Source organism: Centroberyx affinis, unplaced genomic scaffold (assembly GCF_046629955.1).
Source record: "Centroberyx affinis isolate AG114_WGS23_722 - 3 ecotype Tasmania unplaced genomic scaffold, CSIRO-AGI_Caff_v1 ptg000207l_1, whole genome shotgun sequence".
NCBI classification, from domain to species: domain Eukaryota; kingdom Metazoa; phylum Chordata; class Actinopteri; order Beryciformes; family Berycidae; genus Centroberyx; species Centroberyx affinis.
In genome coordinates, this window is record NW_027278899.1 from 120645 (window position 1) to 264823 (window position 144179).

Sequence of the window (144179 nt, forward strand, 5' to 3'; positions counted from 1 at the left end):
ACTAGGCTACTGCTGCTGCTACTAGTACTACTACTAGCCTACTACTACTAGGCTAATACTACTGCTGCTGCTACTACTACTACTACTACTTCCAATATCAATCATAATAATAATAATAATAATAGTGATAATAGTAATCATCATCACCTCAATTTTAAGCACCAATAGCCTTGCCATTAACATGTACCTGCTATAGTGTAAAGTAGAAGTTCACACAGGGGTTTATATAGGCAGGGATGTAGTGGAAGCCACCTAAACTCAGTTCATTTAATCATTTCTCAGTTTATTTGCAGAATAGAGTTTAGCACCTTTGCAGACTGATAAATACGACATAAATACATAGTATAGGCCTACAGCATAGTCAGAAGTATCAGACTGATAGAAGTTAATTTATATTACTGGATGTTTGCCATATAATGATCACCAACTGGAGGTCATAGTTTACCCACCTTTTTATTTACTACATCCCTGATCATAGCTCGGCCAGTCAGCTAACTGAGGGTGTTACAGTGGGATAGTGCAGCTCCTCATCAGCTGAGAGGGTGGAGTAGCCTGAACTGAACACAGTGGGTGAACGCCTCTTACAGTGCCTCAAAACCAGCACAAAGAGAAACTGCCAACTCCGGTTCAACCCGTCTCCCAGACGACTGAAAGCAGTTCACGTCCACAGAGTCTTGGTGTCCCTGTTCCTGTTAGCAGAGGCACTGAGATGTCATTTTAGGAAGTTCATGTTTATGACACCAAGATGTTCCCATGTGATTACAGGAACAAAGCTGCATGAGGCCACTCTTTGGTTGCTGTTGTCTGTCAGATTTGCCAAGAAAGTTGTCCTGTGCATCACACCATACAGTAGGTAACTGTCACATGTTTCTTCTATTCTGTTCTATTCTATTCTGTTCTGTTCTGTTCTGTTCCATTTCAGATACCAAGAGTATTACAGTGACAGTCTGACCCCTGCTGCTCTGAAAAAGTATTTTTCTTCCTTTACAAGACCAAAATACATACAGTCTAGGGTTTAGCCTTTTATTAAAAATCAGATATTGGCCAGTTAGTGCTCTCTATCTCCAATATAATGCCATTTGTTTGATTAGATAAGAATTGTATAATTGATGAAGTTTTAGTGTCCCATGGTGTGAATGTTGTTTCAGAGGCTTTTTCACCTGCCAAGAATGCAATTCTGGTATACATGTATTTTTGGGGAATTCTGGGCATGAAAACTGACAAAGCATATTGAATAGGCTAAAAAACAGATATCAGCAGCTTCAATCCAAAAATTTTGGCGTCCACATTGGCCTTAAAACCCATATCAGTTGAACCCTACTACACTCCGTAATTGAAAGAGATAAAATTTAAAATCATTACATCTTCTCAGAGGAACATTCGAAATGTGTCTCCAAATCGAAATACCTCCAATTCTGTTGAACTGAGATATTATTTCAGTAAAATTTTCTAAGATAAGTCCAAAGACAAAACAATAGACACATCTGTACAAATTACTATGTTTATTTTGCTTCATATATTGATCTGTTTTTTTTTTTCTTTCAGTTGAAACGACTCGAAACATGACTCGAAATGTCAATGACAATGGCTATAATGTGGTACAAGACAAGAGAAAACCAAATATACAGTATAAGAACATGAAAATACACATTGTCGTAAACGTCAGAGAAGAAAACTTAAAAAAGACAATAAAAGTCAATTGGAACATTTGGGTAGAAATAAAATATAAAAGGTACATGCCAGGGAGGGAAAACAAGGCATCGGTGTTTCAGCTGAAATTCCCGTTTCTCATCGTCACACCCGGTCATGAAAGACGCTGGGCTCCCATCTTCAGAGAATAAACAATGAATCAATCAATACATCAATCAACGGATCAATCGGTGAAACTAGAGTCCTTGTCCTAGGGGGGTTGGGTGAATCGCATCTATCAAACCGGGACGGTGATGGCATCGAGGATGGGGTGAGACGTTTAAGGTATGGCAGTGTAAGAAAGTGCTGATTAGATTCCCATTGTGAGGGAATGAAGATATTACCTGGTGACTCATCGTTCCTTCACCCCGCACCACTTTGACTCGAGCCAGGCTGACTGATCGCATGCTGCTGCACACTACATTGATCCCAATTAGCCGTAAATGTTTGTGGTTTAAGACAAACGGACTATAATCGTTTCACTTTATTAGGCCACGGTAGGGCTGAGAGTGAATTCAGGACGGGTTGCCAGGCAAATGAAAAAGCAATATCCATCATCACCCACATTCATAGCGCTGGAGTAAAGTACTGCATCGAAGTATATCTGTATACTGCCTGCCATCTCTAGTCATAACAGCTTGTCAAGCCATGAGAATATCGTTGCTGTCGGGTGAAAGCCTCATATCCCCAAAACATGTCAGCAAATAAGAAATACAGCCTTGTTTTTAGCTTGATAGCAATGAATTCTTGACTTCATCCAATGGGTTTTGAATGTATTTCATAAGACAAAGAGGTCAGGGAACTTTCTCAACCCACTGATTAGCATGTAATCCATCGACTGAAGTGACAAACATGAAAATCACCAACATTGGGGTTAGGAGGTTTTCACACGACGAACACCAGCATGCTACAAGAGACACATCTCCTGGCTCCTTTAGAGAGAACCACATGCATGCAATCTACTAAGTGAGGATGAATTCGCCCGTGTCCACACTTGTGAAAAGTTCCAGAACTGAGAGACAAGACTCGGCCCGCGCTGCCCGTGCATACGAAGGCGCTATCCAGAACATGTGAAGCAGTAGCTCTCTGTGAATACAAAAATAACAGCATCTTTCCGTCCCCATGTTCTAACATTTCAAAACATAATCTACATCTGAAGCTTCTGAGGATACATTCTACGCATCATGCACAACTAGCGAGCAGCCGCTGCACACAGTGGGGGGAGGGGGGGGCAGGCCATTCAGGAATATAGCGTTGAGGTCCATTTTGGAGGTCTAAGGTGCATTATGTGCCATTTGTTTCTCGCCTATAATCATTCATTAGAAGCATCTGAGCGCAGCAGAGGCTTGTCTCTCAGCTCTGTCACCTGTTTGCAGACGACTTGCTACTTGACGACGGACGCATCGCAGTTTTCAAGACGTGTTTGCGGACAGACGGACGGACGGACGGACGGATGGATGGGTGGATGAAAGCGATAGAGAGATGGAGGGAGAGGGGGACGGGGTGCGCCAGATCCTGCCTTGAGCCACTCCTCCCATCATCTGCACATAGAGAGGCACTCTGCAAGGTCATGGCTGTCTTTGGAAGTGCCTCTGTGAGTTACTGCCAGGCAGAAAATATATCTGAGGAACGTTACTGTATGGCGTTTGGAAGATAACAGACTGAAGTCCGACGGCAATTATCTGTCTGCCTCCTCCTCTACACACTCCGCGCTTCTGCTCTCGGTCCTTCCTTTCAAAGACCCGTTATTATCTGTGTGTCCACCCACTGGCTGGAGTCCTATCAAAGTCGGCTACTCACAGAAGCTGGCGGAATGTGTATTCAGCAGGCTGCTATCTTCAAGCATCATTTAGTCTCCCTTTATGTCTGTAAAAGAGGTGAATTCAAGTTTTGCAGAGCTGCTGAGTGAGACTTCGGGGACTGCTGGCTCCCTGCCTGACTACTATCGGAGGAAATACATTGTGGTCTTGCACTTTGTGTTATGGTGCAGATTTACCCAGGAAACTGCTTAGGAATCAAGAGAGCAATGGCAAGCTGTGGTAAGCTTGATTGAGTTCTTTGGAATTCATTGGTAAGTGTCACAAGTTGCCAACTGTTACCGCTCTTTGACAGGATGGATAAAAAGGCAGCCCATTTTAGCTATTTTCTTGCCTTTATGGTAAACTTAACTGCCCCTTAAAACAAAATGCAAACGACACATTTCTGTAATTCAACTAGCACCTTTTTTGATTTAGAAATACAGTCCATAAAATTCACACTCCTCAGTGTGTGTGTGAGAGAGTTCAGTCATGTTGTCTAGAGTGAGAAGTTGCCCAGCACCTCACAGAAGCACTTATTGCTACAGCGAATCAGGACTTCAAATTCATGCGTGTACGTCTTTAAAACACACCACCATCTTCCTATCTACCAAACGATACACACACACACATTTCCTCCTCATTTCCTCCGCATTACTGTTGCCGGATCGTATATATAGAGAACAAAGATTCAAACAACACCTCTGTAATCATATTGCGAGTAAAAAAAAAACAATTGAGGAAAAACAACAAAGTGTTACATATTCAAAACGTGATATAGTCTGGTAACACACGACAGGAATTCATGAGCACTTGGGAGAACGAAAACGGACGAGTGAGCGCGTCTCGCTGCACCGGTGACTGAGTGAAACGGTAATACAGGACCAGGTAGAGCCATGTGTGCTGAGTGTTTTGCCATTGCGTGTTTCCAAAGTCTAAATACATCACTGTCTCTGGCATCATGCAGTGTGGTTTAGCCAGTACTGTTCACATTGTACAGTTTAGGACTTTTTCTCCGCTATACTGCAATGTACAATAGATAGGCAGAGGCAGGTGCAGTGCTCCCTCGCCTCACCTAGCCGTGCACGCTGTGGTATCTTACTGTGGCACATTATTGCTGGTTGAAAACACATTAGAACTCATAGCATGTGTGTTTCGATCTGCGTTGCTACCCACACTGCTGTCTCTGGAATCGATATTGAGTCTCTGAGCGCAAAACCCAAAAAGCAAGGCTGGAAGTTGTGGCCTTTAGAAGCAGAGGTGTCATGGCCAAGGGCGCCACTTGTGTGTGTGGGGGGGGGGGACTTGAGGGGGCCCCTCAGAGAGTCCAAGACGATGCTGTACTTAGCAGCGCCCCTGGCCAGAGAGCGTCCGTAGCAGTTGTCTGTGCTCTTTCAGTCTCCCAGAGGACTTTTAAAAAAAACAGCTTGGAGTAGACAGCACACACTCTGCAAAACTGGCTTGTGTTGTCTGAGAGACGTGAGCTGTAAGACCATTTAATGGGTGAGTGAGGCCACCTTGATGTGTCCCACAGCCACAGCATCCGGACAAAACCTGGACCAATCAGAAAGCTTGTTTTTTGCTGGTCGTCACGGTTACTGGCGTACGACACGCGCAATACTGCCACCGTCGTTTTTACATTTCTCCAAAGTCTCCCCGCTCTGGGTTTTGCATTGGCTGGCATCTTCTTCTTCTTCTTCTTCTTCTTCTTCTTCTATGGTTTTGAAGCGTGAGGACTGGCAAAGGCCGGCCAGCTCGGCGTCGCCGACAAACACGAGCGGCGTGAAATAAAACGACGACGGCACGGAGGAAAAAAAAACGCGAAGAAGAGATGGGGAGGAGTCAGTCGGTCGTGGGGCGATGAAGACTCTGCCCTCCTCTTCCTCTCGCCTCTCCATCTCTCCCTCTTTTCTCCTCAGTTGAAAGATACAGTCTAGGGGAGGAGGGGGGGGGGGTTTTGTAGTATAGAATAATGTCAGTTTACTGGTGAGTCCCAGCCACCACCCCCCCCCCCCCCCTCCCATCCTGCAGCGACCGTGTGTTGAACAGACAGGTGTGTGTGTGTTGTGTCAGGTTTCTCACAGTGTATAGTCAGTGTATCAGGGAGGGTGAAACTGTGTCACAGTGGTATGCAGTCATGTTTGACCCAATATGATTGACAGTATAATAGTGTGTGTGTGTGTGTGTGTGTGTATGGGGGGAAATGTAAGAGAGAGAGAATCGTCTGAGTGCAAGTGCAGACGAACTGAGAGCAGCGCTGCGGCGTCGGGGAGGACAGGGTGAGTGAACGAGTGAATGAATGCAATTGACCTCCGCCACTCTCCCCTCCCCTCCCCTCCCCTCTCTCTCTCTCTCTCTCTCTCTCTCTCTCTTCAGCACAGCTCCTCCTCCCCCGTCGTTTAAATAGCTCATCCTCTTTCCGCTCCTCCCGCCGGTCTAGACGAAGGCCTCGGGCTTGCTGCCGTTGTTGATCTGGACGTAGATCTTGGGGTCCTCGTCGCGCTCGTCCCGGAGGCGCGTGAGGTGTCGGCTGTGGCACAGCAGGTAGAGGGGCAGGCAGAATCCCAGCATGCTCAGCACCAGCAGGCCCACGTTCACCTGGAGATAACGTAAAGGTCAGACTAATATATCGGTCCGCTGATATTCACCTTTTACCAAAAACCCAACATCGGACGGTCAATGTTGTCCAGTCTGTCCTCATTCTGCCTGAAGGAGCTGCTAACCCACCATAAGGAATTTCATTAGTATAACTTTCAATGGAGAGTTTTAGTGTCCCATGATGGTCTGAATGCTGTTTCAGAGGCTTTATTCATAAATTTGTGCTGTGCCTGTCAAATACACCGATGGACTAAACTAAGCGGGTGAGGGAGGACGTGCGGCAGCAGTGATATTGGGGGATATTGGTGCCATCTTACCCATAGGGGGTCTCCGTTCAGGGGTCCGACCATGGCCATGAAGAGTGGCTGCTGGAGCAGGGCGAACAGCGCGCTGATCAGAGACTGCATGCCTGTCAGGCTGCCGAACTGAGAGGACGGGTACCTGCGGGGGACAAACAACACCGGCCTCTTATTCTCTTCAGTGATAACTTCAGATAGTTTTACGGGTTTTTTGCATTGACTGTAAATACAAGTCTGACTGTGCAGAATTATGTTTTATTTCTGAGCCACAAATCTTCCTAGCAAGGGCATTGGCATTCCACTGAATGGTATATTGCTATGTTAAATATTATTATGGCACTATATAGTATTATGCCGTTAACTCACAAACATACACACACACACATCCGGGACACTTACACAGCAGCGTACAGCCCTCCGACTGCAGAATGGATGAAGCCTCTGACAATGGTGTGCAGGATGAACGACAGAATCTGAAGGGGAAGAGAGGAAAGCGATAAATTCTCAGATTAATACCAGCTCAGTTCACACGGTGTGCCTTTTTTCACCGCTTTTAATCTTGGATAAATGAGACGCTGACACTGGGGGCGGGGGGGGCCAACAACTGAGATGATAAATAACATGCAGTGAGTGTTCTGTCCACCAGGTGTCGCCGAAATACTGAGAAATCCCATCAGCTGCATTGCCATGTGAGCCGTTCACGCTTGAACATCGTGTACATCTCCCTCACTGTCTCTCTCTCTCTCTCTTTCTCTCTCTCTCTCCCCCTCTCTGCAGTGCTACCGCGCCATCTGAGGATACATGGGGGTTCAACCACCCTGGCACACATGCTGGGAAATGTGCCTCCCCGAATAGCTTCAAAGGAGCCCTGATCTTTACCCTGCCATCCCATCCCATCCGTGCGCGCGTGCGTGCGTGCGCGTGTGTGTGTGTGTGTGTGTGTGTGTGTGTGTGTGTTTACCTGAAGGGGCAGGCTGGGGACGATGCAGCTGACGCCAAAGCCGACCAGGAGGAGATTAGTGAAGATGAAGGCTCTGGTGGCGTTGGTGATCTTCTGAATCTGTTTGTCCGGGCGACGGGGCTGACCAGGCTCCCTAATAGAATAGAATAGAATAGAATAGAATCAACTCCTTTATCCCATAAGGTAGTTTCTGAAAGCAAAATTCAGGAATCAGGAATCGTCATTTTTCACCACCAAGATACCCTTCTTTTGCTCTGCTTTCCAGCCTCCACCTTTGTTCATCTATGCTGTGTGTGTGTGTGTGTGTGAGTGTGTGTGTGTGTGCGTGCGCTCCCCCCTCACCTCTTGCCCTTCTTCTCGCTCTCGTCCTCGCAGTCTTTGAGCCTCCAGTCCATGATGTAGCCGATGACGGGGGAAGTGACCAGACATAAAAGCTGGAGCACGCCGAAGATGGACGTGTAGACGCTCACTGAGAGACAGACGGACAGACAGAGCGTTACTGTTGTGTTTTTTTACGCTATTCTGCAAGGCTTTGAACATTTAATGAAGAGTATGGATAGTTTAGAAGCAGAGGCACACAGAGAAGCCAACACAAGAGTGACACTGACAGACAAGAACTGAGTTTTCTGGTGAGTTGCAGAGCGGTTTGGGTGGTGCTACTGTAGTTTTACACGTTTTTACATCACAACAAGAAAGATACTACGAACACATGAGCTAAAAGAGAGGCTGAAGGGTGCCGATGGGTAGATGGCTGTAAGTTTGGCCTGAGGTCTCTTACCCACTTCCATCCTCTCCACTGCAACAGCAGCAGGAAGCCAGCGTGACAGGAAAAGAGAGAGAGAAAGAGAGAGAGAGAGAGAGAGACGGACGGGAAGGGGAAGTTAACAACGAGCGGTAAGGCAGAAAGCAGCTGAGAGAGTCAAGAGGGATCGTCAGGTATCGCAAAGCAAAGGCGGGAAAAAAAGTCTTATGTTTTACAGGCACAGATGTGAGAATCCATTTAGAACACAATATAGTGAAAATCATTACTCCAGCGTGAGAGCCGTTAATGTTAATGCCTCTGGTCAGATGTTAAATTTCAAAGAAACTCGCTTCTGGGTTTAGGCAAATCTACTTCACACGAAGCCTTCACACCCACACACACCGACATACACACACTCACACACACACACACACACACCTGTGCTGAGGTCTCCCTCGGTGAGCGATTCCAGGATGGTGTTCATGGCTCCCATGTAAAAGATGAGGCGGAGCTGGGTCACACACATGGTGATGAGGCTCAGCATGAAGATGGGACTGAAGACGCTCTTCATGAACGACTGAGCTGCAGAGGAGAAGACAGAGAGAGAGAGAGAGAGAGAGAGGAAAACGGTCATTAGAATAAGGGTTAGATCAATAAATATGATTGCTGGTATTGACCTTTTGTTAAATGTCAGATATCAGCCTGTCAGTGTTGTTGAATGTTCCTTCATTTAATCGTTCAATGTTTCTGTAAATGAATTCTTCATTTACAGGCAGTAATGAATCCCAGACTTTCCCCCCTACTGTTGAATAGGTGAGGTGGGTCAGCCTGCCTCTTAAAGAGCTGCTAACACATTATCCTGGGTTTCAGTGGAGAGTTTTAGTGTCCCATGATGGTCTAAAAGCTGTTTCAGAGGCTTCTCCTCCCTGACAAGAATAACATTCTGGGGAAAACACTGAATCATTGCAATTTTTTGGCATGGAAATGTGAAAAAGATATTGAAAGTCAGCACAAAATGGCAGCTGCAATACCGCTTCAGCTTTCACAAACCCAACCCCAAACCCTGATTAGAATGACACAGTACTGGATTGTATTTGGGAAATCTGCATTACTCAGTCCAGATCGTTTATGTCAATCAAAGTGATACAGCATGTCAACACACAACCTACATCATCTCTTTCAAGCCTCCGCAGTCTGCAGGTAAAACAGCTCCTGTACAGTTGGCTACAAGCCCAAACCTGCCTCTGTGTTTTTAGCCTCTTTCTGTCTCTACCTCTATTCATATGATGGAAAACTACACCGACTTGCCCCCCCCCCTCCCCCACAAAAGGAAAGGGTACTGTCAGGGTGTACTGGGGGGAAAGAGGCTGTCGTCTAAATACTCCCAGGGCCTTCGGGCGCCAAGGTAACACGTCTTCACCTGCATTAAAAGAGCCAGGGGGCAGGGGATTCAAAGAAAGCCGGGGTCTAGGAAAAGGGTTGATCATTAATCTAACATGCGAATATAAATGGAAAAAATGGACGCAACTGCCCATGTGGTAAGCACTGGACAAACCTTTTAATGGTCAGTGCACAGATGGAGCGGGGTTTATGATCCAGAACGACAGGTGTCTGTGTATGCAAGACTTGATCAGAGGAATTTCTTTTCTTTTTTTTTGGTAACGCCATACTGAAGCTGTGCTCATAAGGCGTTATAATGCATCATAAGCACATTGTGAGTGCATGATGAATGATGATGAGCAGCATAATAAACACAATGTGCAAAAAACATTAGGGGGTTGAATACTTTATGGTGTAACTGTATGGCTAAGAACATGATGTTAAATTGAATGTAATTTTCTGATGTTTGTCTGATGATTTTATTGTAAGAAAAGTTAAGAAAATGACAATCCATGTGTCAACATTTTCTATATTTACTTCCTCTCGCTATCTGCCTTTCCATCTTGATATGTTCATGTTGGAATGGAAAACACTTTTGAAAAAAGACGTTTGATACTGCACTTCTGTTTGCTTTAGGTGCGTTGGCTCAAAAGCAAAATACCTCGAAAAAATGACCTTAAGAATCTGAGACAGTAAAAAAAATAAGGTTATTTTAGACAAAGAATAATTTAAGCAACCAAGTAGAAAGCAAGTAGGAAAAAAACTGCCTATCTCTATATAGACAGCGCTGGTTCTCAATATAGTTTACATACCAAACTAGCAACTGTGGCGATGCTGAGTGGCTGCAGATTCACTCAGGGGTTTACACTACAGCAATAACAGTACAGTACAGTAATAAGTCAAACTGTGTTACATTGTATATAATTAACCAGATGTGGTAATTTGAGATGATTTAGTGTTCATGTGTCTTCAAATTCCAACTGTAATGCGACAGTTTAGTTGGTATGTGAGCTCAAACTCAGACCAGGCCCTTCAGATCTCAGGAGACAGGAGGAAAAGTAAAAAATGCCTAGTAGGCAAATACATTGCAACCTTCACAGCCGTCAAATTAGAGAGAAATGAGAGGGGAAATGGGTTGGTATATGTGTGTGTGTGTGTGTGTGTGTGTGTCTGTGCACGTAATATGGGCCTCTTGAGAGCTCCTGACAGATGGAACATGTCCAGCTGTTACTAAACCAACCATGGGCATCCCGGCCGCATACCAAACACACACACACACACACACTCAGACCGGCTGATGCTTGGCCTTCAACCCATAACAATGCTCCTCCAGAGCCGCCTGCCAGCGCGCCACACACCCGCTGGGCGGCGTTTTGCAGCAAACGTGGTCCGAACCGATTCCACGGTCCGTTTGGTACCAAAGAGACCCAGAGGGGAGCGACCGGGTCCCCCGCTGGGAGTCCCTGACCCTCGAGGGGTGGGGTGCTTACCGGGGGATGTAGGGCAGAGGTAAAAGGGTTGAGGGGTTACTATGGGTCTGTGGCCGGATGCTTGCGCCTAATTGTTATGTACAGATCTGGGTTAGGGAGAGTTAACTGCGCCTCTCGAGGTTTGATGTTTGACCCCGGTGACCGTCCAGCTGTGCGGGACGTTCACATGCACACCAGTACTCAGCAATCAACTTGTGAATACAATATCTGGGTTACTGTGTCTGATGACCTTTGACATGTGCAGTTTGAAAAAACAAAAGAAATCGAAGGTGTTTACATGCCCCAATAAACGGAAAGACTGAGGAGAAATCTAGGTGTGTTAACTGCTTACTCTGGTTTTTAACTTTACTCCAATTAAGATAATCAGACCTTTACATGACTTTCAAGACTGAATTCTTAGTGTGCATGTAAACATACTGGATGACGACTTCCAACAGAGTAGCTGGCAGCAGCGACCAAAACATTAGTTGGCTGACATTAAGCCACATCAACATGAAGCCACCTTGAGGTGCTGTGAGAATGCTATGTGTCCTAAAAATGGTTGGATCCCCTTGGTTTATTAGCGGATGCGGAAAAACGATAAAGCCTAACAACACGATACGAAAAAGGCACGCTTTTATATGTTTTGACATGCCAGACCTTCTGCTTCTGAAGACTTCTGAAGACAAGAGAGGACATAACCGCCATATTTGTCGGATGTAACAGACAACAAATACTGTGTAACAAGTCGTGCAACAGACTACTACTCCCAGGGCGAAATAGACAAAGTGATAATATTACTATTCCTCCCCAGGGCTGTGGGAAGGTCTGCGGTCTGGAAGGCCTTTGTCTTTCAGACACAACGCTGGCATACAGAGCGACTCTCCTGGCAAGTTCATTCACAATGCCTGCTCCGCTGGCAAACTGCCTTCTCAAATACTTGTGAGCTGGCAAAGGGACCCGGCAATTTGTGGGGATGGAATCATTACGGCAAAAGGAGCGTTCCAGACTTACTCTCCTCCGCAGACTTGCACTTCACCTCCAGGTCGACGGTGGAGAGGCACAGCTTGTTGGCCTCCTGCGTGGCCAGGTCCTTGGGCGGCTGGTGCTGCTGCTTCATGGAGTTGCCCACGCTGAGGCGGCGCCCCACGGTGGTCACCTGCCGGTAGAACTGCTTCCCCGTGATCTTGTGGTCGAAGCCCAGCCAGCTGAACTTGATCTTCACCCTGCGAGGTTGAAAGAAGGACGGAGGGGAGATAAGGATGGAGGAGGGAGGAGAGACAACACAAGGGAAAGGCGGTTAATTCAACACATTTATCAAAAGAGAGGTGCGAGAGAAAGAGTCAGCAGAGACAGAGAGGAAAGGGAGAAAGAGAGGAAGAGAGGAGAGGAAACATCAGATCCAGGTGAATAAGAGCAAAGCCGGCTGATCTTCTGGTTTCATGGTCTTTCCTGTCCTCGGGGCCTCCGCTGCAATATGCTGGGATTAAGCGTGTATGAGTGTGTGTGTGCATGTGTGTATATGCAAACATGCGTGTGTGCATGTATCTATATGCAGTATATGTGTGTGTGTGTGTGTGTTGGAGGAATGCGCTGATCTCTGTGGAGAACGCAGGCTCAGTAGGATTCCAGCTACAGCACTCAACCTGTGGTTAGTTAAAGCGTTAGAGCTGAAAAGGATAGCTGCAGACTAAAGAAGACTTGAGGGAGTGTGTGTGTGTGTCTTACGTGTAGTCCATGTCCTCCGGGCCGGGGAAGGGCTCCAGAGGCCAGTTGAAGAAGCAGTTGAGGAAGACGAGGCAGGCGCAGCCGGCCCAGACCAGCAGGATGGTGATGAAGGTGGCACCCAGGTCGTAGATCACCTGCAGGCAGACAGAACCCAAACAACAACAGAAATCAATACGCTGCTCCGGGGCCGCTGGGTTATTAACGTCTCCCTAAATCCATATTTGTACAGGGCTTTGGATAGGGAAAGCTGATCCGGTGGATGAAGATGAATACTTTTTCAAAGAGAGGAATGAAAGCACATCAGTTACCTTGATGCCAGGGAACGTGACGGCAGAGGAGGCGTAAGAGCCGATCATCAGGGCGATGAAGGTGGACCTCAGGTCTCCGAACATGTTGGGGAGCTGAGGAGAGAGCAGAGGGTCAGGTGAGACATGTCAACATGATGCACTTCTATTCCATTTTCAATGAGTTCACAAAAACACATCATGTCTGAAATTTCAGTGGAAATGCGTCAAGCAGTCTAGATCTCGGGTCGTCATAACATCTGAAGGTGATTTACAGTGCCATGAAAAACGATTTGCCTGGGAAAAAATAAATCAACCTCCTTCCAAAATTACACGTGAAAACACAGAGGGTCTTCTCTGGTTTTACTATGGAAGTCAGTGAAGAAACTGATTTGTTGTGATTTTCCCTCCCAGACTCCCTCTACAAACTAAAACCCACCAAAAACATCTGACCAGCGGATTCGTTTTCTCCCTGGCTGCTCTATATGTTATCGATAGGCCCGTTGCCAGAAAGTACAGCATGTGCTGCAGCAGGGTGTTTCTGTTTTGTTACGCCATTCGAAGCGGAGCGGAGAGAAAAGCCAGAGCGTCTTGCGTAACGACACTCAACCCTGAGAGAGAGAAAGAGAGAGAGAGAGAGAGCACATGCTGTTCTTAACTAGGCAACTTCAAAACTGTAAACAGCCTTCTTCAGGAAGTAGAAAACAGAGCGAAAAGGAGAGAGAGAGAGAGAGAGAAAGAGAGAGAAGAAGAGGTAAAGGAGTGCATCAGTGTGAATCATCGTGTGTATGTCAGCATAACATAATATAGGCCATCTGGGCGACGCTTTCATGCAAAGCACCGTGCGATACAGTATGTTTTTAGCATGGAGGGGGGCAGGGGGGGGGGGCGGTGTGTGTCAACAGCACTGAATGAAGTGGTTCTCTGCTGAAAGAGTGGGGGGCAGGGAGTTTAAAAAAAAAAAAAGTCAGACGGAGGACAGGACGGAGGGGAGGAGGCGTGGGGTGTGAGTTCTCCTCAATAGAAGCTTTATTATGGGTCATAAGCAGCAAAAACTCCCCTAAGAATCCCCCCCTTCCCCTCCAAGCCCTTCTCTCATTCTCATCATCTGCCCATCCCGCCGCTGTGCTCTCCACGGGGGGGGGGGGGGCGCCGGCGTGGCTTGTTAGGGTTGCTGGCTGAACCCTCTCACCCCAAGACGTCACCCCCCCCCCCCCATGGCTTAATTGGACCAAAGGTGAGCTCCCGAAAATCGGCGCTCGACCGGAAGGACCCAGTTATGACACGGACGCAGCGGGAGGGCCGCCGACGGGCTGGGTGGCTGGCTGGCGAGACGAGCGCCCCCTGGCCCAGTTGGCATAATAGAGGAGAGGAGAGACGAGACGAGACGAGGGAAAAGAAGAAGAGGAAGAGAAGCAGCCGTCTAAGCCGGAGCGGACGTCAGCAGACCGGCATGCGTCCCCGTTTGTGACAAAGCGGGGCCGGCTCACGGCAGCTATGCCGAGTCGACAGGTTTTTTGCGCTTTCGACACCGATGCTCCGTCAGCTCCGCTCGCTTCCTCTAGCCGCCCGCGTCACCCACCACTGAGTCATGCTTCAGTGTCCAGTCTGTTGAAAGAGGCCTATTTATAGCGCGTGTCCTGGGATTTAGATTCAAGTCTAATCGCCCAGATACGGAATAAAGCCTCTCAGCTCGTTCTGATGTGGATGAGAGAGCGTCCCCCTAACCTCTCTGCAGTCCTTCCCGCTAATATACACCGGGGCTTGTTTGTTTACTCTGGCAACAAGTTCATTTGGAAGAGAGCTCAGTTGCCATTGGCGGTAATTAGTGTAAAGGGCACGAGCGAGGAGAGGAAACAACAGCACACGAGATCACGAGAGCGGGCGCGCCGCCAGACCCAAAAGGCATCTGTAGGGCAAGCCCAGACCAGAACGAACCGCATCCAGGCCTTGTGATCATCGCCTCGTCACAAACAGGCTGACGTCACACAGGGGGGGGGGGGTTTCTCCGGGAGAGCGCGTCTGAGGCTGAGTCAGTGGGACCGTTGCTTCCCCAAAAAAATACATGTGAAAAACCGGTTCGTCCGCTGGTCATGAAAGAAGAAGTGGAAATTAATGGGTTCAGCAGTGTGTGTGTGTGTGTGTTGAAGAGGGCGGTTCAGCTGTCAGGCTTGATGAGGAGCAGATAACGGTGTGTTTGTAGTGGGAGTCGATAAGCCATCAGTCAAGCAGACGGGCTGACAAGGGTGGGACTGCTTCACACCTGGGGACAATGGCTCTGCTGTAGCTTCAGGCTCTGACACACACACACACACACACACACACACACACACACCAGGCAACTGTACACAGCGGGGGGGATAACTGGTGCGATCGATGTTGCTGCACTGGTACTGTATTGTTGTTAAGTACAAAGCATACACCGCCATCTGTGAATCTTATAACTTGTTAACCTTATATCATATCTGATTTTTACCTATGACAAACTCCCAGCTCCAATTTGGTGAAATTCTTATCTGAATTTTAAAAAATCATGTCCTCTAACGCCCATGAAACCCATTCAAAACCAACTGTATAATTCCAAAAATGCAGCGTTGTCCATTATGAAATCAAGCTGTTTTTTGTTTTTTTGTTCCAAATCCTGGCAAAGTGTAATCGAGGGTTTCGGGGCGATATGTTTTGCCGACTGTGTAATCATGGGAGGAATGTATCGGCCGTGTGTTTCCTCTGCTCAGCCTGCAGGGTCGGCGATGTGATTATGCAGCTCCTAATCAGAAGCACCGCTGTGCCGCTCCCCCCCCCCCCCGAGGCTCGACTAAACGCTGCGTCCCAACAGAAAAGAAACCAAAAAAAAAGGAAAACGTTTCACCTCGCCTCGGTGAATAACTGGCCGACGTGTTTCCCTTTACCGGGCAAATCTCAATTAAGTTGAATAAACAGCTACGCCTCAGCATTTCCTCTCCCATGAGCTGTACTAATCTGAAGATACTTTACAGGCCTCTCCTGAATCTCTATTATCTTACAACTCTTCTATCAAAATCTACACGTAAGCCCCGGCATCTCCACTGTAGACGCAGCAGGGAAAAGACAGAGCAGCCTAGGCTAAGAAGCCACTTTAAAATAATAAGCGCCCGCCCACTGTCTACCTGTTGTTGCTGCTTCCCTGAATAGCTCTTTGTTAGCGGTGCGGCCGCAGTGTATCCATGCAGACGGTGGCAGGGTACACACAGATGGGCCCAGTGTTTGGACAGCTCCTGAAAGGACACCGAGTCTATTTTGGGATCCGAGCGGTCACCCGCAGATAAGGGATCATCCGCCGTCGGCGTTCGCTTGATAGCAAAAGTAGAGGATTTTTTCGTTTGCCTGATTAAAAGCTCGAAATGAAACAAAAGATGCTTCAAAGCGAGGCGGACCGGATCTATATGAGGATCTATGAGCTGCGATGTTTGTTTAGTTACTATAGGTGCAACTGCCCTACACAGTCTATAGTCCACATCACTTTGTTCAGCCAATGACTAGACGCATGTCATTTTGTTTAAGGTTAAGGGTCAACCTGCAACTGTTGTTGAAACATACAAGGTATCAACATGGGACAGCATGGGAGCATAAGGGCGTACTGACACATAAACCTGTATGACAACTCATAGTATGCATCAGTACCATCAAACTGAGTTATATGAGGATGGGGTCTTTAAGGGAAAAAGCATGAAGTTTTTCTGAAAATTGTGTTTATATTGGTGGTTGTTTGCCTTGTTTGGTGGTTGTTTGCTTTGCCTCCTTTATATTCACCACTACATCACCGATTACTACTGTAAAACAAGTAAGTGATGTCAAACTGGGCCTATAGGAAAAAGAGACGAATGGAGAGAGAACGAGCCGAGAGGATGAGAATCAGGAAGCTGCACGTTAGTAAGCAGCAGAAAGAGAGTGAAAGAAATTCTGAGTAATGAGTGTACTTTCTTCTGTTGATGATGCATGAATATCTCAAGGGTTCAGGTTATATTTCCCACAGTCTTGATGCTGTTGTTTTACCCCTTATGTCTTTATTGGGGGCTTGGCATGTTGGTGACACATGAATGTGACTATATTCCACAGGGGGTCAGGTTAAGTTGTTAACGCTTTGATCCGAGACTTTTTTTGGACATCCTGTACTTTTTGACACTTGCGAGGTGAGAAAGAGGAGCGAGAAAACACCCTGAACCCACCGACAGGAGGAAAGAGGAAGCCGGACTGAGCTGTCGGGGAGGAAAGAACAGAGAAACGAAAGGAGGAAGAGGGTTTGCTGCAGCAAGTGGAAAACACGTCAGCTGCCTGCTGGACCATTGAGAACCAGCTCCGACCGGTCCGGGACTCCATCCGTCATAAAGAGAAAAAAAAAAAAAAAAAAAAAAGCAGCCAGCTGGGCCGCGAGCTTAGCAAACGGCAGCTGACGAACACCAGGCCGCATACCTCCATCTCCCTCATCCCACGCTCAACCGATACAGACTTCTTAAGGCTGATGCTATATATTTTGGATTGAAGCCAAGTGATTCTCACGCCAAAAAATGAGTGAAAGCCTCTGAAACAGCATTTTAGACCCCTCTCTCTCTCTCTCTCTCTCCTAACACTCGCTCTTGGAGGGATTTCCAGTCGTTCCAGCTGGACAGAACACCCTGAACGTGACTGTCGGATCGAAACAACCCGACTGCTCCCGTAAAAAAAACAAAAAAAAAAAAAAACAGGACACATGCACGTGAGGCTGATACCAGCGGCCGCTGCTCTCTCTCTCTCTCTCTCTCTCTCTCTCTCTCTCTCTCTCTGACCCAGTCTGGTCAGCGCAGATCTAGGATTACCGACGGCTCTTGACCTTTGGCACTCGTTTACCCCCCCCCCCCCCCATCTCCCTTCCCCTTTCCCTTTCACGTGGGGTAAACAGAGCGTATACTGTACTTCCTCCATCTCGCCCCGCCATCTCTGCTTTTTTTTCTCCTTTTTCTGACATCACTGGCGCGCTGAAAAATAGCCGTTATTCATTCCATAGGCGGATCTCAATGCTTTTCTCTCTCTCTCTCTCTCTCTCTCTCTCTCTCTCTCTCTCTCTCCCTTCCCTTGGCCAAGTAAAATGAAGTCAAGTGCTGTGTGTGCTTCGTGCATTTTCCACCGCTTCACCTAGCAAGCGATCGCTCCCTGTTTCTGCAACAGTCCCTCCTAGAAAGTCCTAGCTTCAACATCTGCATACATAACCTCCATATTGACATTTTCTATACTGAAAAACCACATAGACAGCCGTTTTGTTGACATGCAATCAGTCAGTCGGCCATAACGGTGTTTCCAGATGGTCCGGTGACACAGATAGGGGGGGGGGGAAAGGGGGGATTGAGAACAGAGGACATACACATTACAGTGAAGCAGACATATATATATATATAAAGTGGATTAGAGCGTCAGACTGCGAGACCGAACCCACTCCGCCAAACAGGAAGCAGAGGGGCCGCAACACGTGCCGCAACCGAGCAGGAGAACAAGAGGAGGGGCTGTCTGCGGGACTTTGTATATACAGTATGTATGTGTGTGGGTGTGAGTGGGTGGGGTGTAGGGGGAGGGGGGGGGGGGGGGGGCGTGGGGGTTGGTAGGGAGGGATTCCAGCAGGAATGGCAGGGAAAGGTTAAAAGTGGTAATCGGAGACGATGAAGGAGCTGTTTAAAAGAGGAGAGGAGAGGAGAAACGTGGAGAGGAGAGGAGGGGAGGGGAGAAGAGAGGAGAGGTAGCTCCCCCCCTCCCTCCATCCCTCTCTCCTTCTCCTCACTTTCTCTCCCCCCCCCCCCCGTTTCCCATCGCCGGGACAACAGAGTGCTGAGTGTGCATCCGCAGGAGAGACCGAGGAAGTGCAACAAAGACAGATAGAGAAAGAAGAAAAAAACAACAACATTGGGGGAGAGAGAGAGAGAGAGAGAGAGAGAGAGACAGAGAGAGAGAGGGCAAGAAGCCAAACGGTCCCCTTCGGGCCCATTAGAAGTAGGATGAAAGGAGAGAGAGAGCAGGGAGGGAGAAGAGAGGAGGCCTCAAAGAGACCAAGACCCACCACATTGAAACACACGCAAATAAGAGAGAGAGAGGAAGAGAGAGAGAGAGAGAGTTAACAAGTATCTTAAAATAGTCACTTTCCTCAGTAACAACCCCTGACCTAGAGATCCAGGAAAGGGCAGGAAAAGGAAAGAGACTGAGCAAAGCATCAACACAAGAGCTCTCTCTCTCACACACACACACACACACACACACACACACACACACACTCCTAAGAAGTGCAGCAGTATAAACCAAACAGTCGTAGAGACCTGCAGGGGGCTATAACTCAGTTCGCCGTAGAGAGGCTAGTGGCACAGCACAGCTAAAACAACACAGGAGCATGCAAAAACACTCACACGCCTGTGCACACACACACACACACACACCATGTTGACACACTCGCACATGACACAGTGTGCGTGCGTGTGTGTGTGTGTGTGTGTGTGTGTGTGAGCCAGAGTTGACGGTTGTGTCAGTTCAAGCTCGGTCTTGTTGGATAAGAGCAGCTGAAACTGGAGAGGACAAAAACAACGGGGCCGAGACTAGACTGGGAGGGAGTGTGTGTGTGTGTGTGTGTGTGTGTGTGTGTGTATGGGGCGAGGGGGGGGGGCGGTAAAACCAGCTGAGCAACTTCTGTGTGTGTGTGTGTGTATATGTCTCTCAGTCAGGGTCCCAGTGGGCAGCCAGAATAGGAAACAGCAAAGCGGGGGGTGGGGAAACACACCCAAACGCACACACACACACACTCAATTCCCTCATGGCTGCTTCCTGTTTGTCCGCTCAGTGACAGTATCTCTCCTCCTCTCTAAGTGTCTTGTGATAAATTAACACACTGTTCAGGCCGCAGTAGTGTAGCACTGCACTGATAATCCCAGGAAATGTGTCCCATGACTACATGCAGTTCCACCCGGGACAAGAATACAATTCTGGAGAAAAACACTGAATCCTTGTAATTTTTTTTTTTTTTTTTTTAGCATGAAAATGGTTAAATTCAGTCTCTGGTGTGTACCACTAGTTGGGGTGAATACACTGGCTGAAACAGGTATGCAGAGAAACCATATAGCGCTGTCAACAACACACACACACACACACACACACGCTCACACACACTAGCGATGCATATGTCCTTGTGCGGATGAATTAGTAATGAGATGGGGTCTTTTTTTGGCTCCCAGCCAGAGCAGCAGAGCAAGAGTGAATAATAGATTACTAATGCAGTCTCTATCTCTCTCTCTCTCTCTCTCTCACTCTCTCTCTATGTCTCTCTCTCCCCCTCTCTCTCTCACGTGGCCTCTCCTGTGATGCAGCACTTTCGCTTAGTGATGAGATCATCCCGAGCAAGAGGCTTTCCTTCTCCGCTCCGTCCCTCTCTCCTCCTCTCCTGTCTCCCCATCCCTCCTCTCTCTCTCTCTCTCTCTCTCCTCCCTCCCTCTATCTAAATGCTCCCCGTCCCTCTCTCCAGCATACTCGCTGCTATTGCATCTGTCTTTCTGCCAATCTCTCTCCGTCCACTGACCCTCTCATTTATTTTTCTCTCCATCAATGCCCGATTCTATCCCCGTCACCTCGCTCTAATCCACTCTCCTCTCTCCTCTTTCTCCCCCTCCTTCCTAATCTACCCATCCCATCCTCTTCTCTTCCTCTTCCTCTCCCATCTAGGGTCAGACCGATATATCAGTACCATCCTGGCTTTCAAAGGAGAGTTTTAGTTTTACTTTCCACCCTGACAAGAACACAATCCCGTGGGAAACATTGAACACTAAGTCATTTTTGGGGCATGACATCGTTATCAATCAATCCCTAATCAATCCTTCTTCTTCTTCTTCTTTCTCCCGCTCCTCCTCCACCTCCTACTATCCTCCTCTCTCTCGTTTCCCTGCCTCGCCGCAAAGCTTTTGCGACTCACCGTCAGAGAGGTGAAGGTCATGCACATGCCTCCGAAACCGTTCAGCGCCAAGGCGACGAAGATCAGGACGGAGAGATCTGGGGGGGGGGGGGAGAAGAGATGATCAGACAGAGAGAGAGACAGCTACTGTATTTCCCAGTTGATTGACAGACTGTCTGCGATATGTCTATGTGACACGACGCGAGCAGGAATACGTACTTTTGGGATCGCTGGCTCCGTAGGCGATGAGGAGGCAGGAGAAGGCGAAGCAGGCACTGGGAACACAAAGGACTGGATTTAGACAAGGGGGGGGGAAGGCAATGACAGTGACACAGCTGCTGTATGTGGATTTGGAACGGATGGAAGAGTTCACAGGACTCTCTCTCTCTCTCATCTCCGTCTCTCTCACCTGCCCAGCAGCCGCAGCTTGCGCGGCCCGTACTTGTCCATGACGATGCCCAGGGGCAGGGTGATGGCCGACAGCAGGAAGGAGCCCACGGTGAAGGCCAGGTTCAGCATCTCGTCTTGGTCCTTGCAGATGGGCCAGCTGTTCATCTCCAGGTACTCCTCCTCGGGGCCGGAGGCCGACGCGTTGGAGAGGTTGAGGCTGGAGCTGTTTTCTGGAGGAGAGATGGAAAGAATTTAGGGGGGGTTTGCGTCGGTCGGATGGTTGACTGGAGAGGGTTAAAGCACCACTTTGTGATTTAGGTTAATAAGACCTGTGTGTTTTTTAGTGCGTCTTTAAATGTACCTATGGAGGGCCATTACACTCTAGACACCACAGAAGGATCTCTATGTACTCTAGACCGGTGGTTCTCAACGAGGGGTCCAGGGACCACCAGGGGTCCTTGAGGGGGTCCCCAGCAAATTGATTGTTAAACTTCACCATTATTTCATTTATAAGAAGTTAACACAATTAAAGAATGTAGAAGAATGACTGTTTTGATCATAGTTTCTCTGTTATCTCTCTACCTACAATACAGATAGTCGTGGAATTCTGGACAAAATCATATCTAGCAATAAAAGATATTGTCAGATTTGGGTCCGAGAGACAAAATCTCATCAAATGGGGGTCCGTGGCCTTAATGTGGACTAAATTAGAGGCCTTTGGTATGAAAAAGGTTGAGAATCACTGCTCTAGACAATAAATTATGATTGCGAAACAGAACCAGGAAAGAGAAATGTTTACTTCCGTTACGTAATTCTAGAAGTTTCAATCCAATCTAAAATAAACACCTTCTTGGTATTTCAAGTGAACCCGTTTCTAATGCTCCGCTTTGGGATCCGAGCCGTGACACAGTTTCTATATTTGCACCCCAACTTCCCCCCCACCACCACCCACCCACCCACACACACACACACACACACCCTGAGAACTCAGCCGCTGATTGAAAGGCAAGGAGACTCATTAAAGGTCAAGTAAACAAACTATGGGGAAAACAACGCAATACGGGATAAACAAGCAGCAGAACTCCATGTCTAGGTAACGGTATGCACACACACACACACACACACCTCTGGTAAACAGCTCACTGAGTTATCGTGCGGTCTATTTCTGTCTATCGCTGCTCTAATAAAGTATCGCCTTGACCCGGCGCCTCCTGTAAAACACTGTTGCTGTTCAAGAGAGAGGGGGAGCAAAGAAAATGACACACAGAGGGAAGGATGATGGAGATAAAGAACCGCACGCTCCTCGTTCACCTTGACCGGTAAAACAATGGAGACAGCCTTGGCAGCTCGCACATAAACAAGTGTCTGGAGGGAGGGAGGGAGGGAGGTACAAAAGAACTTAGTCATCGGAGTGTTTTCTTCACTGGAGAGCTGGAGGCAAGTTGTCAACAACGGTCTCCGCTCCGTCTAACGAACAAAGCGGCCCTGAAAAGCTGGGACCTATTCACCGCTACGCTACTTAAAGCGGTGGCCGATGTTCATTTCTGCCGCTGCTGAGCCAGCTTAAGTTAAAAAAAGGGAGGAGGACGTTGTTTTCTGGGTTAAAGGCAGGCTTTAGAGGAAGCTAAGTACAGTACGTCATATTTAAAGTGTGGACCTTTAAAAGTGATGCAGCGGATTGGCACGTGTGTAGGTGAAAGGTGATGTGGCTTACACGCTAATGGAGATGTTATAAAAAAATCAGTGAGGAACGTTGGGACATTTGAGCTCGGGGGGGGGGGGGCTTCAAGGAGAAACAGCTTCGGGAATATATCTAGTTTGATTTAACAGGAGGGCAGAATTATGTAGATATGATGCTCTCTATGAGGGTTAGACCAGTATATCGGCCCAGAATAGGCCTTTAATTAAAAATCAGATATCATCCACCTCTGATATGATGGATATGATCACCCCAGTTTGATTGATTACATATTGTAGAATTGATCAGTACTACACTGGTTGTCTATGGGAAGACCCTAACCTGAACTGATCCCAATTCAACAAGTGTGCATGAATATTTTTACTATTACTTACTACCAGTAGTAATAGTAGTAGTAGCAGTTGAGGTAGTAGTAGTTGTAATAGTACTAGTATTATCCTGGCTTTCAATGTTGAGTTTTAGTGTCCCATGGTCTAAATGCTGTTTCAGAAGCTTTTCCATCCTAACAAGAATAAACATTTGGGAGAAACATCTAAACTATCGGGCAGCTTCAATCCAAAAATCGGCCTTCAAAAGCCCACACCGGTCAAAGCCTTATCTCAATACTGAGCTGAACTGTTCTTCCTGATATATGTGCTGTATTAGAGCATTAAGTGCTGACTGTTGGACTAACAGGAGGTAACAGCATCTGGCCCTGGGAGGCCCGGCCTGCTGACTAATCAAATGGCTCCAAGCAACTTGAGTCAATAAGGGAAGAGCCCTGAGCACACACACACACACAGACACACACACACGTGCGTACAGGCAAACACAGGTATAGGCTGACCCAAATCTACCCTTAATAGCTGTTCAGCTGATGAATCACACCATGCTGTCTCTCCTTCAGCGTTTGTTTCTCCTGCATGTCAGCACTATAAAAACTAGCCTTTGTGTGCCTATCCTCGCTGAATTCTTTTTTTTTTTCTCTCTTTCAGACACACCTCTCCCTCCTCTCCTATACATTTGCGCTATAGATACAGTCGCTGACAAACAGACTCACCCCTACGAAGTCGTTTGTTAGCATGTTAATGATTGTTAGAGTCTATGAGCGGCTTTGTCTCCGTGAGAACGGCCGTCGCTGTTGTGAGGAAAAATGCTTCACTGTCTCAGAATTGTTCCTTTATTCACCTGTGGATAGCACTGAAAGGCCTAAGACACAGCATTGAACCTGATTAGTAGCCTATTAAAACAATGCACAGATAAGAACAGTCATAAGGGAGGATGTTAAAAGGAATACAGCACACAAACCAAATCCAAGTCTGTGATAAGTGCCATAGCAAAAAACCAATAGGCACTTGATGATCTCTCTCAGATAGATAAATAGGGTTTTCGCGATTAGTGGCTGCTTAGGAAAGGACACATTAACTACTGTGTAAAGGTGACGGGGTCAAATGATGGCTGGACGGTCTTATAAACATTTAAAAGCCTCGGGGGCATCTGAAACACACGAATGGACACACACACACACACATTAAAGAGGAAGGGAAGAGGGTGGAAAGAAAGTACTTTATTCACTCTATTCTCTTCCACTCTCTTGTTTCCTTTGGGACTGATGTGCATTCTGATCAAACTGAACCCAAACAGGCTTTTCTAGTAGTTGAGTAAACTAGCGATAAGAAAGGTAAGAAAAGGCACTGTGAGTTTATCTTGCAGAAACAACAACACGTCAACCATGAATCCCACTGACAGACCCACGTTGACGGGTTATGAAACAAAGGCAAAGCCAAGGAGGTGAGAGAGACTGTTGAGCTGGTGGAAGGAATGTAGGTCTCTCTCTCTCTCTGTCACACACACACACACACACACACACTTCGCACCACCAAAGCAACCACAAACACAGATCTAGCGTGCAGGTGAGTTTCACGAACACAAGATTCTGTCCTGAGGAACGGGGAACAGCTCTTTCCACCAGATCCATACAGTGTGGAGATGGTGGAGGTTTAATTCTTTGGGGGCAAATAAATCTACAGCAAATGCAAAACAGGGTGCGTGCAACATGACACCCCCACTTATTTGCCTTTCTTTCTCCAATCCTTTGAGGAAATCTAAATAGAAGACTTGGGCGGGCTTGTCTGCCACGTCTATATAAAAAAAAAAAACAACAACACTTTCCCATCCTAATATGTGCATAACCACTGTAGGGAAACATAGTCTGGCCAACTCTGAATGCCATGTTATTCTTGACTCAGTGTGCCATTAGCCAGCTGAGATGAGCGTATGGCCTGTTTCTAACAGCTGTTGTTCACAGTTTCACACCCTCCTAATGCTGCAGTTCACATTTATTCACACTTTTCATTTCTGCTTAACATATTCTCGACACCTTTGCCCATTCGCTATATTTTTATTTAAACTCAATTTTTCTCTGGTGTATCCCATTACTGTTACGACCCAATTGCCCAGTTGGAAGCAACTTGAGTGAGTTGTCACTGGTGCCATATAAACCTAATATGCAAGTGTAAACCTCAGCACTGTAGGAGTCTAGGTCAGATGGATACAAGGCTCCTAAGAAGAGTAGAAGGAGGTCAATGTCTTAACCCAGTTTTTTGTCCTGGGGCCTCACCTCCTAAAATACATAGAACACTCACACACGCACAGCATGGCCCACCTCCCTGGCTCCTCACCCCTAGGTGTCAACACAAAAACTGCTGATTTAACGGCACTTAGCAGGTCAGAGAGAGGGAGGACGAGAGGAACAGAGAGCCGGGGCCGAGTCGTTGCAGAGAGAGAGAGAGCTGAGTCAGCGGTAGATCCCAGCTCTAATCCATAGAGGTTAATTTCCCACACCCAGATTAAGACCTGATCCCAGCAGATAAACAAGCCACCTTCAATGAAACACTTTATCAGTGTTCATTCAGCTACAGGCAGATTAAAAGGGCGATACAGAGCTAGAGTATCGTTTCAGACTGTGGCACCATACAGTACATGGAACAGCCTCATGAATACTGTAGATAGGCTCATATGAGAGCTAGTGTAAGTGAACGCACCCTGAAAACAATCAAGCCATTAAAAGGCCTTGTATACGCAAATTAACCCCACGGCCTTTCATCAGCGTTCTTTTGTGGGCTACAGAGAGGGAGATAAAGACGAGGAGAGAAAGAGAGAAGGAAACAGACAGAGACATCAAAGAGACAAAGACAGACAACGGCCTGTGTGATTACCAGTATGGAGAATGAATGGCCCTATTCACACAATGGATCTGTGGATCTGGCTGGCAGCGGGGACGAATAAAACCCCATGGCTCTGGACGATGACGATGATTTGACCTCTCAGTCTGTCAGTGTTATGTTTAATCTGACCTACAATATGATTACGACCAAATAACGGTTACCAAAGAGCAGTTAGGTGAAAAGAAAGTCCTCATTTGATGGGGGTTTTTTTTTCCGTTTTTTGCTACAATAAACCACAAGCCAATAAGAAATGACCGGCTGAGTGCAGCGACTCCCTGCACCACCTTTGATCATAGGACAAAATGACCCATAATAACCTAATCCTCATCCATCTGTTGGGTTTGTTGTGCACGAGCAACCCGATTCACCTGACGCTTGTTCAGCAGCCTCGCTGTCATTGGCGAATTGACTTGTTTTTCCACAAGGAAATCCCTAGTGTGGGATCAATATAAATCCTCCGTCTCTGTTCGCTGTGTTTGCCAGTATGTGCAGGTAGCTGCTTCGCCCAAAGACCACTGTCCTCGCTAAGGGAAGAAGCGCATTAGCAATACAAACAAGGAACGATTTGACACCGGTGCACGTTGTGGAATTTTGGGCTGCGAAAATGGAAGGCGACACCCTAGCGTTTCCTCTAAAAAGCCCATTGTGTGTGTGTGTGTGTGTGTGTGTGTGTGTGTACGTCCCTAAATCTCCTTGCCTCCACCACACCCACACAGCGCTCCGTACCCCTGAGTGTTGGTTTCTCAGCCGCTCCAGCGAGAGACACTCAGGGCGTTGTCAGACACGGCCCACTCACATCCCAATGCAAACTTTCACTGAGCCGCCCGGAACGAGGCCGCGCTTGTAAAATGAATGAGAGAAGCTGGCGATGAGGAGGAGGTGAAAGGTAAAATAGGCCCATTAGCAGTAATTATGAGTTGTATTGGGCTCTGTAGATAAAACAGTGGCTGTGGCCGCTTACATTTTCCCACACATTTTCTGATTCTGGTTGTGTGGCAGATTGGATATGAGAGTGTGAGTATTCAGCTTCAGTGGTGATGTGGTGCTGGTTGAGCCAGGCCAAACATAAGAGCTTTTGACTGTATTTCCTATTTTTATCTCCTGGTTATATTACTTAATATGCTTGTTTTATGCTTTCCTATAAAGCACTTACACATAGTAGTACTAGTAGTAACCAAAAGGCACCATCCAGAGGAACTGCAGTAGTGCTTTGTATGCAATAACATTGCTATCAGATGAAAAATGTCGTAACTGCTGGGAGCTTGGAGCAGTAACAGAGTGCAAACCCACAGTGAGGTTTTGGCGGTGAGTTGAGTAATTAGGACACTTTCATCTGAAGGCAATGCTATTACACAAGATACACAACTCCTCTGCATGGTACTTGTGGTCCCTCTAGTCCAGAATGCTGCAACCTGCCTTGTATTCAGCCTCATCAAATTCACCCATGTCCCTCAGCTCCTTCTCTTCCTCCACTAGACGCCTGTAGCTGTTCACAAACCCGTTCAAAACTCCTTGTATAATTCCTAAATGCTTGGTCACCAATCTGAAAATGAGTTTTTTCCCCCTTGAAGCTCCCCTAGGAAAGTTGTGTCCTAGATTTTTATGTAGAAATCCAGTTGTCTTATCAGTCTAAATCACAAAGTGGGGCTGCAACAGAGAAGAGCGTCCCATCCACACTAACTAAGACAATGTGGATTCACTTTATTTGTCCAAATTATTCTCTGGTGTTGGTATGGACACTGGTGGGAAATCTTCTCCACACACAGGCAGTGATGAATCAAAATTTAAGAGCGAAATACAAACAGTTTCCAGTTTTCGGTGTATAGAAGCCTCAAATTTCACCCGGTTTTCATCTGACAACAAATAATAAAAAATATTTCCCCCCAGGATTATCATGACCCACGTCCGGCTGACTCACCAGGCCCTCTGCACAGGTAGGAGTAGAAGCCCTCGGACTTGAGCATGATGAGCAGGGAGCCCCAGCCCAGCAGCACGGCGGAGAACAGCAGGTTCTCGATGACCGCCGTCACCGCCATCCACCAGCGGCGGGAGAAGGCCGTGGCCAGGGTGGGAGCCATGTCAGCACTGGACCGGGCCTGATGGAGGGATGAAGAGAAGAGAAGGGTGGCTGGGGTCAGCCTGCAGGACAAAAAAAAAAAATAAGGAAGAAAGTGCAAAAATGGATTAAAGATGGGAGAGGTGTGAGGGAGAGTAGAATAGATTGGAACGTAATAAGGCTTTGACACTCACCTAAATATAGTCACACATATAAATGATATAGTAGATAATATGTTTAGAGCTGCCTGATTTCATAATAAAATTTTTTGAATAAATCTCTGGGCTCGTTTCTTTGTTCTTGATTGATGATGATGATGATTACAGAGGAAGAATCTCGCAGAAAACAGAAAACAGCTGAGACCTTTCCAGCAGCTCAAACTCCGCCTGTAAATATTAAACAGCCCCCGCCCCTGACCTATCTGATTGGCCGACGGGTTTCACAGGGCTTCTCCCATTGGCTGGGAGTGACATAGCTCCTGGAGCAGCTGCACGTGAGGCTAATGTTGCGTTCAGCCCTGTGGGAAAGACGGTACGTGCATCCTCGCGACTACAAAATGCCCTTCAGCTCACTTTTCAGATGGTAAACACCGCTAGAAAATACTGTTATCGCTGATGAGGAGCAACCAAGAACACGTCAGTCTTGTCATCTTGACTGCTTCAAACAAGTTCAAACGCGCGAACGCCTGCAAGCGGTTGTTTTTCCACCGTTAGGTCATTGTAGCCGTTTTTCCCATAGGACATGAACGCAGCGCGAGTTCCAGCCGGTTCGAACCAGTGCGGCGCGAGATTGTCGGTGTAACGTTTCTTATTGTTGTCAGCGCTCTGCTGCCCACATCCGCTCTGTCTCACACTGTCAACACACCTACAGCAGTTTCTCACAGCACGGTATACATAACGGAGCCGTTTACTGGGCGGATAAAAATAAAACACAAAATAAATACATGTATAAGATAGTAATCAAAAAGAAAATAAATAAATATGTAATAAAAATAGATCAATACAAATCAATAAAAAGATACAGATCAATACAAATAGTGTTACATTTGACAAATTCCTCTATATCAGAAATAAATATTTTAAAAAACAAGTAAGCTATTAATGAGGTTTTCATCTATTGTCTTCATAATGGGAATGTTGTGAAGCCCTTCCAGACTGTAACCGTGATTAAGGACTGTACAGATAAACTTCACTTGAGACTTAAACAAATCCAAAAATAATTCAACTGGCCTATATATTTAATATATATATTCCAGTGGGTTGTTCGAGACTATTCATTGCCTGTTGAAATAGCCTAAAATGTTTTGATATTCGACTATTTCCATTAGAGTTTCTGACCCAGTGTTTTGATTGAATGTGAAGTTGGTGGCACTTATCGCCTCTACGACTGAGGTCAATGAGAATAAAGCCGCATATGATGCTTTTACTCTTTGTCTTTGTCTTAATTTGCAGAGAAAGCCACTAAGAACAATAACAGAGTATTCTGCAGTAAATGAAGAGCAGCGCTGGAACTGGTCTGAACTGGACTGAAATCATCATCCGCACAATGCGCCTCCCCCTCCCTCCAGCCCTCTCTCTGCCCACAGCAGCGTCAAGCCAGACAGAATACGAACCACAACATCCGGTTATACCTTTCAAAATAAAACTCTAATAGACAGATTTTTTTTTTTAAGTAAGACAAAGCACTAATAAAGATCATCCTAAACCTTGGCCTAAGTAAGTCTTCATTTGACTTTGTAGTTTTTATCATTATAATGAAGAGCAAAGAGCAAGCAAAAAAACAAACAGAATTCTATTTAGAAGCCATATCTAAATAAAGAAATCACATCAGAGGAACATTCAGGACCAATGTCGACTCAAAGTTGACAGCATAGTGACCTACATCTAATGTTTTATCATGCTGGCCAGATAATAATTGCCCCACATATGCCTGCAAAATTAATCTATTTATACTTCTGTGTTAGGAAGTTTTAGTGTTGAATGATAGGCCTATTAGACACAGGCACTTTGCAATAATTTAGGGTGTAGGTGTTGATGCCCCTGGAGAAAACAAAATATATTTGTCATGAAGAATATATATCAAATTAATTTAAAAAAAAAAAAGTAATGCGTAGCCTATTTTATAGGCTATACATGACAATAAGGCTATTTTTTTATGTGCCTAGGCATGTGCAAGATGCCATATATAGTTTCCCTCTGTAGCCTATTTCATGTAATGATTCTACTGAGGATTTTAACTCAATTTAGTCTGAATGTTCTTTTGTACATCCCAATTCCTATTCTTTACTTTCCCAAAATGACAAAAAATCATGCTTTTATTTTGAAGGCAAAACCTCCCGTTTTCCGGTCCTACTCTGGTTATTTCTGTGTGACTTGACGCAGCTATCTCTCCCCCCGCAAGTAGCGCTCAGCTGTTCAGTATCAACAACAGGACACAGGAATAAGCAACATCACTGGCTGCTGAAACAAAGACAGTAAACTAGCAGACAACAGGCGGTAAAAAGCTCCAGATACAGCAGCCTCCATTGTTCCTTTGATGCCTCGCCACTGTTTTGATCAAATCCAGCGTTTTCTACTCAATATATGATTTCACAACTTTCATGCAGCGTTGAATACACGCTCGACTGTCGACACAGCCCAATAAAATAAAGGAGGACAAGTAGGAATGACCAGTCTAAACTTGACAACGAAAGACAACAAACTGTATCAAGCCATAACTGTGAATCACGTCTGATCTAATCTAATTACAGCACTGTGTTGTGAAAGTTACAAGAAATGAGACTGAAAACGCTCTATTTCTAGTCAGAGATTTCAAATGGTAAACAGTGCTGAGACCTAAAGTTGATGTCAAATGCATGGAGGCTGTTGCGGGTTTTGCGTTTCCTCTATCCTATCACAAAGGAGAATTGCTGAGACTGAAAGGCTCAAATGAACGAATTGGACACGAAAACACCTCGGTGTAGAAAACAATGCCTATGGTACATGATGATTTGTCATATGAAGCACGCCAGAGTATGAGTCAGCCTCGCCTCCGGTGGAGCAGCTACAGTGATGGAGCATCCTCGGTGTGAGCGGCATACCTGAGCGTGCGGAGTCAGGGACGATGGAGCGGCTCCTTCCCTCGGTCAGATCTGCCGTTCCCCGACGAGCAGCGAAGACACCGGCGGCGGAGGTTCACGTGCAGGTTGGGCTTTAAGGTGTCTTTGAATCAGTATTTCTCCCCTCATCTCTTATCGCCGCATGCTTTATACCAGCGCAGGAACGGTGCACAAACAAGCCCGCCCTCCCATTGGCCCGTGGCTGAGCTAGAGACCGGCCCGAGCCAATCGGCGAGCGGCAATAATACAGTTATTATTTCCCAATACTGATAAATTGTTGGGAAAACAGTCGGGTAATGTTTGGACACAAACGAGGAAGGGAGCTGGAACACGACTGATAAGCCTATTTAATGAACTCTAGAAGAAATTGTAAATAGTACTTTTAAATTACAACAATAACAACAGTAATAATAATTTAATGACAATCGAAAATATATAGGCTAATATAAACAAATATTTATTTGTCTATTTTTTTATTTTATTTAAAATGTGTAATTATAATCCTACTTATAATACTGTTTTCCATGCTACATCACTTGACAGTGTAGTTAACTTGAATACAATCCTAACAACAAAGGCTCTATATAGCAGCAGCACTCTCATATACTCTTTATGGTGCTGTAAAGAACCGTTCAAGAAAGTATGAAATGCTCCAAATCAGCAGTAATTAAGGGTTAATTAAGGGTTCGTTATTCTGATTTGCCAGATTTATTTTATTTAAACAAATCATAATGTTACTGGAGTTATTACTGTTTTACATAGCCACTAGTCTAAACAAAGAACCCTTGAAGAACCGTCCTATTTCTGGGCGCAGTAGGTACAAGTCTATAGGGATCCTATAAGCGCCCCGCCGTCTAGCCTATACACGTATAAATCTTCTACTCAACCTGTGCGATGACTCACTGTTGACTTCAAACTTCATTCCAAACTTGTGTTTCCCAGAAGTACAGGAGACATTCAGATGGACCACTGGCGAGGAGAGCTGCAAAACAAAAACCACTGGGGAAGTTTACAGCGAGGGCGACACCTGGTGGCCGCTAGATAACACTGTCTGGAGAGATAATACAAACAAGCAGGCTCAGACTGGTATGCTATAATTCAGACAGACGCATCAAGATGACATTGAATCGTATTTCTTATTTGAAGACACTTTCCTTTTTGATTTAGATGTTACCTGTGTCGAGTAGCTGTCTATTAATTCTCCATCCAGTCTCTTAAACCCAACAATTTGAAATCAATTGAGTTATTATTCTGCGGTTAGCCTTGAAAAATAAGGAAATTTCACACCACCAAACAGAGCCATTCATCATTTTATGTTTATTTTTTTTCAAATCTTTAGTATCTTATATCTCTTAGTGTGTTGGCATAATTATACATTGGTTTGGTGCATACAGTAAGTCAGAACTGATAACAGGAGTGCATCTGTAAATCAACAGACAGGATTTGGTTTGAATAAAGCTTACACAGAGAGAGAAAACCTTTAGGTGAGGCTTACGACTAGGACTCAGCTCTTACTAACAGATGAAGCAGAGGTATTTCTCATATAATCCCATACAAATCTGTATTTCTATCCAACGACAAGGCACAGAAGCAACACGTTTGCGTTATGAAACAATACTAAAAGCCCCCCCCCCCCCAAAAAAAAAAAAAGTTTCACATAATCAAACCTCACTTGGCTTGAATCTCTCATTATCAACACATACATATAGATCTCCCTCCAGGAAAAGAACATAACATTCAAAATTTTGACATTATAAATCATAAATCCTACAACAGAGAATCACTATATAAATCGATAGGGTCACTTCTTTGGCTAATATAGTGTAAGTGCAGTAGCACAGTCCGGCCTCGGCGTATTGCACCCGTCTCGCCCTAGAGCCATCGAAAGAGAAAGTTGTGTCACTGAAACTTTTTGGGGCTCTTCTTGTCATTTCAGAGATTTCAATGGCACAACATTTCATTAAACGTCTTTGGTCTCACCTGTAAATAGACTTGGTCAGCTTGACAGGGAGTTAGGGGTCAGGGGTCAGAGGAATAGGGTTTGACCGATATATAGGATTGCTGATATATCAGGCTGGTATAGACTTTTTATAAAAAATTGGATATTTATTGTAGAATTTGTGGTCTACAGGGAAGCATTTAACCTGAACTTCTAATTCAATATTTTGTGCATTAATACGTACTATTATTATTGTCCTCCTGGGTTTCAATGGAGACTTCTAGTGTCCCATGATGGTCTAAATGTTGTTTCAGAGCAATTTCCAATGCGACAAGAACACAATTCTGTGAGAAACAAGAATAAAATTTAATTATGTGCCTTAAGGAGCTGCTAACCCACCGAAAAGAATTTCACTAGTCTGGCTTTCAATTGAGCATTTTAGCATCACATCATGATGCTTATAAGAGTCCTTGTAATTTATTGGATTTTTTTTTGGCATGAAAATGGTCAGCTATTGAATATTGGCACAAAATATCGGCAACTTCAATCCAAAAATATCGGCCAATATCGGCAACTTCAATCCCAAAATATCGGCTAATATCGGCAGCTTCAATCCAAAAATATCGGCCAAACCCTAGTCGGAGGTAGCCAGTAGACCAACCCAGTGATAGTCTGACAGGAGCCGACTGGAAGCACTGGGCGGTTTACAGCTCTCCAGGAGAGATAACAGGAGGGTGAAGGGAGGAGGCTTGAGATGCAAAGCAGAGAAGTACAGAATAGAAATCCAGGTGGAAGACTGGAGGAAATGTGGCCAACGATGGCAAGAGATGCTGTTGTGATTCAGAACAAGAGCTGGAACCCAACAGGAGATGCTGGGAAATCGACTGTATGTGGTGGCTGCTAATAGGTGAACAGTAAATGTGTCATGCCTCTCTGAAAGTCACTTTATCTGGCTGGCTGCCTGTATCGTTAAACCTTATCCAACTTTTCCTGCCTACAGTCAGAGCGTACTCGCTTTCTATCAACAGTTGACTCGACTCCATTTCTCAGAGCGTCATAGTTTCCATGTATCAATACGCAGCGCGAATATTTGAATCCCTCATTAACAATAAATTAGTCAAGGAGAAAGGCACAAGCACCTGGGGTCAAGGCAAATGACAAAAGCAAAGAACCGCCATAGTTTTCTCTCCTCTTTCTTCTCATTTCGTTTCATTCTCTTGCCTTTCCCTTTACCCCTTCCTCACATTCTTTGTTCTGTTTTTCGACAGATGGACGCACTATTTCTTCGTCGTAGTGAACAGCACTCCTCTCGTTCAAACACTCTGCTCACGAACACAGCTGCTTCAAACATATTCAGTAGTATATCCAACAATTTAGACTGATTTAGTGAGCCGCGGTACGAAGCGGAGTGTTTTCACTGTGTTCGTCCACACTTTTTCTCACTACCAAGTATCTCTGCCTTTCAAATCCCTCATATTATCGCGTGAAGGGACGCTCGTCCTCTTCAGCGGTTTTCTCCCTCGGCTCCTCTCAACAGCTAGCCTACATACCGTCAAGCCTTGTTCGACGAATCTCCGCGCTTCCACAACAAGCCATCCGCCCCAGTTAGGAAAGTAGTGTCAGGAAGGCAGTCGAGCTTATTAGTCAAGCAGAGAAAAGACTGAAAACATAAAAACAGGAAAGGAAAAGCAGCAGGCGACAAGCGAACCCTGATTTTCATCGACTACAATCCCCTTATTCTCACTGTCATCGTCGTTTATCTCTTCCTCCGACGCTTCCCTCATCGTTTGCTTGGTCATGTTCCCAAATTAAGCACGATAGACACACAGTGGCGCGAGAAAATTGCACCGAAATATTTTGTTATTCCTTGGCTTCATATATAAAATCAGAATATTCAAACAGCAACAGTATTAATCCCAAAAAATATAATATATAAACATAAATATATCAATTAGTTTTGCTGGACTTTTTATTTCGTAATTGGAAGCACGCGCCATCCTGGGTAGCGACAGCTGGCATCTGATTGGCTTAGGCAGAGCGGGGTCTGCGGTCGTGTGATTGGTGGGTAGGAGAGGTCAGGCGGATGGAGTTCCTGGTGGGGGTGATGCGGCCAGATGTGGCCATCATCTGGAGTTCAGCCTGGGGGCCGTCTAGGGAGGACAAACAGAAAAATAATCATCAAAAATCACATTAGAAGTCGTGAAGTTGATTTCAAATCTCATTCATAACAGTTTCAATTTTGGCTTTGTGAAGTTGCCTATTACAGCTTAATAAAATAGTCAACCAATCAAAGCGATTGTTACATGTAAAAACCATTCGATCTGACAAATTGAAACAGAAGATGAGTTAGCCCACTTACCACAGACAGGTGTCCGTTCTTTGCCTTGGCCACCAGTAGTTCTGAGCCGGGGGTGAAGTCTATGATCCCCTCTTTCCCCTGACCTCCTGTGAACGTTATACTGGAGGAGGAACACAGGGACAGTTAGACACGATTAGATACCGGCTGAACTCCAGTCTGCCAGTAGGAAGCTACGAAGAGCGCCAAGCTACTGGAGCCTCTAGGCAGCAGATAAATGTGTTTTTCTAGTCAAGTTCTATATGAATCAAAAGAGTGGCCAAGAGCAGGCATCAAAACCAGCTTCCCCCCCACTTGCCTCCTGTCTCTGTGCTGCGCTTGCGTTTCTCACCTGCCCTGGTTGATGTTGATGCTGTTCATTTTGTCGGCGCAGATCGCCACCTTGGTCAAGGTCTCGATCACGTGGTCGCTCTGCAGAACCACGTCTCCCTGGGAGGCGACAGGCAGGCCAGCCACACAGTCAGAACTCACAGGACATCTTATTCATACACATGCAAAAATACAACATGGTGCCATTTTTGTGATCGTGTCTTTCACGTTTAATATATAAACAACGTGTCCTTCGCTTCACCTTCTGCTTGTTGTCTTCACTGGGCACGTGCAGAACGAATAAGCCGTCGCTGAGAGAGCTGACTGAGACGCCTGGGAGAGGAGGGAGCAATGATTACTAGTGGAACAGCAAGGTGAAGGAGAATTCAAGTGTCAAAAGACGCTACTTTGGAGAGGTATTTCCAATCTCTGATTTTATTGAGTAAGAGGATGACAACAACACTGGACTATTTGGTTTCAATTATCAGTCACAGGAGAGAGAACTGAGTTATCCCTATTTTTCAAGGTTAGAGTGCATGAAATCACCAATCTTGGTGGTCTAATGGAAACGTAATATAACAAGTAGCCCAAAAGAAATTCTCCCTTCTTTTAGCAAAACACCCATTTCAGTTGTTGACCTCTAACCTTTTAGAGCTCCGTACTCGATGCGCTGCTTGAGTTTGGCCTCCTCTACGATGATGGCACTGTTGGCGGTCAGCAGCAGCTGGCGGGGCCGGGCCTTGTAGCCCTTCCTGTCGTACTTGGTGACTGGCACTGCATACTGGGAGGAGGAGGAGGAGGAGGAGGAGGAGGGAGGAGGAAGGCCACAACATTGTCAAGACAGAAAGTCAGAAATCCTCTAAGAAATCTCAAACACCGGCTACATTTTTGATTGATTGATTGACCAGCCCATAAGGGCTTACAAGACACTAGACAACAACAACAGTCAGGATGGCCACATGACACATCATAATATACAGTTCCACAAATTCAAAAAGAGAACACTTCATAAACATTCAATTTCCATGACAGAAATGACCTATGTTGGATACAATGTTCTCTGTCTTAGTTGCCATGCATTTTCTATAAATCTTGCTAAAACAAAAATCTCCTCATTAAAGAGCCAACTCAACATATCACCTTCAGACAACCAAAACAAATCAGGGTTCTTCAACTGAATTTTTTCAAATAGATGATTCCTCAAATCGCTGTACATAGGACAGTGAAACATAAAATGAAATTCATCCTCAACAACACCAAGATCACAGAAAACACATAAACGCAGCTCTTCAGGAATACCTTTATATCTGCCTACCTCAATTGCCAGTGGTAAGGTACCAGTTCTTAACTGAGCACATAAGGACCTCTGCCCTCTCTTTAAATTAAATGTTATATAAGGTTCTGTGAAGTAATCTTCTTTAATCTGAACGTAGTTTCTGAGCTTTGGCTTCTTCCAAATCTCCTCCTTCCATTGTTCCTTATGGATGGCTACATATGCAGTCATGCATGGAGTAAGCTGTTTACATGAATGAGATTCCCTGTTGCCATGGATAAACAGCTAACAAAATATTCACCCTCCCTCTCTGACTTTACACAGACAGTGAAAACCAAAAGTGAAAGCAGTGAGGTGCTTCCATGCTACAGTAACCTGTTTAATATGGGAGTAAGCCAGGAATGTTAACCAGGTTTTTCATAATCGCAGTATGAGCTTAACCGGGTTATTTTAACCCAGTTATGATGTTTGCATGTGTTGACCCCAAACCAGCTTACTTGAGTAACAGGATTAAGAACATTATTCTCTGTGCACAGTCACTAATAGAATTTCCAACAACAAATCTGCCTTTTTAGGGACCAGTAAATTACTACAGTCTAGTCCAACCAAATCCAGTCCAAATCCCATTCATATATGTGTCAGGAGAAATCCCCATTGCTTAGTGACTTAGTGACTGTGCTCCACTAACCTTCATCTTCTCACTGCCCAGAGCCTGCAGCACCTTGGGGTTGATCTCCTCACCATCTAAAACAACAGAAAACATGCTGTTAGAATAATGTGTGTACTGTGCAATATAAAGCCTGTGGAAGTCATACAGCAGCTTGGTGTAAATAACTGGAAGAAGAATGCTTACTCAGCCTTGTGCTGACAAAAAGTTTGGGCACACTCTGCGGGTAGTTGTCCTTCTTGTCCTTGAAGATCTCACTGGCTATCATCTTCTGCTCCATCTGTGCAGACAGATTGGAATTGGAGTCAATGAAGGGAGCAGAAGACAAGACACAGACATACGGATGCTATTGGCTGGGCCGTCCTATACCTGGTGTTTCCATTCAGGGCTGATCCTCTTGCAGTAGCTCCACACCATGTTCTGCATGCACAGCTTACGCAAATGCTCCGATGCCTGGAGACAGAGGGAGAAGGAGATGTCTGCAGTGTTTCCCTTTGGCAGAGCGTTTTTGCACTTTTCAGCAGTTCTGTAGAAGTTGAAGAGCAGTTCACCGCCAGCCCCGAGGTAATATTACCTGGATCTACTTTAGCTTGTTGGTGGATGTATGTGAACTAGGGTTACATTGATTGATTGATCCACCAACAAGCTAAAGTCAGAATGATAATAATAATAAAAAATATTATTCTTTAATGAAAGACCAATCAATCAATTGGTTTGCCGATATATCAGGCTAATATTGGTCTTTCATTAAAGATCAGTAGCCTCCGATATGATGGATATGATGCAGTTTGGTCGATTACATATTTATCGTAGAATTGATCAATATTACACTGCTTGTCTATGGGAAGACCTGAACCTGAACTGATTCTAATGAGACATTTTGATTGAATTCCATACAAGCATGAGAATAATATTTTTTATTATCATCCTGGGGTTCAGTGGGGAGTTTTAGTGTCCCATGATGGTCTAAATGCTGTTTCAGAAGTTTTTCCACCTTCCAACAAAAGAATCTTAGATGAAACGCTTGTAATTTCTTTTATTGTTTATTTTTTGTCATGAACATTGTCAAATTTGAAGATATTGTATATCAACACAAAATAGCAGCTTCGATCCAAAACTATCAAAATCGGTATTAGCCTTCCTATATCAAACTAACTGAACTACAAGTTTTAGACTATGTTTTCAAAATGAAGAATATGGTAGTGAATATTCGTATATTTGTATATATTGTTAACCATACCTCAACTCTATAGAGTTCTAGGCACTAAAAATGAAAGTTGTACTATGTGCATGTGCTGTGTTCTGACCTCAGTGAGAGCGGCTGGGGGCGTGGGCCAGCTCTTGTCCAGGACGGTCTTGGGCAGGTTCCTGTGCAGCTTCATGAGGAAGGCGTAGCGGACGTAATCCAGGAAGTACTCGTTCTCCGGACAGCGCTCCTGGTGGCGGTAGATGAAGCCCTTAATGAACCTGGGAGGTGGAGGTGGAGGGGGAGAGTGAAAATAAATTAACACCGTGGTCGACTATAAGACAAGGATGTGCATGAAAGGCCTCAATGTGTTGGAAATAGACACAGGAAAAAAGAGAAGAAGAAAGATGATATTGGAGAGAAATGCTTTGGGAGTCACAGTGTCAATAAAATCTGTTTTCATAGTCAATCATATCACATGATGGGTATATTGTGCCATCTGCTGGCCTAACCCAGTATGGGCCGTACCTGCGGATAGTATCAGCAGCCTGCCTCCTGCGCTGTGCCCTCCTCCTGGCCAGGATGCCCCTCCACCATGCCTGGATCAGGATAGCTGACAAGGGACATTTCATACATCATGCCTCATGATTATATACTAAAACTACCTGGGTTTTATGGACACAGTAAACACAATTTAAGAGGTCAAAACATGCCATTAGCTGGAGGAAATGCAGAATGAAGTCAACAGACGTTCCCTCACCTGAGTTTCTGAGCTTTTGGAATTTGGACTTCTGGCTGTAGCCTCTCCATCCTGCCTGCAGCTTGGTGGCTGTGGGATGGAAAGGCGAGAAAAGGAGAAATGAAGAGAGAAATGGTCTAAAACAGTGGCAAAATTGCTGGGAATAGAGCTGCTATCATATTCAATAATCAATTCAGGTTGAAAATGTTAGGAATAGATAATCTGCCATATTGTGGACTCTCACCAAGACTGTGTTTCCTGGTCTCTAGTGCGTCCTCGGTGGCAAACAAGGTCTTTGGGAAACGGATGAAGATTTTGGATCTATAATGTAATATATAATATACAACAAAACAAGTCAATCATGAGTAGCAGTAAAAACGCATGCTTTAAGTTTTCTCTTAAAACCCTGGAAAGAACATGATTTGAGCCATCTACAGTATGTGGCTCATATAGAAGTATACGTTTTGGTATCTCTCTCTCTATGTGTATGTGTGTGTGTGTGTGTGTGTGTGTGTGTGTGTGTGTGTGTTGCTGACCTGCCCAGCTTGTACTCCTCAGGCTTGTATCCCAGATGTTTGACCAGTGTGGCCACTCCGTCGGACAGCTTGCCCTGCCAGTTGGGCCACGTGTCTGGACACAGAGACTTATACCTGGACAGACACAAGGCAGACAGACACGTCAGTGGAAAAGTAAACAGATACTGGACACCGTGTTGGCAGGGTGGACATGTCCTTCAACCAGAGGACCCGGGTTCACACCCCCGTGTTGACTGGCATCTGGGGGGGAAACCCTGAAACCCTGGAACACACCAAACTGAAACAAATCTTTTACTCTACTTCACTTCAGTTTTGTGTATTATCATATGAGCAGAGGGACCTACCAGCGAATAAGAGAAGAGGTGCCAATCGGCCACCTCAGAGTCTTACAACTAAAACTTTGTGTTTATCAAATATCAAAACTGAACTAGACTCTATAACTGGGATCCAGGAGAATATCTTGGTATTGTAATTGGTAAAAATAGGAGGGGTAGGCTGTTTTTTTTTCTTTTTAAATGTACTGTTATATTGTCTTTTTTTTTTTTTTTTAATTGGAGGATTTGTATTGTCTTTTTGTGTACATTATGGCTACGTTTACTATGTTTGCCTAATCTGGGTTTTTCTACTAGATTTGGAATAATTTTTTTCCAGACTGGTGTATTGGTTGTTGTATATGTGTACTGGAACACAAGAGGGGGCAGATATAGCGGATCACCTCTGCAGGAAGACCTCGTAGCGCCGTCTGTAGGCGAACCCGGCTCTCCTCACCCTCAGGTTCTCCATCAGACCCAGGTACTTGACCTGGTGACGGATCAACACCTCATCGAACCGGCCTGGGAGAGGGGCGGGGGGGGGGAAAAGAGATTTAGCCACATCGAGTTAAGCCAAACTTTGTCGGAGCGAACGAACGAGAGAAAACCAGTAAATGCTAAACAGCGAGTGTAGGAGTGACGGAAGACAGAGAGACAGTATGAAGCAAACAAAAGCCCGACTGTGGAGAGAAACAAAGGCCAGCTCAATATACTGACAAGCACACTGAGAGTTACACTGTGGCCATTGACGCTGCTGAAAACAGTCCAAACGGTTTGTTTTGGTTGAGAATTAGTGAAAGCACAGGATTAACGTGATGTTTCTGGGAAAATATCAGCTGCTTGAAGCTGCTAAGCTGCTTGAAGTGTGTTTACAAGAACTGTTACACAAGGCTGCCATGAAACTATTGCAGTATGGGCACCACATGATATGTACAGTAATAATACAGACACCAAACAAAAAGTAGAACAAGGGGTGTTATAATAAAATGCTTGAAAGCTCCACGCTATGTGACAAACATAACTGAAATATAATCATTTTTCCCTCCATGAATGAGCTTTAACATCCTTGTAAGTGTAAGAAAAAAGGAGAAAATGAAAAGGTATGTTTTGATAAATGACATGTTAGGTGCTGCTATCGGTATTGGATTAAATGGGATAGTAGTGAGGAAATTCTGATACCCCATGGTGTCCCAAAAGTGTGGAATAAACAGCTTTGATACTCGATTAGTTGCCAGTTTCACCTGCGATTCCAGACTTTTCGGACACCTTTGAAAATACTAGGATAATTCCCCATATCCGTCGGGTATTAACTGAATATCTGACATCAGACTTTGAGTTCCTACCTGCTTGTTTGGAGTCATTGGGCTTGATGCAGCGGATGTACGACGGCTCCTTGGACATGAGGATCTCCATGAGCTTCGCCAGACTGGCTTTGAACTGGGTGGCCGCCTGGAGGGGCAGACACAACGGACGGAGAGAGGTAGTTACTAGTCGCCCTGGGAGGGGATGGAGAGACGAGAGGGAAGGAGGACGGGAAAGGATGCTGGAGGCAAAGACTGAATAGAAAGTAGAGATTGAAGAGAAGAAAACGGAGGAAAGACGACGAGGAAAGAGGAGAGAAGCGAGCAGAGGAGAGGAGTGGCTGGTGTGACTGGTAGCCCAGCACAGACTGAACACTGGTCCTAGTGTGGAGGACTGGGACTGTAACTTGCCAGCCTGTGACAGTATCCTGATCAAGTGTGTGTGTGTGTGTGTGTGTGTGTGTGTGTGTGAAGGGCATACAAGTGTCAGGGCATTCCTCAGAGAGAGGGAGGCGGCAGAGAATCCCCATCAGACTGCCCACCTCAGACTGAAGGGGGGGAAACACACCACTGTTTGTGTTTTGCTGTGAGAAAACATGTCAGCATGTACGAGAGCATGGTTTGTGAGCGTGTGGGAAAGAGGCAGGGAGACGCTCTGCACACACACACACACACACACACACACAGTAAGGTATCTCACCGTATCTGGGCGTTTCTTGTCAGTCAGCTCCTCCCTGTCGAAGCACTGGGTCAGGATCTTGTTCTCTGACATGCACATAACCTGTGCACACACACACACACACAAAAAGCACAAATTTTACCTTGAAATCAGTCAAACACTATACAACTTTCCATCTGACTCAGTGAAATGCTGAATGTAGTAAACATGTTTTATTGTTGTTTTTGCCATCATTCTCTTCATCCTCCCAATATATTTTTCCCTTGTCTGTTCTAAACTCAGACTCACCTCTTTCAAGTTCCTGAAGAGGAGGTCGTTGTTCTTGTCCAAAAATCCTGAGGGGCGAGAAAAGCTTGAATTTAATTTTCTTGGCTTGTACTGACCAAATTCAGCTTCATCACCTCCACTACAGATGCACCAATATCACTTTTTCACTGCCTATTCCACATCCAGGTATTAAACTTTCCTGATCCAATCCTGTTCGATCGAGTTAATCAATTTTTCTCTATGAGACAGAACTAACATCCTTCAAATTGTGACTAAGGCATAAAATCGAGTCGTTTTGCTTTGATTACTGACATGTTACATTTAGCTAATGGTATTAGATTTTAGCATAGCATATTCTCCAGTAGTGATACTTCAATTTAGCCTGTTATCAGCCTAATATTGGACACCAATATTGGTATTTTTGCAGGACATGAGGTCACACTATGGCTGCAGCAGTTAAGCTACATCTGCTTTATACTAGGGACACTAAGGACAATTTTGATGTATATTATGATGTTAAAAGCTGCACACACACACACCGTTGACACTGTAGTTGACCTCTCCAGCGTAATGCAGTAGTCTAAACTCCTCACGGCCCATCACCTTCCGGGTCTTTCCATCAGCCAGCTTGTGCCTACAGGGGCACACACACACACACACACACACACAAAGCATTAACTTAACATGTAAATGGACCGGGACACATATTCAGCAGTGCACAGTCTAGGGGCCACAGGTCTTGTGAAAACGATGCGAGGCTGAACTGGTTTTGATTTCATTTGTGGCGGTGGAGGAGTTAAAGGAGGCGACAGCGGGAACAGAACTAACGTGACAAAGTGTGGGTGTCCTCCTACGGTGTCCTCCAGCTTCTCCAGGAAGGTGATATCACTGGCATCTCCGGGCCTCAGGCACTCCTCATCCTGCGAGGGGAGGAGAGAAAGACCTCCAGTCACTCAAAAAACTACTAATATTAACAAAAATCGATTGTCAGAAGAGTGTTGATTTGTGCTTTCATTCCTTAAAAGTCCCTATCCTCATAAAACTTACATCAGTTTGATACTACTGACTACGCTGTTTATCAGTGCTCAATTCAGTTAAATCAAAATAAAGTGTATGTGGAAACCGCTTTTTGTTTGCCACGGATGAGTATTCAGCCTCAAATATTTCTTAATGGGTTCAATATGACAACCATCTCTTGCCATAAACTTTTTGGGATTTTTTATTTTGGAAAAAATCCACTTCCAGAATGAATTTAATCTGAACTGAACGCTGCCCCAGAAGCTCCATAGTTAAAGGGGATTTGAAACTGAGATCATTTATTCCAAACGCAGCAGAGAGAGAGAGAGAGAGAGAGAGAGAGAGAGAGAGAGAGCAGAGTCTCATTACCAGAATGGAGATGATGCCCTTGAACTTCTCCTCCACCAGGTCACAGATGATCTTGTTGTTGAAGTATTGCACCGGCTCCCACTGGGAAAACACAACCAGTTTCTATTAGAGATCGTTTGAAAATAAAACATATTTCTCTGGCATTGATTAGCCTCACCTGGCACAATGGAAGTAGTTAAATTTTCCTTTCAAAAAGGGCCACACCAGGAAAAGCAAATCATTAAAGTGACTGGGGTTTGACTGATATGGGTTTTTGAAGGCCAAAACTGATGATAGTTTTGAACTGAAGGTGCCAAGAGCCAATCACTTAAATGCATTCAATATCTTTAAATTTCACCATTTTCATATTAAAAAAATCCCCCAAAATTCAGCGTTTCTCCCAGGATTTTATTCTTGTCAGGGTGGAAAAGCCTCTGAAACAGAATTTATACCACCATTGGACACTAAAGGTCTCCACTGAAACCAAGGACATTGTTATCATTATTGAATATTAATATTATTATTAACATCTTCATGCATACTTTAATCTGATCAAAATATCACATTACAATCAATTCAGGTTAACAGCTTCCCATAGACAACCAGTGTAGTATTGATCAATTGTATAATAAATATTTAAGAAAAATAAAAAGCATCATATCCATCATATTGGAGGTGGATGACACTGACTGGTCTATATATATATTATTATATTATATATATATATATAATATTATTTACGATTTTTAATAAAAAGCCAAGTATCTGGTCAACACATCAGTCTAACCCTGGTACTAACACAAATACACTTTTCTAACCCGTTTAATGACTGCAAATTAAATTATCTGCAGAATTCCAGGAATCCTGGCATTCAGACACACTGCTCACCCACCCGTACATGGACACACACACACTCCAGCAGCTCAGCATAGCAGTGTTAGGTTATGTTAGCGCTAGCAGCCTCATAATTTCCACAGAGATGACAGGGAGTGCGGCCCACGGCCCATATGTCAGATGATAATGGGCTCTTTGAGAGGCAGGCGAGGTGACTGAACAGACATGAATCCAACTTTCTCCCACAACCTGTTTGCTCTCTGACCAGTGCATTTATATCAGACTGGATCACAAGAGGCCCTTGTTTCATCTAAGCACAACAATAAAACAGAGATGGAAAGAAAACAAATGCTGGGACAGAGGGAAAAGAGCAAAGGCTGAAGGTAGAAATAGAATATACTGTATATCCACCCCATACTTTGTTATCCAAAACATTCTTATTCACGTTTCAAAGCATCAAAGTTGAGCCCACATAATGATATTCTATGATGTATTTCAAAAAGTGCTTTTTTGTAGAATGGATTTTGAAATTTTATTTCCTTAAAGGCTATCATTTAAGATTTCTACTGTGGTTAAACAGAAGAATGTGTAGCGCTAACAATGCCAGGGTGAGGAGTCTGATTCCTCCTGGCTCTGCCCCTACTGAATAAAAGCTTTAACAAAATGGCTGAGTGATAAATCATAATGCATTGCGATATTGAAGTCACACTACTTAGTGCATTGCAGAACACAGCTGCAATACAATTAGTAGGAGCTCTTTGGAGAGTCCAAACCCTGGCTGAGGGAGGAGGAGGAGAAGTAGAGTGATAAAGGGAGGTAAGAGCAGGAGGTGAAGACAGCAGAGAGAGGACAAGATGATGGACAGAATCAGACAGCAGATGAGGGGAGAGAAGACACTTGCAAAACTGAAAATGACTGGGGATGACTGGCTTGAAATTGGATCGCACAAAAATGCATAAAATCACCTCCAGAGGGAGTCAGAGACAAATTTGGCCACATTGACAACAAAGTGCAACTGCAATGAGTCTCAAAATCCACATATAGCAAATGACTGAAGGTTTCTTGCTCCTCCTACAGGTGGATACAAGACACATGTTAATGACCAGTGTGAAGGAGGCCAAAGACAGAGTGATGGGAGAAAGGAGGAGAAGAAGAGACGCCTTTACTGACCGTGATGCCCTCGGCCTCGTACTCCTCCTGCTCGGACTTGAGGGTGAGCTCGATGAAGAGCTGCTGCAGCTTCTCGTTACAGTAGTTGATGCAGAACTGCTCAAAGCTGGAACACAGAACAGCAGACACATCAGCTGAAGGGTCCGACCAATATGGGTTTTTAAAGGCTGATAGTTCCTCCTCTGTTTCTACTGCTTCTTCTTCTTCCCTCTCCCTCTCTTCTCTCCCCTAGGTTTTCTATGACTATTGCTGTTATTCACTAACTGTACCTGTTGTGCTGGAAGACCTCAAAGCCATAGATGTCCAGCAGGCCGATGACAGAGTAATTCTTGTAGGAGTCATCCTGAAAAAATAAACACAAAAATCACAGTTGTCAATTCTTCCAATGAAGGCCTGCTTCAGAGCAAAAACACATATATAATAGGGTTTGACTGATATGGGTTTGTGAAGGTCAGATACTAATATTTCGTGCCCATGCTCATTTTGTTTAAATTTGACCTTTTTCATACCAAAAAAAATAGTATTCAGTGTTTCCCCCAGAATTCTGTTCTTGTGAGGGTGGAAAAGCCTCTGAAACAGCATTTAGAGCATCATGGGACACTAAAACTCTCCATTAAAACCAGAAAATATTTTAGATGGGTTAACAGCTCTTTAAGGCAGAGTGACCCACCTCACCTATTCAGTGGCAGGGGAAACATTAGGGGAATACATTTAGGCCTTTGCATGAAGATTTAATAATAAAAACATAATAATGACAAATAATGACCAATATCTAATATCTAATAAAAGGGCGATATCATTGCTATCATGGATGTATTACAAGCTAGAGAATTGTCTGACTAACTTGTAAAATGTCATCATATCCACAAGGTGGAGCTGTGGTGTAATGGAATGGAGGGGCAGGAAGTTACCATGCTCTGTGCTACTGTCCTGACCAAGTCTGCAGCCATTCACCTGGGACTGATTACCTCCGCCAAGGAGGTTGTGTTTTCGGTGCTGTTTTTGTTTGTTTGTTTGTTTGTTTGTTTGTCAGCAGGATTACGGAAAAACTACTGGGCTGATTTTCATGAAACTTCGTGGAAGGGTGTAGCATGGGCCAAGGAAGAACCCATTACATTTTGGAGCGGATCGGATCTGACTCACAAAATTTGCATATCATAACAGACTGGACTATTGGCCTTGGCGGAGGTGGAAAAACTAAGAAAAGTTTATCCGTCATCCCCTTTGTAGTTGAGCCAACTGTGCACTGGCACAAAGCATGATTCATGATCACTAGTGTGTGTGTGTGTGTGTGTGTGTACCGTGTATGCCAGCGAGGCGTTGATCTTGTTGACCAGCCAGGTGAAGGTGCGTCCATACACAGCCTTGGACAGCGCGTCCCGGGCCGACGATGCCTGCTCCAGGTTCAGCGGGCTCATCAGCTAGTGGAGAACACACACACATACATACACACACACACACAAGAAGACACACAGAGATACACAGAGAGAAACACGGACAGTTGGACAAGTTACAATATAACCACACAGGACCAGACCAGACATTACGCAGACAGAAAAGTGCTGTAAACAAATGCTCGTCTCACACACACACACACACACACACACTACAAGAAGAGTGTATATCCAACCTACCTCCTCTCCCTTGGCGATGATCTTCTTGTGTGTGAGCGCCTCTGTCAGCACTGCCCCATTCACTCCTAACAACTGGAAAAAGCACCACAACACGGCATTAACAAGCGCGGTATCTGTTGATTATGTCTGACATGATGCATAGCTGGAAGATTGGAGCGGGAATGAATGGGAGCTATTCTAGGGAAAGTGTGGAATCCGGGGTCTGCAGAAAATTTAGGAAACTGCTTGCCATTTTTCTAAAGCACTATTATATATAAGACTATTTACTTTTAATTGGATTAGTCTCCAGCCGGCAACTATAGGAGTATGTCTGGATATGTGGAGTCAGTGTAGGGATGGAAGAATAATACAACACCAGTGTAAGGCTAGTAGCGATGGGACGATATATCGAAATTCAATATATTGCGATACCAAACTGTAATACGTATCATGGGGCAGAAAAATGAATCTTGATATTAGCTTAATTATATTCTGCTGTACCTTGACCATCACAATTTCACAAACTCTCCAGTGAAATCATATCATTTGCACTTTGGATGACATTTTTCAATTGTTTACATTCTAGCGAGCCAATGACATTGTTAAAAAGAGATCTGTGGCTCTGAAATAAACAGAATTCTGCACAGTCAGACTTTGCTGTCATTGAACTCCCCCTTGGCCTATAAGGAGTGCTGATGAACAAGGCCTCACCCTGGCCAGGTACTTGATCTGCGTGTCGGAGGTGATGCAGGCGTTGCCGCTGTCCTCCCCGCCGTACTGCACGTTCCCCAGGTGGAGCACGCTGGCTATGATGTTCAGCAGCTCCTATGCGGAAAAACACAAGGAAAGGGAGGGAGACGGTGAGGTTAAAAAACGGGAGAAGGAAAGGATATGGGATGAAGAGGGACAGGGATAGGGAGTTACAAAGAGAGGGATAGCAGGGAAAGTGAAGGATAGGGGAGGGAGGGATACAGAGGTAAAGGGACGAGAGGCTTAGGCAAACGATAAGATTACACGGATTCGATTTTATTGCCAAGTGCAAAAGACAAGGCTATCTTTATGACTGACTTGGCAGAGAAGGGAGGCTTTGATTAAAACTGGGTTAAGGATTGAACGGGGTAGGAGTTGTAACAATCTGCTCACCAAGCACATACTAGAACCGCGCACACCCACACATCCACACACACACACACACCTGCTCTTCACTCTTTAAGCGGGTGTGAGATCTTAAGAGCTCTGGCCGCGAGCCCAGACTCATGAAAATGCAGGAGACTCCCACGCAAGACACAAATAAGTTCTCGCCATACATTGACATGCACACACGAGCGCATAGAGAAACAGTCAACTCTCTGTGTGACAAACACTTATAATACAAACAGTCATCCATATTGTAAGACTGAGACTAACAGAGCTAAACCCCCTCAACCCCCTCAGGCTCTAGGAGTCATAATGAAATCTGTAGCAAAGACTTACTGACACAGAGTGATAAATGTGGTGACATAGTGAGGTTTATATAAATCAATAAAGTGTGTATCCACTTAAACCCAGAAGTATTAAAAACGTCATTCATATTGCTTAAAACCTCAACCCTCCCACGGTGTGAGGGATTTTCCCCATCAACACAAGAGCAATAATTTTAATATTCTGGGTGATTTAATCAGCCATGGCGTGGGTGGTGATGTTTATGTGAGAGTCCTAGGTGAATATGTTCGTCACAATGTTTGTTTTCTTCCAGTAATACAGAGGTGTGCTTGGTTTTATTTGCTGATTTGATCATATCTTCCAGAGTTAAGTGGTACACTGGTTGAAAGGAAGACCTCCCACACTGGTTTGGGTGAAACAAAACAAGCGTGTCAGGCATGATGTGACGCAGCTGCGATTCGGCCCTCACCTCCACCTCATCCTCGTTGAAGCCAATCACAGTCAAGGCTTTCCTCACCATCTTCCAATCACTGCGATCGTTGATGGAGCTGACTTTGGGACAGTTTCCCTAGGGGAGAAAAAAAACAGGAAAACACACACCGGTAAACAACCTAAGCATTCTGGACACTCAAGTTACATTATACTACAGTATTTTATGCTATCACAACCATCTGATCCATTCTGTAACATGTTCAGCAAAATCTGTGATAATACGCAAACACCAATTTACACACACACACATATTATTGAGGCAAAGTGTGTGTGCTCAGTGGCTGTTTGTGTGTGTGTGTAGAGCACAGGAGCGGGTTCAGCTAGTGCCTTAAGGCAGATCTCTCCCATGAGGACAGCTCCTCTTGCAGCACTAAGAGCCTCAGACTAAGAGCTTATTAACCAGAACTCCCACTGGGACACACACACACACATACATACATACACAGCATACAGACCAATGGCTTCTGACAGGATGGAGAGAGCAAGAGTGAGGGAGAGAGAGAGAGAGAGAAATACTGCAACTTTAGAGAACACAAGATAGTATTTCATTTCCGTAATCTTGACGTGATACTGATAAGCAGTGATAGATTTACATAGCTACAGTCGGTGTCAATTTATATTCAACCGCATATTGTGATATACAGGTTTCTCTCCAGGTCCAAAGATGGGAGACAGATTTATAGATCTATAATCAACAAAATGCATACGATAAGCTTAACTAGATAAGGGTTATTCTGCAAGTTCCTCTCCAGGCAAAGAGAATGGAGAGAGTCCTATCATCCATTAAATACAAAACTTACACTGGCACTAGTAGTCCTCTCCATAGAGACAAAGACAGAAACAGATCTAGAATGCACTAAATGTTTACTTTAAAGCTAAAAATCCACCCTAAAGCACTTTAACATTGCTAAAAAAACATTTCCACATAGATACAGATATAAAAAAATAGACCTGGACCGCACTAGATGCTTACTTTCACCAGGTACTGGTACTGCTGTGGGTTCCTCTCCAGGCCCAGGCGTCTCAGCAGGTCTTCCTCCCCTCCCTCGATCAGCTGGTAGAAGATGTGGAAGTTCCTCTCTCCGTGGTTCTGGTGGACCACCCGGGACTTCTCCAGCAGGTAGTTGAGGATGTGGCCTCCGACCGGGGCTCCCTGCCGACGGGACAGGGGCCAGGGCGGGAGGGGGGAGACACGGGAGGAAGAGGAGGAGGAGGAGAGGGTAAGGGTAGGGTACTGAGGTGTGATGTGGGGTTGATATTACATGCAGGTTGGCAGGGATTTTTTTTTTGCCCATAAAAAATATTGTGTACCCATAAACAGGGGTGGAGGAATGATGTTCAAGTAAGATCAAGGTAAATGAAAAAATAAATAAATAAGTAATCTGTGAAAAATAAAAATATATCCATGAATGAAAATACTGTATGTCCGATATGCAAATACACAAAAAATATTAAATATAAAGGACTATGAAATCATCAAGACATCCACCACCTTTTTCCAACCACCTGGTCAAGCCTTTGGATATGCATACTTCCTTGAAGTACTATTAAAAGATTGAGAGTGTGTCCTTGCTTTATGTTTCACCAAATCATTTAAGTCTGTTTGCATCTGTCTTTCCATTTGAACTGAGGTAATGAAGATGAAGGCACCTATGTCAAAACATGTGGGCTAGCCATAGAGAAATAAAGCTTTTTTGACTGTAGCACACAAAGAAGAATGCGTTGGCATCCATTTTTTTTTATGTAACATGTTCAGTCAGGGGTTAAAGCAGCAGTCGGTGTGGATCAGTCTGTCCTGCTCACCTTAAAGTCAAACTGGATGTCCATGTACTTGCCAAAGCGGCTCGAGTTGTCGTTACGCAACGTCTTGGCATTGCCGAAGGCCTGGAGAGAGAAGAGAGAGAGGGATAAGGCGAACAGAGGAAAAGAGGGGGAGGAAGGAGGAGGTGAAGATTGATGATGGGGGAGGTAGAAAGGCAGTGGAGGAATAGAGAGAGAGAGAGAGAGTGTGAAAAAGATGGACGGCAAGAGGGTAACAGTGAGACAAGCAGACAGCTAGAGGTGTTAGAGGGCCTGCTGTGTCTGTCTGGGACAGCAGGACAGATTACAGGGCATAGTGTACACACACACACTTATACACATCTGGAAGACATCTGGCTGAGACACGCCAGACATCAAACCGAGCACTTCTGTACACTACTCACACCTCTATTACCAGACCTCCATTCTTTAACACACTGGGACTGGGTGTCAACCGAACACAGGAACAATTAGCGTTCCATTCTCTACAGTTTCGAAAGTACAACTTGAACGTGAACCGCCGCCTCACCTCCAGAACAGGGTTGGACTGGAGCAGGCGGTCTTTGATGGTCTGGACCTGATCGCTGGCCGGACAGGTGATGGCGTAGTACTGCAGGATCTTCTTGGACGCCTCCGTCTTCCCGGCTCCGCTCTCCCCAGAGATCAGGATGCACTGGTCCTTCCTCTCCGTCCTCATGGAGCGGTACGAGTTGTCCGACACCGCGTAGCTGGAGGAATGGAGGGAGAGAACTGATCAGACAGATGGCCAGCAGGAAGATTGGATGAGTCATATATTGGTTTGCTGATATATTGGGCCTTTTATTAAAAGTCTGATTGGGTATCAGCCAATGTTGTCCACCTCCATCATGATGGATATGATGCAGTTTTGATTACATATTTATTGTATAATTAACCAACACTACACTGGTTGTCAATGGGAAGCCCTTAACTTGAGTATGCATGCATGAATATGTATTATTTCTTATCATTATCCTAGGTTTCAATGGGGTGTTTTAGTGTCCCATGGTTTAAATGTCATTTCGGAAACTTGCCAAAAATAGAATTCTTGGAGAAACACTTAACACTTGCTATAAAAATGGTAGCTTCAATCCAATAATACTGTTATGGGTATTGGCTTTTAAAAACTCATACCAGTTAAACACTAACTGACACTGAAACAGGCATGGGAATAGGGAGAGGAACAAGCATAAAGTAAACAATTCATGTGGGAGCAACAGTTTATATTCAACATCATTTAATGGAACTGAATAAATAAATAAAATGGAAATCTGTGTTTACATAATTCAGAAGGACCAAGGGTGAAGATAAAATGGACAGGAATCACTGGCCGGCCACAGTGATGTTCCCTTCAAGCAATTTAGCGCTTGGAGGTTCTTGGAAAACTCGTCTTTGGAAAGTTTTACGGGAGATAACATCCCGTCGTGTGCGTGTGAACACGGAAAGACAAATGACGGGCCTCCACACCGGACTGCTAGTATGAATCATAAAGTCCAGAACAGAGCGCAGCCTGTTTTAGTTACAGTATCATTTATCAGCCTGACCCTGCTATCAGTGCTGCTATGTTATTTCAGCCTGCTTAGACACATTACTGACCACCAGAGTAATTACTGGGAGATAAGGACAGCAGCTCGGCCACAGGTACACTCTGTATGTATGTGTGTGGTGGTGGGAGAGGGTCAACTTAGGGTCAGAGGAATTCCCTCTCTCATCAGACGAGGAAATTTCTTGCCTGGCACCACCACTCGCTTCAGTTTCTTTCCACCTCGCCCTCCTTCTCTTTCTCTCCAGCCCTCCCTCTCTCCTTGCCAAAGCACATCTTTCTTTCCACTCAGACAGAGAGAAAACATTTGGCCATACGCTGAAGTGCTGAAGAAGAGAGAGACCGGGGGAAAAAACACCCGAGTGGCCAGAACAGAGAGAGACAGAGAGAGAGAGCTAGCGAGAGATTCGGGAATGTTCAGTTTATGCCACTCCGAATCTCCCATAATACACTTGATTGTTTCGTGGCTGACCGACGGGGTCCGAGAGGATTGTGCAGGGAATTCCCTGGCCATTACCGTGGCAACCCTTCAAACAAACACTGCCACGTGCCATGACGTCTTGAAAACCCTCAGACAGATAGAGAAGCAGACAGTCAGTCCTTGAGAGCTGAATTACGTAAGGCAGTAGACTATAGTAGAGCGGTGATACACTTAGGGCGTTCTTCCAACATTCCCAGAGGACACACACACTGAACATACACACACTCACGCCATTTAGAATGCAGGTTCAACAAACATGATGTCATTCTAGGGCAGAGCAATTTTGCGGTTGAACAGTGGATATCTTTATGAGGAGTGCTGGACCAGCAAGAGAACAGAAATTCCATAGGAGATCCCCAAGTGGAGTAAAAGTCAGTGCATCTCACAAATATCTGTCAAAATGACAGATTACTTAGACTGCGCTTATGCTCTGATGAAGCTTACTACTTTTTCCCCTCTAGACTGGCTGACACTTCACTTTCATGTTGTTTTTCACACCCAAGCAAAGGAAAAGGCGAGGAGGGATCATCATCCATTCATATTCATTGGTCATATCCAATGGCACTCGTCCCTCCATCTATCATCATGATGGAGGAGAATGTAATACAAGTTGATCCCTCCGTAGCCTATCACTTTCTTTCTGTTATGTCAATGGATACCGATGGATTCTGTTATTGGAATTGAAGCATATCCATCTAATATGCTCTTACCTTGAAGTGAAAACCATTTACCTCTCTTCTGAGGTCTTATTTCCCTTCCAAGAACTTCTCTATCATCTTGTAATTTGGTCGCAGTGGATATGAGTGTCAGCTAAATACCTAAAATGTAATGTTGTAGCCATGGTACAGCAGCTATTGGTTTGGTTTCGAGTTGTGGAGAGGTTGTGTACTTACAGGTGTGGTGAGACCTCGTAGAAGTTGACCCCACGGTATCTCTCCATGTGGTTCTTGGTGTAGATCTCCAGGTCCTTGTATGGGTTCACCGACACCAGCACTGAACCAATGTATGTCTGATGGAGAGGACAACTTAGTTACCTATTATCTGATGTAGATTAGACCTTATAATGCTGTAGTGTCACAACAAGTAAACGGGTACTGGACATCAGGACCGAGAATAGTAATATATACAGTACCGAGACAACTCCACTGAATATTTGGTTGACAACAATGCACTGACATCCATACTGCATGTCTTACACTATTACACTGTATGAGAGTTCCCCTTGTCCATGTAACATGTATGTCAGTATGGGCGCATTGACACCAAGCATGTTTGGAGCAGTTTATTCAGATTCTCGACTCTTTACTCCTTTAGTTCGGTTTGTTAGTCCAGGTGAGAACAATGCCATTCAAACTCCACCAAATAACCACACTGAGACGCCTGAAAATGTGAGTCTTGGTCTTCTTCCAAGAGAACTGAGGTGTGGATTGGAATGAGAATGAGAACATAATCTAAACCAACTACAGGAAAAGACCCCAAAAGATTATATGGGTGTAAGGGGATGCTCATATTTAACTATTTCTTCATGTGTTCTTAACTGGCATGAACACCAGAGAAGGTAAATTACTTCAAAGAGCACAGACGAGTCCATCATGCTTAGCTAAAGTTACAGGGACAGGAATCGGATTTGTTTAGACTCCCCCCCTGCTGCCAAAACCTCTAACCTTGCGGGATGACAGATTTCAAAAAATGTGAGTCCATGTGACTTTTGTTAAAGCCCTCGTTCACTTGTAATTGGGCAGTGTGTTCCTAAACAAACCCAATACAAAAATGAAACAAAGTAAACTTTTCTACTATGGTTTATATATATATTTATAGGTGTGATCACACCCTAAGTTGTCAACATGTCTCTGTACCACAGTCACTATAACTTCCTGTGAATTTATGTGACTTAATGATTTAAGCAATTCAGATTCTGAGAAAGCTACCCAAGATATTTTTGCATATTTGATGGTTGCAATAATGCAGAAATAAGACTCATGCATACACACATATATTCACACCCCCCACACTCCGACAACATCCACTTACATAGATGAGGTTCTCCTTGAACCTTTTGCGCAGGTTTTCTATGAAGGCGGCCTCGCTGGTGTGGTTCTCCAGCAGGACAAAGTCCTGGACGCCCACCCGGTCTCTGGCTGTCAGGGCCGACTCCATCATAGCCCGCACCCCGTCAGTGGCCACCACCTAGAGGAGGACCAACGAAGGAGAAGGTAGGATGTAAGTGACTAACATATTGTAATAACAAAGCCTTTATATCGTAACACTTCATTAATCATGCGCCCCCTGTCCCACTCAAGAAGAAATTGGAAAAGAGAACATGGGAGAGACCAATCACTCCACACACACATCATCTATCCTCATTAGGGAAGCAGGTCAGAGAGAAATCAGTAATCAAAACCACAAACCAAACAAAACAGGGGGGGGGCAGCAGACCACCTTGTTTAATACCCCACAAACATGAGCCACTGAGAGACAGGTATCACACAACAGAAAGTAGCAGCTGGGTGTGGAATTCAAACTCTGATGCGGGGAAAGTTTCTCATTGAACCGTGATTTCAGAACAGATGATGACATAATTGAAAAAAGAGCAGTTTTTGGAGAGAGACCAAAGACCAGAACAAGTCAGGAAACTGGCTGATTGGAGCCAACTATGGCTAGACCGATATATTGGTTTACCGTTTGTTACAAATCAAATATCAGACAGTGAGTCAGTGTCATCCACCTCTGATATGATGCAGTTTGTTTGATATACTGTATATGATTGTAGATTTGATCAATACTAAACTAATTGTCTATGGGAAGCCCTTAACCTGAATGAATTTATAATGCAACTTTTGACTGGATTCCACATAAATATGCATGAATATGTTTTATTATCCAGGGCCTCAATGAAGAACTTCCTTGGGTAACACTGAATACATGTAATATTTTGAGATTAAATGGTCAAATTTAAAGATACTGAATATCAGCACAAAATATCAGCTATTAGCAGCTTCAATCCAAAAGAATATCAGTAATGGCCTTAAAACCCATATCCGTCAAACCCTAGAATCAACATTTGTTTAAGTACAGCCATCTTTGTGAGTGAGTAAACCTGAATAAGTTCATTCAGCCCTTCCTGTCTCATAAGTTCTCATAACATCTTTTAGGACTTAGAGCAAAACCAAAGTCCCCCCCCACAGCTTTCCACCCACAATAGAGCGCATTCAGACCAACGCCAAGAGCTGCTGTTTGAAGCAGAACAAAAAAAAAAAAAACAGCCAGTAAGAGACCTCACAATCACGTATTCACACACACACAACAAAACCCTGTGATCGAAAAATGGAGCTAAGTGGAGGTTTTTTGTTTGTACACCGTCCAAAGTTTTCTTTAGAACACTCCCTTAGTAATCTTACCGCCTCTAGAAATAGAGGTGGAGCAAAAAACCCCAGAAGAGGGCAAAAAAAAAGTTATCACTTCAACCAAAGTGCAACAGGCCCCACCCGCATATCTAAAAATACACGGCACAAATTCAGCATCACAAGTGAAGTTAAACTGCAAAACTTACATCCTTGAGCTCGTCGATGCGTTTGCCAAGGAACCCGTTTTCTACAATGGAGGCTTGAGTTTTGCGCATGAGATCGCGAATGTTACCCAAATCCATGTTTAAGATGTACTGAACCAGACAGAACTGAAACCAACTAGGCTGGAGCTGGATCAACAGGGTAGGGACGGGAATACAGCACAGTCAGCACACACACACACAGACACACACACACGCACACACATTGAGTACAGCAGGTGTTGTTGTTGTGTTAAGCAGTACAGTAGTTTTCGTCCCTCAGGAGACAATAAAGAGGAGATGGAGACAGAGAGCGAGAGAGAGAAAGCAAGCATGAGGGAGGAGAGAATCTATTAATTAGCGCTAGGTGAGGCAGCTATTTTCACAGGAGGGAAAAACACTGAGGGAAATATGAGGGGAAGAAGTAAAGAGAGAAAAGGAAAGAGAGAGAGAGAGAGAGAGAGAGAAGTGGATTTATGCCAGGTTATGACTCCACTCCTGCTCCATCATCTAAACTGTACTGGAAAGTTAACAATACTCCCTGAAATTCCACACACATCGGCTGCCTCAACACAACACAGAGCCCATTAAATCACTCCATCCCCTCTCTTTTGACTGTAGGACAGACACACATTCATAACATTTTGATCAAATTCCACACAAGTATCCGTGAATATGTTTTATTATTGACCTGGGTTTCAATGTTTTTGTGTGACATGATGCTGTTTCAGAGGCTTTTCCACCCTGGCAAGAATACAATTATGGGGGAAACACTAGTTACTATATGCTCCATGCCTACTAGTTTTAATCTTAGTTTAGATAATCATAATAATACCAGTGTGGACCTTGGTCTATGTCTGCAGTCCACAATACAACTTCAGGGAAATAGAATTTACAACACAACAGGTAACATAAAACCAAATAACATTAGGTAGCATTGGCCCTGATGTCTATGCTCTTTAATTAACTGGAGCACCCCTGCACTTTACAGCCTTCATAGTGCGTGTGTAAGTGTGCAAGTGTGTGTTGAGTGTGTGTGTGTCTTTACGGCCTTTTAAGAGATAAATGGTCTGGCTAATAGGGAGGCTGTTGGAGCTGAATCACCTCTCATCTTTATGATCTGATGACTCAAGCTTTCATTGGTGCCCCTCTTTTACTTCTCACTTAATCCACGTTGCATGTGTGTGCGTGTGTGCGTGTGTGTGTATGGCACATATCCAAAGTGTGGGCATTTCAATGTCATCACTTTATAAAGGAGCCATTTTACTGTTAGAGGTTATACCTAGATTGAAGCTACAATATGCATCTGTTTTCACATTATAATAACAATCAATAAATAGCATATATTAGACATTATTAGTCTGTGACTGTCTGTGACCCTGTGTGTTCATGACTAAATCCCTGTTTGCCTGAAGTTGCTTTTCAATAACCTTGGGGGACGTTTTTGGCCGTATACCATTTGCTGTGGGCCGTGGCCAGCAGTGAGCTGTCTGTGGCTATCAAGCTGAGGCTAGTGGCCACAGAGCAGGGAAGTCAAGCCAAATTTGGGTTTGGGGTTTAGCTACTCTTTAAGTCTCCTTTGGCGGAGGATGCACAGGTGTATCCTCCTCAGGAAGTCTGACCTCACTGTGACCACGCCCAGAATATGACATCATATGACATCATCACCAAAATATAAGGGAAACAAAAGAGCATAAGGCATTGGATGGGCCTGTTTTAATTCTCACAAAATATTGCAAGAGTCAGATTTGTTGGAATTGGGCCCATTAGGAAAATTCATTCACCAATGTAGGCTGAGAAAAAAGGTTCATCCACGAATGCCTGTTAAGACTACATAGACCAACTGTACAGCGTATGTTGTTTATCAAATGAACATCAGCAGGATAGCAGCACAGGCAAAATATGAATGGCTTGACAATATGTTAAACCCCAGGGCAGTGTGTGGTGCTATGCCTACGGCCCAGTGCAACAATGGCAGACAGCAGTAAGAAAACAGCAAAGCTAAGCATGCATCAGACAAGACTCATTCAAAAACAATGTGAACATCAGCATAGTTTTTTTATGGCAGATTGGCTGCGTTTTAGATCTGCTTCTCTAACGCCTGCGGTGGCTTTACGGATGCCAGGCTAGATGCAGTTCCATGGCAGACAGCTCGTCAAAATGAGTGACAAGATGAGTGACAGGTGTTGGGGCGGGAACTTGACCAACTGAGGGGAACGAGGGCAGGGACCAACAATGCCCTTCCTGTCTCAAGGCAAAAAAGTTGCATACTGCAGCTTTAAGGGGAAGGGAAAGTATGAAGGGCTTGGGAGTGACTCAGTGTACATTGATGTGGTCACAAGTATTATAATACAAATACAACTGTTAACAAACGTGTGTGTGCACATGTCTTTGTATTTGAAGTAACTCAATCCCATACATCCCACTCTCTCTCTCCCCCTTCAGCTTTCCCTTGACGCCTTCAGTTCTGGTGTCCTGTTGTTTCATACATCTCTCTGGGAAAGCACAGAGACTGCAGCTGTGTGTTTAAGTATGTGTGTGTGTGTGTGTGTGTGTGTAGACCCTGAGTTTGCGTGTGACTCTCTAAGGCCTCATAAAGGTCTAGTTGCTCTTGTTAGCCGGTCTGTTATGTGGCCGCCTGACAGCAACGGCTGCCAGTGGCGGGTATACGAAACAAATAATACTGTCTCAATATCGATAGTTTATGGCCCCAAAAAGGAAAGAAACCCGTCAGCTTTGTCCATTTCCTCACCTCTCCCCTCCTCTTCCTCCTCTATACGTTTACCTCTCTCTCTCTCTCTCTCTCTCTCTCGCTCTCGTTCCCTCCCTGTTTCTCCTCTAACAGCACGTCTCCTGCCTTCTCTCTCCATTACTTCATTGTTCCTTAATGTCGCTCTCAGAGTTTGGCCTTCCTGCATTCAGCGTCGCACGCTGGACCTCCACCCGTTCCCTCGGCGTGCCACACACACACACACACACACACACACACAAAGTCTCACAAACACACCAAGTACGTGCCCACTACCCCCTTCCTTCATGCAGTCAGGTTTTCCAAATCCTGTGCAGCAAACAAGGCAGACTGAAGCCAGGTTCGCCAGAGGAGACCTAAGGAGGTAAAACTGCCTGCAAGACCCACTTGCCACTCCTCTAGGGTTTGACCAATATGGCTTTATGAAGGCCAACACCCATTAGAAAATGACCAATTATACAATAAATATGTAATCAATCAAACTGCATCATATCGATTAGATCAGAGGTGGACGACACTGAATGGCAGACATCTAATTTTTCATAAAAGACTAATATCGGCCCAATATATCGGTCTCATTCAGCTAATTCAGCTCATTCAGAATAGGTTAACAGATAAAGAACAAGGCTCCTCTTCTAACAATAGCTGCTCTGCCAATGAACTTCATAAATAGCAGCAGTTCAGCATTTTCATGTCAGGAGATACTTTTCTTCCCACCAAAACATTTGATATTGCTCCAAAATTCCCGTCATTAAAGTATCGCTATCAGGACAGCTTTGTTTGCTGATCTGAAGTATTTGGGAGCTGGATCAGCGCTGATCCCCATATTACAGATACTGTATCGACGCATTGACTCTTGAATCTCACTTCTTCTTACCTTTTCATGCCCGTATTTCCCTCTCTCTTATCCCTACATGCCTTGCCTAACTCTCTCCGTCTGCCCCCTTTCCCTCTCTCAGGTCGAGGAGAGAGAAAGAGCGAGCGAGCGAGCGGATCTCAGAGGAACGAGATGAAGAGGAGAGAAAGGAGGGGAAAGTGGAGGGATTGGATCATTCAGCTTGACTGCGAACAATAGCAGCTCTCTCCTTGACCTTTACATCGCCCGGGGCTCGCTCGCAGAGCTCAGATGTCACTCCGTTTATGTAAACCCCATCTAACCTGCTGCTTACGGTGCACTGTACAGTGGACGCTGATGGCAGGATGAATAAAGACATTATGATATTGTAGCCATCTGTAAAACCTGCACAATCCACAGGTAGGAGATGAGACAAGTTTCAAAGTGTTTCTACTCCACTGGGATCAGTGTAGGTGTTGGTTAATAATTGCCTATTACTTATACTGAGTATGCATATTGGCCAATCCCAAATACAAATCTAACCCATTACTTTTATTCAAGTATATCGTCGATGTGGAGAGTTATTTTTTGGTCATAATCCATTTTTCTACATTACAGAGAACATGAAATGCAGAAAATTCAGCAGCTTTGCTTTATTTTTAATGTCTAACATGTGGCTCCTGGTGTGGGATTTTAGTACTGGGATAAAGTTTTGATACCAAAAAGGCCGCACACTTCTCTCCATGCAAAAAAAAAATATAAGGGTTATTCCAACATGTTTCGGCTTATACCTTCATCAGGGTACATTAGCCTACTATTAGCCCAAAATCAAGTCTCATTTCTGAGATCAGTAAGATATCAGAGATCTGTTTATTATCCAAAACCCACTTTGGAAAATATTTTCCGTTTTGTATAGTAGGTCTGCGTGTAGTATCTGTTTTTCAGATTAGATGGGCTTTAAAGAGCTAATAAACAAATCAGGCTCCAGAGCACTTAAACCAACTGGAGTCAAATATTTGCTCATGTAAAACATCCAGGTTAAATATGCAAAAAAGGAGAACAGGGGAGAGGAGTATACAGTCATTTCTGCTTTTTTCCTGACTTCTGTTTCGGAGGATTTGCAAAAGCCCTGTAACTCAAAACAAACCTGCGTGGAGCGTGTGTTTCTGATGAAGGAATGGTTAGCCACTCACACAATGTTTTGCCCCTTTCCTACATTTTTCCACTATGAATCAGTTGTCTGGCGCTCATTTCGCCTCTCTTCTCATCTGTTCTGCTCTAACTGGTAAAAAGAAAAGGGGCATGAAAGTGAATAAAGGCTGAATCTCTAGAGTCATTTTGGAAACATAAATGTGGCCCTTGCGGAGCTATAGCAAGGCCATGATGATGCCAAGTGTGACACCAAAAGCCACAGTGGAGCTGACGGTGTCCGCTTGGTTTTTGACGTGGCCACAAGTCAAACCACAGGCCTCAATAAACAGGGAAGCGGACGGTCAACAGCCATAATGCTTACAAATCACAACACAGACCTCGACGGTTAGCTCCCTATCAATCAAAAACCGACTTCCATTGAAATACAACACACTGTCCTGTATGTAAACAAGTGTAGCTTTGTGATGCCTGATAGAAAGTGAAGCCAGTGTGTGTGTGTGTGTGTGTGTGTAGCTAAGGGCAGGTGCATGCAGGCGTAATCAAAAGGTTTACTAAAAAGCTGATGAATCTATCAACACGGACGCATTTTCCCATCACACACACACACACACACACACACCTGCTGGATCCGAGCTCGTTAACGTTTTGATTACGGTTGCCACGGAAACGCCCTGCAGGGCTTAGCGGCGAACATGTTCATTTCCATCCCCGAGAGACTGCGGATAGAGCGGGCTGTTGCGCGTGGAGCAGTCAGACAGGTGGGACGAGCCCGCTGACTCCGCTGCAGGTCGCCTACATGAACCTATATACCTGTGACCGCCTGGGGACATGCAGGCCGACATAACACAGGCAGCTGGGAGGGGAGGGGAGGGAAATACCTGGGATGGGATTTTTCCAGGAACTATCAAGATTTGAGGGGGGGGGGGTCTTTTACACACAGATTTGCAATATATTTGAAAGGGGAGATTACAATTTTCGGCCCTGTATCTCACCCTAACCTCTGTCTGTATGGATGTTATCTATGCTTGGATACATTTAAGCATTTTGTTACCTTAATGTTACCTAGTAGAGCCTAGAAAATCTGCACACTGTAATGGATTCTATTTAAAATATAGCAACCTACAATACTTGAGTAATCACATACTTATGTAAAAGGTAGTAGGTAAAGTAGGCCGACACAAGCTACTCAATAGCAATAACAAGAGTAATTGTGATTCATTACATCCACCCATACTGGACAGACAGCTGGTTTAGTTTCACCTAGGCTTTCTCCTGTCAATCAAGTAGTGACAGTAGACTGGCAGCCACTGAGCCTGCAGAGCTGCAATGCTCTAACTAGTTAGCTCAGTTTTAAAAGGACAGGTTTCCTTCACTCTGTTCATTTACCTTTCCTTTTAACCTTAAGATTACTAATTAATCAGTAGTCAGTCCTCAAGAGTTCTCTCTCATTAAGTAACTAAGTAACCCAACAAGAGCTCATGGTGATTTGGCTTTGCGGTTTTAAAGGTTTAAAGAGGTTTGTTTTCCAGGTACAATTAACTGGTTTACTGAGCCGTTCAGCAGATTCTCACATGTCAAATCTGGTTGCAACCTAGTGTTGATGCAAAGCTTGGAAAGCAGCATGAGGGGATAGTCTACAGAAAGTGGGACAAGCCCAACATAAACTATCTGTTGAAATCAGTCAGGTGCCCTGGAGGCAGTAATGACAACTCCGTCAGGAATCTCTCTGTGTATTGTACTATCCAGACATATCTGCCTGTCCTTACCCTCCGTCTTCCACCCATACTTGTTCAACCGTGTCACTTAAATAAACAGCATTTCCTCTTCAGGGCTACTGAGACACACAGAAGGGAGACGATAAGGATACAAAGCAAACATCGCATGCGTACAAAAACTAAATGAGAAGGAAAGATGTGGAAATACACAACGGATACGAAGATCTGCATGATCATGATCATGCAAATTATGAGCCTGTTTGAAATTAGCATTAGATACACTGTTGAAGAAGCAAAGTGCCAAAACATGGATCAAAACATTCCGAGGAATATTCAAGACCCGTTGTACGGAGTTTCACTGTAGGAGAACTCTTATGTCTTGTTCCAATAATACTCTATTGATTATCAGTGAGACATTGGTTCTGTATCTTCTCCTCCCTAGTGAGTCACATTGTCTGATACAGTGACAGTCACAGGAAGATATGCACACATTACGCAGCACGAAAAAGTTGGTCTTGAAGTCACACACACAAACACAAACACACACACACTTGTTTCATTAACACGCTCACTCTCACTCTCAGTCAATGCCAAAGAATCCCGCCCTGCCACAGAACACCACCATGTGATTGCCTCACCCTGGGGTGGCGCACACACACACACACACACACACACACACACACACACACACACACACACACATAGATAGTGATTAGGACACACATCTCTACTCAGATACCAAACAGATGCAAATGCAAGTAGATGTGACATCAACAGCACATTGCATCACACAATCAAGGTGGTCGAGATCAAGGTGTTGGACTGCTAAGGTAAAGATAACTACAGGATTCATAGAGGGACATGTCAGGTGAATCAAGAAACCAGGCCACATCACCTGCTGCGACCAACACACACACACACACACACCCCAACCCCACCCCATTCTCTGCCTCTCTCTCCCTTTCACCAGCTCTCTCTCTCTCTCTCTGTCCTGTGTCCTTGTAGGTTCAAGAGCACGCCGTCAAAGTTGTTACGCAATTGGAGCGCCACTCTAGGTACACTTTATTAATAAAGTGACTCCTGAAACTTCCTTTTCCAGTCCCCAGCCACACCCACACACACACACACACACACTTACTTCACCTTGCCCACTTCAAAAGCTTGACTAACTCCTTACCTTTCACACTGTTGAATAGAAACTCATTCTTTCCATACCTGCATGTGTACATGCGAGCACGCACACACACACACACACACACACACACACAGACACACTCATCTCCTGCACAAACAAACCTTGACTAACTGCTGGGCTAATACTAACCCAGGAAAAAGCGTGCAGATTTCACTAAGTTTCACTAAGACTTGGTATGCGAGACAAATGGGTGGCTGGGTGTCTTACCAAAGGTCTGTACTTCATGGCTCCAGCTCTTGTGTGTTTTGGAAGTTTTTTTTTTGTTTTTTGATTAAGCGTGTTGATAATCCAGCGACAAGAATGTGGCCTCCAGCACCACGACCATTTAACCAATGGTTTGTTTTTAGAAGCTCTCCCCTCCGTCCTGAGAGCCAGCTGCCATAGCTTCTCCTCTTACTGCTGCTCTCACTCTCACACTGCTCTCTCTCTCTCTTTCGTTCGCTCACCACTCGTTCACCCACTTTCTTGCTCTCCCTCCCTCCCTACAGAGGAAATAGTCCCTGTGTTGGGTGACACATACCCCCTCCTTTCCTCTCTCTCTCTCTCTCTCTCTACTTTTTTTTTCCCATATCCCCCTCTCCTCAAGCAGTAGGATCTAACTGGGACTTGCGCTGAAAGGGGAAACTTACCATAGCTCCTCTCGTTTTCCCTCTTTTATTGTTCTATCTCTCTCTCTCTCTGCTCTTAAAACAAGGCAGAGGGTATGAAAGAGCTTACACAACATCTCCCGGCACATACACACTCATACACACACACACACATCTGGCCTTAACCACCCCTGGAGAGAAGAAAGGATGAGAGGGGAAAAATGTGTCCTAATGCCGAAGGGGCGGTAGAGTGTGTGTGCATCCAAGCATTCTTGTGTGTGTGTGTGTCTGTGTGCGAAGAAATAGGAAAACTGTTGGGTGCAAGGTAGTAAATGCAACATGAGCCGATAAATAATCATCTAATTGAGCCAAGAGAGTTTCCCTTTCCTTCCCTCCTCCGCCTCCTTTTCTCTCGTCTTCCCTCGTTCCCGACTTTCCCCACTCTGGGTTTTACAAGCCGGAGCGGATTGAAGCACAAAGCGGACAGGCAGCCAAGAGTCCCACTGCCATAAATATGGATGTTGAGGTGCATCCAAGCAGGCTCACACACACATAACACACACTCGCACACACACACACACACACACATGCACGCAACCATGCATGCATGCGTGCACACATGGATATACACGCAAGGACTTCCCATCATTAGTCCAATATCATTATAGGGAGCGTAATTACTCCAGACTAGTGCCTTACACACACATACACACGCTCACTGCAGATCAAAGGCCTCGGCAGTCTAATGCATCTGCTTGTTAACACTAATAACAACTGACATGTTACAGGCGATGGGCGTGTGTTTCTGAGAACAAAGAGGAAGACAAGTTTCCACTGTAGCTGCTGGACTAACACACAAAGACACCGATAAGCCGGTTTGAAGTGATCTGAAGGCCAAGAGAAGCTACTGCAGCTATTGCCGAAAATTGCAATATTAAGAGAAGATGCCATTTCTCCCATATGTCTGATTGTCATAGAGAGTTGCACGGTAATGTTCTCAGTTTCTTTGCATAATTATGTAGGTCAATATTATAATTAAATCTCATCTGTTTCCTTAACCCCGCCCAAAAAGCTCAAACAGAAGGTAGAAAGGAGGCAGAGCCTGAGGTGTGAGCGCCACGAAATCCCACTGAATCCCGAGCGTGAGTGAGGCCCGAGGCCGTATACTTTCGAAACTTATATATCTGAATGAGAGCAACGACTTCTCCGGGTTGCTTCAGAGCTGCTGAAGACCTCAGGACTTCCTGATGCTGGACAAACCAGGTCATTCCAGTCTACGGTGGACACGGCTAAGTCTTCCAAGCTGCGGCTTCAAAGACCAGCACAGCGGCAGGAAAGCCGGGTTTTACAGGCCTCATTAGGACGACTAGCTCCTTCCTGTGGATCTAAGAGAATGGGATCATAAATCCTAACAGTTCGCGCTCGTTGCTCTATGCCATAACTCTGGGTCCATCTCGGTTATCTTCAATGCTTACACCCATCAAAGAAGGACTGATTTTAGGCAGCATAGGTCTTTCATTCAGCGAAAGGATGAGAAAATGAAGGGGAAAGTTGATGGAAAAGCTCTAGGAAATGAGGGAGGACGGAGGGAAAAGGTGCAGCGAGTACATGATGGAGGGAGGGTAAGAGGGAGAAAGAGAGAAATTTGAATCGCCGCCGCCTCTCCTCGTCACCCTCCGTATCCCTCTGTCGGCTCGGCAAAGGGTGCCAGAGCTCAGGTAAAGTCTTGGCCAAGGTCACTCACTCTGTGCCTGCATTCCTTCATGCTTCCCTGCCGCTCCTCCGCACAGAAAAAGAAGGGTTCTTTGGTTAAGGCAGTGGTTCGATATAAAACCGGAATGACTGAAAGAAACCTCTGATTTGTTAAAACAATAAAAAACTGGCAGAATCAGAATAAAGAACCCAGCTTGGTTTCTTCTAATACTGCTGATTTGGAGCTGTTTATAATGGTTAAAATGGTTCTTCAAAGCACTGTAGAAGAGTCTATGAGCATGATGCTATAGAGAACCTTTCTAAAATGGTTCAAGCCTAAAGAACCACTTTCTGGTGCTATATAGAACCCTTTTTGTTAAAGAGTGTATCCAGCCCCACATACATAGCAGGTATAACTTCTCAAGTAGTATGGGAGCACACACACACACTCACACTTTCATGTCCACACTGCCCTCTACTGGCCGTCCCGCACTCAGTGAAACTCCATTCGGCGCTATCACATTTTGCTGAGCCAGACATCAAATACCTGAAAATAACAGACCTCCAACCCGCTCTCCTTGCTTGCTTAGAGGGCGCATGAAAAAACACACACTTTGTACTGGGCTTAGCGGTGTCTGTGTCAGAGATTAAACTCTGTACACCTCGTTTGATCTCCCCTCTCTCATTCTTGTCTCTCTCCCTCTCTCTCTCTCTCTCTCTCTCTCCACTGCCAGTATAATCAGAGCCCCTGACTGCAGGAATCTGAGTAATGTTTTCCAGACGCTCTCTCTCTCCCCCTCTCTCCCTCTCTGTGTCTGTGTCTCTCTCTCTCTGGCACCACTGGGCGAGCATGCAGAGGACAGGCAGCGGGAAACAGGCAAAGATACAAGAGAAGATAGCAGCCTTACAGTTGTAACACACCAAACGTATCGAGGAGATTCATTCATTTAGTCATCTGTGCTAATGTCTCTGGCTAAAACCGCTTTTTGGCATGTGCACAGGCTGTAAAGGTGTGTCTGTGTGTGTGTGTGTGTGTGTGTGTGTGTATTCTGCAGGCTCATGCTGAAGCAGCATATTTGTGCTGAGTTGGAGGGGGGGAGGGGCTGCATCTGACCACCAGTATCTCGGCTCAGCTGTCAGACTTTAACCCTTTCCCAACCACACAGCTATTCCCAGTGATTTCAGAGCACAACATCCAAGGAAAAGCTGTTTGATTGACAGGTGATCTAGTCCAGAAACACGACAGCAATGAGCATTTAGCACCAAGGGTTCAGACAAAAAAATAAAAAATAGAAGCATCTTGCAGATCACCAGTTTAACATAAATACATACAGTATCTGTCCCTATCCTCCCACACAATGTGCCACAGTCCTTTTTGCCTACACAGTCTAGCCGGGGGGCAACAATAGCACCTATTCAATCTGTCCTTTATAGCTCTGAAGCGGTGAATGGCCTGATTTCAATGCACCATAAGGGGCATAAAGACATGGCAACAATACAAACAAACCATGTTTTATAGCCGCCATGTGGCCAGTGGTGGAGCAGTTCAAATACAGGCAGTTATGCCCAAGGCAATTTTCTGGCCAACATTGCCGAAGGAGTTGCCTCAACTTTGTTATCTTAATTACACAAGGAGAAGTGTAGATTTTTGGCCATTAGACTCAGCTGCTGTCACTGCACAGTCTTTGACTTAGCCCAGTGTTTGCTGGGCTAACTTGTCTTTTAACCGCGGGGCTAACAAGTGTTTCACACTGTTGTTTCTTGCCGGGAACACTGTCCATCTGCATTGCACAAAAATTGCAAAAGTTTATCTCCATGCTAACCCCAACAAGTCACCAGAAGTCCATTTGTTTCCAATAGAGCAGAGCGACCAAGAAAACTCGGCAGATGTGCTCACTGACTGTCAACAGCCAATCAGATTTCCACTTCCTTGTTTCCCTACTGATGTGCTTTCCTTTCATGAACAATAGTTCCACCTGGCAAGTGCAAAATAGACTAAACAAGTAATAAACAATGCTTGATGCTTGAAGAGTGGTTCCTTCCATCTAAGTCATTTCATTGAGGTTTTTTTTAGGAAAAGCAACCCTCTGTTCCCTCCTCTTATATCTATGCAGATGTTTGGCTGAGAGCTCCAGTTTAGTGCCAAGTCTAAAACACAGAACATCCCCTGCCCTGGGCAATTCAAAGAACTGGTACAGGCAGCATACATCATCCTCTCTTTCTACGACTTCCTCCACTGCTTTCATTATCTGCTCTTTAAACATCACTCCACCCATAAAACTCTGCTTATATCATCCAGGTCTGAGGTCACCGAAGGGTTATTGATTGTAAGGTTTACCAGAGCCTCTAAGTGTGTGTGTGTGTATGTGTCTGCACAAGGGTGTGTGCCTATACGAGAACATCTTAGACCATTAAGAAGCTTAAAGCTGGGAAGCCAAGAAGAGTGCCAGCAGCTTGATGGCTCTGCAGCACCAGAGCTAAAATACATACACACATACACACACACACACACACATACACACCCCACTTCAGGGAAAACACCAAATTAAACATCATGTTGTTTAGTTTGAGGGGAGGAAAAAGCTGAAATCCCACTGACCACTCTCTGGCAAACTCATGTGACCTTGAATCCGTGGGAAATCAGAAATGGGAACTCGGGTTTCCCCTCCCACTCTACCTCTCTCTCTCTCTCACTCTTCCCCCTCTCCTTTTTTCTCCCCTCCCTTTAAATTCTTTACTCCTCTCTCACTTCCTCTCTGGCGAAGTTTGCTCAAAAAGATCCTGGATATATATAGCATTTTTCCATTCTCCCTCCATCAGCCCATACCATCCAGAAATACCACCGCTGGTCCTGGACGAGTTCAGTTCAATTAGGTCACGCTCTCTGAATGTTGCTCATATTCGTGACTCGTGTGCGCCAAATATTGGTTCATAAAGTTGTGTCACTCATGTGACTGCAGTGGCTCACACAACATTAACATTACATTAAATAAAGGCTAAAGGCATTTCCCACAAATGCTATGAGGTTTCATCATTGAACGAATCATAGGTCTAGCAGTGCATAAAAGCACTAGGGATGAGATTTTGACTAATGCTATGAAGGTTCATCACACTGGACACACCCTGGGTTGACCAATCAGTGCCAGATAACTATCCACTTAGTGATATAAGAGAGGAATTATCCCACATGATCTGACTACATCAATTTGTACTTCTCATTGTATGAATAAGTCCATATAAAGACGTTTAAATGCACTGAGAGCTAGTATTAGATTGATATATTGGTTTGACAATACATGGGGCCGATATTGGCCTTTTATTAAAACGTATTAGCCAGCCAGTGTTGCCCACATTAGATCTTTAACTCTTTCTTATGCTGGGTTTCAATGGAGAGTTTCAGTGTCCCATGGTCTAAATGCAGTTTCAGAGGCTGTTCCATCCTAACAAGTATACAGTCGGGAAAAAACTTGGTGTGAAAATGGTCACAATATAAAGATTTTGATTATCTTTAAATATCGGCTATCGGCAGATTCAATCCAAAAATATCTGCACCAGCATCAGCCTTCAACACCCATATCAGTCAAACCCTAGTGAGAGCCATAACTCATATAAACTGTAGGGATGAGATTTCTCCCAGCGCTGGACGTTTTCATCATATTGAACACACCCTTGATCCCTGGGCTGCACCGATGCATTTTTCATCCCATGCTGTGAGGGTTTCATCATACTGAACAATCTCAGGCCTTAAAGGATGCTGACATAACTGTATGATGTCAGGAATGCAACCTAGGGCCAGTCCTGCCAACTAACCAGCATCATAAACCAAGGCTGGGATGGAACAAAACTAGGGAAAGTACAGTATTTAACGTCAGACAAATATTTCAAATCCAGATTAATTCTGATCAAAACATTGACAGTACAGTCCATACAGTCCATATGATGACCCCACCCATCTCTATAAGCCGTACAGTATCCCAGAGAGAGCCAATATCACTTTACATGTTATCTAACACCCCAGTCCCTGTGTGCAGTATTACGCTATGGTTGGCTTTCAACCAAAACCAATATGTCTGCACCCCTTACTTGAGTGATACATGATGTTAAAGGAACACACCAAGTTTTTGGGAGATGGGGCTATTAGTCAACTCATCCGAAAAGTGATGAGAACATAGACGTGTGTCCCCTGGTAGATCATTGGCTCCAGCACTCCATGTTAACACTTAGGCTCATAAAATAACATAATAAAATAAAAGTTTATCTATGTTTCTAATGGGCTTCTCTGGGCTTATTATTTGCTTGGAAGGAGTTGAGTGAGATGAAATGATAGAGCAAAGAGTAGATCAATGAAAGGAGAGAGAGACAGAGAGCAAAAGAGAAAGACCAAGACACTGCACAGTCCTCTTTTCCCATCACACTCACACACACACACATTTTATCACTCTACAATCTCTTTCCACGTCTTTCTCTGGCTGTCTCTCCGTGTATTTTTACATTTTACAGCAGGTCTGGCTGCCATCTTGACACTAAACAATTTCCTCAACCATAACAAAGTGGCTCCGGTAAACGGTGCTAATACGAGTCATTACAATACTTGTAACTGTAAACGCTTTTTTGAACTTTTGCCCTCTCTTCTCTCTTTAACACAGCTGTCGAGACGTTTTTTATTAATACAAAAACCAGAGGAGGATCCAAGCCGTAACCCACTGGCTACAAATCAAAGAAAAAAACCTACACTTTGAATGGTTAAAAGCTTGTTCAAAGTTGCAGTAAATCACACACAAACACACACACACACACACACACACACACACACACACAAGATCCTGACATTAGCCAGGACTGTCATTCCATCACCCTCTAATTCCCTCACCTTTCAATTTTCCTCGCTCCCACGCCCTTCATCTCACTCTCTTTTTCCCCCTCCCCACTCTTTCCATCTTTTCCCCTTGCTCCACTCCCAATTCTTTTTTTTCTTTTTTTTTTATTCAGATATTGGCCAGTCAGTGTCTTGCACCTCTGATATGATGGAGGTTCCTCCTTGACCACAGCTAGTGAATATGTGAACTATGCGAGACCAGAGAAATCATTCCAATGTGGTGTGGGAGGATTTTACGATTTTATTTTAAAACCTGAAAATGCAATGAAACCTGCCTCACCCTGCTCTAAGGAGCTGCTGACCCACCTAGAAGAATTTAATTACTCTGGCATTCAATGGAGAGTTTTAGTGTCCCATGATGGTCTAAATGCTGTTTCAGAGGCTTTTCCACCTTGGTGAGAATAAAATCATTTAAAAACCCATATCAGTCGAACCCTGGATGGGACCTTTCCGACTCGTAAAGAAACACAATGTAAAGGAGGAAAAGAGGGAGGCAGGACCGGCGGAGGAGGGAAGGGAGGAAAGGGAGTGAGGAGAGAAAAAAAGAAAAAAAAAAAAACATAAATGGAAGTGCAGGGCGGCCATGATGTCAGAGCGAAAGAATGCGAGCCATGTGGGCGGCAAGCAGAGTTGAGAAACAGAGGGAAGAGAGGGCAGCAGAGAGAGACAGAAATATGAGTGAAGGAGAAGTATCAAGTGCGAGGATGAGAGGGGAGGAAGTTGGTGAAAGTGAAAGTGTCGTAAGGAGAGAAACGAGTCAGAAAGATATCGAAAAATACGAGGGGGATAGAGGGACAGGGAAAGAGGGATGGCTGGGGTTAAGAGAGACATAAGGATAATGAAAGACAGAGAGGATGGATTTCCTGTATGTGTGTGTGTGTGTGTGTGTGTGTGTGAGTATTTTCTGACATAACCAGCAGTCTGTCAGCTTATGGTGGCCCAGCGCTATATTGACACAAGGGGATTCCCAGAGGCCCAACACACTCAGTCCAACTCAAGCTCTTCCTGTTTCTCTCTCTGCAACTACCTTGACATGCCTCTCTCTTGCTGTCTCTGGGTTAAGTGAATCACCAGTGTGTGTGTGTGTGTGTGTGTGTGTGTGTGTGTGTGTGTGGACGGGTGTCCATGTGCTACAGACCATAGCGGAGTGAGATGTTTCCACAGATGTGAGGCTGAAACAGAGCTGGAACAGCAGCAGACAGAGAAAAAAAACAACTTTGAAGTGAAGTTAATGAGGAAAATCGAGATACAGTTTGTTCAAACACACACACACACACACACACACACACCAAATTAGGAGACACTCCCTGCCCCTACACACACCCCCACTTTCCACTGTGGCAGCAGTTTTGGTCATGCAGGCATTTCCTAAAGAGTCTAGCGTCTTCCATAAAGACTTAATCCTAGCCTGAATCGAGTAGCCAGCGCTGGTTTCTAAAGCTCAGGAGTATGCACATACACACACGCAGGCGCTTATAGAAGCGTGTGTAAATCTATCAGAGGAGATTCCAGTGTGCGGGGGTGTGTGTGGAGGGATGGGGGGGAAGCCGTGTGTCCAGCCAAGCCACTACTAGTACAGCTACGGCCCAGAGCCTCTCAGTCTGATAATGAAGAAGCGTAACCTCTGACATGAGGCTCTAACCGCTAAACACTGCTCTAAATTGAGGCTCTATTTTAGACTTGGCTTTATTCAGCCTGTGTTGTGAACAAGATACACACTGTGCGAGGTCAACAGGTTTGACAGTCTGTGGTGGGCTTGGCCTACACATAGAAAAGGAAGAGTTTCTAAGGCTTCTTAGGTTAGGGAAGTGGTTTTACATAGAGCCGTAATGACTCAAAGAACACTCCGATTTGTTGCAATAATAAAAAAGGCAAATCAAAATAAAGAACCCAGTGCGGTTGTTAGAAAGTTATTTTTATACTGTTGAACTGGACCATTTAATGTGTTGTTAAAGGAATACACCATGGTTTTGGAAAATTGTCTTGTTGGTCAACTTACCCAATATGTGATGAGAGCATAAGACACCAAAATCATCCATGGGTCCCTGGTAGATCATTGGCTCTGATGCTCCAAGCTAACACTTTAGCATACACTATGTTGAGTGATAGTAGACCACCATTATCCAAAGCTTTAAGTCAAAAAAGCTTTTAGTAAAAAAAAAAGAATGGCCTGTAGATTCATATATTTAAAAAAAATAAAAATCCTTAACTGCTAATATAGCCAGGTTTATTTTTGGGCTATTTAAGGTTAGCAACCACGTATTCATCCACTGCTCAGTGATTTTTAGCTGCACACAGTCTCCCATTGCACACCACCTTCACTTCTTATGGAAACTTATGGAAAAGTAGTCCCTGCTAGTTCAAAACAGTAAGTTAGTTATAGAGCTGCAACGATTAATCGCTTAATCGATTAGTTGTCAACTATTAAACTAATCGCCAACTATTTTGATAACCGATTAATTGAGTAATATTGAGTAATATAATATTGAGTAATTTTTTAAGAAAAATAAGTCAAAATTCTCTGATTCCAGCTTCTTCAATGTGAATATTTTCTGGTTTCTTTACTCCTCTATGAGAGTAAACTGAATATCTTTGGGTTGTGGACAAAACAAGACATTTGAGGACGTCATCTTGGGCTTTGGGAAACACTGATCCACATTTTTCACCATTTTCTGACATTTTATAGACCAAACAACTAATCGATTAACCGAGAAAATAATCGACAGATTAATCGACAATGAAAATAATCGTTAGTTGCAGCCCTAGTTAGTTAGTATCATATTTTATGTAAATTAAACCAATATCCTACACATAACTGCCAGACTTAACAGCATATCATTTTAGATTGCTTAGTGTATGCTAAAGTGTTAGCATGGAGCCTACAATCACTCAACATTGTATGCTAAAGTGTTAGCATGGAGCACTGGAGCCAACAATCTACCAGGGACACATGGATGATTTTGGTGTCTTATTTTCTCATCACTAATGCAGCAATAAACTGCTATGGTACAAGCCTAAAGAAACATTTTCTGGTACTATATAGAGCTCTTTTTTGTTGAGAGAGTATACAGTGCAGGTATAGTACAACTTAGGCCTGTTATGAGGAGGTATAGGGATATTGTGGGGCAACAGTGACGCACAAACACACACACACATTCCTCACTGTGAGAGGACATTTGGCCCTCAGAAAGATAGAAGTAAAAGAAAACACACACACACACCACTCTCCCACAGCCGACACGCCTTTCCAGTCAACAGGGGCAGGTGGTGACTTGCTGAGGAGGAACTCAAAACATTTCTCCCTTAAGTCCCAGGAACATTCTGCCACCCCAACCCCCATTCCCATCCTCTCCTACCTCCAGTATCCCTCTATCCTACTCCTCTCTCGTCTCTCTCCTCCTCCTTCCCTGTCGTTCTTTCTCCATTTCTCTCCACCTCTCTGTCTCCATCCTGCTTCTCCTATCCCTCCTCCCTGCCTCTTCCAGCTCTCCCTTCATCTCTTCTCTTTATTCTCTCTCTTCCTCATCTCTCCCCCCTCTCTTCCCTCCCTCCCTCCCTCCCTCCCTCGCTCTCTCCTGATCTCCTCCCCTGTGGCCAAAGGGCCTCTTGGTCGTATTTATACCCCGCAGGCCTTATAAGGAGAAGGGCTCCTGCTGTAGGTTAAAACATTGCTGGCCTGCCCGCATTCTGCAGCCCAGCCCGCTATAGAGACCAGTATAGAACAGTACAGTAGACTAGGGGTCGACCGATATGGGTTTGGGTAGGCCGATACTGATGCCGATATTTTTGGATTGAAGCTGCCAGTGGCTGATATTTGACTGATATTGATAGGATTTCTTTGGGGCATGAAGATGGTCAAATGTAAAGATACTGAACACCAGCACACAACATCAGCTATTGGCAGCTTCAATCCAAAAGTATTGGTATTGGCCTTAAAACAATCCATATCATCATTTTCCCTCCTCCTCCTCCACCTGCTCCTCCTCTCTTCCTTCTATCATCCCTTCTCTCACCAGCCTGCACACCGATTGGTTGCACCGGTGACAGGCCACAGCCAACCGTGTTCAGAGGTCACAAACTAAACGAGGAAGTATTTCACTGGATTTCACTGACAGGGAGATATTTGTGCATATCAGCCTGTGTCTAGTCCGCAGTTACTGTATAGCCTCAGAGCAGCTTGAACACATTGCCAAATATCAAAACAGTGAATTTCCTGTTTACTCCGAGCACTTCCTCTTTGCTGATTGGCCATTAATAACAGCTGAACCGCGGGCCAAAACACAACCAGCCAATTATGGCAAACACACACTCTTTTCCGCATACTGCAGCCCAAGTGTTGCTCCATTGTTCCCGCGCCCCTCCGCGACTCCTTTTACACCCATTCATCTTATCCGTTTCTCTCCTATTTTCTCATTCTTCTTCTCTTTCTCTAGTGTTTTGGGGGCATTAGTCTTTAGATGCGGTAATATTCAGCAACCATGTTCTCCTCACAGCTCATAGAGTTGCATCAGACTGACAACCACAGACAGAGACATTGGCAAGGCAACCACTGACCACACACACACACACACACACTCACACACACACACATACACACACATACACACACACACACCTATGACTAACTCAGCGAATAAGGGTGGCTTTGGTTTAAACAGGGTTAAGAATTGACCAGGATATGAGTGTAGCAATTTTCTCACCAGGCATCTACTAGAACTGCACACACACACACACACACACACACTAGAGTCATTAAAGTGCTCAGCTGTCTACACACCAGGGCTGGGAGGAACACATGGAGAAGAAAGGGGAGAAGGGACCGGTCGCGGGAAAGATAGAAAAAGTAAAAGAGAGGAAGAAAAGATTTTTTAAAAAAAACAATAAAAAAACAGGGGGACAGTCGGGAAAGAACGCTCCTCAGAGGCCATCGGTTCCTCGTTAAAATGCTGTAGATATGTCAGCATCCACCTACATTAAATCTGACAAATTAATGGGAATTTATGTGTGAACTGCCTGAACTCTGAAAGGAATCCCCCAGATCCATGAGTGTTTAGGAATCTGGGCTTGACAAGGGGCCAAGAGAATAACTAAACGCAGACCTTCTCCCAACACAGGAGGATAGCTCAGCACTTTGGACACACACACACACACACAAACACACACAAACACACACGCTTAGAAGAAGACAAACACACTTGACTTCATTGCAACATCTCAGGAATCTTCTCCTTAACTATCCCCAGAGGTTTATCAGCAAGGGCTGGGCTGCTGAGATGGAAAATATACACCCGGCGACTGTTAAGGCATTGACACATACATGTTCGTGTTACTATACTTGTGAGGACCTCCATTCATTCCAAACCCTAACCTAAACCTAATCTATCCCATAACCTAAACCCAAATCCTAAATCCAAACTAGCCCCTTAAAGAAGTTAGGACCAGCAAAATGTCCTCACTTTGGAGGATTTTCTTTGTCTTTCTATCCTTGTGAGGACATTTGGCCCTCACAAAGATAGAAGTACAAGGACGCACACACACACATACACTCACACGCACAGCTTTCAGTCATGCAAACATCGGCATTAGTCGCATAGAAAAAAATGGCACTCCGGAGAAGACACAGACTATTTTTGTTCATGATGTAGCAGCTCATTTGGTTATTATTAGCCAGCAGTGACCAGACAGCTACGCAACGTTACAACACACACTCACACACACTGACACATCATCCTTCCAGCCGTCCCCATGATAATGATGAAATGTCAGGCCTTGCCAGCCATGACTACCGTCTCCCGAGACTGAGACAAATAGACAGAGATGCATACTCTAAGTGGGGGAGGTGACTACCAGTAGACAGTGCATGGAGGACAAAAGGACAGAATATGTGTGTATGCCACATTAAAATGTGCTGCGTGTATTGTGTAGCTTTTTAAACATCAATATATTACTGTCAAATTAATTGTGATACCTTGGTACAAATATCGTAAACCAATGGGACCATGGGGGAGACGATTGGTAGCCTCTATCCCACACTAGTGGCATTGTTCGTGCTAGTGTTTCTCAAAATTAGGACTACATTTCCCATAAACCCTGTTGCTTCCTGTCCCCTCTCCCCCTCCCTGAAGAGGATAAACATGTTGGAATGGATTTTTCCATCGTCCTTTCACTCCTTCTACCATCTGCCATTACCAGAAACTCTGAAAGCTTTAGCTCTGTTTACGCTGGCAGAACAGCGCCTTCTTCCTGTTTTGTGCCATAAACCAATCTCCCTTTGTACCTTAAAGCAGTCAGCAGATTTCCTTCCAAACCCAACCCCGTGGTACACAATGTAGAAATGCAGAGTAGAGGTTGGTAGAGGCTGCCAAACTTCTCAGCGATGGTCACATTTGTTTATGGTAATTATACTAATGTTTCAAAATGAATGTGATAATGCTTTATTGGGTGGGTTAATGCAACATTTAGCACCTTTCACTTCTGCCATTTATTTGGAGAACTGCTACCCACTTGTGAACTAACAGCCAAAAAGCACTGACCTCTGAGTCAAATCATACATTCGGTCTGACAAAGTTTTCACTTCATATTCACAGCAAGATTACCTATGCTACATGCTGATAAATTAAAAAAAATACTTATCATGTTTTTGCGAAGCAAATTCCTAAGAATGTCCTTTGCGAACTTCTCCCCAGTGCCACACCCGACCACAGGCCAAACTAATCCCACGGGGGCCAGATCTAAATGAACAGTTGTTCCAACTGTCCCGTGAACACAGCAGGAGATTCCCTCTCTCTCACACACACACACTCCTCCATCCAACCTACTTGTCATGGTTGGACTGGGTGGGGCCGTGGGGTATGTTAGATAGTGAGCTTAGATTAGCTTGTGTATGATAAGGAGCTATGTGGCTCACAGCTGTGTTAAAGACAAAAAAACCACAGACACAACCATGCAGCTCCTCCGAGGTGCATGAATCAAAATTAAACAATGAAGCTACTCTTGAAGAGTAATAGACACAATTTTAAAGCAAAAACCAACCAATGGGCCCAGATGGCAAGTTTGGATGTCATGCAATATATCAGGATGGCTCCAAGTTTCATCAAGTTAAAGACTTTTTAAGGCCTTTTTAATTTAACTTTATCAAGACTTTTTCATGCCTTGAGTTTAGACAGCACAACTGGAGACATTTAAGACTTTTCCAGGGCCTGAAGACACCCTGTATCTTTACTGTCGACTATGCATGCAACCCTGTAACCCTGACCAAGGTTATTACAGCCCAAACTCCACAGTGTAGCAACAGGCGAGATTGCAAAACAGGTGAACCTTAACCTCTTAACCTGGGAAGTATTGCAACCCGGTTCTCACAGGGCGCTAATGCAGTATAGAAAGTGACTGCAAGTGAGATAAAGTGGTTTGATTGAGATTTCAGATACAGGAGGGAGGATACATTTACAGTAAGGCAAGCTGAAGTTTCTGAATGAGTTTTGTTCTAGATGAATGTCTCTCAGTGGATTGAGGGTGTTGTGTGTGTGTGTGCGCGCGTGTGTGTGTGTGTGTGTGTGTGTGCACAAAAGAGTGCGCTTAAGTAGAAGAGTGCCAGCTGTTACTCTAGCTTGTAGGGTTAGACTGATATATGGGGCCGATATTGGTCTTGTATTAAAAATCAGATATGGTCCACTCTGGGTCCTCCACCTCTGATATGATGGATTTGATGCAGTTTGATTACATATTTATCTTATAATTGATCAATACTACAGTGGTTGGCTATGGGACGCCCTTAACCTGAATTGATTGTAATGCCACATTTTCACCATTATCTATGAAAGTATGCACAAATCTGTTTTATTATTATGGGTTTCAGTGGAGAGTTTTAGCGTCCCATGATGGTCTAAATGCTGTTTCAGAAGTTAAATATAAAGATATTTAATAATGACATTGATGGATAGAATTAAGCAGGGAAAGACAATGAATGAATGAATGAATATTGGCTCTCTGCAGCTTCAATCCAAAGAATGTCAATATTGGCCTTCAGAAACCCCTATCAGTCGGACGCTAGTTTGTACCAGCCACCCTTATCTCACTCATCAATTGTGTTTGCATTCCTTCAGACTCTATAGGCCTCTTTCTTTCTTTCTTTCTGCCAGGCATCTGGCTGTGCTTTCATGCCACCACTCTCAGGTTTTTGTTTTTGTTCCCCTATCTTCCAGCTCAAGTTATAACTGAGCACACCTTGTTTCTAACCATCTCTCACTCTACTAGTCCACTTTCACGTCAATCCCCCCTCTTCTCAATCCCCCCACCCTTCTCTCTCGCTCTCTCCAGATCCCAGGCCACGCCTGCTTGGTATTGTACTGACATTATCACAGCTCTGTGGAATAGACTTGGTTAAAGGTTAACACAAAGCACTGAGGGAGAGAGAGGTAGCCTCCATAGTCTTCACCAAGGACGTTGACGTTTACATTATTGTCACCATATTCAAGGCTATGGAATACAGGACATAGATACCCATACAACAGAAACACACATACACATACACCCCTTGTTCACCCCTGCCCCACTAAGTTACACTCCGCTTCAGAGCAGGGTTAAAAAATACTCCAAATTCCCTGCAGGGTTTTTGTTTTGCTACAAATGTAATGTAAAACTTTTTTTTTTTTTACTTTTCTGTAAACGCCTGGGGTTTAATTGCATAACAACAAAAAGATGTGTGAACAGTGTTAGCCCGACAACAAATTTAATTATGTGTTGTTCTTATACCAACTTTTGTTACATCGGTAAAATACACAGAAAATGGATGGGAAAAGGGTATTTTAAACCTCTGGACCTATAGTAAGGATCGAAACAGATTGGCCTAATAGCTTCACAAAGGAAATGGTGCATTAAACATCACATTTGGCGGCTTGGCCTAAGTTCAAAACTGCTCCAGCAGACATTATCGTGATTGTGCTATTATTAGACCACCAAAGGGGAAATGAAAGCTGGGAATTTAAGTCAAACCATCTAGCTAATTTTATGCTATTTAACATTCCTTATTTTTTTTCCAGTCTCCAGATTCTAGTCTTTGCTGGTGGCAACATGCATTCTCTCCACCTCCTGTTCATCTCTTTTTCAGTCATTTTGATCTGAAATCCGCAAACTAACTTCTGTCTGCGACTTCCATTAAGTCAATACAAAATCTTCTCATGCAGTCGGCAACTCAAAAACTCGGTACTGGAGGTGGATGACATGCAAGGTCATCTTAAATTGTTCTTATTAGCTGTGAACTAGCAGTAACAATTTGCCCCACGCATCTGAATGAAATGAACGAGAGGTACTGACCGATTTGTTCTTCATTTCAAAGAGCTAAAAATAGTACAAGGTGAGCTTACTGTGGTCGAAAAAGGGATGAGTAGGGAGTGTGAGGGAGAATTTATTAGGTGATTGTTTCTCCCAGTTGAATCCTACTTGAGTAGGAGTGGGCTTACATGTTCCAATGTGCTCCAGCCACTCGCTCCAACCCAATCACACGCTCCGAGACGCACACACACACGCACACACACACACACACACACAGCATATGCCGGCCCTTGTTTCCACAAACACTGAGATTTGCCTTCGGTGTCATATCGCAGAAAACAAAGTGGGTGGGTGTGTCACTGCTGCAAACATTTGGGAAGCAGTTGGAAAATCACAGGTATGAATGAGGGGAGCTGACATAATTACAGGTACGGTATGGTACAGGATAACAGGATGCGGAGAGGAGAGCTCAGGTCAGTTTGTCACCATTACAAGGATGGATGTAGGGGGGGGAGGTATAATCAAACATCCAGTGAGTGTACAAAACATTTGGGGGGGGGGGGGGGGCACGCTCTTTCCATGGATCCATTTGAAAGCTGAGATCCTTTCTAAATTTCCCTTCTAGTCACGACGGGCAGATCGATCGTAAAGTCATGAATTACCGTGCAAAAACGGGTGCAATTCGATATTGGGAAAGTGATCCTCATATTTTGTACACAGAGCGCGGATTCAGAGGTATAAAATGAGGGTCTATTTTGAGACGGGTTGCACAACACAGTTCACCTTGCACTCTACAGGGGTGAGGAGAGTGGTTTTTACTTCTCAGACCGCCTACCTTCTCCATGTGTGGGAGGCAGGGCTGGAATACAATGAGTCACGCATTAACAATAATTCAAATAAACACTAAAGCTTACAACAATACGGGGATTGAAAGGTTCAGTCTGGGGCTCGGCTCGTCGGGTCATGCCCGTTTCTGGGTAGCTAAAGAGTGACCTAAGCAGATACTTTTAAACATCCAAAGCACCTCACAGTACCAAGTGCATGTGTTGTTTAGTATGGGTGGGAGTCTCCAACATTTTGTCCCTGCACATAAATCACCCGACTGGCAATTTCAGCACCTAAGCCCACCCAAAAGCAAGGGAAAACCTCTGAACAATCTCTCACCAAGTCAATTACACTAGATCGCAATGTCTGCTTATGTATTTGCTGGCGAAAAACCCCAAATCTTACAATAGGATCAAATGAACTCGGTGGTGTACTTGAATGAACTCGGGTGCTGTACGAGTGCTGTACAGTGTGTGTGTGTGTGTGTGAATGTGCACAAGTACACACACACATACACACCCATACACACATACCATCCCTCTCCTTCGGGCCTGACACTATACGAGCAAGAGCAAGAGCAGATAAAGTGGGATTACCAGTTATCTCAGTATTATCTGTTTAATCTAAGTGAACGTGAATGTGTGTGTAGGACAAAGCAGGATTAGGATGTGAAGCGCAGCTAGTCAGCACTATGCCAGGTGAACATGAATGAGCAGCTCCACCGTCAGCTTACACTAACACTGTCAGACAAGTCAAGCGAGTGTCCTGGCCAGTCACAGAGAGAGACACTGAGTACAACGGACTGAAGATGCTGACTCAACATTCCTTCAAGTTCTCTTGTAATAATAAATAACACTGAAAATTTCCTTTGCACTCATTGCTGTCTGTTCTCTGTGCAGCAGAGACACGTAGTAGTATTTCCAGGGCCACAGGAATGACTTCACATATGCTACTGACTGTGTTCCACGTACTGTTGGTGATCTAGGAATTTAAGCTTATTCTACTGTTGCAAGTCTCTGGATAAGAGCATCTATTCAATGCCTACATTCTAAAATGCAGAGTACTGTTTCATCAATGTTTCATCAAGGTAAATCTAAGACTTTTTAAACCTTTTGCAAAGAAACTTTTTAAAAAGGCATTATTTAGCCCTTTTCAGACTTTTGAGGCCTTTGATATCAACTTCAAGCCATCTGAAGACTTCTTCAGGACCTGCAGTCACACTGCGTGTACAAAAATGGCAGTGATGTTGGCGTGGAGTTTGACTCAGTTCCAGGGTGGTTTCCAGTCCTATAACAGTCAAGGCTGTAATACCGAGGAGCAGCGGGATCCAGTCGCTCTAACATTTGGTCCAAGCAGGGCGGGGCTGGCTCTACCGCTGGGCTATAGCTTTGGGAAGTGGGAACGTTTCTCATGGAAAAGCTAAAGCCGTCGCCCACAGCGGCAGGCTAAAACTAACCAGGCGTACCCACACACGCACGCACACACACATCCTCCACTGAGACGGTGAGTCATCGGCATACAGGTAACCCACAGTCTGACTCACTGCCAGACACACACTCTCATTTACTTCCATTCTAGCCGGCCCTCATTTCTATTTTACCTCGCAGTTGTTGCCATCATTTCCAATACACTTCCATGCCTCTCTGACATCTCAGGCACTTAAAACTGCACTAGGCAAGATTTATATGTAAAAAAAAAAGAAAGAAAAAAAAAGTCAGACATATTGTACACACTGCCAAAACTTTGCTGGACAAAAACCTAGCCAAAATAATACATTTATTAACACAAATGCATAGGGACAAACGCAGGCAGATTGTTCATTTCCTATTCAGTATACTATAAGTTTAGCTTTGAAAAGGTGGAGACACTCTAAGAAACAAAAAGGTGAGTGAACCGAGTTTATTTTGGTTTAACCTTCACTACGTCCCTGCTTAAGCCAAACAAGCACTCAAACTGCAAAATGCACACTAATGCAAACATTACCTCTCATCATCTCTCTGTCCTCTCTGTGTGTCTACTGCTGTCTGGCTAGCTGAGCCTCCAGATCAATAGCCATTCCCGTCCAGTGTCTCCCCTCCAGCACTTTCCCATCTCTGTCTGACTCCACTTCCCACATATAGACAAACTTTACCAGCGTCAGCCTGCATCGGAACACAGCCACCCAACTCATTAACTACAGCTCATCTAATTAGTATAGGATTTGATCTATGGTGTTGGTCTGATTCCTTAGTTTTCTCTCATTGGAATTACATCTGGAGTAGTGTTACACCAATATATATTTGCAGATATTGACCTTTCATTAAAAATTGGACAATTGGACTAAATGCTGTTTCAAAGCCTTTTATGCGAAAAACAAAACTGTGGCTACCTTGACTTATATCCAAGGTGCATAAGCTTTAAAGGAAGAAAAAAATTCAGCTACTCTCGGAGTAGTATATGTTCTAAAAAACTCATTTGAACCCTGATGAAAGCTTCCTGCAAAAACGCTGTTTTTTTTTTTGTACCAATAAATGTGGCTTTTCAGAACATCCATCGGCCTCAAAGGCTTCTCCATCCTGCCAAGATTACATTTCTGGGGGAAACACTGAATACTTATCATTTTTGGAGGAACCTTTTGCAATTTTCTGGGCACGAAGATGGTCAAATTTAAAGATCTTGAATATCGACACAAAATATCGGCTATCGGCAGCTTCAGTTCTAAATCAGCAGACTTCAAAAGCCCATATTGTCTTTGGAAATCAGTCCTAGAGCCATAAATGCCCTTTGAACTGGAAACTGCGGTTGCTTAGAGCTTTGGGAACTTATCAGTCCTATTCCTGGCCTAGTCGGTGTGATATCTTTGCTCACTGTTATCGGAGCAAAATGTCCCAGGCCCTGACCGTATCTTAATGCTTGGGTTTCACTCCGTAGTCACACATGCCAGGTTTCAAACTAGGCGTGGCTGGCTGGCTGTGTGGGACAGGGCACAGCTGTATAACCACATGACTGAATTTTACACATGGTGTCATGGTGACATGTTGGTAGGTGGGGGGTTGCTGTAATACTTAGATTACTTACTTATATTATCCTTTTCTCCTATTCCTAACTTCTCTCATGGAGCCCTTCCTTTTCTCCTTTAACAGTGCTACATGTTGTACTTTAACATCAATAAATCATTTATTATTATTATTATTATATATATCTACATAATTTATTACCACAACAATTTTAAGACATTAGCATCATTACCGTAAGGAAATGAGACCATCACTTAAAAGATGGGCAGCATCTCCAGTGCATTTTAAATTGTGTGTTGGGAAATCTGCAGGATTGTATTACGGTACAAAGGGATATTGCTTTATGGCACAAAAGAGGAAGGGGGTGCAAACACAGCCAAAGCTTTCAGAGTTTCTGGCAGTGGCAGATGGTGGAAGGAGTGAAAGGCCGGTGGAAAAAATAAATAAACATCATTTAATCTCTATGCACAGTAATCTCTCTTCCTACAACTCCTCTCCATCTTTAATCTGAACTCTGTTTTCATGCGTTGGCTCTCAGGTTTCCCTCTAGATGTCCTTAAACATCAGTATCACGACCCCAGTCTCTTCAGCAACCATGTCCGTTTGTTGACGTCAGCCAGCTTGATGAGACAAGTTCACGGTAAGAGGTCAGCTAAGTGGGAACGAATCTTCCGCTGAGCATTTCCTGTAACAGAGTTCAAGTACATGGGCGTGTGTGAGTGTATGCGTATGCATGCGAGTCTCGAAGTGTGTGCGAGTGTTTCCTGCAGCAGAGGTGACGGTGGAGGTCCGGCTGACAGGTGTATCCTATGAGCTCCCCTGGGACCGAGACTCTACATGACCAAGAAAACCTTCACCCTGTCGACACCGGCTTCCCTCTCTGCCAAAGTAGTGTTCGAACAAGTGGTTTGTCAATGTGGGGTCTGGGAATAGTTTAATATCACTATAATTATTTCATTATTAATTATCTTTATTATAGAATGTATAAAAAGTGACTATTCTGTGCATAAGTTTCCCTCTCACCACTATTATCTCCCCTTGTGTAATGCATTGCAGTACTAAATCAACAGTGAAAAACTTCCCATATGGCTCCCTGGGAGAAAATCTTATCAAACACAGGTCCATGGCCTAATGTGTGTCTGTTTGGGGGTCCACGACATGAAAACTGTTCAGATTCCCTGAATTAAACAGTTACAAATTGTATATTTTGATTGAACTGAACAAGGTTAATCAAGACAAGAGCACCAACAAAAAAGTTAAAAGTGGTCAATTAGATCTCTCCCTTTAGCCGTTGGAGCTATGGAGTCGATAATGAGGAATTTTACCACGATGGGATCTACTAAATACCATAGCAAACTGGTGCAGGACTCAATGTGAGAGTCAGATTGGTATGTGATAAGGGAGATAGGCAAACAACATGCCAGGGCCAGTAATTCGACTTTCAACTCATTCAACGACACCTTGTTGGCTGATCCAGTAAAAAGGAATTGTCAACAAAGTCAGTCCATTAGTCTATTGTATGTCCTTGAATCATTTTAGCATTAACATCATTCATCTAATGTACATATATGAACCCCCTTCACAGGCCCTCTACTGTGTTCGTGCTTATATGAAGCTACAGAACCAGAGGGAAAATGCCTAACCATGTCCAGGCAGGCAGACAGCTGAGGAAAAAGCGCAACCCAAACCCAGAGCACTCAAGCCTGCTTTCTCTCTGTCACAGCCTCCAACCAGAAATATCACCAAAAACCCAACCCATCAAAATAAAGAAAGCCTCAAGCAAGGCGCTTTTCTGGGAGTAAAATCGGCCTCAAAGCATCTGCCCCAAACCAGGCCAATGGAAACAGCTACACGAACCTCACCAGAGAGCAAGCGGCACGGAAGAGATCTGCTTTGGAAAAATGTATTGACAAGAGCATATTGACGTGGGTTTAGTGCCAAGTTGAATAACAAAAACACAACAGGCAAACACATGGGGCTTTTTAACCATACTGTTCACATAGACGATGCCTGATGGTTATTGCGCAATGTGTATTCTGCTCAAACAACCGGAGACGCTCTTAAATTAGACCTATACATTATAGGTCAAACGGGACACTAAATGCAGGCCAACATTGAAACTTCGCTGTCTTTTTTGCTGTTGAGGTTCCATCTGTACTGCGCTGCAGCCCCGCTCCAAAGCCAATCATCTCCATCAACAAGCTGTCATCTAAAGGAGCTTACATCGAACTTAACCACAGTGAGGGTCAACCAGCGCCAGAGAGAGGCAGTGAAAGCGAGGAGGTCCTGCCCTCCAGGTGACCTCTGAGCAACCTAAGCAGCTTGACCCCCGAGGAACATCCCTCCCATGCTGGCTCATTTGTTCACACTTCTCTCTTCTAGCTGCCTGTGGATCTGCCTTAATGTACGCGGCTAGTTTGTCGGTCTTTCCCCCGCTGTGTGGGTAATCTCTGTCGCTCATTACTGGGATAAAGATCAGCAGATTATGAAGCCGGTCTGCGAGAGTCCAAGGGGACACTTTCTCCAACGTTAGGGGGGGAAAAAGCACAGGAGCATGGTGGGAAAAGTCATTTAAAGTCAAGCGCATGTCTGCATACCAAGGCATATAGTACATTTAGGGCCTTCTGTAGACCTGTTAATGTGAACATGATGCACATTTTGCACATGCTATATGCTGTAAATTCACATATTTGTTTTCTTCCTATTATTCTAATGTGTTATATTGCATATATCTTTATATTTGTATAATGTTCTATTTATCTCATACAGCACGTTTCATATTTTTGGTATACTTTCATATCGGAGTATGTTTTACTGCTCTTATTTTGCACACCCTATAATGCTGTAGTTCTTTATTTAACTTAACACATACGTCTATACTAGTGCTGAAATAGCTATCCTATTTTCATCTGCTGCTGCAACCCCCGCGAGGATCATTTAAGTGTCATCTCAACTCTCTCATTTCAATCGTTAGGCGTGATTTCAGATACCTTAATACATACATTGGTAGGTTTAGGTACGTGCATGATTTCCATGTTTGCATTGCCGCATGAGTGCTTTGCATGTGTTTATGTCGTGCACAAGTGGTAAACCACACACACATTAACAGGTGGACGGGCTTGTTGACAAAGCCTTCGTCACCCAAGGAGACTTTCTCAGCCAGAGCCAGACAGCTTGGAAGTCAGTCAGTCCAGCCAGCTACTGGCAACCTCTCACAGGGTCTTTTAAAGTTATATTAAGGGCAGGGATGAGGTCAGTTTACCCACCTTTTTATTTGCAGAATAGTTTATATAAATCTGTATGACCAAAATTCATATTATACATCGTAGTAATTAGTATCAAGCTGATGTAAGTTGCAGGAAGACAGGGTATTTCAGGGAAAATGCACAAATGCATGCTTTTCTTAAAGTATAGCTGATCTCTGTATATATTGGTTGTTTTCCTTATGACCACTGACTGGAGGTCATAGTTTACCCACCTTTTTATTGTTTTGCCACTATGACACTTATTATGGGAAACAGCAGATGCCCCACTGCTCTTGACAGGGATCCATCTACAGTGAGTAGACTTGCAGCAGCCTAGTAATCACAGGTGTGATGGGCTACGAGGTTGGCTAATAACTGTCTTAATCTGTGTCTGTCTGGCGTCTATAAAAAGACAACCGCTACCTGAAGGATTTCAAGTTGTAGGCTACAGGCCAGAAGTACGTGGCTAAATGTTCAGCACTGGATTGTGTTCAATTACTGTAAACTCATAGGCGTTACAAGCCCTGATAGGTCCATTTCCCTTGAGGCTACGGCGCGAACATCACGCCACACTCCATTAAAAATATGACAGTTTATGGTTGCCTTACTTATCAGCAAAGGTAGGCTACTAAAGTGGTAGAACGAAGTGTTAGGAGCCATTCCTCAGTTCGGCATGTATCCAATAAATCAAGCAGTACTTATTTCAATAAAAATGTCAACTTTTACACAGTGCTTTACACTTTTTCACACTGCTCTCTGGACTGGCCGCCCTGCCACGCTGTGTTTTTGACCGGGGAAGAATACGAGGGAATAACAGACGACCCAATTGTAAAAGTTAAAGTTTATCCAAGTTATCAATGTTCGGTGTGTTGCATGTATGCCGAATCGTAGAGTGGACCCTAATGAATAATAAAATATCTTACATTGTGTTCTACCAGCAATGTAGGTTTGCCGATAAGCGAGACAGCAGATTAACCTGATAAAGTTTTGAATGGACGCTGACGTCCTCTCCATCGTTAACTACAGCCCACTCACTCAAGCGTGCTACAATGTCACAAATTAGTCCACAAAAACTTTCCAGAAAGCCACAGTTTTCACAAATGCAACGCCGCTGTCATTACCAGCAAACCAAAGTACAGTACAGCAGAAAGGCGCGGCGGGCAGACAGTAGGTAAGCTAAAGAGTTTGCAATAACATTACACATACCTTCAAACAGCCGAGGTCAAATACGAGGTTTTAGCTTCTCTTCTTCAAACCGACAGAGTGCTTATTCTTCCAGACAAGACTGTATGAACAGCGGAAACCTTTGGTGCAGTCCCTCCGGTGTGCGTGTGTGTCAGTCCAGTCAGTGACTTGTGTCTGTCAGTAGGTAGGCGAGTCCTGGTTTCTCCTGTCTGATCCTCCCACCACTCCCAGTCCAAGCCAGCAGACCTCAGTGAGATCTCTCCGAAAACTGTGCGGCTTTTCCTGCACTTCAGCACGAGAGGGTTTCTAAGGACACCTCCTCCTCTAACAGTTCAGCAGAATAGACACAACACCTGACACGGTGTCATTTAATATCTCAGCAGAGAGACAACAAATTCTGGTATTATTGTTTTTTTTAAAAAGCAACAATAGTCTGTGGTCTCGTTGGGACACTGCACTCAGTTCCCTTCTACGGAGCTAGTGTCATAATTTCCCCCTTCCTTTTCTTTCATAGAAAGGCTGCACAGCACTGTAATACCAGGAAGTTCACAAAGACCCATCCCACAGCTCCTGCATGAGTGATATGGTTTATTTTAGCCGAGCAATATGCCATGCCGTCATTGTTTTTTCTACAAACACGGTCTATGGCACAGAAATAAGCGGGCTTATTATCTTATAGTCCAATGAACAAAGTATGCAACTATCCTACAACCGTCTCCCCACACCTCACATACTTTGATTAGCCCTTTAAAAATAACTTTGATAAGTTCAGCTAAATCATTTCAATTGTGGAATAATATACAGACACATTGTGGGGGTGGGAGAGAATAATAGGCTAGCCACGCCAAACGCTATTCAAAAATGTGCAAAAGTTTAACGTTTTTTTGCAATACGCACACGTACATACCTGTTTGACTAAGACTTAAGACCTTCAACGAATTGCTCCAACTCAATGGAAACATCGGCATTGAAATTATTCACCAAACAACACTGATTTCAACAAAATTTAAACTTTTACAACTGGTTCGCTATGTTATTCCACTGAAATAGACCGTGGTGGGCGGTAGCGAGCTGGTAGCGAGCAGTGTGAGCCAGGTCTAAAAGTAACATTTTAATTGAAATAAAGTGCCGCTTGGTGTATTGTTTCACTGCCGAATCTAGCAATAGATCCTAACAATTCTTAAAAGGTCTTAAGTCATGTTCGACCATGTATGTACGTTTGACGATAAGCAAGACTATTTATTTTACAACCAGATTTATGAATGGAGTTGGGCGTTACGTTCTCTCCATACAAGATAACAGCAGCTCCCCACTGTTCTCTCCCCCGCAAGGTGTTTGTACTTCGGTTGTATATTACTCCACAATAGATTAAAAAAGTAGGCGAACTGGTGATGTCGGTTTCAAAGAGTTCTTGTACCCTCTACCGTCAATAGAGCCGCCACTGCACCTCACCACCGAGCTCCTGTGCACAACAGGGGAAAGATCACTCTTATGCATGAGTATGACAATCAGTTAGGTATGGCAAGGTATTTGAGTCCAAATTTGATCTAGGTAGTTTGTTAGCTCAGCACAATGAGATAATATATAAGCATGACTATTCTGATCAGAGGTTTCACTGTCTTTAGGCTGGTTCTCATTAAGTCATATATAACGCCAAAAAAACTTCTCAGGTGGGGTTCCATGGTACAAAATCTTATCAAATGGGGCTCTGGGATCTAATTTGTATAAAAAAGAAACCAACCAACTGCAAACCAAACCAAAGAAAGAAAGAAAGAAAGAAAAATAAACTCCATAACAGCCTATCATTATCAGATATTTATTGCAGTGTGTGTGTTATGCAACATGTGTCCTGCCCATGTGAAGGTGACCTTCACCCGCCTTCCAGCTGGCTGTCAATGCCAGAGCTGGACTGTAATATAGCAGCGCTGCCAGAGGGGGGAGTGATCGATTCAACCTCTAACAACCCCCTCTTAGCACACATCAATCCATGGCACACACACACACACACTCACATACACACACACACACACACACACACACACACACATACCAGCTGTGATGGCCTGAACCTGCTCGCATTAAGCCATGGCCGTGCTGCAGAGCAGAGAGGAAAGGTTGTATCCTGTTGACAACGCAGTGTTAGACAGACAGGCTGTACTGGAGGGAGAGGCTCTGACGCTGACCTAGCCACCCCCCACCACACACACATATACACACACACACACACACTCAGCAATCCCCTACACCCCCCTCTTCTCTTAAACCAAGACCAGGAAACACTGCCAAAATTTGGCCACACATGTTGTACTTTCTTATCGGTTTTAGAGTTAAAACGGATGAGAAAACTCCCTCACATACACAAACTGTTAGTCTCTCTCTCGCTCTCTCTCCCTCTCTCTCTCTCTCTCTCTCTCTCTCTCTCTCACACACACACACACACACTCACACACACCACATCCTGTGTATGTCAAGGTGTGGCACTGCCTAACTGAGTCCAAATTTGATCTTGTAGTTTTTATCAATACAATGCAATGCAAAGCAAAATGTGTTGGAACCTTATTTGGAAGTCATATCTTATACAAACTAATAATTTATTGCATCAACCAAACAATATCCTGTCAGTCATCAGCCATTGCTCCACTTTGTCCCCAGAAATTTAGTGGATATAAGCAAGTTTCAAAGGTTTGGGCCCCTGACACACACACACACACCTTCCACACATATTCAGAGTCGCAGGGTGATTTGACCTTGGAGGAATGTGGGAAGAGGGGGAAAAAAAGCACTGTACTGGAATGTCTTTGTCGTTTCCTCCCATCCCAGCTACAGTACATTCCATACCTCCCCAATCATCACTGACCAGTTCACACCAAGCTGCATTAACCACGCTACAACATTTCCATTCCAACTCTGCATTCACACTGTAATTTAAGAGAGAAGAAGTAGTCTGTGCCATTAACGAGAAGAACAGTGGCTGAATTGTAATTGCACATCATGTATTCTAGTCGTACATTCTCATCCTGTGTAGACTTACTCTTCCCTGTACTAGATGGTATCTTACACCATAGGAGGACTGGTTAAAAAATCCCACTCCCTTCATTCCTTAGATTGTAATATTATGTACTAGACATCAGCTCCCTTTATCACTACCCTCCTACATAAGCCATAGATCATATGTAAATCATGCAAAAATGTTCTGGAGCGGTGAATTTCTTCTTTAATTCCTGGGTATAAACGTCACTGGCAAAACTCTCAGAGGCAAAGCTGCAGAAGCTACAGGGAAATTCAAGCGGTGATGAAATCAGGGCAACAACATGTTTGTCAATCAGTAATTGGGGTAATCATAAGCTTAAAGGAGAACTCCACCCTCGGATATTGTTACGCTGTTATATCATCAATGTGTGATGCGCGGTGAATTCCAGGAGTTATTTTGTGATGAAGTGTTGTAATTTACTGTTTTGGTGTATGCATTTTCCCTCAACGTGCCTTGTTTACCTATACTTCAGTGAGTGATTTCCTACATTTCCCACAATGCCTTTCAACATATCTGATGGAAGGGGTGGGAACTTGGTGCTTTCAATCAAAGGTGGGCGTATAGGCATATAAATATAGCTAGCTAACTAGTTTGTGAACTTACTTAAAGGACAACATGTCTTGTGGCTGCATTGCATTCTGGTCTATCAAGGCTAATATTGGTGGAGAAATTGGTTTCTCTGCCTCTTCTATGATGGATTTCTCTGTGATTGCTGAACGTTGGTGCAAAATGGCGGCTCCAGAAAGAAGCTCTCGCTCTTTGATTCTGAGGGACTGACACCAAAACCTGAGGATTATGTTGATGTTTTAGATTGCTGAAACTCTTTCTGCTATCAAACTCCATTGTAGCTGCTGGAAATATCTCAATGAGACGTCACATCGTCTATGTTTTGCCAGTTATCCACAACAGGAATAAGAAAAATACACCAGCAAGCAACTAAATGGACCCAGGAATGCAAGGTACATCACCAAAATCCACGTAAACAGTGTTAAATTGGATTTTTCCTTTAATGTGTAATTGGTATTTTTACCAACATAATTTTTTACTATGTTTGCACTTCAAAGAGGGTTAAACCTGGCACGCTTTCCAGTCATGTTCAAGTCCAGTCTGACACTTGTAATCCCTGGTCAAGTAGCATCTAAAGTGCATCTGTAACAAACTTAGTTTTGGTGCATGGAGTCAGAAGGAGCTTAGGAGAACCCACCCAGTTCATCTAAATAAAGTGTTTGGCATGTTACATTATCCATCAGTAGGAGCCTGCATAGGCAGCCATTATCCACATTTATAATGAGCTGTGAATAGTGCTCTGTATAATGCTGAGAGCAATGCTCCGAGCCAGACAGGATTTCAACTTATTTACTAACCTCAGCTGTTCTGATTTATTGATGCAATTTACTTGACAGACAGAATATGCTGAAGCAATTTACAGTACTTAGAATGTGTGAATATTTCTCAACATCAGCCCTCTGGGCCGATGTTGAGAAATGGTGGGTAGCATCATTCTCTACCCACCGAGTTGCATAAAAACCATTGGAATGAACGATGAGTGTCAAAATCTGACTCCAGCCTAGCCGTTAGTGTGTGAACTGACCTTGCAGCCGTGGCAGTAGCTCTCTCCATTCTTCCCTGGAGAGAGGATGATTTCCCCTGTAGGGATCAGCTGTATCTTCAGTTCCATCATCGCTGTCGCTTTCTCTTCTTTTCCTGTCCCTTCTCGCTTAGTGTTTCTGTCGTCTGATGGGACGTCCCGTCTGGTCCCAGTTTGTTTGCCTGGGGTATCAGGGGGAAAAGTCACCTGTCCCCTCTGGTCCTGTGTGTCGCCAAGTCCTTAGGTCAAAACAGATCGAGAACGCGCCGTCCGTCAGTACAGGAGAGCGTCCCAAGAGATGCCTGAAAAGCAGAGACTTCAACGTCAAGGGGTTTTTGCCCTCATCAGAAACACAGAAAACTCCTTCAAAGCAGATCATAAACATCTCACCTACATGCCTATGCCAAGAAATACTGTATCTTATCTGTCAAGCAGGAGCTCTTGGTACCTGACGCTGCTGGGGTAAAAGCTATACATCAAGAACGTTCGAGAAGCGACGGTCGAAAAGCAAACGTGGCAAGGAGTGGTTAGAGATTGGGAGTGTTAGCGTGCCAACAGCGCAGAGATACGGGGTTAGGGTGTTACCTGCTGCAGAGCGGAGAGTCACAGTGAGGCCAGCTTCCCCTTGCTGCAGCCAGAGGATGTTCCCACTCTGGTCGAGGGATCACAGGGAGGATATGGAGCTCGGCTTTGGTCAAGATGGATGTGACACACAGAGGATATGTGTCTTTTGTCCGGCTGGAGTGTGTATGCGTGTGTGCGAGGATATGAAGTGTGCGTGTGTGTTAAGAGTTGTAAACGTGTGCTTTCAAAGAAGATATGGTATCAGCACTCTTGATGCTGTAGTTTTGGTGTAAAGTCGTGATTGGGGGTTTAGATTTAGAAGGGTGTTCATTTAAGAGTGTATTGTGAGAGTACCGATACGGGGTGTAGTCTAGTCTTATCTTGTTGTTTCCACTGTTGGCTCCAATGGGGTAATTGATGGCGCTGCTTACAAGTCTTCAACACTACACATACACACACACACACACACACACACACACACACACACACACACACACACACACACACACACACAGGGCTTCCTCCTGGACTCAGCATCCTGCCTCAGACGTTCCCAGTACACACCCAACAGATTGAGTGTGTGTGACGTATGTGTGTGTGAGTGTCTGTGTGTGTGAGTGCACGTGTGTGTGGGTGAGTGCACGTGTGTGTGTGTGAGTGCACATGTGTGTGTGTGTGTACATGAAGGAACCCACTTGCGCTTCCCTTTGGATATACAAGTGGGAGGCACGCGTACGCGCCACACGCTTTTTAAAAACAAATAAGGGACTTGTGCTCTCGTAGCCGAGGGTTTCCTGTCCCCAAGGACTAGACTAACCAATGCCTTGACACTCTCATACACACACACATTGACTCAAACTCATGCACACACTCACACATACACACACCAAAACAGATTGCAGCGCAAGCGTGAAGGTTTCAGGGGCGAGGGGGCAAAATGCGACACCGCTGCCATATCTATTTCTGTCTTTGTGACAGAAAAATCTAAACATTTTCACACTCCTACATAAACACACATCCATATGGACTCAGATGACCTTCCTGACCGTTCGGCGGAGCCCGATCCCTCCCCACATTCCTGTCTGCTCTGTGCCGGCATTGTGGGACACGATCCAGCCTCAGCCTCTCTTCACATCCATCGTAATTTATGCAATTTGCCTCACTTGAAGCATTTCATCACAATTTGTGGCGTGAGTCGTGGTCTGAATAGAGAGTGGGGGGGAAAAAAAGCCAAGCTGTGGCTTTGCATGTGGCAAGGAGTTGGTGTGATGAGTCTGTAGGGCGCTTTCCGTTCTGAGACAGGCTATTCTTTTTTTGGTCGTTTCCAATACTTGTGGGGAGCAGTAAAGAGCGGTGATGTGGTGTTTGTTTATTGCTGTGAGTTGCCATGTCAGCATATACTGTATATCCTGCAGGGCTTTCCTCAGTTACCAGTGGTAACTGAGAGTTAATTGTCACTCATTATTGTGTCTTGTATACTCGGGTTGACTGGCCTGCCCTGTCCGCTCATTCATTGGTATATATTTTTTTTTTTATCTATAAAGCCATTCTGGGTCTGCTTCTGAACTATTTGTGCTCTTATATCTCTAAAACACCTGGTGCAAATTATTGTTAACACTCTCAGCAATTGGTTTTGATATCTGTGCCTAAGGTCAGTGCTGAATTAGGCAAAAGTGTCTCTGGCCTTTGGTGGCCATACTGGAGGTCCACAGCTCTTGGGCAACAGTGGCTGAGAACAGTTAACTGCGTTTCCAAGCACATGACTTGGCCTTCTCAACAGAATTCAATAGACATGGTTAATTTCTGTGCTGTTTTTGACTGGGAACTGACCATTTCTCCCTTATACATTGTTTTGTGCTTAGATATAATGTCAGCTTGTTGGCTAGTTGCATGTTAACATTACTGTAACATCAGTTGCTTTACTAAATTAGCCTGCTTGCTAGTTAGCTAACTAACAAAGCTAAAAACCAACACTTTGTTCAAGTTAACTGAACTAACTCTTCTCAACCCAGAGTGTTTTGGAGCAGAGATGGGGCTAAAGACAAGACCGTTTACTGTGTCACAGTTACAGATTGTCACAGATTTTATCAGACTATTCACTTGTACTTATAACAATATTGAATGGATCTACTGCCACACCAAAACAATATTTTCAATTTTTTCATGTATCTCTCTGTTTCCAGCCTGGTTGTCATATGTTTGGCCATTATTTGGATACAGCCAATTCTCCAATGGACCTCCATGATGGAGCCAGATGTGGTAGCAGGAGGTTTATAATGTAATGGTAAAGCCTCTATAAGGAGCTTTAAATAGTAAAGACTTAAATATGTTTTGCCCTGCTGGACTAGTGGACTTTGTAAGATTTTTACTTTGTTCTCTCTTTTACTGTAGGCTATGTGGTTTTGATTGCATTTTGATTTTATACATTGTATTACCTCTCTGTTATGTGATTTAATCTATATTCTAACTTTATACATTATTGTGTGTTGCTGGTCTGCAATTTTTATGTTTGTCTCGATGCTTTCTTGGCCAGGTCTCCCTTGGAAAAACAAATTCTTACTTGCAGTGGGACTAGTTTGGATATATCAGTGTTAAATAGAGGAATATGTTACAGTATTTTAAAAGAAAAATGGGCCTTGAACATGCATGTTGTATGCATGTAGGTCTGTGTGTCCATCATGTCTGTGAGTGGCGTAGGCTACAGGTTCTGTATGTGTTGTATTTGTGGTTAAGGGGCATCTGGGGCTACTGGGGAGAGGGGAAGCGACAATGACACACATCCTTTGACCTCTGACCCCAGCTGGAGGCATTCCTGACAGCCTGGCATCAACAGGAAACCCGTGGCCTTGACACACACACACACACACACACACACACACACCACAGCCTTGGATCAGACATACATGGCTCAGCCCAGTTCTATTTTAAAATAAGAACACATGGTTTGGAAGTGATTGATTGCCAAGGTAAACGCAGCATTGTTGCTTAATGCAGTGAAACGAAAGTGAAATTATATAAAGGAACGACAACAAACACGGATACGTTGAAGTGTACAATTGTAGTGTAGTGTAGCAATAGTTTGACTGAATAATTTGATATGGTAAACTCTTTGTACGGAAGCCTATAAAAACCATTTTGAAAATTTGTGAACACAAAATTAAATACATTACCTGTAGTTTCTTTAGCTATGAATGGATATTCACATTTATTAACTGTCACAACTAAAGCACACACACACACACACACACACACACACACACACACACACACACACACACACACACACACAAAGTATTGAACAGTCCAGTCAAAACTTAATGACTAATTGAAACTCAACACTCAAACTTTAACAACTCACTCTACGTTTTTAAGTAGGAGAGAGGAGGAGACTGGAGTTCAAAAGGATGAATGAGAAGATTATTATACTTTCAATAAAGGCATTGAAAGTATAATAACATTCTCATTCATCTTAATATTCCCAAATTCCAAAGTGTGTGTGTGTGTGTGTCTGTGTGTCTGTGTGTCTGTGTGTATGTGTGTGCACCCATACAAAGTGGCCTTCGGACCACAGATTACAGTACAATTTCCTCTGGCTGAGCCTGGATGATAGAGACACACTGTTACTGCAACAAACACATGTATTGGGATTGGACAGACTGTGTGTGTGTGTGTGTGTGTGTGTGTGTGTGTGTGTGTGTGTGTGTGTGTGTGTGTGTATGTATGTGTGTGTGCATTCAGTGCCACACCCCACCTCTCTCTGACAGCCTGACTACTCCCTCGATCTTGCCATCTATCCTCCCGTCCCATTCCATCCATCGTTTTCATCTTCCCCCCGCTCTCTCTCCTGTTCCTCCTCTATCTCTCTCTCTTTCTCACTCTCTCTCTCTCTCTTTTGCTCTCTCATTGTCACATCTGTTTCCAATAGATGATCGGAATTGCCGTTGGTGCCAGGCACGTTTCGGGGTCTCTGAGCTTTCGAAAAGGGCACACACACACACACACACACACACATACACAGAGAAGAGACAGAGGTCACGACGAGACCTTTGACAATCATAGACACAAGTTTCCTATTTACACGTATTGCCCACTGGGACTGATGTCTCTATTTTTCCAGATGCTCTGCAGATAGTAGAGGGTTAAAGCTGCAATATGGCACTATTTTGACATTAAAATACCAATAAAAAAATAGGATATATCACACATTATCAGTCTGTGTGTCTGTGATCCTGTGTGTTCTTGCCCTAAACTTCTTGAAATTTGCCTGAAATTGGCTTTTCAACAATGTCTGAGGCATTTTGGGGCATATACAATTTGCTGAGGGCGTGGCTAGTAATGAGCTGGGTGTGGCTATCAAGGTGAGGCTGGCAGCCAAACAGCAGGGAAGCCATGGCAAGAACAACGGTGGATGAAAGCAGCAAGAAAAGAAAGAACAGCAAAGGTAAACGTTCAAAAACACAGCGAACACCAGTGTTGCTTTTATTTATTGCAGCTTGGCTGCGTTCGCTGTCTGCTTCTTCAACCCCTGTGATGGATGAGTGACAAGTGTTAGGGCGGGAACTTGTCCAGCTGAAGGAGAGGAGTGCGGGATTAACAATGCACTTACTACCTCAAGGGGAAAAGCTGCGAATTGTAGCTTTAAGATGCCTTCCTCCATCTAGATGCCCTGATACACCTTGTGTTTCAAGCCAGTAGACTCAGCTGTCCCTTAAGCTGATTGCTGTAGAGACCAATAGCAAGTGTAGAAATAATGGGTAATTAATTTAGGTACAGAGTAGAGTATGTGAGTACACTAAGGATAGATCAATATATTGGCCCAATATTGGAGATGAACATTTTGAAGACTTCCCCTGGGCTTAGGGAAACTACTGGATGCCTGGTGGCCTTTGTGGGCAGAGGTGTGGGATCCCCGGCACCGGGTCTGGTTCTTCCTCAGTCCTCCACCTGGGGCCTGAGCGTGACGCAGCCTGCTGTGGTGCGGTTCCCTCCCACGTCCCGCGCCCTCTGTCCTCTGCCCTCTGCCCTCTGCCGGGCAATTACTCAGTTACTAGAAATATTTATGAATTATTTGCACTTGAAAAAACTTTACCTATGTGTTTTATAGACTCCTCTACTGTTACATTGTCAATTGTTGTTTTATTTTCACGCAAAAGCATTCCTTAGTGAATTATAAAACTGATTTTTCAGTAGTCTAGTATAGTATAATTAGTATATAATGTGTGGAGGTGTTGGTATTGGCGTTGGTGTTGTGTTGTGTTGTGTTGTGTTGTGTGTGTGTGTGTGTGTGTGTGTGTGTTGTGTGTGTATGTGGGATATGTTGTACAATAAAAAGTCTTAAAGATTGAATAACCAATATGGGTCAAAGCTTATTTTAAAATATGGAATGATAATGAACATGTATATTAATGAAATACATAGTTATTATAACTATTATTTGCTATTACTATGATCATTATTATTAATGTTGCTGTTTTTATTTATTTGTATGTTTGTTTATTTGTTTGTTTGTTTTACAGTTTCTAGACGAGTGAGATTTTAAAAACATCTTTGAGGAATATGACTGTTGATGGGAGTTTGCCTTTAGAAAGAGAAAGTTCCTCTGGAGTTAAATCCACATCAGAGAAGGCTTGTAAAAACACTTCCTGTCTTTCCTGCTCAGATCATCTCATCTGTCAACACACTGAGACCGTGAAGACTTCACCTGCTCTCAACTCCTTCCTTTCCTTTCCTTTCCTTTCCTTTCCTTTCCTTTCCTTTCCTTTCCTTTCCTTTCCTTTCCCCATGAAAATATATGAAGTGTAGGCAGGTCTGTAAAATGCCACTTTTTCCCCTTAGTACCACATAGTCACATTATACAACAGTATCTTCCTTTTCCTGTGTGTGTGTGTGTGTAGTGTGTGTGTGTGTGTGTGTGTGTGTGTGTGTGTGTGTGTGTGTGTGTGCGTCCTACAGAGTATCCTGCAGCTGTTGTTTCTTTGGTTCAACAGACTGAGTCAAGGTGACAGCGATGAGAAGACAGAGGCAGCTCCTGTCAGAGAGGCAATGGTTCCCAACAGGCTGTAAGAACAATCTGACACACACACACACACACACACACACCCACACACACACACACACACACACACACACACACACACACACACACACACACACACACACACACACACACACACATACATGCATGCACACACTAGGGTTTGGCGGATTGCTGATTTTTCAGGCATTATATGTTTCCCCCATCTGAAACAACATTTAGACCATCATATGACTCTAAAACTCTCCATTGAAACCCATTATAATAATAATAATAATAATAATAATAAGAAGAAGAAGAAGAAGAAGAAGAAGAATCATCATCATCATCATCATCATACTATTGCTACTACTAGTACTGCACTACTACCACTACTACTACTACTATTACTACTACTTAAATCTACAATAAATATGTAATCAAACAAATTGCATCATATCCATCATATCAGAGGTGGACGACTCTGATTGGCTGATATTCTACTTTAAATGAAAGGCCAATATCGGCCCCATATATCAGCAAATCAATACGGTCTAACCTTAACACACACTGCTCCTGGAGTCCCATCCTGTTTGCTAGAGAGCGATGGATTTTGGGTGTGTACACGCATACACACATTCTTCCCTGAGTGTGTTTATGTTCTATGGGCAAAGGGCACTTGGGCAATGTAAGGAGGGGAGGGGGGGAGGGGGTGCAGGATCGGCCAGAGCTATAGTTCACAGGTTCACCCCTCTGTATATTTGCAGCACGGTCCTGTAACCAGATCCCAGACCAGACCAGGGCTGAGTACGTCTCGCAAGTGCTGCCCCGAAAATAGCTCCCGTCTATTTATAACCGCTGTCTCTGCAGCAGGAGAGGAAGTTCATAATATTTCATTGACGTTTGTTTCCCTGGGTCCCTCTCTGGCGGGGGGGGGGGGGCAAGCTCGCTCCGACAACAGAACACCGCGGCCGTTTCCAGTTTCCAGTTTCCACAGGAAAAGTGCGGAAGCTCCAGGACGCCGATTAGGCTGCTGCGGGACTCTGGGGGGGGACACACCCTAGCAGAGAAAGAGTCAGTGAACGCATCACGTTCAGTTCAGCTCTCTTCTGCTCCCATATGTCCACCTTTCTGTGGAAATATGGAAATTCTATATAGGAAGGGAGTGATGGTCCAGATGAGCTGGAACTTGCTGCCCTCTTGAGGTTTCATGTTACAGCCGGCAGCTCTGAAAGAAAGCCCACAGTGGAGGTGAAGCCATGAGGTGCCATGGTGACCCAACTGTCAACACGTCTCCCACAAGCTCCTGGTTGATATATATACTAAGGGTCTGTGAGTAGGGAAAGGAACAAGTCTAAGTTCTGCAGCACAACCTGAAAAATTACAATTAGAGAGCAATACAGAGGGAAAACCACTGTAACAAGGTGAGTAAGCAGCAGAGTATACTCTTATTAAAAAAGGTTCTGCATAGCACCGGGAGATGGTTCTATAGGCTTGTACCATAGCAGAACCCTGTTTGGTGCTACAAAGGTTCTCTATAGCAGTGGTTCTCAACATGGGGTATGGGGACCACCAGGGGTCCATGAGGGGGGTCCTGGGGGTCCCCAGCAAATTGAAGAATTGCTAAACTTCAGCATTATTTCATTTACAAGAAGTCAACACAGTTAGAGAATGTAGAAGAATGACTGTTTTCATCGTAGTTTCACTGTTATCTCTCTACCTACAATACAGATACAAGTCAGATTTGGGTCAGAGGGGCAAAATCTGACCAAGTGGGGGTCCATGGCTCTGATGTGTACTAAATTAGGGTCCTTGATATGAAAAAGGTTGAGTCCCTTTAGACCCTTTATGGTGCTGTAAAGAACCATTTAATAAGTTATGAAATGCTCCAAAGGCAGCAATAAAGGAAAAGAAAGTTGCAAACCTGACAAAGGCATTTGTTGGACACTGGTCCTTATTAAAAAGCACAGTAAAGTAAGAGGTAGAGTGTGCGTGTTCTCCTGTATTATGTATATTTTCCATAAGCAATCAGTTTTTTACTTTAACAACTCAGTCGACTGAGTATTTGAGCACAAACACACTGGGAAATGCGACATCATTACAGGGAAAGAAAGGGGAGAGTATTTTCTTATTATGCAAATATGACACGTGAAAAAGCAAAAAGAGGCTCTGGTCTACCGGGTCTGGTCTGTGAGTGATGATGCCAAACAGAGACAGGGACAGGGAACACAGCGGTTGAAAGAGCGATGGAGATTCTATCAAAGGATCTCCTCTGAACACGGTACCATGTGACAGGCAGGTAGCGCCGCTGAAGACCTTGATGTCCGGCGGCGTCCTTCACCATGAGAGGCAGATCAAAGACTGGCAGTGCTAAAGGGTGAGTGGGGAGCCTCAATACCCTCAAGGCCCCGAGCTTTGTCCAGAGGTGCTACGTGTCACACCAATAAATCATTACTACATTAACTTGAGACATTAGTGTAATTACTGTACATAAATGAGATAAATGAGAAGATGGGAGGCCTCTACACTGCATTTTACATTGTATGTCACCTATATGTATGTCATTGTATGTCAGATTTGGCGGGAAATCTGCTAAATTGCTTTACGACACATAGGGAGATTGCTTTACGGCACAAAACAGGAACCGTCACTTATGAATACTAGAGTAAATTTAGCATGAATTTACCATCACAGAATTTTGGTTCCAGCGTTCTGCATAAACATAATCGATGTGATGTTGCGCCCTGCCCACCCTTCCCCTACTAAAGATAACCTGTGATCCACAGTCGGCCCAAATCTGCTGCCCCTCTGTCAGATGAAGGGCAGAGGAGACTGAGGCGGAAGAGGAGGACGAGTCCAAAAAAGAAAGATGAAACTATTGCAACAGAACATCCTACTGTCAGTCCGCTGATATACGACCCCCAGGTTGAATCTGCCAGTTTCTCATCCTCAATAAAAAAAACCCTGATCATACAGTATACTGCACCCAAACACCTCATAAAGCATCACTTACAGTAATGATGGAATGATTTAAACCCTAATATGGAAGCGTCCCCCCTGCTGTATGTGTGTGATCTGACCTGCAGAGGGCAGTAGAGGAGCTGCTGCAGGGCCAGCCGCTCAGGACGGAGGATGGAGAAGAGAGTGTGGAGAGTCTGCGCTCAGAGCTGTACGAGAGGGAGCATGCTGTAGGGTTTTCTCTACGTTACTTCTCTCCTATACGCAGTTATTCAACTCCACATTGAGTCATATCCGGTGATGTGAGGGAACTGTGTCCTCATAAAGCATCACGACCACCAATATGTAACAGTACCTCCAGGACTTGATCCAAGATGAAGGTGTCCTCTTTGTCCCGTTCTGTCCCAGTGCAGTAAAGCCCAAGCGGCGGTGCAGAGGGTGTTTCCATCCAAGAGGGTCTGTCGCTTTGAGCTGCCCATGGATTTCAGCCTGCTAGAGAGTAGGTACCACTCCCTCCCTGCCTTGCTCAAGAGCCTATAGGTAGATAGACAATAGAAGCAGCATTCATTGACATTTGTTCCCTCAGCCAGTTCAGGGATTTGAACCAGAAACCAGCCAGTGTGTGTTCTTTTTTTAATTGGAAACATCATGATGATCTTTCTGAATCTTCTCTTCCTTTCTCTCCCTATTTTCATCTGTTTCTCTATCTTGATTCCCCCCCACCCCCCCCACCCCCAGCCCTCTCTCCTCAGCTGTACTTGCAGAGCTTCTGTCGCGTCTGCGCGAGGAGGAGGAAACTCTACAGGAGGGTTTTCGACAAGTTTGACAAGGATCGGGACGGACTTCTGTCCCTCGAGGTCTGAAATTCCAGTCGAGACGTCTCTGTCTGATTCTTTGCCGCCCAACCTCTGGTCTTCATCTGGTGTAGAGAGAACAAGCAGATATCAGGAGATGACAGTGTGAATAAAAGAAATCCTAATGTTGACCAATATATTGGTTTGGTAATTTGGGATTTTTCTTCAAATTTGGATATTGGCCTGTCAGTGTCTCTGCTATCATGGATATGATGCAGCTTGATTGATTACATATTCACTCTAGAATTGATCAATGCTGGTTGTCTATGGGAAGACCTTAACCTGAATTGATTCCATACAAGTATGCATCAATATTTTATTATTATTAGCAGTGTAGTAGTAGTAGTAGAATCCTGGGTTTCAGTGGAGAGTTTTAGTGTCCCATGATGGTCTAAATGTTGTTTCAGAGGCTTTTCCACCCTGACAAGAATACGATTCTGGGGGAAACACTGAATAATTAGACATTTTTTGGAACTTTTCGGCACGAAAATAACCAATTGAATAAAAATATTGCCGATTAGAAGCTTAAATCCAAAAATACTGGGATCCTTACCAGCCTTCAAAACACCAAACTGCTCAAACCCTACTACCAATATCCATATTTTCTATTTTCTACATCCGGCCTGACCTCCAGCTCCTGACCGGCGTCTGTCCTCAGCAGGAGACGCGGGCTGCCGTCAGAGAGCTGCACGGGGCTGAGGTGGACGCCGGGCGGCTCCTGCTGCTGATGGAGGCGGAGGAGGGAAGCCGGTTCGACTGGCTCCTCGTGTGTGCCGCCTGCGCTCTGTCTGAGAGGCTCTTCCACTCCCACCTGTGAGTCTGCAGGCGCACATTTTAGGCATTTAGCTCCCGGCTCTCATCCAGAAAACAGAGTGCAACAGTAGAGGATGCTTCAACTCCTAGATCGACAGAAAACGACAAGCAGCCAGAATGAAGGAGGTCAAAGGTCAGGGACAAAATTCTTGTTTACTATAGAGTGATGTAAGAAGCTAGAAGGGATTCCTGGAGTCAACACACACACACACACAGGGCATGATCATGGCATGTATTATATTCACTCATCCATAATAAAACAGAATGCAAAAAGTGTCTTTGCTTCCAACGACATGGAAAAACCTCAACTGCAAATGTCTCTCATTTTGGCAGGACAGGGGGCCTGAGGGAGGAAGAGGAGGATGAGGAGGAAGACTCTCTGGAAAAGGCTGATCTCAACTCCCTGCTGGTCAAGCTGAACGACTACTGCGTCCCAGCCCCTCTCACCAGACTGCTGACCACCATCTCCATCAGCTGCTACAGCAGGGGGAGAAGCTCCACTGCAGCAGCGGGGCCACAGCCATTATAAGACTGCGTTTGTCTCAGATGAAAACCCTAAAAATAGAGCACATTAATTTATGATTATGTTCACAGTCGCTAACTAGGATTCCAATAGCAACATCTGCTGTGTCTATGGCAACACTGTCTGCTTCGGCTGGTATGGGCTTTTTGAAGTCCAGCGCCGACCTTTTTTGGGTTTGAAGCTGCTGATAGTTGATATTTTGTGCTGATATTCTGTACATGGATTCAGTGTTTGTCCTAGATTATTCTTGTCAGGGTGCAAAAGCCTCTGAAACAGCATTTAGACCATCATGGGACACTAAAACTCTCCATTAACACTGACGATGATTAAACCATATGCATGCATACTGTGTACTCCAATCAACATGTTGCATAAGAATTAATGCAGTCTTCCTTTAACTCTTCCCACAGACAACCAATGTATTATTGATGAATTCTATAATAAACATGAAATCAAACTCCATCATATGAGAGCTGGACCACAGTGACTGGATGATATGCAATTTTTAATGAAAAGCCAAAAATGCCAAACCAATATATTGGTCAAAGTAGCATGTTACAGTGGATTGAGGTTCCCTTGCTGTTCAGTATGCATATATGTAAATAAGCTACAATCTGCCTCAGGAGCATAAGCCAATAATTACTTTGGTCTTCCCAAGACACAGCAGCAACAGATTCAACAGGACAGTTTTATTTCATTCATAACCTTGTTTGAACAAACAGTTCCATGGATTATATTCATTCACATTACACTGAAGAAAATAAGCACCAAAATCAATCTGTTGAGTTCTAAAGGCGGGGGACATTTGCTGAAATCAATAAACGCAAACACGTCAGTTTGTAATGTTTAATTTAGATTGTTTAATGTTAATTCCATGCTGTGTTTCAGTAAGAACAATACAGATTCCCCGTCTGTGGCTCCAGTCAGATATCCAGTAGTACAAATCAGCTCCAAGTTACACATAATGAAGCAAAAAAAAGAAAAGAAACGAAGGAAACGGCAAAGAAACAAAACCTCCGAACCTAGAAGAGCTTTAGTGAAAAGGAGGGGAGAAGCAGCAGAAACGAATATTTGTCAACTCATGCAAGCACTGACAATCTGATTTTTTTTTTCCTTTTTTTTTTTTTTTTTTTTTTTTTTTTTTAGAGCTCTTTGTCAAGAAACCGGGGGCCAAATCGAGACTTGTCTTTTACACAAGTGACAGTACTCCCAATGTTTATTAAAACCACCAGCTAGCTATAACTCAACCTTCAGAAATTCAGCATGTGTGCACAGTTACAGTATTTCAGCACAAAGTACAGTCCAAGGACAACTACAAAAACATGACAACAGAATCACTATGGTGTAAAAGTTAAGCACTTCTTTGCCCCACGTGGATATCGCGAATTTTGCCAACTTCTTCTGAAAAACTAAGTTAACAAAAAGGGCACTTTTAGTTTTTCGAATTGCCCATAAAAAGGTAAAATGATTCGCATCTGACATTTCACTAAAAACAGAGATAAAACAGCTCCCATAACTAATAGTCAACATATCAGTAATAAAAGTTAATTTCTGTAATTACATTAAGAAAAAAATTCTCAATACATCCAGCAACTGATAAAAATATTGAGGAAAAAAAAGCAAAAAAAAAAAAAACAAACCAAAAAAAAAATACAATAATGAAAACAAAGATAATATTTCAGAACCGCTTGTACCAGGAACGAAAAAAACAAAATCCAGGGACTCTTTCTTTATCTTTGTCTTTCTAACATTGTATTTACTGTCTCAATTAAGTGGTATTTACTTGAAATGAATTAAAGGGCTAATAAAAAAAATAATAAAATAAAAAAAAAAAATACGAAAAATAAACTTGTTAACTCCATGGCCCTGGTGGGTCTTGAAGCAGCGGAGGTGAAGGAAAAGGGAAAGAAGAGAGAGAGAGGGAGAGAAGATTCAAGAGTGGAGGAGGAGGATGGTGACTCTCGGGGAGGGAGGAGGAGTTGGGGAGGAGGGGGAAGAGGAGGAGGAGGAGGAAGAGGAGGATGAAGGTGGAGGGATGAGGAGTGTGAGGAGGTGAGGGGAGGGTCTCAAGTTGTTGGCTGTTGGTGGCATAGTCTCACTGGGCCTCGTCCTCAACGTCTTGCAGCGCCTCTTTGTTCTGTTCTTCACCTGGTGGAGGACAAACAACAACTGTGCTTAGAAAAAAAACACATTTTCTAAAGACAACAGGGCTTTCAAAGTCTGACAATCTTATTTTAATACTATTTTTCCAGTCAAAACAGTGAGTGAGAGGCAAGGAGGGTAAGATTTGTGAGAAAGATCGAATTCACTCAAACACATTTGAAGTCAGAACCTCGTGGAAATTCTATAATTGCTTTTTTTTGCATCTGGATTAGGTTCAGACCGATATATTAGTTTGCTAATATATTGTGCCGATATTGGCCCTTTATTAAAAATTGGTTATCAGCAAGTCAGTGTCGTCCACATGAAATATGGTGCAGTTTGTTTGATTACATATTTATTGTATAATTGATCAATACTACACTTAACCTGAATTGATTCTAATGCAACATAGTATGCATGAATGTGTTATCATCCAGGCTTTCAATAGAGTTTTAGTGTTGCATGATGGTCTAAATGCTGTTTCATAGGCTTTTCTATCCTGACAAGAATAAATTCTGAGGGGAAACACTGAATACTTATAGTTTTGGGAAAATTGTCAAAACTGAAATGACTGAATATCGGCACAAAATACCGGTTAACGGCAGCATTAGTCAATAAATATCTGCATGGGCCTTCAAAAACCCACATCGGTCAAACCCTAATCCTACACTTAATTTTCATCAGGTTGTGTCCAGTGTCGAGTGAACTATCAAATTGACTGTATGATCGTGTTACAGTCAACTTGATCAAATATGGTGCTCTGTGTGAAAGTGGAACAATAAAGAGGAGGAAAAAGTGAAAAAGCCAGAGTGAACAAGGCTTGAAATTCATCATCAGTCAGTTCTCTACTACAAAAAACTTCAAATGTAATGTAAATTTTCTTTTCCAAAATTCCACTCCTACCGATATCCAAAATGGAGTCCAAAATGGAGGCCACATGTATATAACAGTCTACTGTACACATTGTCAAACAGTCTAGCATGCCAATAAAATGACCAACCCCTGCTCCTTGGTGTACATACAGGTTTAACAGGCAATCAGGTGAACACCCAAATGCTACACAAACAGGCTGAGCTGAAGTGAGCTCAACTCCCAAGACGCCATTTTCAACTGACTGCTGCTGGAAAGACCAAAGCTCATAGCCCGGTATCAACATAATAAATTACAAAAAAAAAACAATCCAACCAAAGGAGTGAGTGACAAAGCTGAGGAAGAGTGGGTTGAATTAAACTATAAGTGAGTTAGTGTGGAGGAAGAGAATGCAGCCACACACACACACACACACACACAGCAAGACTAGGGTGAGCAACACTTACAAAGTACAGTTAACATGGGAAATGAACAGTCGGGTTTGTTTCCTTTAGGACTCTACAGCAGAGGGAATGAGAAAGAGACAAGAGAGACAATGAGTCACTGAGAGATGAAGGTGGCGGTGGAGGTAGAGGACGCTCTACAACACGGCTGCTTTGAGAATGCAAACTGCTGGAGTGAATGGAGCATGGGAAAGAATGAGTAAAAAAAATGCTGCGAGACGGAAAAGCCAAGGATTCTGGTTAGGTGGGACGGTTTTCGCTTCAGCACTAGAGAGAGGATTCCAGCTCAGCGACTTGTACGACTAGCTCTCTGCCCGGGTGTTCACACTGTGAGCAACACCATCAACTAGTCACCAGAGGTCCTTTTGTCTGCTGTAGAGCTGAGCAGCCAGGGAGCTCGTCAGCTGAGGAAAGTTGGCCATGGCCGAACTTTCCATGGTTGTCGGCGTTTCCTTGTTTCACCTATGCAATTTTGTTTCAAGAACAATAGTTCCACTTGGCAAGTGCAAAATGGACGAGTTGATTACAGTCATTCAGTGCTTCCCAGTTCTCTGGAACTTTTATTTGAAAGACTACAGGAATAAACGGCTCAAAAAGAGTGTTTGGAGAACGGCCGCATCCATCGCTGGGGTCGATGATAAGCTCTGAAGTAATGTTATTGATTTGTTTGGGGTTATTTTCAATGAATGCCACCTAATTAGTTATTTCTGTTTATTTTCAATTCATGCCACTTAATTAGTACTTGCTAGCCAGCCATGTTAACTCATCAAAATGATGTAAGCTTATGAAAGCTGATGCCAAAGCTGCAAAAAAGCATCACTTGTATAGATACCTTATTTTTCTTGGTCAAAACCTGCAGACCACATAGATAAAGCAGAGCCTCTCACACTGCACACAATACAGCGACCCGTCAGCTCAGTTGCTCACATTGTTAATGCACGGAAGAGTGTAGTTTTAGAGGTTTTAGGCAGGTAACGGGAGAAAAGTGAGGAGTGATGAGTTAGTAAATCAGCATGTCAGCATCTAGCCCTGGAAAAAGAGGATGTTGAGACAAAACTGGTAGCTAAAGCAAAGGTAGATAGTAAGATCTCAATGAGTATAATACATGAACACACTCATTATGAATGGGACCCGCGGAGTTAGCATCTTACCGTCTCCCTGCATATCTGAAGTCCATAGTGTCAGGTTGTCACGTAACAACTGCATGATAAGTGTGGAGTCCTTGTAGCTTTCTTCACTCAGTGTGTCCAGTTCTGCGATGGCGTCGTCGAACGCAGCCTTCGCCAACCTGAGCAAACACAACAGGAACTCTGTTGAAGTCATCGTATACTTGGGGATTTATTATTTCTATTTTTGAGCAATTCTTGCTTGCCAGTGCTGATTATAGTGAAATGGTGCAGTGGGGAAGGGGGCGGGGGGGTATCAATGTTGGCAAGATGGTATTGTGAAGAACTGATTTGTCATAATTCTGGCCACATTAAAAAACCTAGCCTTAATCTTTCCAGAAATGTCTTTTTTAAATCCATAATCAAGATTTTACTGATCCCTTTTAAAGCTGCAATATGCAACAACTTTCACATTAAAATGACAATGTATAAACAGGATGGGGTTGGGCGATAGTGTACATCCTCCCATCAACCAATCGTCATCACATATAACCACTGATCCCTAATGTATTCGTCATCGTGCCGGGGGAATGGAGAGGGGGGGTGCGCGCGCGCGCGCACACGCACACACACACACACACACACACACACACACACACACACACACACACACACACACACACACACACACTGTGTGCGCCCGATGATTTCAATTAAGATGCAGAATCTAAATGCACAAGTAATCACGTTTTTACATTTTAAAATATAGTTTAAGTTTTCCCAGTCAAGAAAAAAAATGAACACGTACCAAATTTAATGCGCGTTTCAGTGTCTGTTTCCCACTTCTTAAAACTGATTTTCATAGACTTGCTTTTGGGTAATGAGCCTTTATTAATCATCTTTTTCCCCCCTTTAGCAGCTTACAGTTATATTTCTTACCTTGCTTTCAGTGCTTTTGCTGTGAATTGTCTGTTTTCATATTATTACACCTTTCTAATGCGCTTGTAAGTGCATTTTGTAAAGTGCTACATAGATAAAGATTATTACACTCTGCTTTACCCCTGTTGACTAAACCAGGGAACTACAGTAGAGAGGCTGTAATGCAGAAACAGTGACCTGCAGGCACGGTCGGGCGAGTTGAGGATCTCGTAGTAGAAGACGGAGAAGTTGAGGGCGAGGCCGAGGCGGATGGGGTGTGTGGGCGGCAGCTCCGTCATGGCGATGTCGCTGGCGGCCTTGTAGGCCACCAGGCTGTTCTCCGCCGCCTCCTTCCTGTCGTTGCCTGTGGCGAACTCTGCCAGGTACCTGTGGTAGTCGCCCTTCCTGGAATTGTGGAAACAGGGGTTTGCCGAATTCAGTGGACATTCATGCCTATATTGTATTTTTTATGGTTTGTTTGTACTGTCATGATAATATTACTGTTAAATTGTTCTGCTCTGATGGTGTTAACGGTGCCAGCAGTGCAAGTCTTCACATTACACTTCACTTTATACATTCTGCTATATTGCTGTAAAGTGATTTGTAAAATTCCCTGATATTCCCCTGAAAATTTTGAAATTTCCCTGACTTTCCCTGTCTAGAATACACCTCTCAAAATTCCATGTTAGTCCAGGAATTCCGTGACCGGTGGGAATCAGCAGTACAACTGTGGTCCACCTCTCAACCCTTTCATCACCCATCATTCCAATCAAAAATGACCAATAGAACAAGGATTTATCCACTATATGAATGTCTCAAAATATTAAACTAAAAAAAAAAACACATTCAAAACCTTATATCCACTCATCACACTGTGTCAGAACTAGACCAGTTTAATTTATTCAGTCATTAACAGTTAGACCAGGAAGCTCTTACATTTTGTAGTAGAAGACCTTGGACTCTCCCGTGCCAGCAGAAGGGATTAGGTGCTTGTCCAGTACATCCAGAATGTCGTTACAGATTGACTTCAGCTCATTCTCAACCTGCCACCACACAAAAAAAAGGGACACGATTATTCAATCAGTAACCAGATACTGTTGTTATAATGGAATAGTATGACACAAACTCTGGCTTTTCAGCTGTCAAGTTAAGACCTATGTAAGTACATGTGTTTATATTGTTTGTGAATGATAAAGCAATTCTCAACCAAAATGGGTTTTTGAAGTCCAATACGATACGTTTGGAATGAAGTTGCTGATAACCGATATTTTGTGCTGTATATTTAAATTGGACGGTGTTCATGTAAAAATAAATAATCAAGATTCAATGTTTCCCCCATGTTTCTTATTCTTTGCAGGGTGGGGAAGCGTCTGAAACAACATTTAGATCATGTGACACAAACTCTCCATTAAAACCCATGCAGGTTGGGTAGCAGCTCCTTCAGGCAGGTTTCACTGCAGGTTTTACAAACTAACACCCCCGAAGCTGTTGAGTCAAATCATATCCTGACCTCCATAATATTGTCATTGGACAACAATGACTGGCCGATATTAGATTTTTATTGTAAGGCCCATTTAGACAATGTGGGATCTGGAAAATGCTCGCTGGGTGCTGTAATTTTAGGAGCGGTGGGTCCCCCAAGGGAGCCGAAACGAAGATGCAACGGCAGTATTACACATCTCCGACTCCCATTAGGTCATTGACTGCAGTCCAACTGCCTCTCCCATCTCTCTGACACTCTCCGGCCTCTCCCAGAACCATAGCCAGCTCTTATTTCCCTTCATAAAAGCAGGAGAGAGTGCAGCACTGGCCAACTATGACTCAGATGCTCTCTGTCCAGTAGCTGTGCATAGTGTGTATTATTAATATGAGCTAGGATATCAAGGAAAATGTACGCACAAAGGCATCTCGGAGCAGCGGTGCCGTCTGATCTCTGACCCACCTTGTATATCTACCTTAAGTGATCTCAGATCGGCACTACGATTCTGAGATGCTTTGAAATGAGGAACATATTAGAGGCAAGGGGATCTAGTTTACAGTCACTCTACATCAGCACTTCTTCTGACATGTACAATATATATACAAGTCCTGAGCTCCATTATGGTCATTTGCATCCTGAGCGTTAGGCCTACCGTTTGCCTGTATTCCCGGATCATCTTCAGTTTCTCCTCTCCGCCCTTGTTCTCTTCCCTCTGTTCGATACTGCTGATTATCCTCCAGGACGCTCTCCGGGCTCCGATCACATTCTTGTAGGCCACTGATAGTAGGTTCCTCTCCTCCACTGTGAGCTCCACGTCCATGCCTGCCACCTTCTTCATAGACTCTACCATCTCTGTTGATGAGACACGCAGGTATTATAGTCCTTCTTTTATCAGGTGTGGATGTGCACTGAAACATGTTCGCGGCCCTGAAGGTAACTTTTCTTTCATTTTCATCACTAGCTGACACTCGGTAGCATAGAACAAAAAGTGGCCCCAACAGATTGCTTACCAGTAACTTGTCAGTAGACACAATTTTCACGCCCACCCACCTTCCTGATTGGCTACAAAGTCTGCCCATTTGACAATTTGTGAAATTGTGAATCGTGAGACAATAAAGGGATGGCAGACAGGGAAGTGGAGTGAAAGAGACTGATGGAAAAGGGTAGAATAGCCTACATTCCTTCTGAGGGAACCTACGCTATTTCCATTTTTAGGTGAGGAGAACTTTTGATCACAATTTTTTTTATTATTTTATTTATTAGGCTAGATGCTATTTAGATAATGATTCTCATTGCCTAGCATCGTGAAAGAGCACAGATGACAAAGAAATGCTGTGAACCACCTCCTTCGTTGGCTGACCAAATAATATAAATGTTGAATGGAAAACAAACAGAGTTTCTTTCTAACACGAAATGCTCACCGTTTGGAAAGGTAACACCTATTTCTAACAGGTGATGATGCACTGGCAATGGCAAATTTTGCCAAAACTGGGTGATGTTGAAACTTTGCTATGAAAGTATGCCACCAATCAAGCCTGGCAAAATCTAAAATTGATTTATTATATCAAATAATGACACATTGCCGGCAAAATTAGCTCAACCTATATTTGTATCTTTATTTTTTCCTACATGAAAGATTTGCTACTTTTTAAGTTAACATGATGAACCTAATGGTAAAACCCATCGGCTGGATCCTGTATAGATTTGAGATACTGGATGACGTACTTAAGGTAATGATTGATTTTTCCAAAGTTGATCTAGGCTATGTAGCGTTTTAGAAATTAACCTTTCAAACGCACGTGATCATTTGATAGTGTTTTCACTGGTTAACATAATTAGAAACGACATTTGCAAATACGAAAATGGAATCAGCAAAAGTTCGTTAATCTGTATTGATGGTGCGATTTTCTTCGAATTATCTCAGCATTACAGTATGACCATTTTTATTTAATTCAAGTAAGGTTAACATGTAGCCAGTAAACCATAAATCACTCCGTAAATACACCCAGTTCAAATCCCACGAATGACTCATAAGCACAATCACATAACGTTACTGGGCAACGTCTAACGCCCTGTAACACTAGTAATCACCGGTGGCGAGAGCAGCCATCTAAAAACAGCCTCTGCAGGGCCAGTAATGGCATGACAGTCTGACAGGAGTGTACCGGAGAAAGGAAGAGGGAGTCATTTTCACCAATCGATCCGTACAGCCTGGTTGCAGGGGAACACCCCAGAAAGTGAACAGCTGCCCTCCCACTCCCACACACTGCTAACACATAGCAATTTAGCTACTAATCAGCTAGCGGTAGCTAACCAGATTAATAACGTTAATAGGCACGAGTAGAAACTATGCAAATTTATCAACGTTTGTTAGGTTAAATGGGAAGTAATGTGATACTGGGTGTTTTTGGTAGCAGCCTTCGTATTCCTAACCAGTAGCTCAATTGCTAAGTTAGCTAGCTAGCTAGCCTGGTGCAGGGGAGGCAACTCTGACAGCTCACGCTCCAGTAATCCGCCATTTTGTTATAGCCCCTTCGCTAACGTTAGCCACTGCCAGTCATAGCCAAACGGTTTCTTTGAAAAAGAGAGACTGTAGTGTTGGCTACTAATGTCACGTCGGGTTAGTTACGTCCAGCAAGGGACATCTGCTTGGTTAACGACTAGCTAGCTAATAGATAGAGAGCGTAACCATGTTAGCCCTCTAGTTAGCCAACGCTAACACTGCGCTACCTAGTTGGCCACTGTTCCGTTAGCTCGCCGAAAAAACCCCAGCGGCGAACATGTCCCACACAGAGTCAACCCTAAAAAGTGTGTCTTACCGTCATATCGCTCTGCCTGTTCGGCAAGTTTTGCCTGATAAACTAAGTCCTCCCGATCTCCCATTTTGTAACGAGCTGCAGGTAATGTAGTGAGCTATTTGAAGTGACAAATCTTTGGGAAAATCACGATGGTATGTCAGGTCTGTCGGCAGTTCCTAGAAACCAACTGGTTTGTTGAGTGGTGTTCCGCCCCACCGGCAGCGCTGCACTGGGATGGAGTAAAGATGGCGACCAGCTCCATCCGGGTAGTGCACATACGCACAAGAATCACTAGCCCCGATACGTTCCTTTATCTCTTGCACGGGGATAACATTGCGCCAAACTGTATTGAAAATGCTGTCAATTTAATGCTTCCTTGCATGCTGGCAAATATGCATTGCTCGTATAACATGATGCAAGACAGTTTCTGAAGCACTAGGAGCCACTCCTCAATTCGGCATGCAACAGATACACCAAGCAACACAAATCTCAATACAATTCCACCCTTTAGAATGAGTTAGCATGTTATTCCCACAATCTTCTACAAAAATACACCGTGGAGGGCGTTACCGATCAGTCTGAACCAATTCTAAAAGTAGAAATTGTATCGAATTTAATCGTTGCGTGGTGGAGTACATGTATGCCGAATTTAACATTGAATAAAAAGGTCTTAAGCCATGGCCACACTAAACTGCCAGCTTTTTTTTTAATGGAGTGTGGCGTTAACTCTCCCTATTCAGGAGAGAACGGCACGGATCGGGGCCAGTGAATCACCACATACCACTCCCTCTACATACACTGAATGGTCAGGGAAATGGATTTGGAGATCGTACATAATACATATCTTTCTAATTCTGCTATCACTACATTTAAATATATAAGCGATATGCTGCTTGTTTTTTGTTTTGCCATACAAACCGAGACCACCTTGCGTTTAATTTTTCAATGCCCTTTTATGAATAAATTCAGGAAAGATTTTTTTTCTCATACATATCTTCTCTTTCAAATTTAGAAGAAGACTGGGATAATATTTCTGCAAAATATATATTACTTTGGAAATCAAAAAAACTTCTCTCTTGCATGTTTAAACTTCCTTGTTTTGTTGGGGAATATTACACAAAGTCATCTCCAAGTATTTTTACTGGAAATAGAATTGCTTTGCAAAGGGTGATTGTAAATAAGAAAAGTCATATAATGTTGAAACACCTAAGTCATGTTTTTACAGCAATAACCTAATTCCAATTCCAATGAGCATTTAAAAAAATACAAATTTTCTGTGATTTTTGTTTAATTTCTGTCATTTTGTATGCAATTTTGATGTAATTTAATGCACTGTTATGTTCATTCCTGGCATATTGATAACACCTGTAATTTTTTACATTTGTCTTGGTCAATATATTGAAAGAAATATCAAGCAGGCAAAACAGGGCGAGGACACTGGAAATGACCTCAGCTTAATATCACACAATACTATCTGAGAAATACTGTGCAATATCCCGCCACTGCCAATAACAATAGCAGACATGGGCAGTCAGTGCAGCTAGCAACTGTGAAAACCGGTTTAGATTACAGTGCAGCAACCATTACGTTAGCAGCTTCAATAAAGTGCACACTGTGTAAATACCTGTTTGACTACATACCTACTGTGCAGTAAGCCTAAACATAGTTACATAGCTTTATACAGGATTACTAAAAATAGCACATGAATGGTAACATATCTTATAGGATAACAAATTCTGTAGCTAAGCAACTGCCATGTGCACTGTGAATGAAAAAGGTTATTAGTCATAATAACTAGATAAATCAGACTGTGGCAAACGCCGGCATTAAAACACAAAGGTTAGTTAGTGTTTTCATTGTCACAAAAAAAGAAACAAAAAAGTCCAACACGTTTATCATTTGTCATGATTTTGACTTTATTTACTATCATGTATATCTTAACACATTACATGCTACAGAAAATAAAAAGGTAATTTCAATCGTCTTGAAAGAATATAGTGTTATAATAAAATGGCACGTTTTGATATTAACACGATTTCCATTGGCATTTTGCCACCCCTTCCTTTTTATGAAAGGAAATGAACGACTTTATGCAGGGTTACTAAAAAATACCTCATGGTGGTATGATTGGCAACACAAATTATAAGATAACAAATTATGTAGCTAAGCACCTGCCATGTGCAGAGTGAATGGAAAAAGAGGCTTGGTATTGATCATAAATACACAGATAAAACAGATTGCGGCAAGAGTTGATCAACGTTTCGAAACATGAAGGTTCGTTTCCTAGACCAGATTTTTTTTCCAAGTAGTCAGCCAATTATTTTTTAATAGTAAACCTGTAACATGGGTCTGGAATATGGCCAAAGAATGATAAAAAGAAATGTGAAAGCAGGGAAAACATAGCATGTAAAGCACAGCTAAAAAGGTCATGGAATATGATGTGTGGGAGCTATCAGGGACCAGAAAAACCCCTGAAAGCAAAACGTCACGTATGAATACAAACTCGGTGTAAAAAAAAAACAAAAAAACGGTAAGTGCATTCTGTTTCAAATCAAATTTCATCTCCTTTAATCTCATAAGTACTGGCATAATATTCTCCCCAGAAGAGCTTCACTGCTCTTAATGCTGTTACAGTGCCATCTAAAGGTGAAGCGGTGAGCTGAGCACAACACCATGACGTTCTTACACAACAGAGACGAACCCTTCTGGGGGAGAGCATGGCCGGTTCTCACAGATCAAAGTCAAAGCGGACTGGGTTTAGTCTAGCAAAGGTCTAAGCTACACTTCTATGGTGTAACAGCACAGTATGGTATAATGCAATGCCAGGCCAACCCACTTACATCCAAACCAGTTTGCATTATGATAGGAGAGAGGATGATGATTGTCAGGTGTCAACAAGTGGATTGATTCAATCTCAACAGAAAACAACCTCTTTTGAAAAATAAAAAAATTGGAACTACAAACATGATCCGCTATTCTATTTGCCCGGCCTCTTGGCATATATGATCTGGCTTGAAGGTACGGTTATGTCTAGAAGTACATGGCGGGCAGAATTGAATAGAGAACTGGCAGAAGGGTATGACAAAATAGTACAAATCCACGCTGGCTTTGTGTATCATAAATGGATAAGCCTTTTAAATATAACGAAAGAATAAAAGGTTACAGAGGTTTTAAGTGAGGCTGGGGCATGGAGGCACAAAGGAAAAGGAAGCTGATAGTCCGAGGTGTGAGAGAACAAAAGCGGTGCAAGGCGGCAACGACAACATTAAAAAAGGTTAAAAAAAAAAAAAAGAAAGAAAGAAAGAAAAAAAAAAAGGGCAGGTAGCTAACGACGCCATTTTCAGTTTTCTTGCACACATTTGACATTTGAGATCTCGACGCGGAGAGAGAGAGAGCAGTCCATTTCGCTAAGGTATGCTCAGTGAACGATGGAGCGCGCTAACATGAGACTGTACTGACTGAGGTGGACAGCCTACATTCACTCTGTTCGACTTCATTCATGTACATTAGACCCAGAATGAGAGCGCACGTGAGTCCGGCTACCCGTCACTCCCTCCGTCAAAACCGCTCCCACCCCCCGGACAAAATGAGCCGAGCGCTAAAACCATATAAAGAGAACTACGAGGAGAACAGAAACAATAGTTTAGCATGTAATGATAATCACATAATACATCATTTCATAACAATATGTTCTTTTTTTTTTTTTTTCCTTACAAAAAAAAAAAGACTACTTGGTGGTACTTGGTCATAGGTGTTGGAGGGTGGATGGATGGGTGGGGTTGTAGTGAGCCCGGGCGGGTGGGGGGGGGGGGGGGCGTGGGGCGGTGGGGGTCGGGTTGAATGTAGTGTGTCTTCGTCTCCGTCTCGACAAACGGTCTAGAGAGTCTCGGGTTCAGTACTTGGGTCTGGTCTACGGGCGTGACGGAAGTGACGCCACTCCTAGCTGCTGGTCTCCGCTCAGTTTTGTTTCCTCTGTTTGATGGGGAGGGATGGGAGGGTTTTTACTTGGTCCTTGGTCCTCTCTGAGACGTCCCGATGGTCCAACGCCGCTGCTGTATTCCCACCGGCCGCCTTGCTGCCCTCGTCTCTCACAGTCTTTAGTTAATGCGCTCAAGTGCGTAGGTTGCCCCGACATCATGCTGCATTCACGTCCCATGAGAATGATGGTAGGTACGAGTGTTCTATAAACAAAAACACCATTCACTTCAGCTTTCAGGTGGTAAATACTACTAGAAAATACCTTCTACACCAGCTTACAGGTTGTTAGTTCTACCTGGGACGCCAATTTCTATGATTCCTGAATTCAGACATCACCAACAAGGAAATACCTGCATTCAAGTGTAGGGAAAACGAACATTCTGCGATCTCAACTCTTAAACTACCATGACAGGACCCAACTACTAGCCGTATTGTTTTGTGTGTGGTTGCCAGTGAGTGATAGATTTGAGTTCCTATTTTACAGAGTTAGGGTTTAAGTGTGAAACAAGCTGATCGGGAGCAACCAAAAGCCTGCAGAAAACTTCAATCAGAGCATCTTGGCGGTTTCCAACGAGACAAAACACACAAACACTTCCAACTTTGTCGCTTTTTCAAATTCCCGTTCGACGTGAATGCAGCACGAGCAAGACCGCACAGCGCCGTGATAGTGGCGACGGATGAAGACGAGGGTGAAAAAAAAAAAAAAACACAAAAAAAAAAAAATGACACGCCGCGGGACAGTTATCTTACTGGGCCAAACACAGGAAGGGGAAGTGGTGGAGCTCTCGCGGCGGAGGAGGAGGCCAAGGAGCGAGGACTCGACCAGGGAAGATCCGAAAGGGTGCGGCCAGATCCGTGGAACAGGAGATTCAGCTCTGCTCGAGTTCATCTCCCGTGTCCCGCGACAGGAGTATAGGACCCAGTTTTTTCGGGAGGTCAGTTAAGAGGAGGAGGAGGAGGTGGTGGAGGAAGGGGGAAGTCACGATTATTCAGAGGGGAAGGAGGGGAAGCGGAGGTGAAGGGTGGAAATGGGAGGGTGTGTCCGTTTCAAGGGTCCTACGAGGGCCGATTTTGTTCTCTGGAACTGTAGTCGGTGCGGGTAAAAGCTGGACCAGACGCGGGTGGGTGGGGGGTATACAGAGTGGAAGGGGAAGGAAGGGAGGGGGGGGGTCTAATACTAGTGTCCAGGTTCGCGCCCCGGCTGTCCGATCTCAGCTGAGTTCGTCCTCGGGGTTGTGCTGGTCCAGCAGTTTGACGTGTGTGAAGGGGAAGTGGCCGCGCTTGCCTTTACATTCGCCCTCCCACTGGCCGTTGACGTTTATTTTGGTCACCTTCACCATGTCGCCCACCTGGAGGGGAGGGAGAGAGAGAGAGAGAGAGAGAGAGAGAGAGAGAGAGAGGTGAAATCTGTACAGCAGCCGCTTGGATTCATACTGGAGAAAAACATCATGTCACCCCTGTATTAGCATCTTTACATTCCATACCTCCATACCAGTTACAGAACTGATTTTTAGGTTTTAATGATCACTTTTAAAAAGGCAGGGATGGTACCAAGGGTTCCTATTGGCTGTTCCAAAGTCTATAAAACAAAAAGTTCCTATTCACTGTTCCAAAGTCTAGATTAAAAACAAGAGGTTCCTATTGGCTGTTCCAAAGTCTATAAAACAAGAGGTTCCTATTCACTGTTCCAAAGTCTAGATTAAAAACAAGAGGTTCCTATTGGCTGTTCCAAAGTCTAGATTAAAAACAAGGTGATCTTTAGGTTCTTTACCACCAGGACTCCTAGACTTTGGATCGACCTGCCTGAGAATCTCAGGCTGCTAAAGTGTAGCATCTTTTAAATCACTTCTTTAAACTGATTTTTATAGACCTTTTATGACCTTTTATTAACTGTATTAGACCTCGTTTTTATGGTTTACTTTCTTGTCTCTTGCCTTTCATTGCTTTTGATTTTATGTTTTTATTTTGCTACTCCTTTGTAAAGCACTTTGTGACTGTTTTGAAACTTGCTACATAAATAATCATGTTGATGATTAGCAAATATATGCTATCAGAGGCATTGTTGTTGGGTGATACTAGCAGCACCTATCATTACAGCTGACCTGGACGTGGAGACGGGTGGCTGACGTGTCACTAAAACTGAGCAAACAAGGAATAAAAGACCATTTCAAGGTTCAACCATAAAGATTCAATGCTGTCAGGGGTCCGAAGCTGTATGGGAATGTTCAAAGCTTAGGCTTTGACACTAACGAGACTGTGCCAGTTACGACTTGCATTCATCTTTATATCAACTGTGCAAGTAGCAGTATTTGCATGACATTCAGAATTCTTTAAATAGAGGAACTGAAATGTTTACATAGTGAACAACATGCAAACCCGACTGTCACAGAGTTATGGCCAGTTTGTAACTGGCTGCAGCCACTGCCCCAACTGTAAGATGTTGCAAACTTGTATGTTTCACATGTAGCATCTCAAGAGAACTACGAAAACTGGACAAAAAACAAGGTTTCAGCCCTTGGACTTGAACCTCCTACTAAGCTGGGGTATGATGCCCAAGGGGCTAATGAGCTAGTATCCAAAATATTATAAAACAGCACATTACAGTACGTTAGTCCCATTTACTGAAACTAAAGAGAGGTCTCCTTCACAGTTAGTGGGTTTTCTGAAGAAGACGAGACAAGGAAACGTGAGCTAATTATTAACTATCCAGTGCCGCCTTGCTGAGTCATACTACTGGCCTACTGGTTTATAGTGGGGAAAACAAACATCCTCACATAGGTCAATGCCAGAAATTATCGGCACAGGTGGGAGTGGTGGCACTAACTCATACAAATCATCCACCTCCCAGACAGATTAACTGAGCCAACTTTTGAGAGTTTCCCTTTGGTTGCAGCTAACAAATGAGCTGGACAGAGACAGAATAAACAGCGGCAGCAGGCTCGTGGATCAACTCCACCCAAGTAGGAGGAGGATCCCGATTACAGGAGGCAAAGCATGGATCTGTATAGGTATCCTTAGCAATGCCGTCCAATGGGGCAGGAGAGAATGACAAGAGAGCACTCCGATTGGCTTTTCTCCTAGTCCCACTCCCGGCTCAGCTGGACTTCTGGCTTCACAGAGACCAGAGGAAATGGTCCTGTTCCCAAACACAAACTATTTCCTTCCCCCAACGACCTGCTCCGTGGGAGCCCCGCTCCCGCTTCCGGACAGTTTAACGGCCTGGCCACCGCGGCCAGGGAGGAGCGCTTAATAGCAGCTCTCACATCTGGGTACCCTCTCTCTTCGCCTCATCTTCACTATTAGGTAAAACCTGGGGGGTATGAACAACTGGCCCTAAATCAGCTGCTAGGCTAGTCCAGCAAGATGGAACTAGGTAATTAATAAACATTACAGACGGATAATACGCAGGTCAATCTGTAATGTGACTTTAATGGACTGATCTTGGACTGCAAAGGAGACAGATTATCTAGAAAGGCTAGCAGTGGGCAGGCTGAGCACTCTCTGACCTTGATTCCTCTCCTCTCCGTCCGCGCTCAACAAACAGTGAAGAAGAAATAATCCAAAGCATTTCAAAAGCAGACCAGGAAAGAGAGGGGAAAAAAGGATTTCTGAGTTGAGTCTTAATAAGCTTTATCATCCATTTCTTAAAGGAATGGTCCTACATCCTTCCCTGCTAACCATCTCCTTTTCTCCAGTGCACGTTCAGAAAAAGACAGAGAGAGAGAAGATGCATTGAGTCAAGAGGAAACACTTCATTAACGTGTCATCTAACAACATACACATCCATAGTTACCTCTAAGGCCAGGGCAGTCTTGTCATAGGCATTGGGCACCCTCTTCTGTATGGCCCTGGCATAGACAGGTCCGTTCTGGAGATTTGGGAGGGGGGTGGGCTGGGCGTACTGGCTGGGGTCCCCCAACAGGGGAGCACCGGACTGGGTCGCAGAGCCGTCAGAGTTCCCTAGCATCCCCATGCCTCCCGGTGGTCCCCCGGGTACGCCGGGCCCCGCCGCTGAGCTGGGAGACGCCGGTCGGTACTTCTCCACGTACGGCACTGGGATCATCCCGGCTCGGCCTTCAGAGTTCTGGGCGTTCCACCACTGCTCCTCCGGCTTCTCTAGGACGCGCAGAATGTCGCCCTTCCTGAACGGGAGGTCCTCCTCGTCATTGCCGGGGAAATCGAAAAGTGCTCGGACGAACTCGTCTTCCAGGCGTTGCGGGGGGCCACCGCCGGGGCCGACGCTGTTGGTGCTGATAAAGGAGGTGTGTTTGGACTTGTTGATGGGTTCTATCAAGGTGGTAGTGTCCAAGTAGTGGATTTTATAGAACTCCAGCAAAGCAGGGAGAGCCTCAAACTCCTGGTCACCGATACGGAACCTCGGAGGGGCCAAACCTGGAGGAAAGAGGGGAGGATGGGCAGAGAGACAAAAAAAACCATGTAATTACTGAGCCAAAAGGCAACCTCTTCCACCATGTGCGAATTTGAACCTAGTCTATTTATGTAACCAAGTGATGATGGTGATTTCCAGACTGACCAGGAAGGAATTTTGTTTCCTTGTCTTAGCCTTTCTTTCCCCATCCCATAATTATGGATGTTCTTCCATCATAGGTCCACTTGTTTATGAAAAAGCTTGAGGGAACGCTTCAACGAATATTTCACTACAATAGGTAAATAGGTAAATGCTAGCCCCTATACGTGCCGATATACCGTCACGCCAAACTCCATTCAAAAATCTGTCATTTTAACGGTGCCTTGCTAGTTGGCAAAAGTGCACACCTCGTAGAACATGGCTTACGACTTCTTACGAATCTTGAGGGTCTACTGGTAGAGTCGGCATATAGACGGTCCAGCAAGCAACAGTTTATATTAATAAAATCTTAATTTTTAGAGCTGGTTCACACCGCCCACCACGGTGTATTTTGGTGGGAGAGGAATGTTGGGATAATGCGCACCGATTCTGTAAGGTGAATTTTTATTGAAACGATGCATTGTAATACTGTATTGGATACTCGCCGAACAGAAGAGTGTCTCCTGAGCATTCACAAAACGTCTGCAGCCATGAGCTATTAGGTATGTACGTTTGCCAATAATCAAGGCAACATTTAATTGACAGATTTGTGAATGGAGTTTGGCATTACGTTTTCTCCATATGATAGAACTGAACCGGGGCTAGCTTGGAAAATGTACACGTTATTGCGCATCTCCTCTGGTGCAAGTCATGCAAGAATGGTCACATCAGCATCTCCCGCTAATTCGTTAGGGATGCACATCCAGAGCCCACAAACCCTCCGTTATCTTACCTGGGCCGGATTGTCGGTTGTTGCTGATGCTATTAATTATGTAATGCGAGACTTTGGAGTTCTCCGAAACCGAAAGCACGTAGTCGCCGGGGCTGGTGATTGAGTCCCGGACCAGAAACACCCCGTGTCTCTGCCCTTGCAACAGGGAGACAGCCTCCTGCCTGCTCAACCGGCCCCAGTACCAGCTGCCACGGTCCTCTGCGTCAAAATTTCCGGCCATGTTCACCACTCCAAAGCCGAGGCTTCACCGGGCCTTCCCTTCTCTGCCTCCCAGTTATCCACAAGCGAAGCCTTCAACTCATACAAAAACTTTAGCGCCTAGAACACGTTTAGTAAACAGGCGACATCCGCAGCTAGCCGTTTGGTCATCAATTCACCGATACAGATCCGTAGCCACGAAATAAAAAGGACTCTTATTTGCCCTCCGGTCTGATTTCGACTGTGTTAACTATATACTGTGTTTTGGCGACAGAATTTCAGCTACAATCCAGCGACCGATGACAACTAACTTCAAAAACTGAAATGGCGGATACGGGAAAACAAAAAAGACCCCACTCACCGGATGTGACGTAGTGAATACTTAGAGCAGACATACTAGCGTCAAGCCAGCCAGAACCTAAAATAGAACTTCCCGTTGGAATTTTCAAAACAATATCCATAATATAATATAATTTTTTATCACTGTCTATTTTCAGCTGTGCTTCCCACACAAATATAAAGTAATGATTTTACAGAGAACTATTTTTGCTGTTATACACATGACAATACTTAATCAAACGTACATACGTTATCAAACATGACCAAATGTATGCTTTTATTTTGAGGGCAACGTGACTGTACTTCCGTTCGCGTTCTGGTTAAATCTTTCTGACTTGACGCAGCTGGCGGCCATGACCCTCCATGTTGGTGAGGTGCGGTGTTGTGAAACCAAACGCTTGCCTCCTTATTGTGCCAAATCAACAGTACAATTGTACTTACATTGCGCCTATCTGTACTTTACATTTCGCTCCAATATAGAAGTAATAAAACAAGTTCTCGCAAATTTTATCTGGTAAATAATGATGGGGTTGCAATTTTAAAGTTTGACCACTAGATGTCAGTCGGAGACCATTATGAAACCTCTTCAAAGCATTTCATTATCACTCGTTACGAGCCATCGATTTCAATAGCACTATGTCTACCACAGATCTTTTGACCTAAAGTGAATGAATTAATGGATATATAAATAAATAAATAAATAAATAAACATACGAATACATAAATAAATAAATACATCTATGAATAAATAAAACCTTAATCAATGAATAGATTGTCTATTTGGATGATGAATACAGCACAAACCAAGTCTCAAATAAATCTAAAATAAAGAAATATAGCCCTCTTCCCATCACCATCACCACCACCAACACACACACACACGCACACGCACACACACACACACACACACACACACACTTAATACTGTGGTGTGAAATGGGTTAGAGACTAAAACCTGAGGCAGAAGCAGCTGAGCTCTACTTTTCTTTGACCTAAAATCCATCAACATGTTTGCATGCTACAGCTGTGCTTATTGCCTGAGTAAGTAACACTCACACATTACGCTGGTTATCATCTGTCCAAGACATAGCCTTGAATGTCCATGTATGGAGAAATGTCTAGGTGCTGTCAGAAAAAAAATAAATACAAAAAAATGCTTGGAAATTTGGATCTGAGCAACATTCCTAAATATTGGAACACTCACAGATGGAGGAATTTGCTCATTACTATCAGATGTAACCAATCTGGAGTAGTCATGATTAGTAGAAAAAAAAGGCAAGATTTGCTTTCATATCATAGAATTTATTGTTAGCTTTCATGGCAAAAACAGCAAATCAAATGGATTTACATTTCATATATAAACGAATGCAGAGGGTCTTCTTTTCAAACGGATCACCTTGATAGCGTGCGGAATGGAAAGAAAAGATCGGTGCGAGAGGAAGGAAAAAGGAAGGGCGACAGAGGGAGATGTGGAGGAGAGAAAGATCAATGCGCTGTAGAGAGGGAGACACACCGGGAGGCAGAGAGTGAGAAGTAAACGGATGGAGAGTCAAGAGAAGGAGAGGGATGGAGAGAAAACATCAGCACGTTTCCTTCTATGTCTTCTATTTCATCATGTTACCTTGACTTACTCAACAAGAAATACACGGCATTTGAACATCCTCTGGTCAGTTTGTAGCATTCATAGCCCCCCCCCCCCCTCTCCAGATGAGTCCATGGATCATCACCTCTTACTGGGGACCAATGAGACTGAGAGGACTAGTCATCATGCCTGTGGTGCCTGGCAGAGAGAGTCTGCAGGCTGCGTAAGCGAGGTCCGGTCACCCTGCCTGACCTCTGGAAGACCCTCCATACACATAGCCAATGGCGAGACTGGAATGGAGGATTCTCAGAAAGAAACCCACCAAACAACAGACACGGCCGCCTTTTGGATCAGACAATTCAAACTCTTTTTTTTTTTTGCTCTTTCTCACTGACGATCCAAGTACTCTCGGGGGTTAAATACAGCTGAACTGAAAGTTTGATACGGGCTTTTGAAGGCTGAGAACAATACCAATATTTTTAGATTGATGCTGATAATCAATATCTTTAACTTTGAGTATTTCCATGCCAAAAGATTCCCCCCAAAAATAGTACTCTGTGTTTCCTCTTTCTTGTCAGGGTGGAAAAGCCTCAGCATTTAGACCATCATGGGACACTAAAACTCTCCATTAATAACAATAACAATATACATATTCATGGCTTTCTTGGATGGAATCTGATCAAAATGTCTCATTAGAAGGTTTTCCCATAGACAACCAGTATACTAATCAATCCTACAATAAATATGCAATCAAACAAACTGCATCATATCATCATATCAGAGGTGGGTGACACTGTCTGGACGATATCAGATTTTTAATAAAAGGGCGATATTGTTTTGCCAATATATATGACTACTGTGAGGACTTTAACTCAGTTGTAATAAGTGATTTCATTATGGGATTCAGTGAACTCTGACCTTAACATAAAGCATGAATGTCTTGCAAAAACACAAGTGCACGGCTCCAGCAGAACAGCAAAAAGACGGACTCGCAACACTGAGCTCCACTGGACATTTACCTCTGGAATAACGAGTCATATTACAGTACCGACCAAAAAACCACAGTAAACCTGAGAATAGATTATATAAGCCTCCAGAAGTGTTCTTGGGGTTGAAGTCACATGCAGTTGACTGCATCTGACCCTGAGAATAGGGTCCAAACTGACCAATACGTCCTCAACACGTTGCCATCTGAAGTCCCCGCTCAACATCCGAGGGGAGGACATGTGAGATTGACTTCCTTCCAGAGAATGGCTTAATTGCTGAAAATCAATGTGGTTTTCAAGGACAATCTTCCTCTCTCGCGCATTAACTGCGATATTATATGATGCACTCTGAGCTGCACAGCACTGTAGCATCACAGCCCATCTGTCAGGCAGCCACTCCACTGTTTAAAGGGTTCAACAACGTTCATCATAATGATCTATTTATTAAGCTTATCTTACAGGGACGATGCATTATAAGCTTATTAATGTAGCTTAAAGGGAAGTACCTAAAATTAAAATTAGCTTCAAGTGGAATACTATTGAATTTCTGCAGCCCTGTTTGTCTTAATGAACATTAACGAGGGCAATGTCGTGGCTTCCAGGTGATGTAACGCAACCTCTGGCGGCCATATTGGAAGTCTACAGCTTTTAGGCAACAATGTCTGAGAAGAGCTGATTGTGTTTCTAAATGCACATTTTGACCATCTGAACAATTCATTAGACATGGCTCATTTCTGTGCTGTTTTTGACTGGGAACTGATCACTGTGTTTAGATAATGTCAGCTTTGCTAGCTATCAGTTAACCATCACTGTCATTAATGCATCTGATTTGAACCCTAGCTAGCTACGGTATCTTGAAGAAGCTAATAGTAGTATTCGCAAGTTAACATTAACATTGGTTGCTTTGCTAAATTAGCCTGCTGGCTAGTTAGCTAGCTAACGGCTTGTTCAGGTACTGACTCTTCTCAAGCTAGTGTTTTGGAGTAGCTAGAGACTAGAGCTAAAGACAAGACAGTTTACTGTGTCATAGTAACAAATATACCTTATCAGACTAGTCAGTTTTACTTATAATATTACTAACTGACCGGTGCCATGGGTTCTTTAAAGATAGGTGGGTTCTCTCTCTTTTTCTTGCCCTATTATTTTATATTTAAACATTATTCACAAACAATTTTCCACTGGACTTCCATGATGGCGGCAGTCATGGTTGCAACATCTAACATTACTGAATGGACCTGCCACAATATTTTGAGGTATCTCTTTTTCTATTCTGGTTGTTATATATTTAGGCTTTATTTGCTTACAGCCAATTGCCCAATGGACGTCCATGATGGCGCCAGCTGTGGTTGATACATTTGTGACACAACTGTAAAGCCTCTGTACCCAAAGAAAGGCCCTGCATGTTTGATGCCATGCGCTTTGACAGCTCCAAACATGAGTGTACCAGCGCCCAGGGTCACTGTCTGGGGCAAAAAGTATATTTGCCGTTTCAAAAATAAGGCTCTTCCCTCCACCAGCTAATATTATATATAGCTATGAGACCACAAAGTCAGCCATCAATGAAACCATTCCTGTCGGTGCATTTTAATAATAACGTCACAGATTGGAGTATTGGTTCCTTGTTTTGCCAGCTTTTGGGGGGTTATTCGTGTTCGCAAATATTGCTTGGACTATCCCAGACTATAGAAATAACATATATGAATTCTTGAATTGAGTGGTATTCCTCTTAAATAGCTAATATACAACCATTGCCCCTCCCCGGACAGATAAAAACGATATGTGCTGTACATCAAAAATACAATTTCATTCTTAAAGCTTTGCATTTCATGACTATATGATACACATGGGGGGGGAAAGCACTAGCTGTGTGCTACATACTGCATAAGGATATATTTTGGTGGATGTGATGGATTGCAACGCTGCAGCTAAGCGATATAATACAGCGCTGTAAGCATGTAAGCACTAGTGTACAGTACTGTAGAGTGAAACATGACCTGGATTATGAGAAAAGGCTACTAAATATTTCAACTTGATACCCAGCGCTTGGCTTTGAGGAACATAGCAGTAAGATTAGCACATCTATCCACTGTACATGGACAACACGCCGAGCCCTTGTCCTTTCACCCGGGGGCTCTTCCCCTGCTTTTTCCACCCAGACACCTTACAATCATTAGGCCTGCAGGGTGTGTATTTGTCCTTCACATTCAGTCGTACACCAGCCTTTGCTTACTCTCTTTTGGTTTCCGCTGACTGATTCCATCAATTGCACTTAAATTGCTGGCAGTGCGCTTCTTTCCATTTTTGTCTGTTTGCAAATCATTTTTTGTATGGGTTAGGGCCCTGGCTAGTCTCTCTGTTTCTGTTTTTTTGTATTTTCCTGTCTCTCTTTCTATCCCTCTATCCAGTCACGCACTCTCCACCAATAATGGGACATGTTACAGGCACGTGTAGGTATTCATCCAATAGCAGGGTAAGATTACCAGGAGGAAGGACCTGAATAGACACATTTCACACGTGTTTACATCCTTGCTTCTACATAAAAGCCTCATATGATATTATCTATAATTTATCAGTCTATTCTATGCATTAGAATCCATTGGCTATTCGTACTTAAAACGACGACAGACGTTTATGACAGACAAATGTCCTATCCGGGATTGTCATCTCATCTTACAGTCAACAGCTGAAAACACAGAGTCACCTGGGTTCAGCTGACGTTCTGCCAGTGTCCGAATGCTGTGGCGGCTGGTCACAAATCTTTTCAGTATCAAGTGTGCGTGTTCACATGTGTTACATCTTTCCAACACTCAAGCTTTGGAGCTTTTCAAGTCCTGTGCACTCACACAGCCTCGCCTGCAGGGAAACAAAGTCTTCTCTCGCCTCCTTCTAGACAAGACTCGACACAGGAGGGGGAAATACGAGCGGAGCAGAGCGGAGCGCCAGGCGGCAATCAGGTCAACTGGTCCGATTGGTCGGTCACCTCGTCCAAGTCGTCCTCCTCCACTCTCATTGGCTCGGCGGCCCCCGAGGAGTGCTGCGACTGGCTGGAGCAGGACAGGCGGGACGAGCGGCTCTGCGTGTCGTCGTCCTCCTCCGCCCTCAGCGCTTTCTTGCCCGGCCGCCCTCTCCTCTGCGCCTCCTCCCCCTCCTCCTCCCTCCTCCTCCTCCCCTTCCGCTGCTCCTCCATGGTCCACATGCTCTCCTCCTCCAGCTCGTCCTCCTTCCCCCGCACCTCCCGGTCAAAGTCCAGCAGCTCCTCCATCATCTCCTCGATCTCCATCTCGCCGTCCAGCTCCTCCTCCACCTCCGACCGGAGCTCGCCCAGGCTCTCGGTCCGGTTGGTGTCGTCGGTCTCCTCCTCCTCCTCCCCGTCCCCCCTCAGCCTCTCGGGGGGGTCGCTGGCCTGACTCTCGCCGAACTCCAGGATGGTGGGCAGGTTGCCCTGCTTGGGGCAGCGCTTCCTCAGGCTGACCAGGAAGGGCTGCGGCAGGGAGAAGATGTCCACGTTGTTGCCCAGGTCGATCCACGTCACGCTGGGGAAGCTGCCTGGGTCCTAGGGTAGAAGAATCATCATCATCATCATCATCACTTCATATTTTAGTATAATTACCGTAAACAAACAAGACCACCTTCAAGAGGACTATCAGCCACTACCAGCCTCTACACTGCATTTTACATTGTATGTCACCGGGTCGGATTTGGCGAGAAATCTGCTCTATTGCTTTATGGCACAAAAGGAGATTGCTTTACTACACAAAACAGGAAGAGGGCGCTGTTCTTCCAGAGCAAACAGAGCTAAAGCTTTCAGAGTTTCTGGCAATGGAAGAGTGAAAGGCCAATGGAAAAATCACTTCCAACATGTTTATCCTCTTCAGTAAAGACAGCAGCAATGGCGTTTATGGGAAATGTAGTCTTAATTTGGAGAAACACTTGCACTGCTATGAGATAGAGGCGACCAATCGTCTCCACCACAGTCTGATTGGTTTAAAGTAAATACACCGCGGTACCACGATTAATTTAACGATGATGTATTGATGTTTAATGCTCCACCTTTAACCCAGGGGGCTTAGTACCTTCAGGGCGTCGGTCAGCTCCTTCAGGACTGCCCTGGTCAGCCTGTTGCCGTTGAGCGCCAGGGTCTCGAGGTGCGGCAGGGCGGCCAGGGTGGGCAGCAGCAGGAGGAAGGCGTCGTCCGTCAGCTCGGTGAAGCCCAGCTCCAGGCTGACCACGATGGCAGCGAAGCGCTGCAGGTGTGCGCAGAGACGCTCCATGTCCCGAACCGTCAGAGGGATGCCGGACAGGTCCAAGGCCCCGCTGGGCGGAGGGGCCGACAGCACCGCCTTCAGACTGGAGACAGAGGGGGAGACGGGGAGGTGGGAGGATGTGAGAGAGGAACGAAGAAGGGGAGAGAGAAGACAGATAAAAAGAGAGATTAGCGTTCGAACAACATGTTGTTTTAAGGCCAATACTGATAGTTTTGGATTGAAGCTGCTATTTTGTACCAATAATAAAATAAATTTGCCTCTGAAACAGTATTTAGACCTTGGGACGCTCAAGCTGTCCATTGAAAACCAGGATAATAATGATGATGATGATGATGATGATGATGAAGAAGAAGAAGAAGAAGAAGAAGAAGAAGAAGAAGAAGAAGAAGAAGAAGAAGAAGCAGAAGAAGAAGCAGAAGAAGAAGAAGGCTTACTCAATTATACAGTAAATATGTTAGCTAACAAACTGCATATCCATCAAGTGAACGAGATTGACTGATTAATATATGATTTTTTTTTTTAAATGCCAATATCGACCTTTTATTAAAAAATAATACATTAGTCTAACTCTAGAAGAAATTAGAATGTCATTTTGTGACAGTGGGAAACATATAATAAGTATGCCATTTTAAAATGATCTGTGCACATAAGAGTGAAATAAGACAATGTAGAGTAGGGTTATATTGGTTTGCCAATACACTTTTTTAAAAAGTCACAATAAAATGAAAAATTACTCTTTTTTTTACCTTGTTAGATAATTGTCCATATCACAATATACACCTATTTAACAATTGTTGGCAAGTTTATTGTCTCATATTTTTATATCAAAAACCCATTACTTTTACTTCCTGGGAAACAGTGTATTTTTAGTGGTGTAGCACTAACTGCACATGAAAATTCCAAACAATAATACCACCGCAGATATTTGATCAATCCCCCCCTCCGCTCCTCTCATCACAGAAAACCTGCAACTTCACACCTTTCAAAGTGACAGTGTGGCAGCGTGGTGCGTTGGTGAAAAGCCTGCTTCCTTTTCATAACACACCATAGCTGAGTCCTGATGGCTGGAGTGTGATCATCTCACTGCCTTTCTCTTTTCAGATTTGTTCTGGTCCAACCCACCAACGTTTGAACAGTCCCTCCCTGCGTTATGTCTCGCCCCAACATCCTGTTTCAACCAGTAATATGTCGAATTATGGAAGCAAGATGCTGTTTCCTTGTGACTTTAAAAATTCTATATTGACAAGTGTCATTAATGCCCTCATCCTGGCTTAAAGAGCTGCTAACCCATCTAAAAGAACTTCATTAGTATGACTTCCAAAGAGTTTTATTATCACGATGGTCTAAATACTGTTTTAGAGCAGTGATTCCTAAACTTTTTCATGTCAAGGACCCCTAATTTAGTCCACATTAGAGCCACAGACCCCCACTTGATGAGATTTTGTCTCAAACTCAAATCTGACAATATTTGTATCATTAGATACGATTTTGTCCTGAATTCCACAACTATCTGTATTGTAGGTAGAGAGATAACAGTGAAACTATGACCAAAACAGTCATTCTTCTACATTCTCTAATTGTGTTAACTTCTTGTAAATGAAATAATGGTGAAGTTTAACAATTCATCAATTTGCTGGGGACCTCCTGGAACCCTCTCAAGGACCCGCGGTGGTCCCCGGACCCCACGTTGAGAACCACTGTTTTAGAGGAATCTGTGTTTCTGGGGGAAACAGTGACTCCTTACATGAAAATGCTCAAATATAAAGAATTGAAAATAATGAATTGAAAATATTGGTTTCATCAGCTTAAATCCCCAAATCTTGGCATCAGTATCGGCCCTCAAAGTCCATATCGGTCTAACTCTACTGTGGAGTACGAGACTAAAAATCCAAGACAGAGAGAGAAGTCCACACACAGCGAGGTAATTTGTACAGAAAATATCCATTGTGTTTGGGAAGCTAATGGAAACTCTAAACAGGACACTTGAGAACCCCAAATAGCTAAACAAAAAAAACAAAACTCTGGGGACGCGCAGACAAAGACAGAGAAATTGGGGGGATTTAGGGCTTTAGAAACCAGAGTTCGGGGAATGAAACACGGCGACGTCGAGCAGCGAAACACTTAAAGCCGAACTCTCCAAAACACATGCTCCACGCTAAAAATAAACCCAGCGGGGCGCCTGGATTTGGCAGTGAATGAAGTAAGACAAGCGCGGAGGCTTGATCCGGGGTTCCAGGCCATAAAAAGTCAAGACTGAGATCACGAGTTGAGTTTTTTCCAGCTGACAAATGAAAACAATACTCACAATGCGTGTCGGCCCACGAGGGTCGAACCCAATTATCACCCACAAATCACATACGCATGCAAGTGAGCTTAGGCACACGCACACACACACACACACACAAAGTACTTATGCAGGATTAACCCTACAGTAGTAAATCTGCTTCCCTATAGGCTTTACATTGACAGAACATGAGTTGCCTGATACTGCGGTAAAGACTGTGGGATTCAACTGAAACCTCAGCGATTACGGTCGGTTAACAGTTAAATATTGATTCATTCCCATTCAAGAATGACTCAAGTACAGACTGCAGGCCTGAGCCATCCAAAGCAGGGGTCATGGGGTCAAATTCAGCCTCCAAAATGTTTTCTCACTCTTCAAAGAAAGCTCCAGGGGAGTGATGCTGTATTTTATTTGGACTAGTTTGGTGCAATTTGATCATATTTAAGAGGTAGTTTTGAGATAGGTTGCTTATTACAATGAAATGAAAAATGACTTTTTCACCTTGTTAGCTAATTCTTTATATCATATTGTACAATGCCAAAAAAAATCTCATTACTTTTACCTCCTGGAAAACAGTGTGTTTTTAGTGGTTCCTTCATGGTGTACCAGTAGGCGTACATAAAAATTGCATAATTCATCAGATTTTTGAACAATCCCCCATTCACCCCTCCCATCATATAAAACCTGCAACTTCACACCTTTCTAAGTGACAACATGGTATGACAGCTCAAGATTATACACAAAACACTGACTCACATTCCATGTTTCTTCTGGTCCAACCCTCTAAAACACTGACTCTAAATCAAAATGATAACATAAGGCATAAGATGCTTCAATCAATCAGTGTCCAGTTGCATTGTTTAGCTCCTGGCTCAATAGCCATGATACGTTTCATAACATATCAAAAGGTTTGGGTGGCTCTGATCTAGTCAGTGATCACGTTGCATCAGTCTTGTGTTTCTTCGTCTGTTTTGGAGCATTCTTCCATCTCTGTCATGGGTTTTGAGAAGTCTGTGTGATCTCTCACCCAGTCCCCTCTGTGTCCCCTCACTCCTCCCTCCCTCAGCCTGAATGGCCTCAACATGTCACTGCAATTCTGTTGCATTCACAGAGTCTGAATGTGACCAACGCAGAACCTTGGAGGAAATCCAGGGTTTCCCACAGTGCTTTATAGTCAAGACGGGCCACTTTAACCAAAGAATACTGCTGCCTTGACTGAAAAATAATATAAATAAACCAAAAACTCCATCATTCATGAGTTGATTTTCATTGAAACCAAAGCAATGTTGAACACAGTGTCCAGCCGCTGCATCTGCTGGTCAAAAGCAGCATCGCGAGCACTGAGGAGCATATTTTGAAGCATCAGGTCATGTGAGTGGAGTAATATTGGTATATTGGTACAACTTTAGCTGACATATCATCCTTGAAAAAGTGGTTTTAAATAACTCCTCTGGTCATGGTAAGGTGCTCTATAGTATTTTATAGACAAACCTAAAGAATCTTTAGAGAGCAAAAAGACTAGCATGGTGTAGCTATTTTAATGTAGAATGCCAGACTATCAATACCAGATTTAAAGTGGGGCCTGGAAGCAGGAACATTGTTTCACTGTTTATGGCAATGCACAGAGGTCCAAAAACTTTGGAAAAATGTGACCCAACAATAATAATGTAGTATCTCTGATTGCTTCTGCCGGAATCCCCCTTTGCCCCCGCCTGTGTGTCCTGGGGCTGTTTCCTGAGGAACCCAGACTGTCCAGTGCCAATATAAAAACGATCAGTCTTGGCCTCCTCCAGGCCAAACAAAATATTGCCATTCAGTGGAAAAAGACAGATGTACCGATGGCTGCTCAGTGTCTGAACAGTCTTTCCAGCTGCCTGGCCTTGGATAAACTGACACTTGCTATCAGAGGAAAGCCAGAGAAATTTCTCAAAATTTGGAGACAATTTACACACTTTACAGAAAGAAACTCACCCAGAAGATTTCTGTGTAGCTAATGTAACTTGATATATACCAATATGTATTTTGTCATAAATACCTAAAAAATAAATAAATAAATAAATAAAATAATCAAAGTAGAATGATAAAAGTTAAATAAAAGATAAAAGTCAAATTTGGAGCTTTCTGCAGGACAGTATACATGATAAATTATTCTACCAATGATGCTATGATGCAATGATGCTACTAAAATGTAACAGTTGCAACGTAACCACATAACATGACTGTAAGAAGCCACAGTTTATATCAGTCAGTGTCTCATATGATATACCCAGGATGTTTTCTTAAACATCTCAATCCCGCCATCCTATTGGTTGCTGTCCAGACTGGGGTGAGTGACCTTAGTGTGGAGCGGGGGCGTGTCTCGCTCTCCAGCGTGGGATCCTGGTCCGGAGCCAAACACATCATGAGCGAGCCGAACTCTCTCACCATCTCATCTGCCTTTTATTTGCACACTACTAGTCTTGCCTCTTGTTGTTTGTTGCTTTAAACTGAGTGGGGTGGAGCGGGGGGTTGGAAAGAATAGTCGCAGAGAGAGAGAGAGAGAGAGAGAGAGAGAGAGAGGGAGAGAGAGAGAGAGAGATGAAGCATGGGAACAGACAGCCGGGGGAAGAGCTCAAACACGCATCCCCATGTACGTATGTAGAGACACATCAAACAACAAAGGGCTAATTTTGTAATCATAAAGATAACAGACACGCAAATTCAGCCCGGAGCTTTCATCAGTGCATCAACGCACCAGTGTACAGTTTCACCTTCCGCTCTCCATCAGCTGAAGCATGTTTTGTTTGGGGGGGGGGGGGGGGGACTGGTACCGGGAGAGGGGAGGTGCAGCCGGAGCATGGGAGGAGAATATGAGCTGCACCGATTCGATCAGAGGTCTCAAACCATGTGCCACGGAGAGTCTGCAGGTTCTCCTTCCAACCGATCAAAACACCAGCTGTTTTAACCACTTAGCACACCTTCGACCAGAGAGGGGGAACTAATTGGTGAGACGGGCTGCTGCACTGTTTGGCTGGTTGGAGCGAAAACCTCTTGGCACTTGGTTGGTACGTGGGTAAACTAGGAAACTTCTCACTTGGGATTTCCTACTTCCTGAAGTGGGAACAACCTGGAGGGGATTTTTCCTATTTGGAAGTCGGTTTTCCCAGTTCCTAGTTGTCTTGAACGTACCATCAGACCCCCTGACTTTAGAGGGAAGGGAAGCCTAAACAGCCTCAAGGTGTTGCTGCAATTCATTTGTACTTACTTACATGAAACAACGGGTCAAAAACAGGCTCTAAAAGCGATACCTTCCTTTGTAAATATATACAAAACTGTTATATGTGGAAAACAGATGCTAATTTTTTTTTTTTGCTTGTTAAAATCTACTTAGAACGTCTCACAAATGGATCACTGCTTGTCGAAGTCCACCATTTACCCTGAAATGTGTTAGTCAAGGTGGGAATAAGCTTACCTAAATAAAGAAAAGGGAAATCTTAATGTTTATGTATTTTTCTGCCATTCTGGTTTAATATGCAAGTGAAATAATTCAGTTAGTTTGTATTTGTGTGCTGACAAGTCAAACAGAGACTACCAGTGGCTACATGAAAAGAAAAGTCATGGTTTGCAAATGGCATGAATGAAATAATCGGAGGTATTTATAAAAAATAATGTATTTATGCAAATAAAGCCTTGACCTCTAGCTCCTCCCTCGCTCCCTCCATCACATCGGCATCACCTTTCCTTCACTTCACCATTTCTCTGCTTGACCCAAAATCACCTTGTCCGTCTCTATCACACGTGATGTTTTCCTCTTTCTCCTCACTTTTTTTTTTTATCACTCAACAGCAAAAAGAAAAAAAAACACATGGAATCCAGTGGCCTCGGGTCAGATTTAAACCACATTCGTAGGTGTTCTGATTCAAATCGCATCTCTGAAAACGCAACTTCTGCCTCAGCTCTCCCTCAGCTCATCACCACCCGGCTTAATTACATTTCACCTCCAACCATGTGCGCTGTAACTATCACCTTCTCTCTGTCTGTTCCTGTCTGCCTGCGGTTCCCTCTCTCTATATTTGCTCATCCGTACATATCAATATATCCACGTGCGCGCTCTCTCTCTCTCTCTCTCTCTCTATCTCTCCCTCCAAAATATTTGGAACCACCCACTTGCTTCTTGAAATAGCCTCACGAGGTGAATCCAGGTGAAAGCTGTGATCTGCCATTGATTTCATCAGCTGAATCCACCTCAGTCCTGAAGGGGGGGGGGGGGATGTAAATGAAGGTGTAGGAGACATGCATACCTCCTTCCCTCTCATCTACCTGCCTCTCTCGCAGATCAATTATCACCCAGTCAGTCGGTGTGTGTGTGTGTGTGTGTGCACGGAAGATGGCGGGCCGCCTTTCGCCTCCTCTTTCCTCTCCTCCCCTTTTCCTGTGATGGAGGAGGTGAGAAAACACTCCCGACGCCCCCTCTGCTCCCGTGCGATGAGGTATTCGCAAAGGTAGCGCAGAGGGTGTGAGAGGTGAAGTGTGTTCCTGCCTGACTGTGAGCAAAACAGACATCTTCGTTACCTACGCCCAGGAAACACTATTTTCAACTTCTCCCGCTTGAACGGGCAATTGTGACACTCCCATTTTCAAGAGACATGATAGACGGGTGCAGGAGTCTAGCTCAGTCGTGTCTGATCATTTGACATCGAGAGCCGCGTGTCTGCAGGTTTTCACGCCAATCAAACGCTACAGCAGCTGATTTAATTCCATTCATTCTGATTCCAGAAAGGGGGAGCTAAATCAATGACTATGACTAGACAATATTCCGATTAAGCTCTTTACATGGGTTGCCTATAGAACTATTCCATTCATATTCCTGTTTATTGCTACGGAGTAAAGTCCAATCAGCAGGACAAAGGAGAATCACTGGAGACAGTTGAAGTTTTCATGATATCCATTTCCCTCAAAAATCCTGAGCATGGTGACAGTTTGAGCCTCTCCAAAAAACATGTCGGGACTTCTTTTTTTTTATGCTGTCAGTCATCTTTTTCCTCTGAAAACAGGGGGAGGCAGAGCGAGCGTTGTCTAGTGCTTGGATTGCCGCTGGTGCCCCATAAAAGCATTTAAAGTTTCCTTAGAGGGCCAATGAAAAAGCAGCAGAAATTCAGGCGACCCATATGAGGGTTTTACTGGGCTAGTTCCACTAAATGTAGACAGAAACTGGTGGCCTGTCTGCCCGCCTGCCTGCCATGATTTCACTGTTGATGTTCTGGGATGGCAAGTTTCCCGAACTCCACTGCGTCCGGAGGAAGCTTGTTTCGGGCATAAGTTACATCTGACATAGCTCCAGTTATCATCTTCTGGCATGGAAACGAGGCAGAAAATGATTTGTGAAGCAATCGGTTTTCGGACCGACCGAAAACCTGATTGCCGGTGCTTTGTGCAAAGTATCTTCATCTCTCTAAAGACCAATGAGGACCGTCTGAGTGAATGCACAGTGGGTCATACCGTTACTCACACAACTACACAAGGTCATTAGTCCCTGTGGAGGAGGCCAGGCTGGAAATGGTGAACTATCGCTCGCGTTTCATCAGATTCAAATGTGCAAGCCTACTGAACCATACGAACACTGAGGGGCTTCATGTCAGTGAACAGCAGCGAAGCATTCACATTTTAACATCATGGACACATTCAGACGGAAAGGCTGCATCTGAATTTCCTTCGCCCGTTTCCTTCCCCAGAATGCTAACTGCGTGTACTGCATAACGCAAGAAGGATTTTCATTAGTACAAACAGGTTAGGACATTATTAACATAGGACGTTAGGTATATTTTTTTTTGTAAAAGAGAGTGGGCAGTCCACACCTCTTAGTAATTTGTGTTTTGTGACACAGCAGAGAGGCAGACAGAAGGTACCGGTGGGATTCAACACATGTGGTTGGAACCGTGACACCATCCGGGCACACAAAGGTACTTTTGAAAATTCACAATCTTTTCTTGTAAAGCCAGTAGATGTAGTGTTTTTTTGATTCATGCAATCAATCAAAAAAACATAATCCCTCCCGAATCACCTTTTCTCCTGAACCTTTTCATCTTCCGTCTCCTAATCACGCAGCATCGGCGGTTATATCATAATCTCACATCTGCAGAAATAGATTTTTCATTGTCGTTCCTAATTCTCGGCCGTGCGCTGTAAACACACAAACGCATAATAAAGTCGTTGTGAAGCCAGCGGCAGCCTCGGGGTGAAGCTGCTAAGAAGCTACTACTACCGCCCCGTGTTTAATGAGGGAAAGTATAAGTGTGCAATTTAAATCCGGGGCAGCGAGGGGCAGAAAGAACGAGGCTACGTATGACTCAGAGGAGCGGGTCAAGGGAAGGAGGGAAGAGACTGGGATTAAAGAGAGAAATGTGAGAAAAGGGGAAGAGAGAAAGGAAACAATGAGCGGTGTAAGTCCCATTTGAAGTCGGATTAGTTTTGAAACCTCATTATCTCGGCACTGTAAGTTAAAGTGTGCATTCATATCTAAGGAAGAACATTCCCACGCGAAGTAATTTTTGGACTGTGGGCAACTCAATAAATTCAAAATGGACTTCATGTTCTTGTAAACTAATGGATTCAGCCGAGACCAAAAGAGAGGGATACTAGATTGAAAAGAGAGCGGTAGAGGAGACCAGGAGGAGGGGGAAAATCCTCATACCAATGGAGAGTGAATATTCATTCCGCTGTCTCTTCTACATACGATAATACAAGTGGGTCTCTCCTCCCTGCTCTGTGGATACCAGTCAAGAGGGACTGGATGGATGGATGGATGGATGGATGGGGAGAGAAAGGTCATGCTCTGAAGCAAGCAGCTGGCTAACATATTAAACACCACAGGACAGCGGAATAAATCAAGTGGGAAATTATAGGCAGAAGGAGGGATTTACGCAGATAATAGCACGGAGAGAGAGAGAGAAAGAGAGAAAGAGAGAGACAGAGAAATAAAGACAGAGAGAAAGAGATCTGGCCAGACCTGCAGTCACGCTTAAAGGGGAAATCCACCCTAAAACACTTTAACTAATAAAAAAACTACTGGGGGGTTTTCCCTTTAAGAAACGATGGCATATACACCTACATATGGTTTAGATGGATATATTGGGCTTACTTTAGCCTTTTATTAAAAATCAGATATTGGCCAGTCAATGTGAGGGTGGCTCATATGAATATGATTTTATTACTTTTTTTTTTTTTTTTTCTCAGATGTCTCACCAGAGAAATCATGTCAGTGCGGTGTGGGAGGATTCAGTCTGTAAAACCTGCAGAGAAACCTGCCTCAGTCTGCCTTAAGGAGCTGCTAACCCACCTAAAAGAATCTCATTAATATGGCTTTCAGTGAGTTTTAGTGTCTCATGGTGGTCTAAATGCTGTTTCAGAGGTGTGAATGTTGAATACCCGTCTAAATAAACTGAAAAATATTGGTATCAGGCTTCTAAAAAAAACATATTGGTCGAACCCTTTATTCTTCTGAACTGCATACTCGACTCTTCACTTTCCTCTCTCTTCCCTCTCCCTCACGGACGTCGAGAATTTAAATACGGGGCGAATATTTTCCCCGCTCGTCTTTGTCTGGCGGAGAGATGAGGAAGACGAGGGAGATGAGGGGGCAGGAAAGAGCAGAGAGAGTGGCACAGACATCCTGAGTCAACACTCAACTTCTCTCTCTGTTGGCTGTCAGAGCATAGGTGGGAGGCAGCCAATAAATCTGTCTGTGACGCAGCGACAGCCAGCCAGTCAGTCAGTCAGCCAGTCAGCCAGCCAGCCGGACAGTCAGCAGGAGGCAGACAGGCAGACAGGCTGGCAGGCTGGCAGACAAACTGTGTGTAAAGGCAGAAAACCAAGCAGGCATGCAGGTAGATGTCTTATTGTCTGACGTGAAGAGCGTTCGTGTGCGAGAGTGTGTCACGAGTTTCCATGGCAGACAATATTAGGGTCAAGCAAGACCTCATTATTTCCCTTCCAACATCGAGGAAATTAAACGAGCCGTTTGGAAGTGAACACAGAGGAAAGACACAAAGGAGAAGGACACAGAGAGAGAGAGAGAGACACAGAGAGAGAGACAGAAAGGGGGGAAGAGAGACAGATCCGGGTCCAGGCCCAGTGAGAGACAGACAGGCAGTTGTTTACTAGCTGGTTGACAGTTGGCGTCTGGCCTGGTGTGCTTCCAGCAGCACAACGCTCCTCAAGCTTTTTGGCTCGCTGCCCCTGAAGACCGATGGATGCCGACTTCCTTCCATCCCACTTGAGACACTAAGTGATGATTTTAATTTTCTCTTCTCCAACATTATGGGCACGATGGACAACATTTTGTGGCTAAACGATAGCAAAAGATTTCCTAAGGAGATGTCTCAACTGTCTTGCATTGCTTTTGCATTGATGTGCAGTTCTATTGTCTCACTTCAATTCACTTTATTCACACAGTGGCCATGTTAGATTTACGTCATGCTCGGGGTGGGAAACCCTACCTGGAGGGCAGCCAAGCAAACTCAACAACAAAAAATTACAATACAATTTTTTTTTAAATGTACACCAAAATGAACCTTCAATACCATCGATAGCAGAGCTGGAGAAAGTCCAAATTAATATTTAGCTAATGCTAATGCTAATGCTAGCAGTCACCTACATCTTGTTGCTAACCTTATCCCCAAGCCAACCAGGTCTCACTGTGTAAATTGTAGCGCACAACTAGCTATAACAACTGTAACTGGCTAAAGTCAGCTAACACTACCCAATATAGAACCTCCTTGAACACTACCAGCAGTCATAGCTAACATGAACCATTTGACTGTCAAAGCCACTAAGGATATGAAGGATAATATTAGCTTATCATTAACACTAAAAACAAAGACTGTTAATGCTGACAGTAGGAATTCAACCAAGTTTGTTTAGAGAAATAAATAAATTGACATGAAGTACCTTTGGCTTCCAGCTCTTCTTCTCTCTTGACAATATTTAAATATAATTTTGGTGTATATTTAAAAAGAAATTGTCCAAAGAAATTGTCCAAAGAAGCTTGCCTCTGTTTCCATCTGCTGCACAGTCTTCTAGGTAGGGTTTGCCTCCCTGAGTATGATGTAAATCAAATATGGCCGCCAGGTGAATAATTCCTTTCAGCAGGTCCTGTCCTGTCCTGTCCTGTCCTGTTATATTATGTTAGCCCAACAGTTGCCTGGTGTACCCTGGAAATATATATATATGCTTCCACATTGTTGAAAATAATCTCACAGCCACCCTGACATGCTCCTGAGACTGTCGGTGCGGGGGGTGGGAGGGTCCCCGGACCTCAGGTTGTAAACCGGGGAGTAACCGGGCCTGACCGCTGCTCCAGCCAAGACGACTGGCATTCAGCTCTCTGGCTGCAGCTGCCTCATTTAAAATCAGTGTGGACTTGTTGACTGCATTGAAAGGAATTGTTGTTCAGCAGCCAGACAACGAACAGTGAGCCTTTTACTGTCTTGTTAATCTTGTTTGTTTTTTTTCGTCCACAATTTCTCTTGATGAAAAGAAAAATAATGATTTGATTTACATTTTGTATATGTGCCTACCTCCTATGAATCTAAAACAGCAGATGTGATCCATCTGACCTCATTAATGTGGCATGTTTGTGTCTGGGTGCTCTGTGGCACTGTGGGCGTAGGTGTACCAC

At 44.1% G+C, this 144179-nt stretch overlaps 5 protein-coding genes across 8 annotated transcripts in view; all 5 read right to left on the bottom strand.

Moving 5' to 3' along the window:
* Positions 1 to 5496: 5496 nt before the first annotated feature.
* LOC139661396 (large neutral amino acids transporter small subunit 4-like) lies at positions 5497 to 31435 on the bottom strand. Its single transcript, XM_071539825.1, has 14 exons — positions 31307 to 31435; positions 28090 to 28310; positions 21286 to 21496; positions 21096 to 21151; positions 20898 to 20974; positions 12971 to 13063; positions 12663 to 12796; positions 11949 to 12160; positions 8524 to 8667; positions 7686 to 7812; positions 7344 to 7476; positions 6782 to 6855; positions 6401 to 6524; positions 5497 to 6083 (listed from the first exon to the last, which is right to left on the bottom strand). Exons 2-14 carry the CDS (start codon positions 28247 to 28249, stop codon positions 5922 to 5924), a joined length of 1707 nt encoding a protein of 568 aa, XP_071395926.1. The 5' UTR covers positions 28250 to 28310; positions 31307 to 31435; the 3' UTR covers positions 5497 to 5921.
* A 1193-nt stretch (positions 31436 to 32628) lies between these two features.
* LOC139661337 (unconventional myosin-Ic-like) lies at positions 32629 to 94203 on the bottom strand. The gene is made up of 32 exons (XM_071539785.1): positions 94114 to 94203; positions 55657 to 55812; positions 54519 to 54634; positions 52113 to 52311; positions 51587 to 51667; positions 50757 to 50936; positions 49761 to 49859; positions 48581 to 48694; positions 47891 to 47962; positions 47558 to 47677; positions 46526 to 46599; positions 46257 to 46362; positions 44274 to 44354; positions 43716 to 43807; positions 43427 to 43521; positions 42909 to 42955; positions 42642 to 42722; positions 41984 to 42089; positions 41045 to 41162; positions 40330 to 40443; positions 40038 to 40114; positions 39815 to 39883; positions 39583 to 39667; positions 39176 to 39335; positions 38238 to 38321; positions 38055 to 38148; positions 37890 to 37945; positions 36574 to 36709; positions 36191 to 36261; positions 35951 to 36048; positions 35623 to 35722; positions 32629 to 35413 (listed from the first exon to the last, which is right to left on the bottom strand). The coding sequence occupies exons 1-32, from the start codon at positions 94201 to 94203 to the stop codon at positions 35387 to 35389; spliced, it is 3198 nt and encodes a 1065-aa protein (XP_071395886.1). The 3' UTR covers positions 32629 to 35386.
* Positions 94204 to 106323: 12120 nt separating this feature from the next.
* ywhae1 (tyrosine 3-monooxygenase/tryptophan 5-monooxygenase activation protein, epsilon polypeptide 1) lies at positions 106324 to 115806 on the bottom strand. 3 transcript variants are annotated; one of them, XM_071539809.1, is made up of 7 exons: positions 115614 to 115806; positions 113447 to 113646; positions 112251 to 112357; positions 111513 to 111719; positions 110442 to 110578; positions 107962 to 107983; positions 106324 to 106985 (listed from the first exon to the last, which is right to left on the bottom strand). In XM_071539809.1, the coding sequence occupies exons 1-7, from the start codon at positions 115675 to 115677 to the stop codon at positions 106910 to 106912; spliced, it is 813 nt and encodes a 270-aa protein (XP_071395910.1). In that variant the 5' UTR covers positions 115678 to 115806; the 3' UTR covers positions 106324 to 106909. The 3 variants fall into 3 exon arrangements, with proteins under 3 accessions (XP_071395910.1, XP_071395924.1, XP_071395918.1); XM_071539823.1 differs by having other exon boundaries at positions 106324 to 107977; XM_071539817.1 differs by having other exon boundaries at positions 106324 to 107983.
* Positions 115807 to 120781: 4975 nt separating this feature from the next.
* Positions 120782 to 125304, bottom strand: crk (v-crk avian sarcoma virus CT10 oncogene homolog). 2 transcript variants are annotated; one of them, XM_071539882.1, is made up of 3 exons: positions 124871 to 125304; positions 123364 to 123962; positions 120782 to 120919 (listed from the first exon to the last, which is right to left on the bottom strand). In XM_071539882.1, the coding sequence occupies exons 1-3, from the start codon at positions 125088 to 125090 to the stop codon at positions 120782 to 120784; spliced, it is 957 nt and encodes a 318-aa protein (XP_071395983.1). In that variant the 5' UTR covers positions 125091 to 125304. The 2 variants fall into 2 exon arrangements, with proteins under 2 accessions (XP_071395983.1, XP_071395975.1); XM_071539874.1 differs by having other exon boundaries at positions 123364 to 123983; positions 124868 to 125304.
* A 5621-nt stretch (positions 125305 to 130925) lies between these two features.
* The window catches only part of lrrc75a (leucine rich repeat containing 75A), a gene marked incomplete at its 5' end in the record, with an annotated part of 28997 nt that continues 15743 nt past the window's right edge, over positions 130926 to 144179 (bottom strand). Inside the window, 2 exons of the mRNA XM_071539836.1 lie at positions 130926 to 131528; positions 132049 to 132322. Of these exons, the coding sequence (XP_071395937.1) occupies positions 130926 to 131528; positions 132049 to 132322 (877 nt within the window). The remainder of the gene's footprint in view (positions 131529 to 132048; positions 132323 to 144179) is intronic.

Excerpts from the sequence above, each read along its gene's own strand:
- LOC139661396 (XM_071539825.1), bottom strand. The coding sequence starts at position 28,249 with ATGGCTCCCACCCTGGCCACGGCCTTCTCCCGCCGCTGGTGGATGGCG. Across the intron at positions 21,152-21,285 it reads AAGCTGCGGCTGCTGGGCAG|TGCCTGCTTCGCCTTCTCCT; the intron begins GTGAGAGAGACG and ends TTGTGTTCCCAG. Across the intron at positions 7,813-8,523 it reads CGAGGGAGACCTCAGCACAG|TGAGCGTCTACACGTCCATC; the intron begins GTGTGTGTGTGT and ends TCTGTCTCTCAG.
- LOC139661337 (XM_071539785.1), bottom strand. The coding sequence starts at position 94,203 with ATGATGGAACTGAAGATACAGCTGATCCCTACAGGGGAAATCATCCTC. Across the intron at positions 52,312-54,518 it reads TACGAGGTCTCACCACACCT|CTACGCGGTGTCGGACAACT; the intron begins GTAAGTACACAA and ends CCATTCCTCCAG. Across the intron at positions 39,336-39,582 it reads GCTGCTGATACTATCCGCAG|GTTCATTAAGGGCTTCATCT; the intron begins GTACGGCCCATA and ends TCCACCTCCCAG.
- ywhae1 (XM_071539809.1), bottom strand. The coding sequence starts at position 115,677 with ATGGGAGATCGGGAGGACTTAGTTTATCAGGCAAAACTTGCCGAACAG. Across the intron at positions 112,358-113,446 it reads TCCGGGAATACAGGCAAACG|GTTGAGAATGAGCTGAAGTC; the intron begins GTAGGCCTAACG and ends GTGTGGTGGCAG. Across the intron at positions 111,720-112,250 it reads AAGGTCTTCTACTACAAAAT|GAAGGGCGACTACCACAGGT; the intron begins GTAAGAGCTTCC and ends CCACAATTCCAG.
- crk (XM_071539874.1), bottom strand. The coding sequence starts at position 125,090 with ATGGCCGGAAATTTTGACGCAGAGGACCGTGGCAGCTGGTACTGGGGC. Across the intron at positions 123,984-124,867 it reads CCGACAATCCGGCCCAGGTA|ATCCTCCCCTCTTTCCTCCA; the intron begins AGATAACGGAGG and ends GTCTCTCTGCCC. Across the intron at positions 120,920-123,363 it reads AGACTGCCCTGGCCTTAGAG|GTGGGCGACATGGTGAAGGT; the intron begins GTAACTATGGAT and ends CCTCCCCTCCAG.